The 111,302-nt window shown below is 37.5% G+C and overlaps 1 protein-coding gene across 3 annotated transcripts; it reads right to left on the bottom strand.

The window, feature by feature from the left end:
• Positions 1-5,310: 5,310 nt before the first annotated feature.
• DLG1 (discs large MAGUK scaffold protein 1) lies at positions 5,311-82,595 on the bottom strand. 3 transcript variants are annotated; one of them, XM_041414487.1, is made up of 22 exons: positions 82,337-82,595; positions 60,987-61,079; positions 57,610-57,663; positions 55,126-55,176; positions 54,171-54,295; positions 52,932-53,101; positions 52,290-52,426; positions 50,789-50,933; positions 43,654-43,780; positions 41,725-41,881; positions 40,551-40,653; positions 31,246-31,360; positions 24,660-24,836; positions 23,829-23,898; positions 19,372-19,471; positions 17,024-17,065; positions 13,868-13,918; positions 12,459-12,560; positions 12,043-12,215; positions 8,404-8,513; positions 7,947-8,038; positions 5,311-6,492 (listed from the first exon to the last, which is right to left on the bottom strand). In XM_041414487.1, exons 1-22 carry the CDS (start codon positions 82,559-82,561, stop codon positions 6,386-6,388), a joined length of 2,526 nt encoding a protein of 841 aa, XP_041270421.1. In that variant the 5' UTR covers positions 82,562-82,595; the 3' UTR covers positions 5,311-6,385. The 3 variants fall into 3 exon arrangements, with proteins under 3 accessions (XP_041270421.1, XP_041270422.1, XP_041270423.1); XM_041414488.1 differs by having other exon boundaries at positions 19,372-19,468; XM_041414489.1 differs by lacking the exon at positions 19,372-19,471 and adding an exon at positions 18,645-18,678.
• Between the last annotated feature and the right edge of the window lie 28,707 nt (positions 82,596-111,302).

Here is a 111,302-nt window from a genome sequence, read left to right as displayed (position 1 = left end):
TGAGTAGTGGAGATTTCCATTAATTAGCAAAGAAAGGTGCCTTTCAGCAGCCCCAAACGTCACCAAGTGCCAAAGCTACAAACACTTGGCTGCTTTTGTGGGGAGAGGTGACCGTGCGCAGACAGTGCGGTGGAATGGAAACGCAGGCGTGGGACAAACAGGCACGGTCACTTTCGTAAGCAGGGACACAATATTCCACTGCTTGTCTACAATTTCCATTTTTAACTGGAGTCTGCTGTTAACCATTTATCATGTGGTTTTCTAATACCTCTAAGTGGCCTTCTACTTCCCCCCCAGTGCCATGGAGCTGAGATGCCACATCTGACTGTGCAAGCTAAAAATGACTCCGCTAGTGCCTGATAGTGCTCCCTGCACATCTCCTGACTTCGTGGCCGCAGACTAAACAAGACTGTTGATGCCAGAAGATCCAATAGTGAAACAGTGGGTTTAGCTTGCTGTGACACAGAGCCAACTCTGCTGTCAACAAATACTAAGTCAGACTTGGAAAGCTTACAGGAAGTTTTCATGGCAGCATATGCCAGCAGAAGGAGAAACAACTGCCCACCTCAGAGCTGCAGGAATCTGAGAACCAAGAGGGTTGGGAGAAAGCTACAACAGGTCATGGTAAAAAAACACCTCACAAAAACTTAATGTTTGTACTACCTCATCTGTTGGGGTGAAATTTGCACCATTAATTCCTTGGGAGTAGAAGAAAAATCCTGGTTTTCGTTTTGGGGATTTCTTTTTATAAACATAAGCAAACTGGGGACTCAGCCTCTCAGCGTGTATGTATGCTAAGTGCCATTTTTCAGCCTCAGCATTCTGATTTTACATATGGACACACAGGGGGTAAAGCATGAAAGTATGAAAAAATCATCAGCCATATACCTGAAACAAAGTCCTTTTAGCTCTATATTTCAGCCAAAATAGTAGAACAGCATGAATCCATTGTTTTTTTTCCCTCACTCATCAAAACCCAGGCTTTATTGGTCCCTTTCCAAACTGCTGAATTTTGATGTTAGAGGGAAGTCAGATCTGGGCAATATCCTACCTCCTTCCTTACAAGGTAGCCCATCTGAAATGGGCTTGAGCACAGACAAGGCCTGCAGTTATCCTCTCTTCCTACTGCCAAGGAAAACCAGCTTTAAACATCAGGTCAGTGTCTGAACCCAAGTTTATTCTCAATTTTGGCCCTTCTGTATATCAGTAGATATATATATATATATATATATATATATACACACATATATGTATAAAGCTTAAAATGCCAGAAGCTGGCAACTTGCATTTGAAATATGCTCAGAGTCCTAACACACCTATAACTGTCACTGACAAACATCCCAATAACTCCTCAAAGTAATGGTACTACATTGGGTAAAACCAAGTGGCTATTTATACAGCTAGTGTTACAGTATCAAGGGCTTTCAACAGAAAAAAAATGGGGGGAAAAATTAACTAGGACGGTTTGTTTTCTGAAGAACTGAAGAGTGCTTCAGAAACAGGACCTACACCTCTGGTGAAATTAAAAGCACTCACCAATACAATTTTGGAGTGGCAGGAAAAAGCTAACATGTTGCACAGAGCATGAGAAGTGAAATAAAGCAATTATTTCTATTTTTACAAAGTAAGTGTCACAGAACTGCTCACTGTTGTGAAAAAGAGACACCACTGAAACAGAAATTGATTCAGTGCTGGGGAAACAAAACATTTGACACCAATGAGTGAAGATACATATACATGGTGTTCAATACAGCCTTTTCTACTGCTTTTCTATTTACTTCCTTCTGTTTATTTTCCTGGCCATATAAGATTGGCTATGAAGTGCTTCTAGTTTCCTTCTGCTCTCTCACATCATGCAGAGCTCCCATGGCACAGCAGAACCTTTTGGAGGACACTTACCAGCATGAAAGAAGAGAAGACAGAAAATATTTCTGGAGCTCTTCATGGTGAAAGGTTTAGGATCTGTGATTCTTTCAGCCTTCAGAACTCCCAGAGATCAAGGCTCCTGCAAGAGTGCTCTCTCCAGCCTGGTCTTAGGTGAAAATCAGCTGCATTCAATTGCCAATGCACTCTGTTCAAGAATAAGCCCCACTCACCTCGACACACGTCACCTCGTAATGACTACAGGAAAAGAAAGCATGCCTCTCCTCACACTGCCTGTACACTTGGAAAAAAACATCAGACCTGGAAATTGCAACATATCTGAGGCACCAATGAGGTCGCTACCGCCTTGGCACCACCCACAGACTTCATTCAATGAACTGCTACACACCGGCACACAGCGGTGGGGCAGGGCCGTGGAACCCATCCTCACTGAGATCTGTGCATTCCCTGGCCCTGGGGCTCAGGAAGCAGCAGGAGAGTCAAGGTAAGCTGTTTATCTGGCAGAGTAGACAGGCACTTGATGCCACATTCTCAGCATTGTCACAAATTGCTTAAAGCCATCATCAGAAGCCCGAGCTCTAACAGCAAAGCCTGTGCACTCTACAGGTGGTACAGCACATGCTAAGTGCACATTTCCTGAAATTTAATAGCAATTGCTATAAAACAGCTGAATCATTCTGACTTATTTTAAGGTTTAAGAGAAGGCCCAGGAAGGAATCTCTCCCAGAAAGAATCAAAACTGCTGACAGTAGCTCTGTTAAAAGCTGCCGTGAATTTTAGTGAAACTTTCACAGAGCAACCCTCATTTGTGCTGCCCAACTATTAATTTCTTATTAATGAACTGCAGCTGCCTGTAACACTTTGTTTAGGTAAAAGCTGCTCAGAAATAGAAGGGCTGTGTGGTGTGAGTCCTCACTCCCGGGGAGGGCATGAGCCACACAGCTCTGTGCATCCCCCACCAGCCTGTAGGGCCAGGAGTGTGGCAGGATGCCCCCAGCACTCATCAGCTACCTGACTGCAGGTGGGCACGATGCTAGCTCTAACTCCGACTAGCACCTGTAAGACAACAGCTGAGTCAATTGCTATTTCAAGTTTAGAATTTCAAAATATAGAGATTAATCCCTCCAGACTTTCTTCCCGAACAAAACCTTATGGCTGAACTCTGATTCTTGGCTTGCTACACCAAGAATTGTCCCTTTGTTGTCTTAAAAGTTAAAGAATAACTTGGTGCCACTGAAGTATTTCCAAATGTTTTCAAGGACCCATTGCTCAGATCCTTCCTGTGCCCTTCCTGCTGGCCAGATTAACATCAGGGAGAGATGTTTGCATCCTGATGTTTGCAGAAGGGTTTACATTCATTTACAGATGACAAGACAGTCCTAGTACCAGTTGCTTAAGACTCCAAGGGTAGGATTAGTAAGACACAAATCTGGTACCAGGGCTCTCCTATGGGAGAACCATTCCCTCTATGGGAATGGTTCAGAAGGCACAGGAGCAGCCTTTTTGTACAGGAGGTCTATTCCAAACACAGCCCCCTCTAAACAATCACACAAGCACAGTTCATCAGAATTTAGATAATTTTCCTATTTCATTCTTAACTCTGAGTATCTGTGCTTTAAGGAGATATTAAATTTCTTAACCTAGTTTTCAGCACAATTCAGCAATAATGCCAGCAAGGAAATAATATAACTTACAATAACAATAGAGGGTAACAAACACTTCATCAAGCATGTGTCTGTATAGCAATTACAAACAGTTGGGTTATCAGGCAAGAAGAAAACACCCGATGCCTTCACTGGGCCAGCAAAAGAGTGGTAATACATCAGTGTGATGCCATTTGGATTTCCTAATTACTCTAGTTGTTAAATTAGAAGCCTTTAGCAAAATACATGTATTGTAAAATGTAACTCTAAGATACAGAAAAGCGTACCCAAGAATCAAAAGATGTATCAGCACCTGATGGTGGAAAAATGAGACCCAGAGAAACACTAATAATGCAAAACCCTGACAATTACACAAGATAAGATAACAAGGAGCATCAGGGCTCTCAGAATCAACTTTTCTGCCAGTGTTCAAAGGTAACATTGGAAACAAACAAAACTAAAAATGAAAAGCAAATACTCCAGAGTCCTTTGGTATTTCTTGATCCAAGACTTGTTTTCACTCCCTCATGACAACTGTGCAAGGTAACTGCTGTGGACTTCAGTCAGAGTGGAGTGTTTGGTGACACCTGGCTACTACAGGACAAGTGCCTGGGGGCAAAGTTCGGTGGCAGCTACTCAGACACTCCAACATATGAAAGAGCAATTCCTCACAGACCAGGATCTTTCTGATGGGTTAAAAAAAAAGAAGTAAAAAGAAGTGCATACAATACAGAGATTGCAGATGTGTTTGCAGATTTGATAGAGATTCATATCCTTCTGGGTTTTTTTAAGATTTACTCTTTTAAGATGTCACACAAAGACACCTCAAACAATCAGTCACTTTCAAAGAGGGAGACAACAGTACACCTCTAGCTGCCTTAAAAATTTATGGCATTATTTATCAGAAGCTGCATCAATCCAGTACACCAAGCACTTCCATGGGCAGGAATTCTCAGAAAGGCAGCACAACTGATTTCCCAGATCTTGAAAACCAGAAACTCTTTTGGGGCATGCACCAGCAGCTTTAACTTCCTGCAAGCTGCACTAGCATCCCGCATAACATCAGCAATAGTTGTGTCACAAGTTTGAACCTGCTTTTAATGCAGAACTTCAGTAGCCCCAGTGTGGCCACCAGTGTTTCTCTAAGACCTGATTTTCATTTACAGTCTCAGTCAATTATTCTAAAGTGCTACAACACCTGTATTTATCATAATTAAAAACACACTTGACAAATATATTGTACAATAAAGTTTATTAGCTGTTCTCCTCTTTCTAACAAATGGAATGGATAGTGTTGATAATTCTTTACAAACCAAAGCTGATTTGGTTGTGTGACTGCCCCATGACTGCCATAAGTACATCCCTCTAAGAAACAATCAGTTGCAAACAAGCAATGGCAGGTACCAAATAATAAGGGAATTTGAGAATTTCATTATTGAAGGTTTTGGTACAACGTATTCATAACATTCAGCACAGAAGTTTGTGCATTGCAAATGGAAGATCTTGTGCCTGTGCAATCCGAGACGAACACGTACAGAAAAAAAATATATTGTTGACTCTGAATTCTCCCTTTGGTTAAGACATGCATATTACAAAGGGGAATGGGGAAGACAAACACCCGGAATTGCGTAGAAAAGAGGAGAACTTGCATGTATTTTTTTTCTTGTACTAATATTCCCTGGACTTCATGCCCAGCCATCACAGCCCATTTGATTTTTCCATGATTAAGGAAGGTAAATTCTAATTTGGTTTTTTATTTTTATTCAAAACAAAAAGCTAGGAGTAGGTGGTAAAAGAAAAATATATATTTTATATATATATATTTATACGTGTGCGCAACTATGTAAAGAAAATAATTCCCATAGTTACAGAGTTTAGTTAAAGAAAGTTTAATATATATATATTTATTATAACAAAATAGGCAGTTATTGTGGGTAAAATATTCATTAAAATCTGACCCCTAAGAACACACACATTTTTAGGCTATGAATCATTCTCTCATTGCCCTAATGACCATCTCTGCAGCTGTTTTCTGAATTACTGCCAATGCAAATTTGGCATTCCTCTGAAAAATACATGGTTTCCTAGCACCTAAACATATTTTTAGGCTCAAAAAGTGTGATGACCATTATCTATAAAGAATTTCTGTAACACACTATAAATAGTGTTTCATGAGGAAGATTAAAAACATTACATATCTTTGTCCCTAGCAATTTTATTGGCAAAAAATGAAAAAATAGATTATAAGAATATCCGTATGAAATTATGAAAATGAATATCCCTTTAGGAGTAGTAATGGGACTTAATGAAAATGCTAACTCAAAATTTAAAAGTTTCTTTCTAACTGCCTGGAAAGAAAAAAGATACTGTGACAATAGGATTGAACTCAGAAAATAAAACCTGAAATTGATTGCCCTGACCAAACCATGCTATTAAAGTTAAGCGTGCAAAGTTACTCATAATTTACAACTTCCTTGAATACAACTTTTCTTTCAATTGTTATGAAATTTTAAAAGAATGTCTATAAAGCTTTTTTGAAAAATCTTTGAAAGTTACTTTCCCTTAAACATTAAGGAATTTTACCCAGCAATTCCCTCCCACCCCCACCCTAAACTAATAGCTGGTCAGGCCATTCCACTGTCATGTTCGAAAAATGGCAAACCAACAACACACAATAATACAAATTATTTAAACTAAGAGAGACACCAAATGTAAAGCATTATGGGAACTGCAGAATGTGATGGTTAGGGTATGAACCACGCTGGAAAGAACTAGAGGCAGGCTCCACTGGAAGGGCTTAAGAGTCGTCAGATGTAGTAGTTGATGTCAGTTAGAAAATGAAAAATAAAAATCTGTTTTCATAATTTTTCCTTTGCTGGAACCCAGATGTAAGGACCAGACTGTTCCTCTATGATCTGTTTCACTTGGTTGTAGATTTCCTCCAGAGTGTCTCCCTGGACAATAGCTGCAAAACATAATGTGGCAATCAGCAATTGTCCCTCCTCGTTCTGTGCAGAAGCCAGGCTGCTCCTTGCCCTCAGTGGCAGGAGGATTTCTGACTGCTGAAGGAACAGACACCCTGGACACTCCTGCTTTCAGTGCTGGACTGAAGCACAGAGTGGTACTGCAGGACACCAAAGCACTTCCTTGGGGACAGGGGACTTAACTGTACTACCAAGTATATACATACAACTGAGGGGTTTTTTAACCTTTTCCTAGCCACATGTTCCAATTTGCCTGAGTCAATTCACATCCTCTTTGGAGTATTCCTTCTTGGCCCAACTTTCATTTGTGTTTCTAACACAAAGCAAGACAGTGCAGGACTGTGTCCTCACAGGCTGGCGAACTCCTCAGCTCTACCCTGAAGCTGCACAGCAAGGCAGGCTGACCTCGAGATGTCTACCTAGCTCCACCTTTGCTTTTGGCTAAAAAAAGGAGGAACTCATAGAGTTCGTTGTCCAGACAAGAGATTCCAGTTTTATAGATGAGAGGCTTCCTTATACTGTTAAAAGTGCAATCTATACTAATTCCTGTCATGTTGGTTGATGTGTTTTTGCCAAGGCTAGAAATTAACTAGAAATGAGCCAATATGGATGTGTTCTGACATATCAGAATAAAATATGGTCTGGTGAAAATGAAAACGTTTGAGCTGTTCTTACCAACACTTCAGCCTGGAAGAGCAATTACTGTGAGATAGCAACTTATTTTTAATTAGTGTCACAATCTCAGTGTCAATAACCCAAGAAGTAAAGTTTAGCATGAAAGCCAGTTTTGGAGGCAGGTCAGACTCACTCTTCTGTGCATTAACAGAGTAGTGCTGCTTCTGAGCTTTGCTTTCGTGCAAATTAGTTCCCTTTTATTCCTACCATTCCACTCTTATCTCTTAAAAACCTTCTCCCCATCTGCAGCTCAATGCTGTACTGCCTGTGGGAGGAGGCTGCTCCATTGTTATAGGCCAAGTATAATGTTCACAGCACAACAGTGCGTGAGAAAGAGTTAGAAATGTCTTTGCAAGGCAAATAGGCCATAGGCTTCAGCATCTTCTCTCCAGCTAAGATCAATTACACCTCTTCCAAATCTCAGTAACCTCAAAGCTGAAGAAGGATGTGCTTTTCATGTGCTTCAGTGTAACTCCGTGGAAACAGAACCTGCTGATGAAGTTGGAAAACAGCAGAAAGTCTTAATAGTTTTTTAAACCTAAATTAAGCTCCCAGTAAATTTTTGTTTATTTTTTAATATTAAATTAAGTGATCAAAGTGAAATCAATGTAGAGATACTAAGATGGCTCCATTCCTCAAAGTAATCACAGATCATCTGAAAAACAAAGCTCACTATCTTAGTGGGTTAGGCAAGTACTATTTTCACAGCAAGCAATAAAATTTCAACTCTGGCAAGTGAGCAGTCACAAGCAAAACACACCTGTGAAGTGTTCAGTAAATTCTTGCTCCAGTTTCGTGGCTCTCTCAAATGTCTTCCTGGCTTGCTCTTCTGTTAAGCGTTTATTCATTTCCCTGAAAGTGCAAATATTATACCTTTTTTAAACCAATATCAAATCCTTAGAGTCTTTAAGGTTTTAAACTGTTGTTTGAATATTAATCCTAATAAAAGGATTAAGCCCTAAGGACTCCAAGTGAAGACTGTAGTGGAAATGAGCTGTTCTAGCATTATGTTGCATGGAATTTAACACAATGACATTTGTTTTCAAGCACTTTAATTTGGATTAAAGCCCCATCTTAAAGTCCCTAAAAATTAAACTCAGGGAATTAAATATTATTTAAAACACAAACATTACAATTGTCTGCATATAACTTGCAGTTGGCTTTCCAAATACAACAGTGTCAAACAATTTAGCTTGAAGTACTTGGTTTTTACTCACATGATATTTTCCACTGTTTTGGGTTTAATAAAAATGGAGATTGGGTACAGCTGGGCAATCTGCAACCTTTTGATGGCATTACCAGAAACATCAAGAATGCAATGTTTACCCTAAACAGTGAGAGAGAAAGGAAAATGGTACTAAGTAAAGTTTAAGCCACAAGTAGCATAGCATAATAATTTAGAACACAAAATATGTCTCCACTGAAACCAAGAAAATTAGAGTATTTGCATCAATGACACTGTGATTTCCCCACTTAGGCACAAGGTCCCCCAATCTCCTCTGCTGGATCACACATCAATTGGGATGCTCCTGACCCTTCTTTCTTCATTCCTTTCTTCATCACAGCTTGCAGCCCTATCAGCAATGCAGAACCATACAGTGGAACAGCTGGACTTCAACAACACCACCAAATTTTTTATTTTGCTTTAGTTAGTTTAGTTGTTTTAGTTAGTTTAGTTGCTTTAGTTTAGTTTTGGTACTAATTTGAGGATGCTTTAGGGAGGTGGCCATGTCACAGATGTGGTTTAGAGAGGAGCCAGATGACTTAACTGGCATACCTGAGGGAGAGCCCACCCCTGCTGGCAGGGAAAGATGCCACCATATTCAGATGGATCTGCACAAGCCCTCTCCTCCCCCCAGGTGCCAGCCAGTAAAAATACCACATGCAATTTATTTGTGTGATTTAGCATTCATCTCTTGAGAAACAAATATAACTTGACCCCTCCTTGGGCAGCTGGAAGACAGTGTGATAAGGCTGCTTTCCTCCCCCTCTCTATTCTCCCACTAAAAAGAATTTTCCAGCTTCATCTCAAAGGCTCCTCCAGTTCTCAGCTCCTTTCATCTAAGATATGCTTATTTCCACCTCACACATTTTCATTTCTTTCCTTTCTGAGTAGCATAGGATTAATTTGCCTTCTGTCATTTCAGAAAGGTGCAAGGGAAGAGAAACAGAAAACCAATCTTGGGTAACTACATTAAGAAAAGCTTTTTCTTGAGCAGGACATCAAAGTGCATTGCAAAAATCTGTGAGCCAGGACACAAACCCACAAGTACCATATAACCAAAGGTTACTCATATCATACAACACCATTCCTGAACTCCTGGGAGATCATTCCTGGAAGAATGTCTGAAATTACTGACATGCTTCTGCTTCCTGGCAGAAGAAACAACTAGGATCATTTACATTTGGTCTCTTTCCCAATAAAATCAGAATTTTACTTCTGGAATTTTTAAGGAAAAGTGTTCTTCCCACACAAACAATATATATATCTGTTTGCTTTCAGCTGATGGTAGCTGTTTCCCAGATCCAGTCCATGGGTCTGGATGCCAACTGGTAACATTTAAAAAAGGTGTCTTTATGTCCTAGCAGAGTATTTTACATGTGCTGATCTGTCCACGTCTTTAAATGTGGCACATGCTCTGAGAACTGAGAATTAAGAGCATTATTTGAAAAAGAAAAAAGGACCAAGTAAAACAATATTTGCTGTGTTTGGCCCAACAGCTTAAGCCAGGAGCCAAAGGGTGGAGGGCTAGAGAGCCAGCACAGCACCTGTGCTGGACCTTATGGGATATAACCATGACAGTTTATTCCAAATCAACAATGAATGTGCATTAACTGTGGCCTCGAGACACAGAGATTCACAAACTGCTGATGATTCCAAAGGAAAGAGGATATGAAAATTCTTTTCAAGTGAAGCTTTGAAAGACAAGGAAAAGAAACACAAATACATTGTGATACAAGCATGTTTTCATCCAGGGAAGCCACTTTGCTCTTTGCACAGTGAATTTAGAATCATATTTTATATATTTTAGTTCCTTACTTGCACTGCATCTGATTGAGAAGCACCACACAGCAGCCAGTGCCTTCTATAACTGAACAACAACATCAGAAAGCATCCATTGTGGGTAAGGAAATGAGAGAGACAGGGATCAGCTGGAAGCATGGGCAAATGAACACAAAGACTATTTTAAGAATACTGTTTCTGGTTCTTTTGGGGTAATAGCAGTCACTTCTGCTCTGTCTTCTCCTAAACTGATTGTAGAAAACTTGGAAATCATCTTTTGTATCCCAGCAATAAAACCCACTGAAAAGACTTATCTTTTCAGCAAGATGGAAAAGAATACAAGGATGGGAGTAGTTCCAGATGAACCAGTTTGCAGCCCTGTAATGATTTTGAAGTACAGTTCTGAAGGATAAGCCATTGTTTCCCAGAAAAATAATGTCAGCTGCAGCTAAGAAATTGCTGCATCTACCCGAAGTCCCATGGTGCCTGTGCAAGAGATTTAACTGCACAGAGACATCTGCTAATACTTTGTTCTTTGTGTCCATTTATGAAAGATTCATAGCAATTTTGTACCTTACTAATCCCAACAGATGGACAAAAGAACAAAGCCAATTTCAGGTCCAGGATGGAACTGAAGGATTGTATTTGTGCTATCAAGTAAAGCAACTGCCAACAGATTTATAATGTTTAAGCTGTTCAATAATTTCATCATTTAACCACATATGATAGTTTCACAGCTTTGTTCAGCCACCCACACAAAATACTGTTCATTTACTTGAACAATTCTGTAATTAATATTCTTTTCTTTCCTTTTCTCACTCTATCCCATAGGGCCAGGTTCCATTCCATGCAGTGACAAAGACAGGAGAAGAAAACATCATTTACCCCACAGAATCTCACTCTGTTTGCCCTGATTTTGCTTCCAGTAAATTCAGTTGCAATAAATAGCAATACTTGCCCATTGGTTCCAGGGACTAAGCCACAGCCCTGTGGCACATGGGTTACTACCCACACTTGCCCTCTGCATGTCGAGACTGACAGAGCCCCACTTGTGAGTTCCCACCTAGAAAATAGCTGGCCCTTCTCTCACAGAGATCAGAGAACATTGGCTACTGTAAATGCACTGGCTTTGTCAGCAGCAGAACAACACCCATCAACTCAACATGAAACGTTTGCAAAAAACTTTCACCACATGATTTTCTTTAAGACAAGCACCTTAGTCTCAGAAATACCCTTCCCTTTTCCCGCTTTTTCTCCCCAGACAAATCAAGTCCACTTCAGTAAGACTTTAGAAATAATTACAATTTGCAAGAAATAGTTAATTTAAATCACTTTGGGATAGAAACAGTAAGGTCAATCTTCAAGATATATGGGTAGCTGTGGAAAAAATACTTTTAAAATTGAATTCTTTACATTTACTCTCTTCCCTTTGTTAGCTAAAACCATGAGAAGCACAAAGAATAACATTTTTGCAAGTTTTCTTTTGCACAGGTCTATGTCAAAAGGATCCTCATATTAATTAACTCCACCAGCACTACTCTTCATTAGTTAATGATCTGTGTCAGCTAGGCTAATTAGCCTATAATTCCAATTATTTCTTCTATATTCTCTTTAAATGAGAGGGCACATTATGGCTGCTCTTTTTCCACAACTTAATCATGATGCTTTCATTATTCCAAAGCTTCCTTATTTCCCTAAATGCATCTGTGAAAATACACTTTGTTTCTAGTCTTATACAAACTCCTTTAAAAGTCAGAATGTTCCTAATGGCTTCTTGCCATTCTTCTCTTTTTCCCTGTCAGCACAGGCATACAATCAGCTCAGCAAATGAAAGTAAGTGGTTCTGATTTACCTTTTCTGCTACTTCTCGCACTGATTGGACACTTGTTCCATAAAGATGATTATTGTACTGGCCAGCTTCAATGAATTTGTGATCCTGAATATCCTTCTCCATTTGCTCTCGAGAAGTGACAAAATGGTAATCACGTCCATCCACCTCATAATCTCGTTTTGGTCTAGTCGTATCTTTAAATATAAACCAGTAGTTTTTAAAGCAAAACAAAAACCAGTGACTTTTGCCCTTACAATATCCAAAAAGCCTCCAATTTATACTGCAAAATTGTCACAAAGAGATTGATATTAAGATAGGTCTATAAAGTTTAAACAATATATTAACTTTTTGTTTTAACCTAACATACAGAGGATATCTATAAAAAAATTAAGAGAAAAATATAACCTAAAATTTCTTTAGTATTTGCTGAGACTTACGTGGAACACATGAGCCAAATTTGTCTGGAAATTCTGAGATCAGGTCATCATTTATTCTGTCTTTCATGGGTCCCAAAACAATCACAGGTCGAGTGTAACTGACTAATAATCATAAAGGAATAATGTCAGTTGTAAAAACACACTGAAGAACATCAATCAGTCAATACTATAGTCATAGTAAGATGTTAAACTTTCACTCTCAAATCACCATTCTCAGTGATTCAAATTGAGTCTTAAATTATGAAGCCTTTGGGGAAAAAAAACCTTCTGACAAACTAACATCCTAAATTCTAATGGAAAAATGATAGAGGGGAGGTTTGAAAATCCTTTCAGTTCAAAGAGGCACCTAAGCAGCAGCACAATTCATAAAATTCTGTGTTGGGAGAAGCTTCTCCTCTAAGACCACAATTAAGCACTCATATACAAAATGGCGCAAATATAAATAGTTTCTAACTATTAACACCCTTACAAAATTAAGCGTAGTACCTTTTGAAAGTGGTTTAATTATTTATAATAAAGAGATTTGGTTGAAAACTAAGTTTAAGCAGATTATGTTTAATCACACTGTAAGAACCTTTAAGACAATAATGCCTAAGTATCTTGCCAGGATCATGTAATTTCAGTAGTACAAATTTTAATTTTAGGTTCAATCTGTCACACAAATAAGTACCAATTAATTAATGTCTGGCTTATTAAATATATTTTAATTTGACTCAGAGCTATTTCATTTCCATTCTATTACTATATTTGTACGAGGAATGTCTTAAATCCAGTATCTATTCACTTACTAATTAACAAACATCTTTGCTGTTTCTCCCTTTGTGAGCCCCTCTGGTGAGGGGAAACCATTCCACTGGAAATCAGTAAAAAGGAATTTTTAAAATGCAAGTGTGATAAAATATTTTCTCCTAGTGATTTCCATTTCATTACATTTTACTTTTTTTTTCTGGAAAAAATCCCTTGGAAATTATTAACCAAATTAGGCATTTAAGAAAACCATACAGAAATGGGAGACTGATTAGAGACATTTCAGTTGAAGCTGTTAAATAGACAAATGATCTATTCACATGATTTTTGCTGTGACAGAAACAGTGAGAATGCTAAAGCAATGTGAAACAGAAGAAAACTATGATTTGTGAGGGTTCTCACTGACAAAACTGTTAAGCATACTGTATTTTCCTTCCACAATATAAACCATACAAATTATTGAAGTAGCACACCTTTGGACTCTGCACTAAATAATTCAGAGATTTTATTTAATAATTTATGCCTTTATGATTTATTCATTTGAATAACAGTAAGTTTCAACTTTAAAAGGGTGAAGAAGTTTATCCTGGTGCTTAGTACATAATGGCATGCAAAGCATTCTAACAATTCAGGTTATTTCACAATGAGTGAGATCTACCAACCTTCTTGTTGATTGACTGGTTCATATGACAACACATATTCCTCCTGGCCACCTAAAATGTAAAGGCAAAGACACATCAATGTATTTTTTTCCTAAAGGAACATATTTCATGGGAGTCATTCCATGGACTATGATGATACAGACACTGCTCAGCAATATGCATTACAATGGTACTGATGAGGGACACCTTTCCAGAGTGATGGATTACAAACCTCACAAAGCTAAGCCAAACACCGAGCTGTAAAGCATAAGACACATAGAGCCGCAGTAAGTTCCTGGTGTACGCTGGCATGTCAAGCTGACACAGAGCACAAGAAGAATTTTCAAGCATTGCTGAGGTGCTGCTCCCCACAGTCCTGGATGCAGTGCATGCATGCTGTCATTCACTGCTAGAGCAATGCCACCTGCAGCAGGAACGCTCTCCACTCTCTGAAGGCAGATTTACAAGAACATTGTTCCGTATTTATACATGGCTGGCAACCATGTATGTCAAGGTGTACAGACCTTCCATTAACTTTATCCTGAATTGGCATTTCCATAAACATCTTCAGCCACTTCAATTCTACCGAGAAAGTTATGAATGTATATACTAAACAACTACTATTTTATAAATTAATTTTTAAAGGTGAAGTTGAATGCTTTGGATTATTCTCAGCTCCAGGAAGCACATTAGCAGTGAATGAAATTAAAATAGCTGAATCTTGAATTTTGACAGCTGCAGGCTTTTTAAATGTTAGTGAAAGCATTTGAAATATACCTCAGTTGCCATCTCTCTAAAAGATTACTTCTAGTCTAACATCATATCTCTGAGTAAAATTTGTTACAATGAAATCACTAAAAATTAACTGTGACAGCAGAAAATTTGTAATTCTGAAGACACAAGCTCAAATTACATGACATTGCTTTAAACTGAAGAAAATACAGTCCTCCAATATTTCACTTGTCTAATTTTGGAACATTCTTTGATGTTCATAAGCTGTACTTAAAAAAGGCAAAGGAACACACCAAGGCTACACCACAGTTTATGTAAAAACAAAAGGCAGATGAAAGCTTTTATAAATGCATACAGAGCTTCTATATATCTATTCTCTATTTCAAAGAAAATGCAAAAGGATATTTTAAATCTAAATGTTACCATTTCATTAACAGAAATATTTCTCTCATTTTGCAATAAATTTGCATTCAAACTGTCCTACAGCAATACATGAAGGAAGACTTTAATTTCCTAAGTTGTTGCAAGTGAGGAATACCTTAAGACAGAACAAAACCATGCAACCTGGACATTTTAATATCTCAAAAAGTTACTCATGCAAATGGATTTTAGAAGGACAGTATATACTTTCAGAACCCTTTTTAGGCTCGGGAGAGAAATAGGGAATCACCAACTATCAACTTATCTATAAAAGATTCAGCTCACATAGAATTAGATACTTCTTTGGAGAAGTATTGCTATAAGGTCAAAGAATAGTTATGCAAACTACTAAAGAGATAAGAACAAGTAAAAAGCATCCCCTGATTGAGGGCAAAAAGTATATATTGTCACTGCTTTTCAATACTTTGGAAAAATTAGTATTAATAGAATGAACCTTTTGAACAACCGTACTCATCTGTAATCAAGATAACTTTCATATTAGACAGCAGTAAGAAGAAATTAAAAGAATATTTTAATAAAAAGTGCTCAGAATTACACATGGAGATAAACAAATCCATGACATTCGTAATAAAATCATGGCTTCTCAAGTAACAATAAAGGAAAAAACTAACTAGTAGTACCAATAAGGAGCTTTAAATGTAAATAAAGCTAGCTCTCAGAAAAACCTTGGAAGAGAGGGAAGCAGCAAAATTTCTGAAGAAACAGACATTGTTAGATGGTTTTAATGGCATGTCATTAAAAACTATAAAAATTTCTGTTTATCAAAGTCAACTTTCATATGTGCTCATTTCTGTGTTATTCTCAGGGAACACAGATGCCTCCCTCAATTAGTTTCTTTTCAATTACAGTCTGCAACACCACCAGCATTTTGCATACATGTATACACATTCTCTCCTTCAGTGTCATCATCTGGAAGAAAATATGTGGCTCATTACCTCTGAAAAAATCGACAGCCAAACAAATATATCTGTTAATGAACCACTTTCCTTATTATCCTGACATAAATTAGGTATTTCTGCAGTGCCCATTACACAGCAGGCAGCAGGAACTGAGCACTGAACCATTGCATCACTTTCACTGTTGCTTCTTTTCATGTTTCTCTTCAAATGCTCCACTTTCCTATTGTCCTGCTCTACTCTACCATGGCTTCCAGGTCTAGATTGCAACCTTACTGGGGAGCTGTTCACTGTGAATGAATAGTGGGATTCCAGTCCTTGCTGTGGTTTGAAACATGTCCAGGCACAGCAGAACAGCACCATGCAGCCTATTACCCACCACGAGCATGGAGTGCTACTGCACTGGGGTAATAGTCACCACTACTGGAGCTGATGCTAGTGGTAAAAGCAAACTGAGTGTGGTGTTTAGAAGACATTCCAGAAAGAGAGAAAACTAGCATGCTGATCCATCAAAACTGACTCCAGCACTGAACGTGTGTCGTATGCTTTGAAGACAGTTCATACTAAGCACCCACACTTGACTAAATAAATGAGCTGAAAGCAAGGGTAAATACATGTTTGCTTATCTGTACTTTCATTGAAGTATATACACATTAAATCTGAGTACCAGTTGTGAAAAACTTTTAGATACTTACGGCATTATTTAACCGATTACACAGTTTGGTTACACTTCCAGTATTAAGGCTCAGCTACATATAATTATATTTGTCAGCATTAAATTTACATTTAATTTAACAGGTCTAGCTAGCTTGTGTGATTTTTTAAAAAAAAATTTGTAGATTCAAATTAAGCTGAACTAAGAAAATCACAGACAACAACACAAAAATATCCATAAAGGAAGTTTGCAGTGATTCTAGGGAGTTTTTTAAAAACAAAGACATGGAACAATTTGCAGTGCTGCACCAAATACAGAAATACATATTTCACCTGAAGCTGACTGGGAAGTTCTATTTAACATGTAAATACCCAGAAAAGACAGACAAACAAAACCAAAGAAAGAGCTGCAAAACAAAGGCTCTGAATAAACAAAGAACTTAAAAACACTTACGGTAACTACTTTCACTATCGCTGGCATTAGAGGTTACATGCTCTGAAATTGCAACACAATGGGAAAAAATAAGGAACATACACCAATGGCATGAGTCAAACAGAAAGAAAATCGACAAAAAATAATCCAGATGAAAGACAATACTCATATCAAAGTGCTGAAATCAATACATACTGCATATAAAAGTTTTAACGTACTTCTCATAGCTCTCAGGATCAAGCTTAATTTCATATGAAAGGAATTGATGTTAATAAAAAGAAAAACATTAAATAGCACATAAAATAAGATTACAAAAAGTACACTAATTCATAATTCACATGTAACTCTGCAATTTTCAAATTTTCACTTCAGGATGAATTTTGTTGTGTACAAACCTTGGGATTATGCATTTCAACTTTTATGCAGGCAATTTATTGATTACATTTAGTCTCTTGTAGAGAAAATACTGGATTATACTAGAGGAAATATAGTGTAGCATGTGACACAACTTGCATTAGGTGTGATAAGGCAGTTTTAAAAAGTCTGTGCTGAAAAACAGACAAGAAGCATGTTCTGTTTATAGAACAGAATCATCTAGAGATATTTCTGGACCATATTACATAGTTCAAACTAGGTATGATTATAAAACCATAAAGGCTGCTTATGATTTTATGTTCTAAACAGTAAGGCCACAAAGGTTGCTAAAATTCTTGGTCTAGACCTAGAATTCCTTTGAAAGTAGCCATTTCAGAATTGAGAAACTAATGTTGCAGTTACTAGAATTTCACGATTGAGGACAGGTACAGAAGTACACTGGCCCTTACAAGTAATTTCACAAACACTGCCTTACAGTTATGCCTTGGGAAGAAATGCTATCCCTAATGACCCTTGGCCACATCCCTTTGGAGATTCCTCTTCCTATTGCATAAGTGCCTAACAGTGTATGTATTTAATATCTGTGATAAAAGCGAGGTCTTGGCTTTTTTTATTTGTTATTTTAATATATTTAGTGATGGGGTGTGTACACACCTACAGTTCTGCTAAGAGTATGCAGCAACTTTTGAATCTGACTGGATTCAAGCAGAATTCAAGAAGTGCATCAAGTCACTCCTCTCGGCCCTCCACCTGGTATAAAAATATCCTAAGTGTTCAAGTCAGACAGAAAAACTCTCCTGGCATTTGTTAAGGAAAAGTTGTGTTTGCTTTAAGTAGCTGTAAACATCAGTCGCCTAGAGAGAGGAGTGAAAACTGTTACTAGTTAAAGTAGCACGGCAATGGTTGTACTATTACTGTAAAGAGCCATAAGGTTATTTTTAAGTAAATAAAATACGAGGACAAGATATAAGTAACATTAAAAAATAATCACCAAATTAAAAACACAGTACTGTTAAGGACAAACAAAAAAGCACTGGTAAGCTTCTGAAAACAAAGAAAAAATCTAATGTGACAGTCACATAAACTTTATATGTTCCTGAAAGCAAAAACTCCAAAAGATTACAAAGTAGGAAAAGCTTATGAACCAGTTTTAGTCAACCTCCTTATGCCAGTAGAGCACCAATCTCAAAGAGATCTGTCCAAAAAAAAAAAGGAGTAATTTTTCAGATGGAGGTTAAAATAACTTGGGAGTATTTTGATCACTTACTCAGGCCTTTTGATCCCATGTCGTCAGGGACCTCCTGCAGAGTAGTCCCCAGAGGGCAAGCAATAAAAAGACAATCACAAAGAAAATAATTGTCAGTAATATATAAAATTGGCGCTACGACAGGAGACAGTTCCTAGAACATCACAGGGAAAAATAAGTCTATAGAATTTGACTTGACTGGCACATGAAGTGCAATCAGTAATGCAAATGGCAGAGAACACAGTTTGTTTTGAATCTGCTCTGAATTAGCAAATTTATGCAACTACATTTTGAGAATACATTTTTTTTTTAACTGCTGGCAAGAACACTGAAAATTGGAATAAACTCTCTTCATTAGGAAAATCAAATTAGAATGAACGACTTAGAAAAACCAGTCTAAAGGGACTGATTTGAGAAGCTGGTAAGCTCCATTATACTTTCATGAATACTGTGCCTTCTCCTCCAAGTCAGAAGCAGGGAAGCATCAATGACAACACTGGAAGGCAGTTATCTCCTCCAGTTAGCCAACAGTATTGCCCAGTTTATTCCAAACTGGGATGCTCTTGTGTTAAGTCTTATTTTCACAGCAAACAAAGGTTTGCACTGCTTTTGTAGCCTGGTTTGCCACTGGCACCACGAGCTCCTCAGCCTGTTGCAGCTCATGAAACTGTCTCCATGGTAACACCCTAGTGCAGTCTAGCAGGCCCTTCTACTGTGCTTCGCTCTCCATGGAATGCCACATACTTACGGTCAATATCACTGGTTTCCTGCTCACTCTGGTCCTTGTTCTTGTAGAAGGGAAATTTTCGGGAAAAGAGGTTCTTTTTACGCTTGTCATTGAATGACTGCTGAAGAAGAGAAGGAGGGGCAAAACAAAGGATGTCTAATGTCTGTGTGAACAAAGGCCCGGACCAGCAGCTTTGCGGAAGCTGACTCCTACAACCACATTATGCAGTGCACATCTCAGTTCAACACTCATCTTCTCAGCTCATTAGAAAGAGACTGGGATCAGGACTTTGCTCATATCCTCCATGTTTCACATGCTTAGTATTGAGAAAACTGGTTCATGCTATAGAGCCTGACCTGTTTTTCACAAATTTAGGCTTGCTCTGAGCATTAAAAAAGTGGAAAACTAAGCTGCTGTAAGATGGCCAAACCATAACGACTCAAAGTCAATTAAATCACTGATATTATCTCATTTAGGGATTACAGTATTAAAAAAAAACAACCAAAAACCAAGCTGAGGCTTTTGCAAACAACTGATATTATAACAGAACATCAGAATATTGGGCAGTGTTACCATCCAACTAAAAAAACTCCAAAGCTTGTATCAGTGTTTTACTATTGCAATTCATTGTAAATTCACTCAAAGGACTTACTCTGTTCTATGTAAGTCTGCATCTTAATACAAAGATTAAGAAAAGACACAAGTTAATTTCATTGGTTTATTGTGGCAATTATGTTTTTCAAGAGTGTACTTATAATTACCACATGAAAAAACCTGTATATCAAGGATCATGTTCAGCAACTTTTGACATTAACTGCTTGTGTTGCTGAAGAATTTCTGCATCTCAGTTGCTACAAACATTTCTAGTTACTTGCATAGACATTTACATCCATATTAATGATTATAAACTATTATTGTGCTGCTTGCTTGTCCAAGTGATGGAGAGCATCAATGCATTTTTATTCCTATATAGGTATGTTTATATGTAATTAGCACAGATTTTAGTAATATCTGCCATATCTTCTGCTGAAGACATCACGTGACTACAGCACCTTTAATTTGGTGTTCTAAGCCAACAAAATGTCTTAAAGTATAAATAAATCAATAATGTTTTAATTGCAATTACGCCCAGAACTAGAGCTAATACAGATAACTTAATGTCAGCAGAAATTCTCTTCCATCTTTAGGCATGAGTGACTCATCTGACCAGTTTTGCAAAGACACAAAATTTGCCATATTTTTGTCATTTGGTTTGCAGAAAAAAACTACAATAGAAAGGATGGTAAAATAGGAAAGCACCCAACTTGGTCTTGAGACCCTGTGCTGTAGGGGACTATTTATTTCTAAGCTAAGCAGAGCCCATGTGCAGCAGGAAGTAAGAAAAGCGCCACAGAAACATCTTTTAAAAGGTATTGTTAAAAAAATTAATCATGCATTCAAGAGTCTATTAACAAGTTTTTCTAAAATTTGGAGTATGTTAGCTTTCAAGTAATTGTTTGTCTTTGTTCAGCCAATGTGAGGTCACATTCCTCTATTATATGCAATACAGTTGCAAAAAGGCATATTATCCTTTCTACCAGCATTAAGTATGGAATGAATTACAGTAACAAGAAGGGGTCAAACAGGACAGAGTTTTTTTCAAAAAATCGGCCACATTTTTTGTACAATTGAAAACTAGCACTTGACTTTCCTAAAGAGAATGTCTGTAGTTGTGCTCCTTTCCTACAGTACAACACAAAAGCTGCATCCTGCTACAAGACTAACAATCCTTCTGGCCAGATGTGCTTGGCAATAGCAGATACTTAAACTTCCAGTGATATTTTCATTACCAATGTTTTTAAAAATTACAAGGTGTTAAAGCGGTGCATGGTACCATGGGAACACAATCAGTGACATTGACCTGTGGAAATAACAATACTGTGCTAAGGAGGAAATCCATAAAGCCTTTAATTGCCTTGCATCGTGTTCGACTAAAACTGTTGTTCCGCTGCAAAAATTGGTAAATTATCAGCCTAACACATAGACAAAAGGTGAAGTTTCAAGCCAATCATATGCCTGCAGGAACCATACTTGGCACTGGCAAATTTTTATGTTATGGTCCTCTTAACTTTCTCTAACAGAATTCAAGTCACTGCCAATGATTTCTCACAACCAGGAAGGGTAATGTAATCTAGAGAATAAGGACAACAAAGAAATATGTCCAAAGGAGATCCTTGCTGATTATACTGAAAAATACTGTAAGACTCACATCTATAATTGTTTCATTTGGGCAAGTCCATCAGTTTGGTAAAAGGAGACAAATGTAATAAAGCTAAAATAGTTTAGTTTAGTTGAGGTGGTGAGAATGGGCAATCTGTACATTTAAAATAAAAGGACTAGCTGATTTATTTTGCATCATAAAATATAATCAAGTTCTTCATTATAGTTCTGAAAATATTTCATAACTATTATTTTAACTTTCTGTACAGTAACTCTTCCTGAGCTAATATGAAACTATATACTGCATGTATAATGGTCAGAGTCAGTTCCATTGCCAAAAAAAAGAGAAGATAGAAGTAATATTATACTGATTTTGCATAAAAGATTAGCCAAAAGATTACTTTTAAAAGATATCATGATTATAAAAAGCAAGAAGGATTTGCTTATTAGTTGAAAACGCACAGTAATTGCATTTAATTTTTCATAAGCCCACTGGCAATCATTCACAGGCATTATAAGCAGGAATATATTAAATCATAAGTAGCACAGAAAATGAGATAAATGTGTATATGAACAGAACAAACACGAATAAAATGTAACCATTTTTGCTCCAGATATTTTAGCTTTCCTTACAGTGAGAGGATCACGGATTTTAATGTTAGCCATCACTAGGGTTATTCCTCAAGGTCTTAATGTAGAAATTTTCAAAAACTGTATAAATTTGGTATTTCATCCTGTTTATGGAGAATTAGCTCACACAGACACAGGAAGCCACATAGTCCATGAGGACATGTATGGAGCAGTCAACTTACTGGCAAAAGTATCATGACAAATACAGGAGGAATACTTCAAGGAGAAACTCTGATGTTAGAACATTTACAGCTGAAGCAAGAGACTGAACAGTGTAAGTGTTTGCAAAATGAAATGTTACTAAAGAAAAAGAACTGCAGTTCTACATCAATGGCAAGCGTAGTTGCTTTTCCACTCAGTACTCCATGCATTTCTTTGGTGCTCTGTTAGTACACAGGGACTGTGCACCAACTCTGCTTTTGTCAAAACGCTACTTCAAACACATCAGTAATTAACTGTTTGCAGTTAATTGGTAGACCCCCTCTAAAATCATGCAATTATCTTTCAAAGAACATGGTAACATTTGAAAAATTCCTTAGTGTATTGAAAAGAATCTGAAGTATTTAAGCCTCACTTTATATGACTTCTAAAAAGCAAATTCAAATTACCATGTCAGTTGATAATATTTTATTCCAATACCAAACTACAAAAGCACCAAAACAGAAAAATATTGCCAATAATCCAGTAAATCTACAGGGCAGTACCATAATTGTGAATCAGAGAGTAGTTAGAGATATTGATTTTCTTTTAAGCAAATACTTATAGGGGAAAAACTTGACATTTCATTAATAACTGAAACCTTTGCCATGTAGCAGAGGGATGTATACATGAATTTTAGAGCCTTTATACTTTGCAGTCCTACACTATCAGGATATAATACTGAAGCTTTAATATTTTATGTGTGCAATTTCTGAAGTTATGAAAGCATTGTAACTGGAATAAATTACTAAAATGCATTTGTGGGATTTACAATAATGACTAAACAATGCTACAGCATTAATGCAATTAAAAATATAATAACTTTTTAAGAAATAGCTTCCTCAGGAACGTAAAGCACACTTCAGATTTTTTTTAAATGGCAATATATTATTAATTTAGAAGACTCTTACATCTAAAATGTGCCTAAATTTTGAAATTAATAGTCACATACTACGGGTGGAAATGGTAAGGTTGTGGAATTGTTTCTCAAATTTCAGAATAGCCAAAACATTGCAAAAAAGCCTCACCCTCAAAACAATAAAAAAATTTGGCTGCTGTGCCATTATGAAATGGCTATAATTTTGGCTACAAACATTCCTATTACTACTCAAGTAGCCTCACTTCTTTGTCACTACTCATTCCCATCACATGTCCTGTGACAGGAATCATACCTGGTGCAGAGCTGTTAGAAATGGCACTATTCAATACTTGGTTAGGACATACAGCTCCTACTACATTACAGTATTAAGAAGTATACATATTTCTATGCTAATTCTTTACACAATTTGCAGTGTTTTGGCAATTAAAGTCTGCTTTGGTGCTCAAAATTATTTCTATTTGATAGAATTTACTCTTTTCACTCAAATCTGAAAGTGATTCTCCACACACAAAACTGCTGAAAAATGTTACCATTTACAATGCCAGGTGTAATTAGCACTTCATTAACTCACCCCTTTATCTCCTCTTGTTTTGGAATTGAATTTCACTGTCTTCAAACGGGCTCGTTCTTTTTTCTCAACTCTACCACAAAAACATACACAAAAATGTCAGAAATCAGCAAAATTCTAGAACTTCAAGTTAGCACTTGCTGCAGCAGAAGCATATTGGTGTACCTTTTGTACTATACATTTTATTGCTTATGACACATTCAGAAAACTGAAGCCTGCTAATGGAAAACTGTTATTTCTCAAGTGATGCACTGTGGAATTGTTGGAAGTATTTTGTGGCTATACATGTTCAATAAACCCAGAGAGTGCAAGGAGGAAACACAACACAGTAAGTCAACAGCCTCAATTATCAGTCAATAGCAGATATTAAGATTCAGAGCACCTAAACACTTATTTGAGTCTCCAGTATGCCAACAAAAACCTCATCTCCATTGGCTACCAAAGAATGATTTTTCAGTTTTCCAGGTTTTGGGTAGAAAGAATTCATGACAGTGTCATGACTTGAATAAAATTCATTCATACTTTCCACCTTTTCATACATAAATGGTTAATTATCTGATATTAAACCCATAACTTACAGTGAGAACAAAGAAGATGGATGTCGACCACCTTTTTTAACTTCAGCACATAACTCCTAGGGCTAAATGGGGTTTTAATAAATTTTTCATTGAGCAAATGAGAATCCCACTACAGATTACTTAAAAACAAAAGAATCAAACAAGCGGCTGATGTGGTACAGAACTAATAAGAAAGAGAAAAGCATATACAATATATGTATTAATCAGATTAGATGTTTAACAGCAGACATCTCCAGGTCAATAAAGTTTGCCATACCTCCGTTTGCTTGGGATAACTCCAATTTCATCACTTTCTCCATCTGGAGTTACCTGCCGTGCTTGCCACCATTCATCATCAGAAGCATTAATGACATGGAGAATATCGCCAAATTTGAAGTTCAATCCTTGACTCGGAAGGCCACTATCTTTAGTCTTGTCATAATCAAAAAGAGCTCTACATTGAAAAGAAAAAATTAAACATGGAAAAAAAGCAAGAAAAAATCAGGAGAGTATGAATGGAGCTCTACATTGAAAAGAAAAAATTAAACATAGAAAAAAAGCGAGAAAAAATCAGGCGAGTATGAATAGCACAAAATATGAAGCAAGCTGCCTGTGCTATTCATAGATGATTGCATCATTCTGACAGGTACTTACAAAGAAGGCTGAATACACTCTCTCATACACACAGAGAAAGTGTAGTACAGTACCCCCACACACTTCAAAGCTTTAATGAATGAGAAAAAACTTCATCCAGAGCAAACCTCTAGTGCTTTACAAAAGCTCTACAGGAGACACCTACTGCAAGTCAGTAAGTACTTTGCACAGAGCAAGTTACATGTCAGCCTAGGATAAAAAAGACAAGCAAGTACTTAAAGCATAGAGCATTGTCAAAAGTTCTGTAAAATATACTTCCATATCAAGTTATAAATTTGAATTATTTAGTAATTCAGTACAGTTTAGTACTGTCTTTAAAATAAAAGTCAGTATCATCAGTATCCTGCTCACAGGAAAAGAAAAAAGAACTGAGAAATATGACCTGGTCACCACTGCTACCGTAGTACCCAAAGGCAGAGAACCTTATGCACATTCTTTTAGGAAATTCCTGACCATTTTGAGAGAATCTCGCCCTTTTTCCTAAGGTAAGCCTGTTTTAAAATAAGAGGCACTCACAATACCTGAGCAGCAGCTGCATGACTACAGTTTTATTAACATTCCCTCTGGCAGCCAGACTGATTTATGCAACTGACCCCCGTTCCCCATTTTGCTTAAGAAAGCACAGTTGTCTGGAAAGACACATGGTCCACCACACTATGGAACTGATCTGGTTTACAAGTCATATCTTTTCTGCCTTTTGGATCATTTTATATCTGGACAAGTTCCCTGAGGAAATGAAGATACCTGCAGTCTGTTTCTTCCTGGCACAGCTGAGGGTTTAATGAGGACGTGGAAATAAAAGATGACAGGAGTCTCTTAGCAAGTGGCAAGAGATACTGCTCCGGTTCTGGCTTCTAAAGGACTTCTTTTACATTTAAAAATAGTTCATGAACCTCACCTATGTGAAATAAATGCTTGTATGACACAGTCCAAAAAATCCTCAACATTATTTAATCTGCCAGCTCATGTGTTGTCAGTGCTGGACTTTCTGAACAATACCTGAATTCAATTTACTCAATGCCAAGGCAAAGTAGTACCAAGAGATTACAATGTGATGATTTAAAAGGGTGCCATTTTCCTTGTCCAAATTCAGCTTGTTTCTTCATCCTAAACACTGGTCTTACATATCTTTTTCTGCTAGATTTTTACTATCACAGAAATTTTTAACCCATATAAATCAAAACTTGTTTGCTCTAAAATCTACTTTAACTTAGTGAATTTTGCCTTCCTCAAGCACCGAGTGATCTGTATGTGTTCATAACCAATAACAAGTTGTTTACAGGGAAAAAATTCAAAATATTCTGTCAGACCAATTAATTTTCAGCATCTATTGCAAAACCAGACCTGTTTGAGACACCATGCCTTTCTTAGGCTATAAAATAATAAAAGAAAAAAAACCCCTAAAGGATTAAAGGTTTTAATAAAGATTTTTAGAATGTCCAAAAGAGACAGAAATTTTCAAATGGCTTCAAAATATTTGCTCTTCTGATACAAAGAACCTTATACTTAAATCTGTGATACCTTTAGTTTAAGTTTATAACCAAATTCAGACTCAATTTTGAAATAGCTTGGAGGTTGAAATACCACCTTCTTTAGCAGTGCAACCTTCATAATAAGATCTTTTGGGTTAATTCCACAGCACACTTAAGATATCCTGATTATTTTTTAAAAAACAGAACTTTTTTTTTTTTTTCAATGGCCAAAATATTGCAGGTAAGAAAATGATACAGATAGGAAATAGCTCCACATTTATTCTGCACATTTGTTCAAGAAACACTCTGGACAAGTATCATTTCATACCTCAAAATAAACTGCACATAATCCAGTATGTACTTTCAATGCAGATTCAAGTTGTATACATTTTCACTGAATTAATTACATGCATCGTGACATTTATTTCCTGAGATTTTGTGTTAGCATTCAAGCAATGATTTCTACCAGCTTCATTTTTTACTTCTATTTTTGAGTTTGCATATAAATTTATAAAAGCTGTGAGCTCGGCCTAACAGCATTAACATATATGTTGACTGCATGAGAAAAATGAGATTAAAGCAGAAATGGATAAAGCCATTATTATCAGTATGTGCTTTTCCAACTAGATAAATGGTTACACATGGCAGGTTCTGTACAATAAAAGGCAGTTTCATCAAACACATTTTCTCTGGTAAAGTCACTTCAAGAAAAATAATTTTATTGGACAAAAAAGTCAAAGCTGATGAAGACAGTTGTATAAAAAGATCATTGAGGGTGTCACATAATAGTGACAAAAGTATGCAGCTAACATTTATAGGAATACCAGGAGCTGCTAATGATCCTATAAATGACTTCAAAAGCAAACAGAATTAACAAAAATTTCTTTTGATTCCAAGTGATTAACATGGCTTTTCCTGTATGCCTAGCACATCATCAGCCAAGAACTCACTTCACAGCCCAGATGTGAAGCTGGAATATAAAGCTTCAAGCTGGAATATAAAAAATACTGCTTCTATTAGCTTCCTGCATAGGGACTTTCATTACAGATTAAAAATGCCATGTATACATTTACTTATTGTAAGTTATAAAAACAAATTAACTTAAAAATAAATTTAGTAATCCTGATCAATTACTGCGTTGAATGCAGATGCATAATATTTACAATAATGTTCTGTTTAAATTTAAATGGGAAGTCCTTAAAAAAATATTTTCTAGAGAAAGCACCCAGTCCCCCCTTTTATTTGACTTTGTATTACTCGGGAACTAAAGAGCACTAAAAAGGCAACTCAGCTCCTTCATCTACAAGTCTAGAGAAACTGAAATTAGGTTGCATATTTCATGACTGTTTATGGTTCAAAGCCCAAAATGTAATGGCTGTGTAACAGTGCCAAATTGTCCAGAGTATCTTTTTACCTGCCACACTCATTACTTTCAGTGTCATAGGCTGTTGACCAAGTTCTACTGAAGCATTTCTTCAACAAACAAAGCAACCAGGAATTCCTTCAGCAAAAGCAGCTCAATGTTTCATTTCATTAAATATGAATTAACTTCACCACTTCACAATAAATGAAGGTCAGCTTGTAAAGGAGGTTCTCCTTTTTTGAGTTTTCGGGAAAGTTGTTTGAAACTCAGTGTTTGAAATCTGAGAATACCATAGAGATGGCCCAATTAAACAGCAGACAAGTACACTTAGCCTGCTGCTAATGGCATATCTTATTTTTTCAAAGGACTTAGTCAAAATTTCTTAGTAATTTTAAAACTGTTAAGTTTTTTCAACTTGCAGACATAATCATTTTTTTGCTGTGATTCAAGCACAAATCAGCACCATTGTTTGAATTTGGAATGTATTGTGCTGATCAGAAAAATGCACAAAGGTAAATATAATTTTTGATTTTGAATGCTACATACGTTGCAGACTGAGACTTGCCACAGAAGATGAGATGTAATATGGAACAGATTTACTCTCTCACCATGTATTATCACAGAAACTTGATACCATGAAGATATCTCACATGTGCTTTTTGAATCTCCAGATGAGATATATATAATATAGATCAGATGCAAACCCAGAAACATTATGAGAGAATCTGTCTCTGAACAAAGACCAGAAGAAATATAAAGCAAAGTAAGACAAGACACATCAGTACATCTGAACTAGCTGGGGACAGGGGCATGGTGTGGGGGGGACAGTAGGACATGCAAATGGAGAGTCAGCTGCTGCTGAATTGCTGTATTTGTTTTGCCCTCCAAGGGCTGTCTCCTAAATTGCTGTGCATCATTTTTTGATATAGATACAATTACATAGAAATACCTGCCATTTTATTCTAAATTGTATTTTTGGGCAAACGCAATTGTCTTTTCCTTTATATTACATAATACCAAAAAAGGCTGTTTACAGGCAGTCTAGTCTTAAAGATATCATGTTTACAGGGATACAATGATCTATCTGATTTTATTTCCTAATTTCATTTTGAGAAAGCAGCAGAGATGATTTTCAGGTTATTTTTATTTAATAGCTTTTCTGAAATTGTGATTGAATGCCTATAACAATGTACTGGTGGATTTACCATTCAATTCAGCATTTTGTTACACAACTGGATCCTTTAAGGCATATCCAAAACCCAGCACTACTGAAAAAAGATATCTGAAGTTATTAAAGTTGGCTTTGAATTAAATTAAAAGTACAGTATGACTATACCAGAGTGACTTATTATAAGAAGTAAAATGGGTAACTAACACATTCTGTCAGTATCTAGCAATATGTGAAAATATTCGTAAGTTACTTCAATGGGGTCAAAATTACATCAGAAACAAGACAGAACAGATGAGAACCCTTTCTGTGCATACAAAGCTGCCTCCCAGTCTTTTGCAGCTCTTGGTATGATGACACAAGAAGACCCCAAAAGCTCTAGCAGCACCCTCTGTAAAAAGATGTGGGTAGAAATGTACTTTTGTTGTGGAATTTTTGCATTTTAGATATTTGTACTGACTTATACCAACACTGAATATTGAGCCTCAAAACCCTTCAATGAAACCAGTCCCCACCAGGCTTCTGGTAACAGCCTGGAGAAGGCTGCAAGTTCTGCAGCAGCTGCCAAAGTCAAAAGCTCAACAATCCCATCAGTAGAATAAAAACTACATAGAGATAAAATGCTTGTCAGTGGGTCAAAATATCAGATGTGCGAACACGAGCATAAGCGGTTTAGAACCTAATCAGGCTATAGCTAACCAAGCAAAATAAAAGCATTTAGAATTGTTTAGAATTTAGGTATATGATAACACTAAAGCAATAAATCTTGGGATCATGGAAATTAAGATCTTGGCACAATATCCATATGTACACTTATCTACCTGTAGAAATTCAAAGATATGGATAACTGTGGTATCAAGCACTGACCCTTACTATTTAAGGCATTTATTTTTAGAGATTTAAATTTTGACCCCCAAAATATTTAAGGCAAACAGAAGTAGAAAAAAAAGTAGGCTCAGATCTGAGAAAACGGAATCCAGCTACTGAAACAACAGGTCAAAACACAGGAACTACCTGTTAGAGTCAAGCTAAACAAAAGCCCTATGAGTATTTAGCTACACTTGTGTCAAGCACTCAGCAATAGTTACAAGGACCATGACTTCCCTCAGCATGGATGAAATTACTTGGGGAACAGCTTGGTGTGTGGCTTGCTTCCTTTCCCACAGCTCAGTAGACAGAACACACCATGAACAAAACACTATCTGCTTTGGATGGGAAAAGTCAAGAGCGCCTGAGCCTGCTTACTTTTAGGAGGTAAATGAGTGAGGTCCTACAACATTTTAAATCATGTATAACCTTAACCCAAACACCAGAACTACTTGAAAGCTTACCTGCCCTATTGAAACATTCTGGTCCCTACCAAGAGGCTACTGACTCAATCCAGAGATGAGCTGATTTGAAGAACTCAAAAACCAAATTATTTTTAAAAATGTAATCCTTTTACCCACGTTCCACACTTGAAACGTTATGCTTTATCAGTACATGATAACCAATGTAGGAGTTGATTGACACACGAATAAGGTGCACCCTGCCATAATTTCCTTGTGAAACCACCTATTTTCTCATCTGCTTCATGCTCTTATGTTTTCACTTCCTTTCAGCCTCCTTTATGTTTAACTTGATATGAATAAATTAATGAGTTATACTCAGTTCATTTGCTTTGCATTTTCTCTCTTGGTTACCATGGAAAAATATTCCATAACAAAATTAAATTGGATAGAGAAATAAGGTTCCTTAATAAAGCCAAGAAAACAGCTAAAATAAGCTGAAGGAAATAAGATGGAAATCTGTCAAAACTTAAAGAGAAGACTATAAATTTGAACTCAAGTACTGAACAAGGGAGAATATGAAGACTACTGTCACAAAAACACAAACTGAACTAAGCAAGTTTTTAGGACTTCACATACACTGACTTAAAGAAGAAATATACATTTTTGCTGAAGGATTATCATCTCTCTCAAATCAAAGGACAAAAAGCAAATAATAGCACCATTCTTCAAAGTTCATATAGTTCCCAGGGATATTACTACTTTTTCAGCTATATTACATTAATCAGTCTAAATACAGTTTTATTTTTATTATATTTGCATATAAGCATCCCTTTATGAATACTTGGTAAATAAATGTAGGAAAACACAAATACCAAAAGAGTAAGTCTAAAGAAAGCAGAAAAACACAGTAGGAGTACTATGAGAAAGATGATTACCTGACATAGAGGGATCTCTTCTGGCTGGTTCGCAAAGATCCTGATCCTGAACTAATGCTACTGTTCATCATCTGCTCCCGTAAATCATGGATTTTAGCTTCAAAACGACTGTATTCTGTAACAAAGACAGGCATGGCAATTAACTTCCTGCCAAACTTCAGCAATTAAACTGAAAGAAAATTTGAAATAATTTTTATTAGACAAAGAAAATATACAAGAATATTATAATTCAAACTTCTGTGATTATCATCTATAGTTCACAGTAACTATTTTTTTTTCAAATTAAGACAAACATTTCTACTAATAATTATCAATTTCATAGTAATAACAAGACAGTTACAGATTAATTTTAACCCATGACAGAAAGGAAACTTCAGAACATACACATGAAATACATGTTTACAACCAAGAAATACATTTTTTAAATTTTAAATGTTAAGAAATGGAAATGAAAAATGTCTGTACTTCAAAATTACTGGATATGATTGAGATAAAGAATTTAACACTACAAGGTGGGAAATATGCAAAACATCTTCTGAAATAAGACCATATTCCTCTGGAAGCTCAGGAAAGGAAAAAAAAAATCCACAATTCTGGCATGAATTTCAATCCACTTGTAAACGGCATTAGAGATTCAAACTGCCCCCACAGAATTATGTACAATGTTAATCCTGGAAAAACGGATTGTGTTCTTAAGCAGCACCGTGTACTAATAAAACTATGCTAAATGCATTTGATTTTAGCTACAAAGGCAGACAGGAAAACAGTAATTGTTTCTTCAGGACAAACATCTCCTGAAGTGAGGTACTTACATGCCGTCAGCATAAAATACGAACTCAGAGCAAGTAAGTTTTTCCTTCAGCTGAATAGTTTGGACTTCATGATCAACAGATCCACTTGTAAACCCTTCCTAGTCAAAGGAAATGTTGTGCAGCCACCACCTTCCCCAGGACACCACGTGATGCCAGATTATAACAAGTCAACACTGGCAGAGCCAGGGCGTGTGTGCCGCTGCCGGACCGGGCACTGAGCTGCTCTCCTGAGCTGCACCCTCACTCCCTGGGGGCACCAGGTTATTCAGGAAGTGCAAGACTGAGAAAGGACTCTAAAATAAAAAATCTTGAGAAAATCTTTAAACTAAGGTTCCTTCAACAGCCATCTAAAAACTGTGACTGTTTTATCGTATTATGTTCTGCAGCCCTTCCTCCCCACACTCATCATACAGTGAGCACTGAGAGCATCTATAATTAACCCTATCCAGATTATGACAATATGAACAGTCTCTTCAATAACCTTAACTTTTGTCCTTTATAAGCAAAAGCCAGTAGCTTTTCCTAGTTTTTAAAATAGCACTAAGTGTCTGTTTACAAATAAAGTTCAGATCAAACGCTTTACCGGCACTAAATCAAACTGATGATGTTGTTTGACAAGAGAATCAAAACCATTATTTCCACCACTACCGATGGTATCACTAACAACAAAAGAATGTAAGACAACAGGACAGTAACCAAAGAGGAATGTGAGAAAGCAACATTTTTTAGAAAGCAGCATTCTTTAGGGGAAGGGCTCAGATGCAGTGAGAGAACAGCCCACTCCTGCTGTCCTACTGCTGCCTTGCAGGACCTTGGGTGAGTCACCTCATTTTATTCACTTGTAACCGAGAAACTATAAACCTAAAAGATTTTTGTATGCCCCTGTATGAAAGGAAAGAAAGCATGGAAAAGATCAGATAATTCCAGTGTTTTCTTGTGCTACAGCCTGTTCAATACTAAAAATATGTGCAGCTCTTTGCAATAGTTACTGGTAAAAACACAAATTTCTGTATCATGTCATTTTATCAAAGAATCAAACTTCCTCCTATGCAGCACATCGATATGAGAGCTACCAGGGAGGCTATTTCCCAGTATTGCTTAACTCTATCCTATATTTCATCTGCAGGTTGCTGGTCTTGCAGCTTCCTGAACTAATTTAATTTTTCTCATCAGAACTCCTGGGAAGTAAGTGCTGAATGAGTGACAGGGACATCTGTAGGAGTAAGGAGGAGAATAATTTCACCACAGAGCCTCCTGCCATATGAATAAAGCAAAAAAAGGAAACTAATGGGCTGTTCAAAAGGAAGGAGTGCCAAGAAATTTCATATTTAGGAGAAGCTTAAGCACCATGCAGTCAGAATCTGGTGAGCTCCTTTCATGTAGAGCTAGCTAAAACTTGAGATATATTCCTCTTAACAGAAGGTTTTGGGAGGAACAGGATAAATAGAATTCTCACCATCATTTGGTTTGGAACTAAAAAGTACACAGGCTTTTAAAAAAAGAAACCTTAGTATTAGGTATAGTGCTGCTGAAACTAATGCTGGAGACAGAAAGTAACACAGCAGCAGGACTCTTGATAGCACCAGAAAAGCAGTGTTAGCCAAATACCCAAAGGATCGGCACCTGTGCCCTGCTGACAAAGTAGGGATGGTTCAACATCAGCTTTATGAAGCAAAGTGTGAGCTCTGCTAATTTATCTAGAAGAGGTTATAATTTGTCTAGGACAGGTTATATTTCTATCTCTGTGATTAAGAAGAGTTGGATATCAAGTGTCTTTTGTGTCTTCAATCTCTTACTTTCCTTCAGCTTATCATGCCTAGATTCTCACAAATGCTAGAGAACTATTTTCTTTACAATGCTTTTCTTTCTTATGTTATGCATAATAGTCATATATAGTGTATGACAAGTTTGATATTTGTTCCCCTAAATCACAGTGAACAGCACAACAAAATTCCACTTGGCTGTGACAATATCATACACTGCACATATAAATATGCAACTTATGAAGAAAGTTTTGTCATGTCAACATTCCTGAAATTTGGAGCTGGAACAGGCACAGTGAACAAGACGAAAAGGACACTCTGCTTTCTTGGTCAACAGGAAATGAAGAGCTTGGCAGGGAAGGAACGCATTTGATTTCTGGTGTAGTGTTATCAGGGTAACAAAAAGGGCATAAGTTGTTTAAATGAAAATGAAAAAGTGATTTTAACCCAAATGAAGCAGGCTGGCCACTGGAACTCCGTCTACAAATATGCTTCCAATTTCCACAGCCATCGAAACACTGAGATTCTGAAATACTGTTTTAATAAGAACTAGGGTGGTACAAGAAACACAGACACCCACACAAAAAGAAATTCAAAACCAAAAGAAAACCACACAATCCAAACTCTCAGTTCTTTCAGTAAGAATTTGGTCAGGCTCGAAAACCAGACATATATGCAACAACAATGAATGAAACTTCACTCAGAATCAATTTAAAGGTCTGAATTTTAGGAAAGCTGCTGCTGATATACAACAAATAAAGGATAACAGGCAGCAAAACTACCACAAAACACAATAAAATAAGAGAATTAGAATAAGGGCATCTTTTCTTGACTAGAATTTTCTCAAAGTTTCCAGGAAGTTCAGAGGCAGGGAGGGAATAGTATCTACTGACATAACAGTGAGATCAAGGAAGCACAAGCACCTCCTGCTTCAATTCATGGCATTTATCCAACAGAACCCCACCATCACCAAAGAAAAAAAACCCAAAGCCTGCTCAGGTTGACACATAATCAGTTGTTAAGAACAGAGGATGAATAAATCTGGGCTCAAGTTTAAACTTTAAAATTACACTGGATAAGCAGATGGTGCAAACTAGACTAAATCTGCTCTATTTCATGTCTGCATGTATTCCACAGCAAGAAACAAAAAGGAGGAGAGATTAGCAAATCCTAGAAGATTACTCTGATTCCAAGCTGCTAAAGTGATTTTACCCAGAAATCTGTAATATTTTCAATGTCAATATTTACTTGAACAGAAAATCAGAACTCCAGAAAGGATCTGATCACTGAAACTCTCCTGTACTGCCCATCTGGTAGGCAACAAAACAGAAATACACAGAAAAATTGTCTGTACAGGCAGGGGAAGAGGAAAACGCTGCTGCAATGGAAATGCATCTGGTCTGGAACACACATTCTAGCAAAGGGGCAGGAGAGCAGAAGGCTGCACAAGGGATGGGAATTCGGCAAACAGCACAGGAGGAGCAGCGACTGAAGGAAGCCGGGATGTGCGCACAGGGAACAGATGGCAGCGATTCTTACATACAGTGAACCCACGTAGAGCTGAAAAAGTTCACTTTCATTAAAAAAGTATGCCCCTTGCTTCCCTCTTCCCATCTGTCTATGGAAAGCCCTCTTTACCAGGGCCTATTGGATCTGTCTAAGGAGGACTCCTGTGCTGACAATTTTATATAACTACTGATTTATAGTCTTTTCTCAACTTGCAGAATATTAAATTTTCTTTTTCATGGTGCCTCCGAAGAGAGAAATGAAGTCTGGTAGTCAGGATGGCCACCATCACACTGATGCTATACTCATCTTCCATTTTTCTTTTAAAATGCATGGACCGCAATAAAAATATCATCCATCATTTTTGAGGAGATATTTTGCTGCAATGCTTGTCATTTGATATGAACATTGCCTGGGACAGACCAGAATGAATTCCACATGCTGTGGGTGACTTTCATACTGTCTGATGTTTAATGAGCTTGTATCTCGTTAATCACTTGAAAGACTGCGCCAAGCAATCTCAAAAGATTAGAAAAACTGCATTTGTATTTAGTTAATAACACCTCCCACACACTCTGGAAAACTCAGAAAGAGACTAGGTCCAGTCACTGCTGAGGTGAATCCACTAAAAATGTTGCTGAAGGCTTAGCAAGCACCCACAAGCAATTTTATTTACTATTATATTTATTATATTAAAGAGTAGGAGTGAGGTTTTAAAGGATTAAAACGTGTAAGCTGCCTTATAGCGTCTATCAGGGCTATATTTAGCAAAACCCTTTTTCTAATCTTAACGGGTCCAATTTTGAAAATACTCTAATTAACTAATCTAGATTACTTGCAAATGAGTAGAACCAGGTACAAAACAAGCAAGAACAGAAACCTGGAAAACCAGGGACAGTATGCTCAAAAACAAGGCAAACCTTTTTTGAAGTTTTTTTTTTAAGAATTTTTCATTGTATGAAATCAGGATGCTCTGATCTTTTGAATGACCTTTACTGAAGAACATCCATGTCCTCATCCAGAAAGCAAGGGAAGCTCAGCCTTGATAAAAAACAATTACTGAAAATTAAGTTTTGTACAAGCATTATCGGCTTCATGCTACCCCAGCTAGACTTCTGCAGACAGAAGATGTACAATGTATTTCAAGACTAACGCTCAGAAAACAATCTTAGCTTATACATATGAAAATGGCACCATTTCCCAGAGCTCCGTTATTCTCTTTTGAATTACATAAAAGCAGCATTGTGAATAGAGAAATCAGCCACACTCTGACCAATGAGCAGAGAGCTCTAACAAAACTTCTGTGTTTCCTCCTTTTTTTTTCTTTTGAGTCATTTGTTTTAAAGACGAGAGAATGAAGAAAACACAGTTTCCATTAATAAAACTGAAAGAATGTGCGTTAACTACCTACATGAACAATGTAGGTTCAGTAGCAGATGTTTTACAAAAATACTTTGAAATCTTCTCTTGATGTTTTGGTTCCACCTTCTCCTAATCTTACACTGATCCACCAGATCACCTAAGAACATGAAGCTAATCAGATCACTTAAACATCTTGCTACTTTCAGAAAATAAATTATAATTTTATTTTTGGTATGACAGGTGAATCCTTGGGAAACAGAAAGGGCTGGTACCCTTTTCTGTCATGACAGGCTTCTCTGAATTTTGCCCTGCTTTGGGGAAGGATGAGGTGACCAGTGAATGACTGCTGATGCCAATAGACTTGGCCTGGTGCCTTCTTCAAGGCTCTCCAAGAGCAGGCCTCAACAGTTTACATAACTGCAGTTAATGTTACATCCTTAACACAGCTCAGTTCTGATCTAGCAGAGTATAACTACAATAGAAAGCTTAACCCAATAAATTATTTTCTATCTAATTTTAATCAAATATATTTTCATACTTTTAATATATTTGTTTGGCTATTCTATTATGTTTAAACATTTAAATGGACTCGAACTATAATACAGGTATGGCAGCCCACTGGCACCTCATACCTTTTAGGAATGGCAAAATATAATCTTCCAGAAATTCTAAATTGTGAGGCAACATTGTTATTACATTTCAGATGACCTTTTCATTCAAATGAATGTAACAATGGGTATCAATGTGAACCACAGAGCCCTCCAGAACTGTAATCCTCTGCAGTCCTATACTTCCCCCTTGCTGCTCCTCCCCTCACTACATTCCCTTCAAGCGCTCCGGTTCCTGTGTCCCTGCTATGCAGCACGATCATACTGCTGACCATTCTGAATCCCCACTGCCAGGAGACACACATATCCAAACTGCTTACTGCTTCCCCTCATTCCTCTGCACCACTACAATTCTCCCTTGCCATCCTCGCTCTGCAGGAAACCCAGAGACACAGCAGTGTGGCACTGAGGTGTCTGCAGAGCCAGGAAGCAGCACAAAAATTAAATGGGTCAGAAGCCACTGAATTAAAATGGCTTATCAAAACACTTTTGTGTACTGAAACAACATTTCCTGCTTTGAAACTGCTCCAGGTCACAGTATTTCTTTTCCACTTGAATTCACAGCAAAACAAAATCCCTTTTTATTCATGAGTGATGTCTTGAAAGGAGGTAGAAATTTGTAGTACCAGCAAAGGAGTAAGGAAAAGCTTCCAAATAAAGATGAAAATGAGAACAACATCCTGACTTCCCAACCACATTTCTACAGGATAATTCCTGTTTCACAAACTCACGCTCGTCTCCTGCTATAGATCCCTCTGCAGCATCCAACCCCAACAGGTCCAAACCCACTGATGTGCCCAACCAGGGAGACTCTGTATGACACCCATGGCATCTATGCACCACAGAAGGATGCACCAGCACAACCCAACAGGCACCAGTTTCCAACATTAGCTCCTGGCAAGTTGCAAGGCAAAGCCTGGAGTCTACAGGGAGAAAGCCTGAGGTCAACTGAGTACAGTTGTGGGGGTGCTGATGCCTGAGCCACTTCTGGAAACAGCACAACACACTCACATTCCACGTTTGGCTTCTACCTGTCCCAAAGACTGCTGGCAAGTTGCTCAAACTTAATTCAGTGCAGTAGAAAAATTTTGTAAGGCATCCTTCAAATTTATCGAACACTCCTGGAAACTGAAGGAATGCCCAGAAAGACATTTTAAATAATGTAATTACATCTGTTTTCACTCAATTCCATAACCAAGGAACATTGTGGAGATTTAAGGGAAAGAAAAAACAGTGGTTACATAATTTGAGCCCAAATTCAATAAAATCAATTTCATTCAGTCATAATAGCCTATCCCAAACCCAGTAATTATGAGTTTAGTTACCATGGATTTGAAGAGAGACATGGAAAATTCAAGCCTTTGCATGAGAAGGGTTTTCCAGCGATTCAATTTTCTATAGCCTAACTCAGACTTTCCTATGAGAGAACTGCTTGCAAAAAACCTCTTTTCCCAAAAATAGGAGGAGAAAGATAAATAGGAAATTTATGATGGGAAAATAGGAAATGTGATAGCATGTAAAAACATAAATTATCATTCCCCACCACATCTATGAACACACAAACTGTCATATACAATAACAGGGAGTGAAGTGAGCCAGTCCCAAGTGTCTTCCAAATGCTCCTATCATACTGAATCTCTTTACTCAGATATAATGAACCCTGATGGGTGTCTAGAATCTCCTTGATCTGTCCTAGCTGTCACCATCTTTTACATAATCCTGCTGGATTCATAAATATAAATAAAATACATATGCAATACAAGCAGTTATAACTGATGCTCTCCATCTTTATGAAGACATTTGAGAAACACCAATAATGAACAACAACTTGATAAATATTTTAATACTTGTTAACCTGTTTCCAAGTGGCAGAAACAAAAAACTAGGATAATTATAAAAACACACACACACACACATTTATTCATAAAATAGTTGACAACACTGAAGAGTCAAGCAGAGGACAGACCAACTGTGTATCAACAGAAATATTTGACAATTCTAACACAAAGCCAAAGCAAATATCTCAGAACCAATGCTGACCTTACTGTTCTTTTTAAAAGGCAGCCTCGGAGTGAGCACTGTTAGAAAATGAATCCTGGACCACAGCAAGGTACAGACAGAACATGTGACCAAGAGACAGCCTCCTGAGACAATGCAGGCATTGGCAACATGGGCTGGCTGCAGGGATTTGACCAGGAAGCAGAAAAACCCATCATCTGGCCTTACTATGAACAGAGTTCCTGGGTCAGGGGAGAGATGTGATGTTGATGCAGGTGGTGAGGTTGGGGAATGTGGAAGCTAATGCTTCAAACATTCGAGCAGGTCAGGATAGAAGAAAAACGACAGAAAAGAATAAATAAAAAATGACTCAAGTGTGCTGCTGTCAGCCAACTAACAGATAAAAGCAGCAGTCCTGCTCCATGTCCACTCCTGATAGACACCTACACTTACCCCTTGACAGTACTGCTAAAGGAAAGTTTCCTCTGCAAGGAAGATTCAGTGCTGGGCCAACCAATTTAGCAAAACTGGAGAAATTTGCTGATCATCACAGTTCATAAATCAACAAAAAATATCTTAGTATATGTAGCACCAATAATACATGAGTTTACAGACTCAAGCATTTCATTTTAGACTATTAAATTGTTGAAGTTTCAACTAAGACATTTGCAATGTGCTGCAGAAATACAGGAGGACAAATATGTGTATTGATGATGTAGTGTTCTGCAGAACACACAAGGATGGTTAATCAGCATCAGCTGCAGTCTAAACTGGACCAGAAGAAACTACTGGATAAATACAAATAACAGCTCAGAGTGAAACCAAGGAATGGCCTGATGGCCTCCTTAGGTCATCTAAATCAACACAATAAAGAAGGAATTAGTCTTCTATCTTCCTACTATTAAAGCATAAAAAACCACCATATAATAGCATAAAGACAATTGGAAATATGAAATAGCTAAATATGAAATAGACTATTTCTATTACATTCTGGATTTACTGGATTAATTTTCATGTTATGACAGTGGCAATATTTACTGAAGACACAGAAGTTCTGCAATGGCGAAAGCAAGAAGTGCAGCACGCCATGGCAGCAACACTTGCAGATATTCCAATCTGGTCACTTGCAATTATGCTAACATATATGTGACAACATCCATGACATTACTTGTTTCAGAAGAGGTGTTTGGTGGAAGAACACCTTCTCTGAGTTTCCAGTTGTACAAGAGAACTTGACTGTCTAAAGCAGCCCTTACCTTCTGGACGGTACTGAGCTACAATAGTCACCGCTTGGCCTGCGTTCTTCAGGGCTGCTGCTGCCTGCTCATGGGTTGCTGCTTTTAGATCTACTCCATTTACCTACAAGTAATACAAAAAAGCTCTTTATTAAAATTAATTCTTGTGTTTATCACCACAGAACACACACCTGTGGAAAAAAATTAACTGGATACAACCTAGTTTCCATGTCGTGTATTTCCCCTGCTCACATTGTTTCTGAAATCAAAAATCAATAAAATCCTCTCTCACATATACTCCTCTTAAGAATTACTGAGACTACCACAATATATCACTCAGTGAATGGTCAACTTTCTTCTTGTTTAAGAGCGTTTTTTTTCTTTTTAAGGAGAAACAGAGAATGTTACTTTTTTGTGATGGTTCAGGGACCTTCTTAGACAAATAATGCCTACAGACCATGCTGTCACCACACACAGTGACAGGCAACACCCTCTGTGAATCTGGCATTGTTTTCAATGCAGAAGATTTAAAAATAGCATCACCAAAAAAAACTGAAGCAGAAATGTGTGTTCTACATTTTAGACCAAGAGTAGTTTTCACAGTTCAAACTAAAATAAAGATGTGCTTTAATATCAGTTTTAGTAACAGCTGTTAAAAGGACATAACTCCCAAAATACAATGTAATTATCCAAATAAATTATTCTCCATAAATTAAATAATTTCACAAAGAAACATCAAAAATATTTATAACCTTCAATAGTAATATAGAAAAAGCCCTTAGAGAGGTATGAGATGGAACTTTTTAAGACTGATAGGAGGTTCAGCAGCTACTCCAGGAAGTAAAGAGCCAGTTTTAGACTCTGCAGCCAAGTGCCTCCATCTCATTAGAAGGGTTATTTCTGAAACCTGTATTCTTTCAACTGAGACACACACAGCCCTCAGCTACGAGACTAAGATAAGTTAATGTCTTCACTGAATGTCTCAGAGAGGGAAGTGTTATTTTAATCCGGTTATAGCTGAGAAACTGAGGCAGACTGAAGTCCTCAAAGGTAGCTTGGAATTATATTGGCATCTGTTCCATTATCTCAAATTTACCCAGTTAATAACATTTTTTGTTTATCATTAATTGGTATTAATATGCAGGGAGGGGGAAACTTTTGTTGCTGTTTAAATAAAAGAAACAAAGAATCCTACAGAAATTATACGATCTCCTTTCCTAAGCTCTCCACTCAGGTCAGCTGGCCCTCCTGCAAGGATGAAAGAGATGAAAATTCCTTCTCCATCTTCTCCTCCAACAATGTTGAAACCAAGACCTGTTGATCCTCGATGTAGGACAACCTTTCTAGGCTCCCTGCAGGAAAAGAAAGGAATATGAAATCTTGGTCACTAGATAGGAGTAAAAGTAAAATAAACAATTAGAAAAGCTTCTAGATGCAAAACAAAATCCCCTCCCTCTTGTTAGGCAAACTGAACAAATCTGTAAGTATTTATAAATAAATAATAAATAAATTCCTATTGTGCTACAATCCTATTCAGCACTAAATGTCATTACTTAATATTTTCCATATTGTTCAAGAACATCAGTGTAGGTTGTGACGTTCTCAGACACATTTTCAATTTTAGTTAAGTGACTGCAATTGAAGAAGGTAAACTAAACCAAGTTGTTGCACTCTTTTTCATAGGATGCCCTCCTAATTTGAATGAGGGGGAGGAAAGAAAAAATATTGATAAAGCCAGTCAAATTCTAATGCAGAAAGACTCAGTCCAAAAATCTATTATCTGTCACTTGATTTAATACAAGCAAACCATAAAAATGATCTCAGAAAAAGACATTTCTAATAAAGCAGAGAAACTGTGCACTGCATTTCAAAATCACTAGAGAGCACTAAAGAACAATTAATGGACATTAAGTATTTGGAGGTATTAATTATTAATCTACAGGACAAAGTAAGAATCTGCTTTTTTTTCCAAAACAAAAAGTATCATCCAGTCCAATCTTTAAAAATCACTCAATTTTTACACTAGCTATTAAATCATCTTAAGGTAAAATTCTTAAATTTCACCTCCATCAACTATTATATTCATTTTTTCAGAGTACTATTCTATTACAAATAAATGACATTGTGAAAACCTCTACACATATTGCTCTGGATCACACCAATACATTAACAAAAACAGAAGAGAGAACAGAGAGATGCAATATCTTTTAAAATAACACTCAAAATTTATAAACCCCTTTTTGGGATGGAAAGAGTGTAATATGAGAAGGTAATTTAAAGAAAATCCAAACATTTTCTGAATAAGCCTTGCATTTTAGAAGAAATCTAAAAACAGCCTTTTACAGTAATTTAAAAGGAAAGCAATAAAACCATAATGATATCAACAGGACAATCATTTTGGCTTACATGTCTACTTAACCCTAAGTTAAAAATCAGTACAAAGACATATCCTACCTTCCACTACACTAAAATCAATTCTCCAGTTTAATATGCCACTTAGGTTTCAATCCTGGGTGGACCCTGCCTCGGAATCTGAGTGACATTAGCCATATCAGATGATGGTGTGACACAGAATTCAGCAACAGCATACTGAAAGTGCAGTGTAACATCCCTATACTTGCAGAACAGAAGGGCAACAAAATTACAAGAGCTTCCCTTTATCATCAATGATGAACAAAAGATTAATGCAATCTACTGAATCAGCGAAGGAATGAAAGGTCTGTTAATGGGAAAGGATTAAGAGCTCTCCAGCCTTTCTGGATTTAGAATCCATCAAAACAAACCCTTGTCTGTGGGGGCAGGGTGGACCCAAACACTGCTTCTTTAAAATAAGAAAATCTCTGGTCTGCTTATGCTACCATCTTAAAAATCTCTGTCAATGCATGCAGCATTTCCAGGGCTTTCTGCTTTTAACACTATTCTTGGACTGATAAATAAAGTGTGTGTGCATATATATACATATAACTATACAGAGTTTTATCCTTACAACAATGTTTACAAGAGTTAAAAAACTAATATCTGTTTCTTGAAATACAATATAGCATTCCCTAGTATTTTGCCCACTAAGACGTTCTGGAGCTTCCCTGGTTAATCAATCTGACACTTAGCTTTGGCTGTCCATTACCTGGTGATCTCATCATCTCCAAGCATTCCCTTGGGAACGGGTGAATATCGCCCTGGTGATGCTGGGGGCAGGGACTGTCCCAGGTAGGCAGATGGACTGATATGGTTATCCACTGGCTGAGAATAAGCTTCACAGAGGGGGAAGGAAAACAATAAAAGACATTAGGATAACACCACAAAAGAAGCTGGAGGAAATGAAACAAAGACGCGACCTCTTTTAAAAACAAACTATAGCAGTTGAAATTATATATTATAAACATCATAGTTCTAAAATAGCGTGTTAAATCTGTACATTCCCTGAGCTCCTCACTAAGTCAGTAAGAAAATTTTTCAATTTTTCAGTTTCATTGTGTCTCAAATAAAACTTTTTTAGAAACAGCTACTGTGGATAGTTGAAGCCCATGGGAACAGTCTGGAGATTTATCTGTCTTAAAGCTGTTTTTAACTTGACTGAAGCAAAGTTTTAACTGAACCACAACACATATACCAGAATAAATTCAGCATCTTAATGATTACAATTGATGGAAAATCGTCTACAATACCAAGAGAATTGTTCCAATAAATAATTAAGAAGGTGCATGATATTTCCAAGTTAGGCACATCACTTCTAAGTGCTCATTAAGGCACAGTCATACCCACTGTTTGCTATTATAAAGCATGTTCTACAATTGAAATGTTTTTTTCCTGGCATACGTGCTTCAAACGTTGAGGCTCCAACATGAAGGGTGAGGACTCTTCACAGATTCAGTATTATTAAAGCTGTCAGACTCTTTGCCCTTACTTGCTGTATCTGATGGGGCAGCTGACCTTGGAGGATTTATACTAAACCCAAAGCTCTTTAACAGAACATCCATGACACAGATTGATGAAGCAATCTGCACATTCTCCTTCTGTTTTTTTCCTTTTTAAGCCATTCTCAAAAAGTATGGATCATATACAAACTTATCAAGAGTATTCTTTACATATATATATATACACACATGATTATTTGCTATTTCTATACATATACACAAACACAAATACATATATATATTCCAAACCACCCAATCTGGGATGGATTGTGCCTGCATTGTTCTAGATTCCTAGTAAATCTGTATGCAGTAAATTCTTCACATGGCGTCATATGCATCAGGACAACACTGTCAACATGTGAGCAAGCATTAAAATCTGCTATTAACAGCTTCAGCAGTTCAAAAGCACACATATTTTGCTTAAAATCACACAAATACAGTTATTTTGGTTTTTCTCAGAAAATTTTCAAGCTAAAGCACAAAAAATTAAATGCAAGACATTATGAGCTCTTTTCCAACTACAGGGAAATGGGTGTTGATTAAAAAACCTGAACAACTGTTGCACAGCATAGCAGCTCTGTACATTCTGTTCCTGCACTAAATTATCTCATTCCACAAAATGAATTTGAAATTGCTTTTAACAAGCCAACGGTAGCCATGATGATGCATATTTTATACGAAAAGATTAGATACAAATTCTATAGTCATTGACTTACAGTACTTCTCATTTGATTGTTTTTCAGGTTCTTGCAGCTTTTAACTGCACTGTGTTCAGAAACATACATACCACCAATAGGTCACCACATGACCTTATTTTTTAAATTTTTTATGCTTTCACACTATGACTAGAAGTCAGCTGTCAGTCAATATAACAGTTTATTATTTCAGACCTGTGGACAGTTCCACAACAGCACTGGCCACATCCTTTCTAAAGTTTTACACATGCTACTTGCTTGGAACAGTCTGGTCCTTTCTCAAGGCTGCTGCTCTCAGTGCTATGAAAGCAAACCTATACAAGGCACAAAGAGGCTGCTCTCTGTAGAGCTGCTGCACTAAACCATGGCTGCACCTTCCCTGAAACTGCTTCAGATGGAAATTAGAGCTGAAGCATATTCATGAGGAACGTGACAGAAATAAAAGGCAAGCCATCATTTTTTGCATCCTAAATGAGGTCTAAACTTCTATTTCCAAGTAAATATTATTACTGATGGAACTGATAAAGGAACTGTCTTTTGGATGAACAGAAAACTGCATGTGTAAAATCAACTTGCTTTGACAGGAAAAGTCAGACTCTCAAGAAGAAATTCCATTTCCAAATCCACCCTCTCCTTGCCATAAGACAGTTCTAGACAAAAAGAAAAAAATGGAAGATTTCCTATTATTTTCCTATTATCTGTAAACTGAGTACACCAACCACAAGCATAATCTCTAAAATGGGCAATAAAATTAAAACTTTATTGTCTTTTACTATTATTACATATTCTTCTCTTCCTGTACTTAGGCCATTTAAGAAATGATAAGGCATTCATGTCTAGTGAAGAAACTGATTATTCCCTCCCTTTGAATATTTTATTTCTCAATGCAGGGTGGAAATACTGTACCAACATACAAAAGCACAAAAATACTTTGGAATTAATTAGGAGTCAAAAATCCATCACTGATAATGTCTTCAAAGGAGGCCTGTATTGGAAGCAGTCCTCTCTCTCAAAAACCATTTAGTCACTTTTCTGACTCTGACATTCTACTTCATGCACTTCACAGGTAATGTTGGTGTTTTAAACAGCAAGTACTACACCTTCTTAGTAATATTTCATCTGAATAACTTTAGAAGAATTTATATGAACAAATTACTGGATATTTGCTCCAGGAAACATTTAATGACCACCATTTATGTATAGATGAAGGAGACAGTTCACATTCCTACTGATCTCCAGCAGGCTAAAGGTGTGATTCTCACACACAGCAGCTGAGCCCCAATGCTCTGGCCACAGGACCACCCCAGCACAGAGCTGCTGTTCCTCTGCACACAATAAACATGGGAGAGTGACTTCTGTTGCATTTCTATCTTTTCTATACTGGGAGTTCTCATTTTTCAGCGTGACATAGAGTGGAGAACAGCACTCAGAGGGCAATGTGCACAGAAAGAACAGTCTTTCCTAATTGCATTCTTCTTGAGCCAGAAAATGCAGAGCACTGCAGAGTAACTGTTTAGCCAGGCAATCCACACCTCAAGAGCTAAAAGATAAATCTCACAGAAGCAACAGAAACAGGCATAGCAATCAACTATTCCAGGTCTTTGGCCAAGCTTTCATCAGCCAGACACATCCCATTCTCTAGAGCAACAGCAATGAACTATAAGCTTTTTTTTTTCCCATATTCATTCCCTGCTGAATCTCTGGTCTCAAGCAGCTCCAACTCTTCTCTAACAAGATTTTAAACAGTAACTTCCCCCACAGGCAGCTGGAAGCCATTCACTCACTCTGATAAATATCAAACGACAGAAGTCAATTTTCAGCCCCAGGTGCACAATGTTGCCACATCTATACTCTTCCCAATAAATACTGCCATAAATCAGAATCTCAGAAACCTCCTTTTCAAACATCCCTTGATTCTAAGGCATTAACCCCAAGGAAATATCAAGTTATTTAATTATACATATGGATACTAACTTATTTGGTCCTTTCATTTGAGTCATCAGACCACCTGACAAGGCCACACTACTGTGTAGCTGATATTCCTACTACAGGAGTGCTAAAAGAAATTAGATTTTGCACAAAACCTAGAACCTGAAATTTGTTCTCGAACAGTTCTTTAATATCCTTAGCTCTGCATTTTAAATCCTCATCACCAGGGCAAGTGAGGCAGCCCTGTAACTAAACAAGACCAGTTCCAGAGGGAAAATCATAAAGACAAGCCAAATTCTGAATTTGGACTTTTGAATTAACTACCAAGTCCACAGAAGTTAGTACAGTGAGCAATCTATGTCATGTTCTGCACAGTACCAAAGCACTGTGCACTATGCTTTTGTATATTTCTGATAAAATGGGAATTTAAAAAAAAAAAAACAAAAAAAACAACAAAACAAAACAAGCAAAAAACCCAAACAAACTAAAAAAAAAAAAAACAAAACAGAAATAAAATAAGCAAACAAAAAACCCTCCCAAGGGTTCTGTAAGTGAGCAGTTCACATCTAATAAAGTTTCTACCTTAACATCACCTGCAGTAGACATGTTCATAGGGAGCCTCTGTGCACATCTTACTTCTCCTTTGTGGTAGGACTGAACTCCTAAGAATCTGGCTTAAAGGATTCTCATGGACAGAAATAGGAAGGAGGAATGCACATATATGTCTCAAAACAGCTGCAGATGAGTAGGTGAAGGAAGAAGCCTGGTAACTGTTTCAACACTGACTCACAATCCAGGTGATCATAGAAAATACCTCTTTAATATCTGCCATCTGGTAAAAGCACTTCAAAATCCCCAGTCTAAAGCTCTTGAGCCCTGTACTGCTCTGATAATGCAATATAAAATATTACATACAGGTGCCACCATTTTTTGGTAGGAGCTCTATCTTACTGAGCAGCTTCTTGCAGAAAGCAGAGGCTTTCTGGTTGCAAAAGCACAGAATCAGCCTTTGAGGAGATTGATGTCTCCCTTTGAGATTTCCACTGTAAATGTGCAAACGCTGAGCGGTACTGGAAAAGCTTTTGTTCTGCCCTGTATTAGAAAAATAGCATTAGAAAAATAGCAGCTCAGAAACACACAGTTGTTTTTCATGAGTGAAAGACTGAGGAAAAGACTAAACTGATTTCCTGGAACTAAGTCATTAAACACCTCAGCAAGACCTTTAGGTCTGCTTTGAGTTCAAAATTCCAGCAGTAGGTTCAGTCTCCTCTCCAGCTGCAATAACAGCCAGCTGCACTTTGATCAACAGAGACACAAGCTCATGGAGCCTTGGGTAAGGAAAAGAAACAGACTGAAGTTTCATCAAAGAACCCAGCACTTTGCAGAGGAATGTTCTTTGGTCTACCAGAAACAGTGAAAAACAGTATCTTCAGATAGAGAACTCTGGGAACTGTAGCTAAATGAAATAAAACTCAGAAAATCTACTCAAAAGTACAGACAGCCCACAAATCTTGTCAAGGGTTATTAAAAGACAAAGAGAGTCAAGATGCCTGGAATCTGAGAAAAACTTCCATGACTTTTTTTTCAGAATACTCGAGTTGGAGGAAAAAGGTTCCCAGAAGCAGCTGCTGGAGCTTGAGGTACATGACAAGGTCAGGAGACTGGCTTTTCTCTTCTCAGTAAAAGGACAGAAATACACTTCCCACAAAGGATGGGATAGTGGGCTGCACAGAATGCCACCATCTCTCAAATCACCCTTAGAGGGAGGACAAACAGAGAGAAACTCTGAGGGAGGATGGCAATGGGACAAAAGGAGCCTACATGTGTGACCAGGCCATTGATGTGACACCAAGTCACACTTTCTGAGAAATTAAGGACTCATGGCAAGATGGCAGAGGACTTCTGCATGGCAGTTATGTGGGATTACCTTTGACAGAACCTGTCTGATCTGTGCAGCCACTGGACATAGTTAGAAGGTACTCTTGAAGATAACACTCTCTCATGGCTCCGAGTTATAATGCAATCGCCTTCAATGAACTGAGCCTCCAGCTCATCCACCATTTGAAAGAAATTAGTATCTCTGCATGACAAGAGGTCCAACAACCAACCTTTGCCATTGTCATTGATTTATTAGCACTGGGCAAATTACTAGGAATCACCTCATTCTCTGCTTTCCTCCCCTGAAACTTTCTACAGGTTTTGTCTTTGACCCCACAAAAGATTAACAAAGTAAATATTCCAATGACTAAGTCAAGGTGCAGCAGTAAGAGATGTTATACTTCAATGTTTGTCACATCCCAATCCATAGCAGTGCAACTGCATTACTGCAACATTACCAGGAATATTAGGTAAAAATCAGACTTCTCTTTTCCAAAAATATATGAATTCCAGGTGAAATATATGAAAAGACCAGTCATATGGAGAGAGAACAAGAAGTCTACTTTCCAAGGAAACAGTGGGAAAGGTTACTGAACAAACCAGATACAGTAAGGGAAAAGGCTGCTCTCTAACCATAATATATATGAGTAGAAAACTGGGGAAGAATCAGTGGAGGCTGAAAATTAGATATGTCAAATAATGGAGCCTTCAAAAGCATCCTTCTAATAACACAGTGGAGACAAAACCTAATTTGCTCCAAATTGTAATTCAATAAGCTTATAAATAAATTTTAAGACACTGTAGCTATTGCCAATAAATAATGGGCTTATAAGGTACTTCAGACTTTGTTGTGCTGCACTTGAGTTTGTTGTTCTTTACATACTGTTTTCAATTACATCTGTCAGTCCCAAAGTGTTCCTTTTTTTCATATGAAGTAGTACCACATATCAATTGCACATATCTAATGGCAGGAAACAAGGCAATACCTAAAATAAGTCTCCCCTAGAACTATTTCATGTCACAACATGAGCAAAATTGGTCATCCAAAAAAGTCAGTATATTCAGTCTTGGAAAGACATAGTTATACCATTATCCTCCCCTTCTCCAGCCACTAAATGGTAATAACTCTCTTAAGTATACTCAACTCAAATATTTCTTTACATTGTAGTTCAATCCTGAACTTACTGGATTTGTATGTTTGACTTTGAAAATATTCCTGTCAGTAGTACCCTTATGTCACAACAAGAAATTCTTGTAACTACTTTTTAATACAGAATTCACTGGTTTTCCATTCAAATTGTCAATAATTATGTCAAAACTGAAATCAGATTTCAAATAAGTTAACATGGAATTTTTTAACACATTCACAGGCAGGCACCAAAGCAAGAACTTCCCATCCTCCCAGTTCACTGTATTTAAGTATATACAAGTTCAAGCAAAACCAGGAAAACAGGAAAAACATCAGAGCATCACCAACCTCTTTAGTTTACAGGACACTGAATACTCTCACAGTGCACTGTTTTCTACTCTTCACACCCCAAGAGCGTGAGACACTTGTTCTCTCCCCTTTTACTCATCAGCAAGTGGTGAGTAACATTAAGTCTCTAGGACTGGGCCATGACAGCCACAGAAACACACCTGGAGCCCTGCTGCTGATGTCTTTTCAGCATACAAGCTATAGGATATTGTTCTGTATAGCATATAATTTTTCTCATTAATCAACTTATATCAGATTTTTGCTTCATAATTTTTTAAAGCTTGTAAAAGTTAAAATACTAAAAATGAAATAAGTTAATGCCTTAGAGGGAAAATCAATTAAATTAGAAAGATAAGATGAACTTACAGTTTGTGATGTCAGGAGGGGCATAACTGTCATTCATGAACATGCTGGTGGGTTTTGCAACCTTCAGATAAACAAAGTCAGATGTGTTTTTTAAGGCAGTCACTGCTTCTTCATGAGTAACTTCTTCTAAGCAAACACTGTTGACCTGAAGAGAAAAACAAACACTCTTAACCCAGAAACATGTACTGTTTTCATAGGTCACTCACTGAAGGCTGTTGGAACACTGGCACTGGGAGTCTTTATTAGGATTCATGTGCCACAGACATACCTGGTCACATGAAATTATATAAGTTTTATATTTATATAAGTTGTTAAGTATGAGAAGGACAAGTATTCCTATCAAAGATTATTATAAACTGTATTGACCACAACATTGTAGAGAAGGCACACATGACTTTGGGGAGCTAATGGGACAAACAGGACACTCAAAATGTACTAAGTGTGCACACTACACAGTGTGTTACTGCAAGCATTAGATAGAGTTTCCTCTAATAAGAATAAACCCCACATCAACTTGTCTTGACATAATTATGCTCTAGACTTTATAACAGGACAATATATTCTGGCATGATGTCAAAAAGCAGGGGTCAAAACTTGAGAAGGAAACACTAGCACTTCCATTTTAAAAAATCCCTTATTGTGAAAGGGAAGAAACTTCTGCAGATAATTCCAGGCAAAGGAAATAAAGCTTGTACTGCACTGAACCCAAGGGGCTAAAGACACTTTCATCATTTAACTTCATGTGTAAGAACAACCAGGCTTTGCCAATTGTTAATTGTGAGGGGAAAACTCTATTCCCTGCATCTGTATTCTCTAAGTTTCCTACAAATTTTCTAAAAGCCTTTTGTTGATATCTTTTTAATAGATTTTAATTCCTACCACTCTTGAAGACTGAAAAGTCGTTTTGCAGTATTTGGTAACTGCAGTACAACTTAAACACAGAGATAGAAAGTTACATTCTGCAATGTATGGCTGGGGCTCTCACTTTTCTATCTGGACAAAAAATTTGTGGATTGAATTTCAGGAAGTTGAAAGTTTTTTTTTTTACTTTGTGCATAGAAAAATTCAACTTTGAAGCTATTTTAAGCTTTAAAAAAAAAAATAACAATGCCATTCAAAAGCATTACAAACACTGAAATGCAATATAAGCAGCAGCTTCATTACAGGCTGGCTAAAGGCTGGCCAGCCACCAGTACAAGGAGTTCCATTCCATTCTTCTATTTTCAGAAGAAAAACAAACCCATTTTATGTTTGTTTACAGTTCTGTCACTCAGATCTCAGAAAAATAATAGCAGGCATCAGAAATAAACATGCTGATTTATACAGGTTTTGCATGGAACATTGGGCTGAGGAATAGATTTCAGATCTCCTGATGAGATGGTGTTGAATGATGCAGATTTAATTTTATCACTGATTTCCAGGCAGCTTAACCACAAATTCAATCATGCCCCTATTGTGCCTAAAAGTGAATGACCATTAAAAAAATGCAGCTCTTACTTACAGCTAAAAGTTTGTCTCCAATCTGAAGTTTGCCATCTTTATGTGCTGCCCCACCTTCGATGATTTTGGTTACATAAATGCTGTTGTCCCCAGGTATATGCTGATTTCCTACACCACCAGCAATACTGAAACCGAGACCTGCTTGAAGATAAAGGCATTACTCAAGAAACCCTTTTTGCAATCATTGGATTTAAATTCTTACATAAATAATAACACTCCTTATATAACATAAATAGATATAATCAGGGTCTGGCTGAACTAATTCTGATGCCTTTTCAAGTGAACTCCATAATGGTCTGGAAAAGACGTAACATGTATACAATTCTGAAAACCAAAGCTAGATCATTTACTTCATGCTTTTTGAAGTATGGGCACAGCAGAGCTATAAGCATCACCATACTACAACATCTGTATATTTATAGCCATATTGCCCAGTAATTCATTTCTCTAAATTATTTTTAATCTCTCAAACATCCTTACTAGGTAATGCAATTAAGTATTTTACTCCAATTTTAATATGCTTAAAAATTACTAGATACAATCAGAAACATTTTTATTCATTTAAAAGAAAACTTGGCATTCTACAAGAACACTCTCAATTCTATCCTTCTTATGAAACAGAAACTTTAGATTTCCAATGTACCTTTGGGGCCTTTGACAAGTTTGATTTCCACTATTTTTTCTGTGACTGGTTTTCTTCTTTTGACATACAATCGTACAATTGATCCCGCTTCTTTCAGTGCTTCCACTGCTTTGCTGTGTGTCACATCCCGAACATCCACCTCATTTACTCGCAGGATACAATCATTGACCCTGGAGACAGCAAGTCATGCTCAGCTGCTGTGTTACACCAGAGTGCACACATCAGGAGCCTAATATTTTATCTGTAATACACTAGCATACATGCTAACACATTAAAATACAGAGATTTAGCTCCAAAATTCTACTTATTCAAGACAATGATCTAAAATTAATTATTAGTGCTTAAAAATAAATCAAGGATCACTAGAAAACATTTAAGAGGGCACCTTATTATATGTACCTTACTTTGAAAGTGTTTTGAATAGATGTTTGTAAAAATTACCTTTTGTTTACAGCTAGAAAACAGAATTTTAAAAATCAAAACCTACAAGGCACATAATGCAAACATACTAGTTTCAAGCCATGATATGAACGAGTCAATCTTGCTTTTCACAAGCAGTTTAAGTGCTGGCCTTCCAGTCCATTTAACACGTTGCTGCAGTAACACTGAGCCCTCATTACACTAAGTGCAATGCCAGGCCCACCTGTCACTTTGTCCTGCCAGATGTACCTCTGACAATGGTCAACAAGCTAAAATGAAGCCTTGAACTAAGCTCATTAGGACTAAAACCTAATACAATACCAATACAGCAGGTATTTGCACATGAAACGATGGGCCAAGTTCTTGGCAACACAAGAGGAAAAAAATAGTCCTACAATCAATGTGGATACCTATCTTTGAAAAATTAAGACACTGAATTATTACCAAGCACAAAAAAGGGTTTTTAATAAACTCAACTACCTTGTGGATCAGAAAATGCACAGATGGATAACCAAGAGCTATCCATCCTAGCTAAGCTTTTTCTTGAATTAAGGACTATGAAACATATAGCATAATAAATTTATACCACAGTATAGAAAAATGTCACTTAATTTCCTAAACTGCAGATATTATTACTTTGGGAGACACAAATTGATCCACTCAAACATTCTTCATTATTTACAAAACACTTCTGTAAGGAAAACCTATTTAACATTTAATGCAGGAGGATAAAACTATTAAAAGTAACAGAAAATTTTCTATCCACTTATTAAAATACAACAACAGCACTTAGTAACCCAAGACAGTAATTCATCCTACCGTAATCTTCCATCCTGCGCAGCTGCACCCCCGGCTATAATTTTTGTAATGAAAATACTTGCATCATCCCCAATATGTGGGTTGTCTGTACCACCTGCAATGCTAAAGCCAAGTCCTGAATTTCCCTAAAGACAGAGGAGGAAAAACATTTACACACTTATTTTTTGGGGAAAATGTATTCTGGTGTATTTGATACACTACAGAACCAAATCTACATAATTTTCACTGAAAACAAAAATACTTAAAGACAATTTAAGCAGTATGCTACATATATAACTTATTTATATGAAAATAAGTATAATTACAAGTTACATACATGTAAGGAGAACATAAGTCATTGTATAACTGTAGCTTGTGTCCCACCTCTAACATAGTCCCACAGATGCAGAGATTCAGACTGACATTTTTCTCTTCAAGGATTACTTGCCCTTACCATCAACTGCAAGACCTCTTCACCCTCTTAGTAACAACCAGAACTGCACAGGTATTAGGTAAAATAATTTCTGTCTTTTTGTTAACAGTGCACCTCAAGAGAACGGAGCTAGATCTCAACTTAGAAAACCTAACAAAGAAATGCACGTGACAAGGTGTGACTTGTAATCTCAATATAAAACTTAATAGTATATAAGTAAAAGCCTATGAAAAAAATAGCAATACAGGAGATTAAATCAGAATCTGTGTTGTTAGTCTCTACAAGTCTAGGTAGCAACATTAAATGCAGGATGTCTTAGAAGAGATCATTTCCCCACTTTACTCTCAATGGTCAAGGATATTAATAAAACTTTCAACTCCTGCTTAGCAACTGAATGTACTTTTTTTTTTTTATTAGGCTAAATAATCTACCTGAAATAAAAAAAAAAAGAAAGAGTAAGACTTAGTTTGGATTGCTATTGTTCATATTAAATTATCACAAATTCCATTTCAAACAGAGTACAGAGGATATTTAGCATGTTACCCTTTCAAGAGTAATTTCTTCATACTCGTAATCTGCATCGGTGCCATTGACCTATAAAAAAAGAGAAGTGAGACTCACAGAGAATCCTACACTTTACACAACCCATTTTGCTTGGCTGGAAGCTCACTCCCATCAAATCTCAGCTGATTCACAGAGACCACTGGGCTCAGAGGGAGCATGTGAATTTCACACCACTCTGTATTTATGAATCAGACAACCTTTTTATATGAGTTTAAAAGTTGCCTGTTCAAGAGCAGACTGTTGTACACAACTGCTGTAGGGCACAGGCCCGCTGCTTCTGACTGCCAGAAAGAAAAAATGCTCTGGAGATCCTCACATGTTCCTCAGGCTATATAGCAACTTGAAACTGAGAAAAAAGAAAAGGCAATGTGGGGTAGAGAAGAATTGTAAGGAAGAACAGAGCAGCATTCTCCTATTGTTGTTCCACAATGAGCAGAGAAAAATCAAAGATTGATGCTTTATACCACCTTCTCATGAGAAATAGGTAAGACCCTTCTAAAGTAATATTTAACAACTGTTTATACTACTATATATCATGTCACATACATACTAAAGTTCAGCAATTTAAAATAGGGACAAAAAGAGAAGAAGACTTTAGAACAATACTTTATAAAGCTTGATGAAAAAATGAAATCCTAGAAAGAAGCCTTGTCATCCTCTGGTTAGAAAGGACACCCACATTCTTTGCTACCTATAGAACAAGGAAAGAATCAAATACCAGAAGAAAAAAAAAAAATCAAAACTAACCAAAATCAATTACATAACAAATTCTCAATCATATTTAATATTCAAGAGTAAGCTTTCTTCCAAGATACCTTGGAACTCAAATTCTTTCCTCTACAGTTACCTACAGCAGCTACAGACAACTCACTATTTCTAGCCTTTTAGGATGTAATCTTTAACAAGGTAAGAAATAACATTTATACTATTACTTTACAAAGGTCCTTGTCTACCCTTAAGATATAGAATATCTGAAAAGACTTCTGTAGTCTTAACACACTAAAGATAAAAAACATATATAGAAGAAAGCAATTTAAGATCTGACTGCTTTCTAGCAGAGACTTTAAAAAGGGAATTTAATTCACCCCAAATAAAATTAAGATCAAGCTACTTCCTTCCTCCTATGTTTATTTAACATATTTAAATGCTCCAAAAGCCGGCAATGCCGTGACTTCCACAGGCTGTCTAATATCAAGCTTTTTTATCCCTCATTCCCTAATTGTATCTCCCCTTACAATAGAAGCCATATCCATTCCATGCATAACAGATTATCATCTTTGCTAAGTACCTCAAAAAATGATTATATCCTTAGCAGCTTGTTCAGTGGAAAAGATACAGTGGTTTTAACACATGATATTTCTCTATTAAAAAGGGATGAGGTCCTGACCTTCTGAATCCATGAAACTGGATCTATTGCTACACCAACACAAAAGAAGCCACTGTGATCAAGAAGTTTTGATGGTAGCTTAGTCCTTGAGCTATTATCTACAGGAATGACATGTGCTAACTGAAGCAGTCATCCAGCATTACAGTACCTGCAAAAGGTTCATGATGATTGATCAGTGTGCAGTGCTCTTTTCTTTTTTATTAAATAAGTAACAAGGATGATTAATCATTTCCTTATTCATTGCCATTACACAAAACAAAGCCGATCCTAACATATTTAAGCAGTCTCTTATTTCTATGTACAAAGGTCTTTAATCCATTTAAAATATCATCTAGATAAACAGGAGCAAACACAAAGCTCCATAATTTTATCTTCTCCTTGAGATTAGTTCTATACTCTCTTTTTTTGAAAAACTACCTTTCAATTTATTCATCTAACAAACCAAACATTAGCAGAGACAGGAGCAAGAATATATCACATGATAAAAGTCACTGACCTAGTCTATCTTTTCCAAGTTTTAAAGGGATCTCACACCTACTAAGCTAAGCTTTATTTCCAGGGCCTTTCCCTAGATGAAAGAGTTTATATGTAAATGTTGCAATTATGCCTGACAAATGAACAGCTCAGCCTCTGCATAACTACACTTATTACCTTAATGTTTCAAACAGAACCAACCCATTTTTATGAACATTTAGAGAACGAAAACCTTAAGTATAGCCACTGCATGAAGAAATGTTTTTATGAGAAGTGCAACAGAAATGGCACATTAAATATTAAAGTATCTGCCTGCACAGTTGAAGAAGCAGATTGTTCTCTGAGCACTGAACCTCTGGAAGCTCAATTGTGTTATGCACTGTCATACACTGGTACCCAGAAAAATTCCCACCTGCAATCTGCACCATTTTTTTTTCATCAAACAGCTATTTAAGGAGCTTAAATAACCATCATGACAGTTGACAAAATCAAGCACCATCAGAGAGATAAAACAGGTCTTCTCAAACAGCAACAACAGGTGTACCCAACTATATTCATAAAACATGATTTAACGTTATAATTGAAAGCAAGTGTGGACTTACATATGTTGAAGTCTCCAAAGAATCTGTATTCACCAGCACTGGAGGGGGATTTGCCTTTAACCGTGAAACAAAACAAAAAACAAATTACACAGCATGAGAAAATGCACTATTGATGATAATTTTACAGCATTTAACTTGCTGGCTTTCTCAAAGTTCTGTTAAAAGATAGCCTGACCTTGAGAATCTCAAAACTGACTTTCTAAAACACTTGCTACTATCCTGGACATATTGCTTCCCTGACATAAAACCACACCGTTAGGGAAGTCTGAGATCATATTTAATATCTAAGTTCTGGCATTTATTACCTTGTTTTTCAAAAGAAAATCTGAGTCATGCTACCATTTGACATGATGCCAGTCGCCCCAGTACTTGTAGTATGATATGCAGAGGTTGTTTTACCACTCAGTATCTCAAAACCAATTTTCAGTAAATTCAATTTTACTTTCTTCCCATCAGGAACAGTGAACCACCCCCTTCAAAAATTGCAAAATGGAAACCCGGAGAAATGCAACTTAAGCAAGAACGGACCTACAAAACTGACTTGCAAAAGCAAACCCACAGCAGGCATTCATTTACCCCAGAGCAGCATGGGCTTCCATCAGAAAATTGTTAAGGATTAACAAGCACAAGCAGTCAGAGATTATTGCCACAGAAAGCTGAAATAATATTAGCATTTTTACAAGCCAGGAACTAACAGAGTAAGTTTACACTTTTAGTCTCATACCACTGAGATTTTTTCTGTGAAAAATTTGGTTTCAACTAAAAGAAAATCCATTGGAACTGATGGCATTTCTCTGAAATGTTTCCAAATAAACAGACTTCCCATTTATCCATCAGTTGATCTGCCTTTAAAATAGGCATCATCTCGCCTGCTCTAGGAACATAAGCCAAACAGTGTCCAGATATATTCCAGACTTCAAATACTGCTAACCATTAAGTTCAGTGGCACTAAACAAAGTTAATCTCCTTATTGCTTTAATGAATCTGAGGGGGTTTTTAATATGTATGAAAATACATTATCTTAAAAATTAAGACATTCATTTTTAATCTCCTAAGTATGTGTGTGTGTGTGTGTGTGTGTAAATAAATTTAGGGATAGTTTAATAGGCTGCAAAAGAAGCCAGTATTAAACTCAAGCAAAGATAAAGTTAAGACCTGCAAAAACATGACAATTGCATTAACCTATTAATATTCTGCATTTTTGTTTCATTACGATGACAGCAACATACTTCTGAAGGATTTATAATTTTTAAAAGCTCCCAAATCTAGGAAGTGATGACTCAGAAGTGCCTTTCAAAAGGCTGAGATGAATAATATCCCATCATTAGACAGGAGCCATCAATCTGCTATCAAGTGTCAGAAATTAAGCCTGTGCGATTTAATAAGAACTAAAATCAGGTGGGACCTACACAAGTTAACAGAGCAGACAATTAAAAGTAAGAGGAAACAAAAAGGATGACACATATGGCTGTCAATATGCAATCAAAAGCCTTTCTCACCCAGCAATTCTCTCAGTAGAAGCATTGGCACATTTCATGCAGCAAAGACATTAAGCACTAGTTATTAATGTCACAATAAAAATCTCTGTCACAACAACACTATCCTCCACAACCATTTTGTGCCACTAAGTTAAATTTCCTTTTCTGCTTATGAGTGCAGGTTCTATTAAAGCAAGAGTAAATTAAAATCAAGATCCTGTACTAAAAACTCCAACCTATTATTCATCACAATAATTCATTGTTAAGGTTACAATAAATACAGTTAAACCATATGTTTTTATGGTTTTGCTCAGAAGAAAACAAGGTTTAATTGCTCAGTCATGTTCTTTTCCCTCCATTTTGGTATGTATTTTTATTTAATATTAGGATTCTGTAACATCCAATTATATTCAACATACACAGTGCCAGCAAAAGCTGGTTCCCCATGATTTTTATTTTTGAGGCAGACAAGTGTTCTTATTTTCATGTTTTAAAAAAAAGACAACTTAAAGCAAAATTGCTGTTAGTAGGTGAGCTTTGGTGAACAGTATGTTTAAGATACAAATCAGCCAACCAATGTAAAACCCCTTCTGTAAGTCAAATGATTGCTCCTAACACTCCCATATTTATCCAAATTCTCCATCAAGCAGCAGCAATTTACCATCTTTTTCAATGATGAATGAAAAAAGCTGTGCCAGGCTTTCCAAAGGTACTATCTGGACATGGTTGCACTGGCCTGTCCACTTCAAATCTTGATGTGGGCTAAATCCCTCTACTAGAAGGGAGTATTTCTAAAACTAATTACATTTCTGGTGGAAGAAGTGCAGGTGAGAGATTCAAATAAACACACATCTACTGGAAGTTGCAGTATAGAACAGGCAACTGCAAAAAGCTTTGCGAATTATGAATTATGCAAAAAATAAAAATTCAGCAAACACAAAGGTTACCACCTGTTGCAAGTTTAGTCAAGCAGCCTGAAAGTAAAAATTAAGAAAAAAAAAATACTGATGTCCATACTACAAAAATGTTCAAGTAATATTCTGGATAGCTTAACTTCCTTTTAAAGTTAATAAATATCTGTCACTAAATGATTCAAAAAATTGACCCATCTTTTCAGAAGGTGTGCACTCATAATTTCAGATTTCTGCACTGAAAATTACAGTAAAGTTACAAAAACTAAGAGCAGAATGACAATCTATTTGCAAAAATGTAACTGCTGGCTATCCTGGACTGTTCCATTGCTTGCCATGCTGTGGTCACATATTCCAAATTACATGGGAAATACTAACATTAAATCATGTTACTGCCTTCACTCCTCTTGACAGGGTTTGGTTTTTGTTTTGGAGGGTGTGTGGATATTATGGGACCTAAAGGATGAATGCTCAGAAGGGAAGCATTTTATGAGTCAAATATGTTAGGAATGGAGAGGTAAAAAGATCTCTCTTATATTCTAAATGTCCCTCAAAACAGTAATACCAATAAATGGGTGGAGAACATGAGAAACACTATGCAGGTGCAACCAAAGAAAGACATGTATGAATTATTTATAGATGAGAAAACATTTTCTTTATAAATAAATCAAGCAATAACACTTTAGTAGGGGTGAAATGGCTCTAAAGTTAGGTGAACACAAAATATCCTATTGGTTCTTTCCATTCTTGAGGTTACTTTTTCTCTAGTTTTTTCACAACTTACTAGTCACTTCTATATGAAAATATAAATATTTTAATGTACTAAAAGCTGCCATAAAATGAACAAAAGTTAGGGTGAAATTCTAGTTAATTAACAGCTCACCCCAAAACAGTACAGAGTAGCAAAAGGTGTATTTCAACAAAGCAACAAAACAAATAAAAGAAATAAAAGTTAAACAAGTTTAATAAAACAAAACAGAATAAAAACCTGTGGTATGGTGGATGGGATGGTCTCAGCAGGGACTGGTGGGACAGGGATCACAGGGACAATGGGAGAAGAGGAAGGAACAGCTTCTGTGGGCTAAAAATCACCAACAAAACGTCAAAAATAAGGAAAACTAGAAAAACAGTTTCAAACAAACAAGACTAAAATGTAACATCATAAACAACTATGAACTAGCAGACGGATTTGGAGCCTAACTACAGTGCAGACAGTCCCTTGGAGCCACACTGCTCATGGCAGCACACTCCCAGCACTGCACTGATGGTGAGGAACCCAAAGCAGCTGGACATGCCCAGCGGGGTTATCTCATACACCAAGGCACTGCCCCTGCAGCACTGGGACCTTGGGGTCCAACAGAAAACCTGCTCAGGTCCATGAACAGATTCAGGCCTTTTGTGGACTGGTTTCACAACAGAATCCCTTCACCAATACACAACAGAGTGCAAAAGCACGGAAATGGGCTGAAGTTAATAGCACTCAACAAAGCTAATATTCCTCTTTGATAAAGAGGAAAAATCAGAAGTACTTTATGGTTTCTAAACTTAGCAAAAATCAAAGAAAACCTTTTAGCCATGGGTGGAAGGTGCTACAACAGCTTCAATTTATCTCTTACAGATCCTCACACAAGTTTACCAAACATCTGTAGACTAGGACAAGTTTGGTCTTAGGAATCTTCATTAAAATAATAACCAGGGAACTTACTGACACTTAAGCTGCAAGGGAATAAGATTCCAAACATCATTTTGAGCAAAACATTGACTCAAATGTCTTTGAAATGTTCACATACTGGTTGTCAACAAGCTGTCAACAACACAAACTGCTGGCAACTATCATCAACTGAACAGCAGATCAAAGCTCTTGCAATTTAGATGTTCCAAGATATTCTTGTGATCTTTAAAAATAATGAAGCATAATGACAAAAGAAAATACTAAATCCAAAAGTGAACAAAACCCCCCAGAACATAAGAGTATTAAACATTTTAAAAGTTTGAGATATCTTAAAACACAAAGCAGCATACATCAACAGCAGCCACCAAGTTAAGGAGTAATAGCAAATAATGCTGTTTGAATTAAGAGTCCAAGAACAGCAACACGTATTAAATGTACATATGGTATTTCTACAGGGTTTTTTCAGCTCAAAGTCAATCCTCCCAAAATGAAAGCTGGTGAAAAACATTGCAATTACCGAAAGATGCAAGAACAAAATATGTTTGGTACCTTGAGACTTAATCCGAATGTCATTAAAGCATTCTTATATCTACAGACTAAAACATATTTCAAGTGCTTAAAAAGAGAAAGGTAGGGGAGAATCTAAATTGGTCTGGAAAAATATTAATAGGTCCTTCACAGAGGATGCAAAAATGAAATGCTCAGTGCAATTAACCTGTGGCTCCTGAAAGAACAACACAGGCTTTAGATGACAGATCAAAGTAAACAGCTCAGCCACCCATTTGGCCCTACCCATGCAAAATATGAGACACCCCTTTAAGTCTGCCTTGTTCCAAAGTAAGTGGCTTTTTGTTTTTAACCCATACACTCTAAATCCTTCAGTGAGGAAATACCAACTAATATGTAGGTAAAACAGAGCACCACACACATTCTTAAGCAGAAAATTCTGTAAAATTCAGCAAATTCTATTCTCAGTAAACAACGAACAGATACACTTTGGAGAGCAAAAATCAAGTAAACTAAACTTTCCCCACTTCCAAGAAATTACTGTAAACCCCCATATTGTATAAAGTGCAGAAACCATCATTGGAAAATTTCTAGCAATAAAACACAAAAGAAGATTGAGTAAGAAAGCCAATAGAAACAGCTGGGATAAAACTACAGAAAGAAAAAAAAGCAACGTACTTCTTACAGTCCGCAGAAAAACGCACATCTCCGAACACGCAGTGCAACACCTACCTTCCCTAAAGAGCAATTCGAGCACGAGCCATCAGACACCCAACCACTAGCAGCTTTTACTTTTGCTGTGCTTTTTGTCGGGCTCTTTTTTACACTGTCCCGTAGGTTTACAAATTTCCCTCTGTGTTTGGCAGCCGCTGGCAGCGTGCAGGAGCTGAAAGGCGCGCGAGCGGCCGGAGCGCGCTGCGGGCGCCGCAGCAGCTGCAGATGAGCAGCTTCGTGTGTTTCCACTCTCGGGCTCCTCAGCACATCAGAGCGCTTGAGCGTTCCCATCTCACCACCATGAGTACTCATCAAAGTCACAACACTAAGAGTCCTTTTTGAAAAAAAAAACAAAAAAAAAAAAAAATCAAAAAAGAACTCCCAAAATCACCAGGAAAAAAAAAAAAAAAAAAAAAAAAAACAAAAAAAAACTCCCAAAACCACCCCAAATAGGAAAAAAAAAAACCCACCAAACACCCAGCCAAACTGTGGAGGGAAAATAAATTAAAATATTTCTTCCTGAGCAAGTTAAAAATATGTTTCCCAGATTACGGTCATAGGAAGAAACCCTACATGCTCTGCATTAGCTAGGTCTGCATGTTGTGTGCTCTCTCACTCTATTTAAAGAGCACCATTGACCCAACACACAACAGTCAATTTGCTGGGCACAAATAATCAATGCAATGCACAAATTATTGAATAGAGGGCAAAAGTCATCTGACCATTATAAAGAAGCTCCAAAGGTTATTTCTCTCAAAACCTCCTACAATCCCTTCATTTTCTCCATTTTATCACCTCAAAACTTCTCCAAGGCTTACATCCAGAAATTTTTTAATCCTTCTGCTGTTATGAATGCTTCTTGGGGCAGAAAATTAATGAATTTACAAGCAGTTTGTGATGGACAGTATATGAATTGTGAATGGGCAGATACATTGCACAAGATTTCAATATTAAAATGTCAAGGAAAATAAAAATCTTTAATACCATAATAATAACAATAATTACTTTGTGTTCATAATTTTAAGAGTTGTATTTCCTTGAAATGCAGCAGCACCACGAAACCACAACTTTCAGGCACACACTGTTTAAAAGATATATTTTTTAATTTAAGATATTTAAATGAGTTTTTTATTATTCATTCAATTTTTAATGCTAAGGATGCATGATCTCTATATTACATTTTTATTCCAATACTCAAAACAAAAAAAGCTCCAAAATGAATCCTTCCCCCATTCCCCCCAAAAAGTACAAAAGGAGGAAACAGCTTGATTTTATCACATTGTTGAATATTTAACTTTAGCAGCCTATTTTAAATTCTATAAAAAGAGAAGGATCAAAGGTCATTTCCCAGCATCTATATGAAAATTGACAGCTAAATACACTCATATTCCCAGCCTTTCAGAGGAAAGAAGTGGGCTCAAATGAGTGGCCACAGAGTCTTCTCAGCAGGTACACACATCCAGCCTCTGCACAGCATGCACCACCTGCCTCTTGCCCAGTGGCTCTGTTCCAGGAATATGCTGTGGATCTGGATTTCTGGTGCTGGGTATCATGAGAATGAAGGACACCAGCTCATAGGAAACAACTTGATTAGGTCAGCTGTACTGTATTTAGTTAACATGGAGAGGTTTCATCAATTCACAGCATTAAAATATGGTTATTCTCCATCTCACATTATACCTTCCTGCAGCAAATGTGAATATTTAAATTATGAGTCAGCAGAATTTTTACATGCAGAGTAAAGGAACAGACATACAGACCTAAGTACAAACATTTCCAGTTATTTATAGCATGAATATTAAGAGATAAATAGGTACTGACAGATGCTCCTCTAATCACCAAGAGCTGCCATGTCTCATCTTCTATCCAGAAGGGATGTAATCAAGAGCTGCCAAACGTTTCATTAATGCAATATCCATAACGCAGAGACAGAAATGATTCTGGCCAGTGACACGAAACCAGAAATGTGTTGGCCATACCAACATTCTCAGACTTGTGCAGGCACACAGCAGGGATGTATTTGGCCTGTGAAGCATTCAGGAGCTGGAGGACTGGATTCCCCTAACACATGTGGGCAGGTGCACCCAGGCTGTTCTGTTCCAGAGAGCCCAGGAGCCGTGGGTTTTGATGTTGAAGGGCAAAGATAAGCATGTTGTGAATGTACAAGGTAAATAGCTCAAAAGCAGCACACCATAACTTCTTCTCCTTTGAGAAGTATCCACAGATGCATTAATACTGAGCAGCTCCGAGGCACACTCTTCAGCCTGCAGGGATTCCTGGGGTGGAGCTGAAGGCCCTGTATCAGCACCCTCTTTGGCAACAGCCTGCTAAATGGCAGCTTTTTTAGATCACAACGTTTCTTTTCCAGAGACATTCAAGACTGCATGAGGTTTAGCAAAATACATTTATACCACCCATCTTACTTCCATATCAGTACTCAGCATGACATTGTCTAATTACTATTAGACAATATAAATGTTTATTACATTAAAATGTAGAAAAGAAGCAGAAGAGGAGCTTGAGGTATAAGGCTTTTGTCTTGCATACATAATAAATCGCAAAATGCATGATGTTCCAGATTCAAAAGGAACATTTTATTCCTGGAGACATCAACTTTGTTGAAAACACATAGACCAAGTATTGACTAAAACAAAAATAAATTAGCTTTTAAGAGTCCTAAGTAAGAAAATTAAGGGCAAGGGGAAGAGATGCTGAATACCACATTCTTGGAAACTCAGCTGTCTGGCTTCCTATATTCTTCTCCAAGCAGAAAAGGGGAAGACAATGCAAAGGAATTCACATATCTGTAGTGTGCTTTCAGACCTTTTGATTTCAGTGGCAAAAGAAGGAACATTATGCAGCAGAAAACTGCTATGATTTTTTTCCTTGCAGTCATCATGCCTTTGGTTCCTGAGGTGATATCAATAAGGTATCAACAATGAAAACAAAAACTTGAAGGCAATTGTAGTTCCAAAAACAACAGTCCAAGCACCAAAACACAGTCAAGAAACAAGAGGTACAGGCAAAATACCTAATCCATGCTGCACAGTGTGCCTTGAGACCCTCCAGTGAAAAAGCTCAGGCTGCATTGAAATTTCAGTGGTATGCCAGTATAGAAAGTGACTACAGCATAATAAAAGCATAGTAATGCTTATAGAGAACAATCATCATGTAAACAAAATGGAAACATAATGAAAAAAAACACAAGAAAAGGAAGAGAAGACAAGAAGAATGTTATTAAAAGAGATTAATCAGATATTTGAGAGAGCTCAATCTGAATTATATCCTCTTGGAAGGTAAGGCAGATTCTGCCTTGGAGTCACACTAGTAGAATAAAAAAACTCCTGTGGATGCCTTGAGAGGTTACCTGGGACAGAGGCTAGACAGTGTTAGCAGAATAAAGCAGGTATTTATTAAAAGGCCTTCTAAGGATACACCTTGGGAAGTACAAGAGCCTGGCCGAGGCTACACCCAAGATGGACGAGGGCCACGAGTTTTCACACTTTTATAAGTTTTGGTCCATTTCCATAGTGGGGTTAATTGTCCAGTTACAGCTTCAGGTTATGCAGTCCCATCCTCCCAGTTTGCTCTCATCTCCCTGTTTACACTTTATGGTCCTGAAGTTGCAATGGTGTCCTTGGTTCTCAGGCTGGATGGAAAAGGATTGTTTTGTCTGACTAAACCTTGAAGAGAACTTGGTAACACTTTATATGAAGTTCAGAGTTATATACTAAGGCAGTACAAAATCTGAAAAATATGAAGGCTAAAACTTAGACATCATTACAAAGCAGTGGGACACATGCACAACCCAAAGCCAGAAAATGCAGTTGTGTAACTGAAGCTGCACAGGTTTGGCAGATCATCTTTTGACTGCAGAAAGCAAGTGTTCTCCACAGACTGCTTTAATTACTAGCATGAGCTGCTCTACTTTAATATCAAGTGCTAAGTGATTTTTCATAACCAGAGGGGGTTCAGGATCAGGTTGTGCTTTCATATTAAATACCAACTCTGAACAATTTGTTGCTAACACAAAGCTGAATCATCAATATTTTATTCTTTAAATTACTGCATCAAATATACAGTGCACACTTTGCTGGTACGTTAACAGATTGCTGCAATCTTCTATAAGTAGTTTTTCTTCAAGAATCATTTTCTTTCTACATTCTCTACCACCCACTCAACAGCTGAGTAACAACAATACTCATAGAAAGGGAAAATAGTCCTAATATTTCACCAGCAATGTCTTGTGCAAAGGTCTTTTTTCAAGCTTTGATCACCAACTTTCATGACTTCAAAAAGCAATTCTAATAGCCAGAAGAATACTCCAAAAATAATTTTGTACTTCACCCTTCCCACTGCCTTCAAGCAGATACTACAAAATCAGTAACTTCTGTTAATGTGACTTGACTGATGAAAACAAGTCCATATTCATCATCTCTTCTTGAAAGTAGGAAATAAAATATCTTCTAAAGTGTACAAAAATTTAAAAGCGGTAAGAAACAATTTTGATCCAATACACACTGACAAAGCTGACTTTAAAAGACATAGATTCTTTCTAGAGATATATAGGTTAAGGTCTGGCAGTGCAGTTTTGTATCTTTTTTCTGAACTACATCCTCGAATGCCACAGGACATATCACTAGTGAAGTGTGCTATTTTCAGAACTTTGCATCCATCTTCCTCAAAATCACAAAAGTCAATACTCATCTCAAAATACCTTCAGGGATTTATAGACTGTTTCATGGAGTCTGACAGTGACAAGAACAAAGCACAACTGCCACTCATCCACATTCCAAATCCATGCTACCCAAGTGTGCTGCCCAGAGGATCTGACTGTACACACAGCCAGCACTAAACTCATGCATCACCTCTGTCCTATTGCTCCCTAAGTCAGTGCCAGCCTGTGGCCTTGGCAGGTCCTCAGTGCCACGATGTCAGTGACTTGTGCTGTTAAGCTATAAATTTAAAGACATGTCTATTTTTCCTGAGTGTATTTCTGCACTACTTTAAACAAAATATAACTTCAAGAGCATTTGAAAATGGAACATAACACAAGTACTTTCCTACAGCCTAAACTCTGGAGTTCCAAGGCAATCAAATCAAAACTACCAAGCTTCATAAGAACTAAAACCATGTAGAACTATCTGAACATAAGCAATCATGTTGCAAGTCAAGTAGTGAAGAATGCATCTGAATTTTGGTAACTGCACAGACACAAGCCCTAACTCAGGCCAGGCAGGAGTCCTGTCATTGTTGATAAGCCAGTCTAGAAAGCAAAACATGCTGAACAAACAGAATGGGAAGCAGAACTGCCAAACAAGACAATACCATTAACAGAAGAGCAATTCACTATTACCTGACCAGGGAAATTATAAGCTTAATCAGGATGGCACCAACCCATGGGTGGTTAAGTTTAAGCCTTCCTAACATTCTGCACTGATGCAAAGAGAACTTTGGGTTTCTGATTTGTGTTACTGATTCCTGCCCCTTTCTTGTTGTACCTTGCCATGACAGAGCAACGAATGATTACCATGGTGTCCCAAGGATGAAGGAATAAAACCCCTAGACCTCCACCTGGATGATACCCATGTCTCTCCCAAGAGAGTTTGGACAGAAAGCATAGCAACAAAGAAGCTGAGTCTGAAGCCTGTCAGGGTCTGCCTACATAAGGAGTATGTAACTTACCCAGTTAGTACTCAATGGTTTAACAATGAAATTTTTGAGGACAGGGAAGTTCACCTTGGAGCTGTAACATTAGTTCAAGTAAGTACTGTAATGAAGATATGAAAGGTTTTTGGATCCCCAGAAGGAAAAGACATGATCCACCCAGACCTCGTAGATTAAAAGCACTAGTCTGATGCCTGTGACATTACCTTGGCTCTCACCTTTTTCAGAGTGAGGCACGGCTCTTGAAAATCTTAACTCTGTGAGAAGACTATTTTAAAGACACACCATTAGCATGTTAGATATTCAAAACTGTAGGGGTTATCTTGTTGCTTGATTTTGTGGTGTTGGGTTTTTTTTAACTCAGTCAACAAATTGATTCTCTAACCTAGTTTCCTCCTCAAACCCCACAGCATTTTACAATGAACTCAAATGAACTTAAAAACTCTGAACTAAAAATATAAATAAATTGCTTTGAAGGGGGAAAACAAAGACAGCAGAATATCAGTAAAATCACAGATGGCGAGCATGACCTGAACTGATTTGAAGACAAACACAGTGTGTATTTACTCTTTCAATTCTTCACTGCAATCTTTATCTACAAAAACAGCCTAGGAGCAATGTGCAGCACAGTTACCCAAGCCAAAGTAAAGCAGCACTGACAGACTCTTACTTGCTGAGGCAGACTGTAGCAGAACTAGAGTTTTGTGTATGAGACAAATGAACAACCATAGGGCAGAAACTGGCAACCTGGACCTACAAAACTATCACCAACGCTACCACACAGTATCTTATGGTTGCTCAATGAGCACAATTTTCAGGTGCTAGGAATCTCATGCAAATACAAGCAACAGTCTCAACAGAACTAAAGTTTCAGCAACCAACCTGTTCTCTCTCTGCTAAGATCAAAAACTGGACTATGGAAGCCTTGCCTTTTTATGTGAGGCATGCAGAAAGACTTTGCTCAAATTATTTTGTCCTGTCACATCTCTCAGGGACTGAGTTTAAACTCAGTCATATTCCAGATTCATAACATAAAAAATGTAAACAAAATCAATATTACTTTTAATAAAACTAACTTGTGACTTTTATTTTTCAAATACTAAGCAAAAGTCCAATACTGAACTTTGCAGCAGGTCAATCATCTGTATTCACCAAGCAACTCAACACTCTCAGCTCAAAGCAGAATTGCAAGGCTCCTCATTAAATTCATAAGTGCTATTGAGAATGAATTTAATGCATTTAATTTGCAACTTAAAGCAAGGCCGAGAAAGCTCCTTTTAAATAACAGCAGCCTTAAGAATAATAGCTTTCATTATAATGCTAATGCATCCACAAAGAAGCCCAAGCAGGGTTTTAGCATCAGAAAGAGCCACGACAAAGAAAAAACATATTCTAAGACTTCATAATAGAAAAATAATAGCAGCTCTCAGGTGTCAATATTTTAGTTTTTGATATTCACAGTAGAAAGGGTATGCTGTGCTAGGAAACTGAGATGTGATGAACTGTTCACTCCTAGGAACGTTATTAAATCAAAATACAATGTTAAAGACTGGGTAGTGTTTACATGTTTCTCAGAACACATAATTTGCAATAATTTTTCAATTATTCAGGAAATAAGTAAACGTAGACAGAATGCCCGTTCTATTATTTCTAATTAATTTAAATATCAAAGAAGTCCTATACCTATCTAGCTCTGATACTGAAAAGTGATCTCACTCAGTACTAGAAACCTGTCAATTACTTGTCAAAATATCTCACTACTCTTCTCCAAAAGTTAAAAAAATTAATTAGACTGTTTTTAAATTGAGTAAATCTTCAAGAACCATTATTCATAACATATGAAAACTTTGCACGTGAATGTCATCTTATCCAAAGTATAACCTATTATATGGTTGAAATTTCAAATTCATTACAAAAAAAAGTCTGTAGGAAGGACTAAAACAAGAGGTTTGACTTCTGAATTTATGATTCAGAAAAAGCAAAACAGGATTAATCAGATGGTCAGGAGTCCCAACTATACTGCAAGAAAATTGTGCAGTTTCCTTTTTCATAATCTCTAACACCAACAACTCTACACAACACATTTCTACTAATGTTTGAAGTCCTTAAACACTGAAAGGCTAAGAGACATCAATTAAATCTTTCAACAGTTTAAAGGAAATAAAGAAGTGAGGTTATGGTCTGCATTTATTTACCTCCCCACCACAATTAGTGAAGAAGCACTTACTTTCCTGTGTCCTCAGAACAAGAAGATACCAACCTTTAGCCACACTGTTGTAACATTGGTGAGGCCATGAGTGGAGTTCTGAGGTTCAGGCTGACTTTGATAAGTGATGCTCCAAAATTTCCACTCTCAGGCCACCGTCTCAGCTGTTCCTTGCCAAGATTCTCTAACCTGGCCTAGTCCCTGTCTGCCTCTATGGAGTAAGGAACTAAAATAAAACAGAGGCAACAACAGAAAAGACAAATCTCACTCCTCAATCCAAGGGAGGGCTATTTCCTTAAAAAATACACTGAATTCTCTTTCCAACACTGTTTTGCATTTAAAAAAACTTTGAACAAAATGCAGAAGAACAGCTCCCATAACCCCAACTCTCCTCCCCTTCATTAGGCTACAAACAAGTAGAAGCTGCTCTTTGACTGTTGAATCCTTGCCACTAAAAGAATGCAGTCCAAGTTCATGAAAACTCATGGGTTCAGCATTATTAAACAGACACGTCACCTCCAGCTCTGGAATCCCTGTACTGGAATAGGCAGAAATCTCTGAAAGCCTTCAGAGGAAATATCACAGCTCTTTGGCCTGGGTTTATCCTCTTCCCCAGCCCTCTGCTCCGGCTGCTGCTGGAATCAGGGCACCAGCTTGACAGACATGCCAGTAGTTTTCTTCTATGGTTTTTCCTTTCCAGTAAGCAAAAAAGCAACTAGGAAATTGTATTTTACAGTACATTCTACTTCATCTGATTATGATTGCTGAAGTTAAAGGACAAAAAATGATGAAAATTGAACACTGCCACAAAGGTAAAAATGAGCAGGTGAAGAAATAGGCTGAAACAAGAGAAAAAATAACACTGAAAACTATGAAAGAAGAAAGTTAACTAATAGATAGGCAAAAACAAATTAAGTGGTCATGCTATAAATATATAACTACTTACTTGCTTTGAATTTCAAGAACCAGAAGACAAAATGTATCTTTTTGTGATGGTTTCTGAGGCTCAAAGCCAAATTGTCAATTGTCAATTAAGTTTTTCAAGTCCTTCATTACTTGAATGTAAGTGACAGCAGTAATGTATGGTATAAAAATTAACACCAGACAAAACCCAACCTGCCAGCACTCCTGCCATTTCCCAGCTGCACCAGAACACAAGATGAACCATCTGTGGTTCCAAGATGGGCAGCATTGTATCTACTGTACATAGGAAAAAAACTGTAAAGCAAAAAAAACCCCAAGAATATTTCTAATCCAGAAACGCCTTAGGGCAGCAGCTGGGAATTCACCTGTTACTTTTATCATTAATCACATTCTCTGAGACTATTAATTTAACCATTAGTCCTTTCCAGATATATTTCAAGATTAATTCCTGCCACTCTGATCATTTCATGACTGATGCATCACTCAGGGGATGAATCTATCAGATTGCATTTCCTTATGAGACCTGGAGATTTCTAGCTCAGGTGGTCATGATTGCTGAGTGACACTTAAAGACCAGAAACTGAGATTCTATTCCTTGCATTTTACTTGCACTCTTGCCAGGCTTCCAAACATCCTCTAGACATTTATTCTCATTGTTCTTTTTCCTAGTGTAATTTATTCAATAGCATCAAATAGCACAGTGCACTACAGAGAGAGATAAATTATTCTGACAAAAGTTGCTATACTGGATGAGAGCAAAGGCCCAACTGGTCAAGAGTCTTACCAGCAGTAAAAACTGACAGATGGGCAAGTAGGAATTAGACATATGCCCAGCAATTTTCCCAGAAAACCGTCTCAGAACCTGACAGTCAAGGGCTTCCTGAGCCACTCTCTGTAACAGCTTCATGCCACCTGCTCTTTGCAAATCCGTTTAACTTTGCTTTTAAGTAATTTTCTTTTTGAGCCTTCAAAAAGAGCATTTTACCCACAGTCTCAGTTGTGTCAGTGCCTTTAACAACTTTAGAGGAAATTTTTACTGGACAGATTTAAAATTAGGTATCTATTGCAGAATTTGTACTTGAGAACCCTCTTAACTTCATTTTCATTTTCTATCTTGATCATATTTTCCCTTAGGCTTTTTTTTCTGGTTTATTTTTAAGTTATCTACCCTTATAGATAACTAGATTGTTCCTCTTGATGCTTTGTTACTCTTTTCCTTTTTACTTATGCTATATCCTTTGACAAGGAAAACAGAAGCCCCCCAAAATTAGAATTATACACAATAAATATACTCAGATAATTTTTTATGTTATTTGCTCCTGCTTCTTTGATAATACCCAACATTTCATTTACCATTTTCATTACTGCATGGTACTAAGGTGACATTTTCATACAATCATCAGTGATAATTCCAAAGTCTCTTTCTGGAATTGAAATACTTCATTTGTAGCCTATCACATCCCTTTTATCTCATGGCACCATTAATTTTAACAGATTTTTATGCAAGAACCATAGTTTTCAAAGACTTCTGTAATTATAAAAACATTCTGACAACGACATGTTCCCATGTAGATTTTGATCTACATGGTCTGTTTTCAAAGATGTCTGGATGATCTGCAAGTCCTTCTTTTCCCATTATAGAAAGAAACTGACTTGTCTCAAGAATACCTGTTTATCCCTCTACCTGTCAATTATTTTGTAATAATAGAGAATTTCCCAAAGTTCATACAATAAGGAAATCAGACTGCTTAGGTGCAGTCTAAGAAAGTACAGCTTTGCTCCTTTTTAAAAGAGAATCATATGTGCCTCTTCAAAATTTTTGTTCCAGTAACTGAGACATTTTAAACAAAAGGGTCACACAGAACATAACAGACAATTCAGTCATATTAAATGCAAGTTTCATAAGAAATCCTGAATAAATGTCATCTCCTATTGATCATGTGTGCTTCTTACCACATTAATCTAAGTTTTATGGGCACCTGAATCTTATTATTTTTTCATACAGTAAAATGAGTAATAGGAAATACCCTGAGCTGAAAGCTGGGGCCGCCCTAGCTAGTTTTCTGCTTGGAGATAGGCATCTACTTTGGCATTCCACACCTATCTGGGAATATGGCTTTAGTCCGTACTATCACCACCTTCATCAGCAGTATTTCACGGTCACTTTGCATAGCATTGGATTTAGCATCTAACTACAAGCGCTGCTCTGTATCGAGGTTTAATGTGCTCAAAGCCTAAAAAGCTTTTCTGTACACAGAATATTCCCTGCATTCTTCTTTTTAAATTACAGCATTAAAAGGGCAATTAAAAGCAGTAGCAAAGAAGAGCAATAAAAAGAGCGATTTTTAAAAACCTATAAATTGCTTTCCAGGAGTTTTCAGCTTTCAAAGAGCAGTTTAAAGCCATTATATTAGATGATGGATCAGAGATTATGATGTATTTTGACATTCTCAAGTAGAATCTTTATATGTCATTATACTTTTTACATAGGAAATACTAATTTATTACCCTGATTTGGCAACTACAACATGTCCCACTAATCTTCCAAAATGCTTATTATATTAGTACCAATCTTCAAAATTAAGTTTTCTATCTGACTTGGAAAACAGAAGCCTTTTTCCACTAAATAAACAAGCTTTCTAGTTTCTGAAATCAATCCCTACATATTTATAGTCTGTGACCATATCATCTTCTGACTTTCCTTCAGATGAACTAAGCAGAGGTTCTTGAGTTTTCATTATAAAGCAGGTGCTTGTGAATATCATCTACAGTTATAGAACACTTTTCTGAACACTCCAATCACTTATCATGATTTCAGACTGATTACCCTATACCCTACAGAAAGAATCCAAAGCTCCTTCTCTCTCCAATGGGAAAGTTGACTCCCTTCTCACCTGCTACACCACACTGAGTATTCAGATACAGTTAGTTACCTAAGAAAAATAAGTACTATTTACTTAGTAAAATAAATTAGCTTTGAAGTAGAACTGTACCCCAGCAGCACAAGCAATCTTTACTCCCCTCCCTACTTTGTTATGAAAGGCAAACATTACTACCTGGGAGCAACAGAGCACAGGCTCCTCAACTGACTTCTGCAGGCATCAGTCTTAGAGAAACAGTTTTAAATAAGCAAATACACACACTGTGAGGCAGCACTGATAAAGAGAATAAAAGACCAGAAGCCAGCAGACTCATCCAAAAGATTCCCACGGTACAGTAGGTTCCAGGAAGTACCACACAAAGCAGTGGGAAGAAAGTGAAGATTCCATCATCAGTAAAAACTCCTGTATTATACCTGCATCCCATAAAATGTCTGAACTCCTATTTAGAAGACTGACAGGGCTGCATAGATAGTAGTCTCCAATAACAACAATAATACTAGCTTCCATACAGCTTAAAAAATGTTGGCAACTTACAAAACAACTCAAAACTTAAGCTAATTACAAGGACATGGAAAACAAAATTAATAGGCAATTCTATTTTACCAATGTTCTGGTATACCTTAAACTATTTTGTCCTGACTTTTTCTTTTTTTCCCCTATGGAAAGTATGCATAAGGTGATCTGATTTTAAGGAAATCATTGCTTAAACGTATCATTTCGAGAAAGACTGTTGCAAGGGACAAGAATATACAAAGCAAATACTGTAATAGAGCAATAGACTGAAAATTCATAAATGCCAAGATCAGCTTACAAGAGACAAAATGAGTCATAAATGTCTGTTGTCTGTCTGGAGAACATGCCAGCTCAACTACATCCTAATGTGCAGTTAAACACCAACAAAAAGAGAAGGGCAGCAAATGCACAACAGAAACAAGCTGTAGAGCAAGGCTGATGTATTAGACAAGTGGGTTATAGTCAAAGAGATGAAATTCAATACTGACAACAAGTCACATGGAACAGCAATAAATGGCACAGAGACACCCTGAGGAATTCCAAACTGAAAAACAAGTCCAGAAGTGCTTTGGTTGGTGGCAAAAGTTTTTTTTTTTTAAATTATACACGATAGACAGAAGGGAATCCTACTTTCAGGGGATTCTTTCAGTCTTTCCAAGTCTGCTCTTCTGATACTGAATCTTGTGTGTGCAGCCACAAAAACCTAGTACATGGAAGGGGGCCTTAGGTCTTTCAAAACTCAAGTGTCAGAACTGCACCAGTTTGGGCATCTTGGACAGTTTCTTAGAGAATGAACCATCATGTGGTCATATGGCCAGGCTGGTCAAATGGGGATTAGAACTTTAACAACTTGAGCACCTACTGCAGCAGCAGTTTCCAGCAGGTTATGTTGGCAAACCTTAATGAGGTACAAAAAAATTTCTGGGGCTCAGGAGAGTCAGGAAGCACTATTGGTTTGTCTTGGAATCCTAGCAGGACCTGGAACTCAACTAGTAGCAAGAGGTGATCGCTTAAGAGGTCAGTGGATGATCCCAAGCAAACAAAGGTATAGTTTAAAAGACATTGCAGCTGAGTATATCAAAGATTAGGCAATATGTTTTTCTCTTTTTTTCATGACAAACTATTTTTAGGGAGAACGTTGATGTAATTAATTTTGACTTGTATAGAATTGACTGTTGCTAATGCTATTTTGGGAATGACCAGAAAAAGCAGATCCTCAAAAGGATTCAGGGACGACTCTCTAGGTCATGTGGTATTAACAAGTTGTCAAGACTCAGTACTAAATTTGGCCTCTGTATAACATTTTCTGAGCTTCCATGACAGACAGCAAAAGGTTATCAGCCTTTGCTGTGAAATAGGAGTGCTCCTATCCATTCTGTAAGGAATAAAATGGAGGATCAGTGCCAACTGATCAGAAGGATTTCTCCTGAATTCCAACTGGAGAAACCTGTAGAGCGTTCTTGAAATCATCTATGGAACTATGCAATCTTCACTTGAATTAAATTTGGAAAGACATTTTAGAAACAGCTTTAAAGGAAGCATTCTTCCTCATGGGAGGAATGCATCCACCGGGAGCTCTCTGCTACAGAGACATTACATGATAAGCAAAAAGTAAATTATGTGGTTATACCAATAAACAAAAAAGAGGCACTTCATTTCAATTGCACATAAGGAGGTTGATGTTTTCCTTGCGTTGTCATCCTTTGTGGAATTGTCAAAGTAACTCAAAATTGAACTGTACTGGAAATGCTTCACAGTAGGATTATGCTTGAAGTTTAATAATCAGCAGCATGTTGAAATTAGTTTGAATTCTCTCCCAGGGAGAGGAGTGATGGACACATTCTTCACTCAGGCTATCATGCCCATGTTAAAAAAGAGAAAAAAGGAAAAAAATAAGAGAGTTCAAGAACCTAAATGCTTCATTGAAAAAAATTTTAAGTAATTGTTATTCATCAGGAGAAATTTAAATTCCTTTTTTGATTTGGTAAACAGATAAAAGAAGTGGTCCCAGCAGAGGTTTTACGAAAAAGAAGCAAATCCTTCTCAAAATATACTGCATAGTTGGTGTGCACATAAAGATTTCTATTTTTCTTGTTTAATAAAACCATTTCTCTCCTTGATTACTATAAATCTCAGGAATGCTGTGGACACAGCGTTTACCAGGACTCTGAGCTGGGTCTAAACTAGAAGTCTTAAATTGCACAACAGGATACCATGTCAGCCCCCAAACATGGATACAGAGATCATTCTAAGAGACAAGGTCATGTTTTCTAAAAACATCTAAGAAGCTTCTGTTGAGCTATAGTCTTCAAAGTAAAGGAACTATCCTGCCCATCTTAATCATAATTGAGAGTGCTCTTGATGTTGTGAACCAAAATAGAAGAACAGGAAGAAGACGATTTTCACTTTAGATTCAGTGGTTCTGTCAGACAGTAATTTAGTTAATAATTGTATTAGCTGAAACATGTACAGAGGCTTTGGCAGCAAAACAGAAATGCTATACTACAGGAGCCATGCTAGAGCTGTTCAGTAAGCTGACAGCTGGTGAAAGACAGACTGGCCTGTATTTGACTTTCAAAACACTTTGTCGATCAACACAAGCCTCAACTGTGAGGGCATCACAATATAAAATAAATTAGTAAAGTTATATAAAGCCCTAAAGAGTCCTACCTTTTTCACAGGCTTCCATGCACTGGGTTTCATACAGCAAGACCTTGTTAGTCCACGTGAGTTATTAGCTGAAGACAATGGATTAAGAGGGGATCCAGTGTCTGCCTTGCCTGAAGATTCAGACTCTTGAGCACAGTGCAGGCACAAAGCCCCAGTAGTAGCAGCAGCAGAACTCCAAAAGCAAAAAATTCTGTGTCTCTTTCTTTGTTTACCAGATTTCTGACTCATTATGGAAAAAGTAATTTTCTTGAGATACAATGCAACAGAAATATGAAGAAATTATGTTACCAACTCTGAGTGAGAGGGAGTTGTGAGAGACCAGGAAAGAGAAGGTGGACCGCAAACCCCTCTGGCAGGAAGCAGTGCCTGCAGGTAGCTGGAGCACGGCTCAGTTCTTATCACCACTCCCTCAGTTCTTATCAGCACTGCCGTGCTGCAGGTGATTAGCTGAGGTAACAACCTGCACATGCCAGCACTGCAGTCACACGCAGGGCTTGGAGGGAAGCAGCACAGCCCCATCCCTGCACTGGCCTGGTCCCAGCAGAGGGGGACCACTGCCCACAGCAGGGAGCCACAGCAGGATGCTGACAAAGTCTACATGGCTTTACATGGCTCATGCCAGATATTCCTAAAATTTATTGACACTATTATGATTTTTAAATTGCCTATCTCTAAAATGTCAATTACATTTCACAGTCTTGAGAAGTTTTTGTCTCTACTGTACACAGAAAATGTTTACAAAATGAACCAAAGGTTCCAGAGAAACTCCTTTGATGCTTTGGTTAAACTACCAAGAACTTCCTGCTTTTTGGCCTATTGACTGGAACACATATTAATGCATTCCTCTTGCAGAATAAATTCACACTGCTTTTATCACTGCTACAATGCCATCTTACAGAAAATGCAACCACTGGCAGAACTAATTTGCAAAATAAACTCATGTTTTTACAACTATGTGATTTTAACAGCTTAAAATCAAGAATAGGAAGGAAACAGTACAATAAAACTCATTCTTCAGCTTCAGAAGGTGCATTGTTACAGAGAAATCATCCAAAGCGTGTACTATTTAAAGCTGCTTTCTCCTGCATTCATCACAATATTAGCAACAACAATATATAAATACTTCAATATATATCAAAATACAGGAAGAATAATAAATATTGCACTAAGAAATCAGTTTTTCATAAAGTACAGTAAAAGAGGGATTAGGGTAGAGACCTGACTTTTTTTTAAATCATCTTCTTTACTGCCTTATAACACCTCTACATCATGTGATTGGACATAGCATTTTGTACATCCTAGAACTATGTCCATAATACTCCAATGACTCCGAGAGCAACAGTCTAGGACTAATGACACAGTAAAACTTTTATCAAGATCTTAAAAGGAAGATACACTAAGTCGAGAAATGACTGGGCTCAAACAACTCACAAAAGCAGTTGATAAGCTCTGAAATTTAAAATTAAGTTTTTGAAATGGCTAAGTGGATTTAGGATTATTTTTCTGTCCTGATCCTTTTCATCTTTCCTAAAAAGATGTCCTAGAAATAGAAGTAAAAATGAGCACAGGATATTCAAGGAGCTAAACAATTTCTCAGTATCACATGCTGCAAGGGTATGCTCAGTTACATGCTAAGAAAAGCCTCAGTGATTGCTGTTAGAACCAGTTTAATGACATGTGTCAGTTTCTGCATTTGTAGCACATCACGGGCCAAATACCAACAGTTAAAATGCTTTCTGAGACCTGGGATTGACTGGCAAGAACAGGGGCTTCTCAGAGCTCTGGAAAGAGTTCAGAGAAAAAGCAATCATCCTGATGCAGGTATCATCCTTGATGCACTGCGCATATCTCTTGTTAGCACTTCAAATTACCAGTATTTGTCACTTGCATAATGGTATATTTACTAAGCTCGTGGCACAGTTATTCACCCTTGTGACAGTATAAATTTGTTGTATGCTTGGTTTTAATGTTACCTGCCATTTTATACCACAGATTTGGCTTTTATTAAAAACATTTTACAACTTCCTGAAAAAAATTGATATATCAGCTCCTAATCAAATTCCTTAATTCTTCTATTTGAGTGATTAACACAACATCACAGAGAATGAGAAGGAAGAAACAATAAAGGCCTTGAAATCCTGAACACGTTAAATCTGCTTCCAGGACCCATAAAGAAGTCTGGTGTGCTTAGCTGGGCACCAATCATTTGGGCATGTGTGCATTCATTTGGGCATAAACCAAGGGATAACTACAGCAAAAAGCACTGCTACCATATCCATCATCAACTTCAGCCTTGCTTCTTTAGGATACAAGACCCTACTCAAAAAATACCCTACCTCAAAATCCAAAGTCCTCTTACCACCTTGCAGGGGCGAGGGTGACCCAAGCAGGTCCCAGAGAAGGACAGGCATGTCCCACCTCCGGGAGTCATTTCTCTTCTACTGCAGATGGAGGGAATTAAGCTAGCATAACCAATTTATGCCATCCAAGAAAGTCAAGGAAATGAAGGGACAGCTAAAACTGGGGGCTTTGTAGCAGATTCACAGGGGAAGCAGGAGACAGCAACTTTAAAAACCACCAAATGATTTTTTATCTGTTACAAATCATGATGTCGCAACAATAAAACTTGATAAAGCCCACGATCACACACAGAATTTCTACAGGTCAGGTTAGAGAAGTACTTCACATCTAATTACTTATTTGGACTCTGCAAATGTGATTACATTCAAATGACGGGGATGGATCTCAAACAAACAAATAAAAGGTAACAAAAATGTTCAGAATGCTACAACACAGAACACAAACTAAAGAGAACTGAAAAACAAAATTGCACCACAGTGAACAACCTCCAAATGCCTTTTTGTCTCCCGAGGCTAGAACAGCTGCAATGGGTGGATAAGGTGTGAGCACAGTACAGCATCCTTTCAGAGGAAGTGGCTTCAACAAGCTCTTATGGTTTTAGTGCATGAATTCTGAATATGCTCATTAAGATTTTTTTAACAACCACTTCAAAATATTTTATGTTTTCTTCCCTCCTTCTGGCCATGAACATATATAAGCAGTTATTTTTAATGAAGAACTGTCAGAGCTATGAAAAAATCTGGCAGGCTTTCCCAGAGGTAAGCAATATTCTCCACAGCAGAAAAATAGAACAAACACTGTGATATTCACAGAATTATGGCTTTGGATTGAAGGGATCTCAGGAACTTTACCTGGTCCAACCTTCACTCAAAGCAGAGGGTATTCCATATTTTATTTATGAGCAGATTTCTAGGCCTGACTAGTCAGTCCAATTGCGAGCTTCACACATTCCAATATTACTTCTTCAAGCTTTAAACAAATGAAAGCAACTATAATTTTTATTGAAAAGGTGAATACTATATATTTTTACTTTAAAAAACCCCCAGTATTTAAAAGCTATTATGTCTACCTAATGCATCACTTGGAGTTGTATAATGACCCATTAGAGAAACTACAGGATCCAACTTCTGCATCATGTACAAGATGCAACAAGAAAGTCAAAATTCCCCTCTAAGCTCTCCTACTCATTGTTTACTCCAAATTCATAAGCAAAAAACCAGGTAATATTAAGCAGAATTCAGAGGAAGTGTCAGTTTACCATCTCTGAACTACTAACATAGAAACTGTCCTAATAAAATTACAGTGTCTGAGGGTAACAAATTTTTCCCTCTAAGTTTTTGTAGTATTTCAGGTTAAATCATTCAAGATATCTTGACTAATGATGAATTTCACTTGACAGTAGCAAAGCAAACCTAATCTCCCATGTTTAAATAATTCTGACATGTCAGCATTGTTCCATAGGTCTTAGTCATATTTTCCCAAGAGATACTAATTTTCTAATGCCAATAAGTTTAAACTTCTCTCAGTGCCAATCTTAAGAAGTCATTAAAAGCTACACAATTAAAATTTAGCTTGCTTGCTTTTACCTGACTTTGAATGACAATTAACACAAACATCACACAGAGCAGATGGACAGAGAAGTTGAAAAATGTCATGTTTTTCTTACAGACTGCACTATTGAATGTACACCCTGTAAGGGAGACATTCCTTCATCTGTGTACTATTAGTAGCCAAAAAACCTAGAAAGCTGTTACAGAACTGAATTTGTTATGTCACCTAGAGTTAAGGTTTTCAATTATTTAATTCTTTAGATAAAATTCCTTAACTATTAAATACGCAGTCCATTGGATTTGACATCTTACTAGAGCTATGGAATTGATATTTCTTAACTACGTTATTGCTCTCCAGTGCTAGGCAGCAGAATGCAAACTACATTTTCAGTATTTCACTGTTTCATTAGGATATCTCATGTTTAAAATTGCTGGAGGCTCATCACTTGCAAAATAAATAAAAATCAGACCTCATTTAGTGTTTCCATTTTCATGCTTTAATGCTAGAAATTATACAGAGCTTTTTAAAATATGAAAATGAAAGCAGACAGAAAACGCCATCCATAAATAAGAGATTACACGAAATCATGCATACATAAATAACTGCTCTTTCTGACTAGCAAGTAACCAGCAAACATGCAGACACAATCACTTTAACATGTGGCATATTACCTGGGTGGAGCTGGCAGCAACAGAAATGCAGTCAATGAAGCCATGTCTCCGAGTGAAAAATGCCACCAGCTGCTGCCACCGGGAAGGCTCAGCCCGTAACTCATCTGTTGAGCCTTTCTTTGCCCACTGCTTCTGCTTGGGGCCTACCGAGCTGTGGCTGGAGCCAGCGTTGCCTCGACTGGCGCGAGAATAGAGGAGTGTGTTATTTCCGAAAATGTAATTCATCTCTGCAGCTCTGCAGGTGGTTGCCAGGCAGTCTTAATTCCCTACCAGCTGCTGAGTGGTGAATGAGCAGGAAAAAAAAAATGCAGATAGAATTACAGCAGCATCGTTTACAAACCAGGAAAACAAAATTCTTGCTAGCTGATGCTATTTTTCTTCCACGGCTTTCTACCTCTTACATTCCCTCTCTACCTGTGATTACAATAATGAGTATAATCTTGAGGAATTTAAATTAAAAAAAAAAAAAAGCAGCAAGCAAAGGTTTTCCTTATTTTTCCTTTTCGGAATGCACAGGATGAAAGCCTTGCTTTCTCTTGCTAGCTGCTAACAGATATTTAAGGGAAACTGGGTAGCAGGTACAGTACAACGTTACAAATTCACAGCTATGAGGATGGTGGTGGATGATAACAGCTACTGGGTGGAGAAAGCACAGATCAAAAATAACCAAGTTTCAATCACTGCCTGTAGAAATATCCAATAGCATCTTTTCACTTCCTTGCCTGCATAAATTATGAACCTGAAGCAAACAAAACGGGGGAATATAGAGCAGAGCTGCACTTTTTACTGATTCTGTCTTTATGAAAACATTCCACAGAGCAAAATTACTTTAACACCACATTCAAAATAAATATTTAAGAAACAACTATTTGCCAATTTCTTCTTGTTTTTCCATGTTCTTTTGTGCATAGAACAACTGTAGAGGGAGTGGATTACAGTTCCACAAAACAATCATTTTGTGTTATGTATCAGAAGATTCCTAGTGAAGTTATTCTACTGTGGTTTCGGGGTTATCAGAGACTAAGATTAAACACTACGAGTCCACATTCTATTGTTCTTATTCTGTGAATAATGTGTAATTCATAACATCTATGACCAAATTTCTGTGACATATTATGAAAATAATAAATACATATATATTTTATACATATATATCTTTCTGGCTCAACATTATTTCTCAAAAGCACAAGAATAATTCAAAACCAAAAAATTCTTATTATTCACTAAGGACTTTTCAGTACGATTATTTTGATCTTCCATGTACATAACAAGTATTACTGTTAAGAGGTTTTCTCTGCTCTCTTCATAGCAAAAAAGAATTCAGATTAGTGAGCTGAAAGATTATATGGAACTCAAGTTACCTTACAGAACTCACCATTCAAATTTTTATAACCTTTATATCTTGTTTTAAAGAAAATCCTCCAGCTCACATCAAGAGGGATTATTCTGGAAATCAGTTAAATGCCAAGCTTTCAGTAGCAGCTCATCTCTGGAATATCAAAACAATTTGTGGTATATTTCTACAGTCATGTTCATAGCACCAGGGAAAACATTAAAAAAAAATAAATTCTTCATATGACAAAGGCAGAAAAATTCCTTACAACACAGCCACACCTTACAGCCACATAATTCTAAAACTCCACTGCTCTGTGATGTGCATTTTACTGGAGTTACCAAATTCCCTCACATACTTCTTGGGGTGCAACATAATCTGCTGTTTAACAAATTCTTACTGACAGCTATCCTATTCTGAGTAACAGGTTTTTTCCTGCTGGCTTCTATTACAAGCAAAATAAGAAGGACATTAATTGAAATGTGTCGTAGCGAGATCAATGCACCATTTAGTTCTAGTCATCAGTACAGCTCAATAACTCACCACATGCCAATATTCTGAGCACACCTTTCAGACAGACTTTATTAATATTTATAAAATAGAATGGCTCATCACTGTAAGTCATATGAAACTGGATCTGACTTGTGCAGTGTCCTTACAGCTATGAGCATAAGATAGATAATGGAGGTTGAGAAATGCCTGAGACACAGTAAATAGGACTTTTTCAAATGCACAAGCTTCTCACAATGGCAATTTTTTCACATGAAGACTGCAGTACTTTCTGAGCCCTACATTTTTCCAGACACAAAAAACATACCTAGCCTGAAAAATGCTACGAATTTATTATCAGAGAAATTGATTAATCCCTGGCTATGACTGAAGGTATTTGGAACAAGGTACAAATGATATGCTTTGAGTACCAAGTCTTTTTATAAAGAGTCAAGGTGAAAATATTTTCAATCTTTTTCTACATATGGCCTTGAATGTCAACACTGCTATGCCATTTAACAGATATCCTAGAGAACAAGAATTTGTTTAACATTCAAAAGAACTTCTTCAAGAATTCATTTTTCTCTCTGTTTGTCCCCATAGGCTCCAAACAAAGTCACACAGAAGAATATTGTGCAAAATTCTGGAAGAAAACACCACAATATATGGACAAGAAATGTACCAAGCAGCTATTTTTTTTTACTGCTATATCAATCTGTCTGAAGATAAGAGAGGTCTGCTGTGTTTTAAGGCAGTTTCCTTCAAGGCTGATTCCCACACAGCCAACAATCCAATATGGCATCAATTACACAGTGATTTTAGAAATCAGCACTTCAGGAAAGCATCACACGGAGAAAAAGCTTCCTGAAAGTGAAGCAACGATGATTTAATTTCAATTGGGAGAGAAATCCAGAAAAGTACTTAAGGAGGAGGTTATGCAATCCCGCTGGTGATGCAAGGCAGCAATCTGTGTCACCTACACTCCATATGGATGCAACGATACCGAGCAAGATCTGCTGACGCCTAAGCAGATACAGTTGCAGCTATTTGTAGAAGGAGCTGGTACTGTGGTGATGAGAAAAACCCTGATTTTCATGTGCTACAAAGTAACCTGAAGATAAAGGCAAAGCATAGCTCTACAGATGGCACAAAACCAGGATAGCACAAAGGAGTCCAGATTAGAAGAATGGACATTTGTAGAGTTGAAAAAACAGTGGGAGGTTGTAAAAACAATGGCTCATTTCAGTCGAAGAGCATTTCAACAGAGGGTCAAACACCTACAAGTAGAAACTGGAAAAAGTTCTATTTGCACAGAAAAGGCAATATCCAGAGAAAGGAAAATCATCAACACGGATGTCACAGCTGGAACTGCATCTGTGAACGATTGCCTCAAAAGGCAGAATAGAGAGGCTCATCAGGAAACTGCAGGAAGTCCTAAAAGGACTTCCATCCTAAAGGACTTCCTAAAAGGACTTCCAAAAGAGCTTCCATCACCCCTTTTCAATATTCTGGATATTGAACTGATGGGAGTAAAATTAAAAACAAAGGAAACAAAACCCACCACACACTAAAACAAAACAAAAAACACTATTTACTGTAAGGCAATAATTGAGAATTTGCAGATTTGAAACTATTCCTGCCCCAAAACAAAACAGCATATAATTAAAGATTTCCACATCAGTACACATATCTCTACAGGTTAAGAAATTTACGGCAAGATTCATCTGCATTTGTAGAGGCTGCAGAGTAACATTATTTATTCTGTGGCCAATTAGCAAGATATAGTAATCACAGTGGTTACTAAATGTAAAAATTAACATCAAATACTTAGACTAGAATTCCTCTGACTTTATATCCAAGCAACTGGTATTATCAGCTTTCTGAGACAAGCCAAAACATGACATACTGTATTTTAATCTCTCAGATAAAGGTTTCCTGGGCATAACTGTACAAGCAGAATGCATACCTAAAATTAAAAAGGCACAGCAGCAAAAATTGTTTGTGAACAGAAACAGCAGTTATATATCACTTATCCTTTCTAAACAAAAACCAACAGTCCCCCTGAAGCATTTGAAGTGTCTTATATTAGTTTTACCACCATTTGGTCTAATAGAGTATTGGCTAAAATAAGCACAGACCCTAAAGGTAAAAAAACCTGATTGTCTTAACAGAGAAAATCCAAGAATCACCTAAAACAATGGCAGGGACTTATTTTATTTTCAATATCAGCTAGGTTTTGACCAAAAACAGAGGCAAAAGAAATATTCAGAAGTTGGATATTCAAACATAAGACTATGCAACTTAAACTCTTCAGGCATGGGAACAAAAACAATACTGAAAATTCAGATACAGACTCCTGTTTCTTTCTTACACTTTTCAGAATCCTAGATGTAACAAACTTTTACTGGCATAAGTCTAAGTCTCATAAACAAGTATATGCAAACAAGTATATGCGAACAAGTATATTCAAAACCAAAACCCAGGAGTTCAGGACACAAATACTGTGGAGAAAAAAAAGTAGTTAACCCTTTCTGCTAAGAGATGCTATAAAATGTATCTTAACTTTTAGTTCAGAAAGGACTGAAGGATAGTTTTTGACCAAATGGTGTATACATAATCAATAAAAAGTACACATCTTACTGCTGAAACCAACTTATAAGTAAACATCCCAGCACAATTATTCTGTAATGAGCTATTTTAGTATAAATATTTAATATAAAAGATCATTACCTTATTACTCACAATACACCTCAGACAACCTACCAATCTGGGCAGATTAAACTGCCTGGTCTTCCGCACCCTGCTCATGAACCTCCTGCCCATCTTTTTGGCACGCCAGACTGACAAAAACATCTTGTGTTTAATGCAAGTCTCCTTAGGTTTGCTTCAGTCATCAAAATGAACCCAACTGCACCAAGAGCTCAGGGGAAATCTCGGGTGAAAACAGTGCAACCCCTTTCTAGGACGACTTGCTGTTGATTACTGTATCGTAGGTTGTTCTAATGTTTGGATTAATCCACAGTCCATCTGTTACAGTTTTTCTTTCTTGTCTCTGTTGATAAGAATTTATTGAGCAGATCCCTATGGAGAACTGGGCAGATTTGGTCAACTACTTCTTACTATAAAACACAAACTGAAACCTTTGCATGTATTTCCACAATCTTCAATTACAGGAGCTTAAAATCAGTAACCTACCAAGAACTTGGGCAATGCATTTTAATTAAAGACTGTGTAAGAGCTCCTCTCAAGTGTGACCACCGAAGTACAATACTAGCCTAAAAATAAGTATGCCTGAGAGTGTCTTCAAGATTTTCTTTATGGTTCCCAGTATTCTATGTATGCTCCTAACACCAGAAGCACGGACTTTCTGCTGAAGATGGCAAAGCTTTACCAAATAGTCAATTTAGAAAAAAGTAACAGATTGCAACCTTTTCACAACCATAACCCAACTTGCAAATTACATGGTAACTAATGTTTGATTTCTAAATGGAAACAGTATCTTCACCTTCAGGTTAACCTCCCCTGCCTGCTCAGACTGGAGCAGGACAAGAAAATCTACCAGGGCAAAGAGGAAGGTAAAATTACTTTGACTGTCGGCTAACCCCGAAACCACACAGTTCAAATCATAAAGACTATTAGCCTTCCTGAGAGCAGAAAAACTCTCCCAATTAACAGAGAAGGCTGTTTTAACAGCAGCTCCACATGCTCTAAAAGACTTAGAGAAAACAGAAGGGATTGGAGAGAAGACACACCAGGATATAAAAAGAATTAATATTATCAGCACAAGATTTGAGTTCATGTGGAAAGGAAATTGTTAGCATTGAAGGAAGGAGGTGCAAATATGCACATTTATACAACAGCCTTTTCCATACAGCTGAATGGGAAGGAGTTCAATAAAGGAGCTTGTCTAAGAAACAAGCAACGTATGCTGTAATACCTTGGTTGGTATAGCTAAAAACCAAAAGACTACCAGCAGTTGAAAGATTATTTCCAAGTCAGAGGCTGACTGTAGATCACTGTGTTTATAGACTACAAAGCAACTATCACCTGCTCATCTCTAGCTCTGAATATAAATTTAAATTTCATGAAATAACCATTCTAAAATTAACCATTTTAATTTCTGAAATAACCATTCATTTTCATCATTTTAGAGACTTGACATTACTGGCTGTAGTTTCATTGGTATCTCCTGAGTCAACTCTTTACCAAATGGAGGGGTCAAACTAGGTCATTCTTCATTCCACAGGAGCTGCCCTCTATCTCTGACCATTCTTGTTGTTCCTCTTTGAGTATCTAAATTTGCCTTCTTAATCAAGATAATGAATAGTGGAGATTTCTGGAGTGATAAGATAATGCAGTTTTATTCCCATTTGCTTCGCTGATTATTCCTTGTATTCCATTTGCCTTTTTGACTGTAAATTGAGCACTGAGATTCCATTAATCTGTTATAACCCTGAGCTCTTATTCCTCTTAGATGATGCAACGAGAATACAGGTTCTTCTGAGATCCTTCTGGTAACTCCATCCATGATTACCAGTCTTCTTATTTACCCTTTATTTTCATTCTGCTGTTGGTTTGGTTTTGGTGGAGAATGTTTGTGTGCTTTGGTTTTTTTAACAACCAAATCCCACAATTTTTTTTTTCTTATTTCATGACAGCTTAAGTTTCTCCAAAATCTTTTTTGAGTGCATCCACTGTGTGCATCCAAGGAAACCTGGAAACCTACATCAACAAGATGATCTCTAAGCACATGCTTTAAGGGATTTGTGCAGCAGAAATTCTCTTTGCAATGCATTCATTGCTTTCTCATCTCTCCACATGCTCAATGATTCTGCTCTTCTGAACAGTTTCACTGTGTTTTGCCAGTACAGAAATGAGAGCAAGTTCCAATTTCTCCTCTCCCTCCTGGAAGTTATTTTAAGAACAAGTACCACCTTGCCATCTCTCATTTCTGTGATACCACAGTCAGGGTAAGTGGGCTAGCATGCAGCACTAATAGACAAGCAGTTTCAAATCAGGATTAATTTAAAACCATTAAGCTTAAATACCATTAGGTCCTGGAAATACTTTTCCAAAGATGACTAAACATGTGAAAAAAAGCAGGCATACACCAAGTGGCACAAGATATTTATTTCACAGACAGTGCACGCAGTCAGCACAACTGCTGTGCTAGGATTACAAAGCCTGCCTCTGCAAAGGTTTGGGTACCGCTGACACACTACTAGACTTTTTTTTGAAACTGTGTGTTCACTTCACAAAGCTCAGGATAGGGGCCACAAAACCACAAGCTGATGCTTCTAAGCAAGTGGAGAGGAAAGGCTGAAGGACACACTTCTCACCCTTCAGGCACTCAGCACTAGGTCAAACAGAACGCCCAACTAACCTACTGCCTCTCTCAGCAGTGCAGGTTTAGCGTCATCCTTCCCTGCTCAACACACCATCATAAGCTCCAAAAGAGGTACACAGGAGCCAAAGAAGGTAAACTCTGTCTTAATGCTTTTATTCTAATAAAAGACTACTTGCACTCTAATGCAAACTGAGCCTGAATATTTTCTCCCAGATCTGACACTGCAAGGGGTAAGCAGGGAAAAAACACAGGGGCACTGGGCACAGTTACTGCTTCAAGGGTATTCCCTGGGTGCTTCACCTGGGCAAAAAGATTCCTTTCATTAGAATTTGGGGGTAAAACTTCAATCTTTTATTCGACGGGGAACAGTATTTCACCTCAGTTTGAAGCATTTTATTGTTCAGAGACAGGAAAACAGTAACTCATTTGCATTTAATGTCATAATATTAGAAGTCATAGTTTTATTCACTGACATAAGTTTATGTAACCACAAGAGTTCTCCAAGTGCTTTAAATGGATAAACAACATTAATACACATGCTCCCTTTGGTAAAGGGAAGTGGGGATTTTACTGCATCACCTGAAGCACAGGTGCTGTAGCAGAATACAACAGCCCCAGCCAGAAGGACAGGTCTGTGCAGGAACAGGCAGCCAGCAATGGGGAGGCTGATCCCTGCACTGCCTGTCCCCAGCAGCCCCTGCACAGGGATGACCATTCCTAGGAACTGTGAGGACAGGAAAGTGGCCAAGTGTGCTGCATGAAATACAGACAAGAGTCCATGATTATGGAACTACAAGTTCAAGAGTTCCCCCACTAACCCAAACCTACTTCTCACAATTCCTGGAGTGTTCTGCTACTCCACTGATGATTGCACAAGGCTGTTCTAGAGATACCAAATATTTAACCAGTAGAATGTCTTAAGCTCCTTACAGATGTATGATTCAGTCAGTAATTAAAATTTTCACTTATAGTATGAATAAGCAATTTTAGGCCCCTTACTAGACTAAATCCAGTACAATGTTCCAACCAAAACATATCTGTTCAGCTCTCCCTATCTGTGACACATGAAAGGAACAAACCAGGTGCAGGCATTTTCCTCATACCCTTGGAAGATTGGTGCTATGGTGAAAATCTCCAGAGATAGATCATTGAAAAAGATTTTACTAAAGGAACAAGAACAGCAGAAACTTTTCTCAACCAGCAACTCTAGCTTTCTGTAACCACATGCAGCCACATGATGGTATCATTTATAAACTTATCAACTACTTTGAAAAGTTGTTAAGAACTTGTGCAAAATGCAAATAGGAATTATGGATATAATGGAAATGCACTGAATATTGTAATATTAAGAACTTATTTCAGAGCAAGATAAAGATTTATTATGCTAATTATGGTATATTTTTCCAGTACAAGATATATTTTGTAGCTTACAAATTATTACATGTTTCCTTTAGAGCTTCTGCATTAACAGTGAAACAGTAGCCCCAAATACCAACACACAATACACAAACATATTACAGAAATATATGAAAGCCCCAATCTGGTTCTACACTTAAATACTGAATTGCCATGCTACATCATATATATGAGATAAATATTCTGTCATGCCCAGGTTGTTCTAAATAAAGATTACTGTTTGGTTTTTTTTTTGTCTTATTGTACCATGACCCACTATTTTGTAGCCTTGTAATAACCTGTAATTCAAAGCCTTTTTCCTTGATAGAAAACGTCAGCTTCCACTCCAGGTTTACAAGCTTGCTTGGCACCATACACAGGTGTGCCAGCTGTCCCTTGACGGGAGCAGTTTAACAACTCCGCGTTTTCCCCCCAGCGCGCCCCTGGACGCGCGGAGCTCCCGCGGGCCCAGCCGGGCCAGCAGCGCCATCTCGCGGCCGCTCCGCAGAGCGCCGCATTCCAGAGCCCGGCACCTCCCACGGCAACCGCGCCTTCCCAGCGGCATTTGGAAACCCCAAACTGGGGAAATCCTGCTACGAGCTGCCTACCTACCTGAACAGATTCTTCAAAAACGTTGAGACGGAATATTTGTGAAGGACTTGAAGTTTGACTGTTTTCATTATTTCTCCATGATTCTCTACCATTAAGTACTTTTTAAAAGCTTTTTTACAGCATTCACGTTCCATTTCACACAGTACTAGAGGCATACAAGCTCCTGGGCCAAGTTTACTTCTTTGTTACTTGACACACAGGAAGTAAACATTTATTCTTAAACTGACAAAGCTCCACTCTAACAAGACAAAACCTGTAAGCCTCACTTCAAATCAGTACAGCTAGTCTCTCTTATTTTATGCTTATTGCAACCATGCAATATCTTAACCTAATCTGAGGTAGCCCATTCCCCTGTCAAGAAGATAAACCGCCTTCATTTACTACAGTACTTAATATTTGATAAATAGCAATCACATACTCATCATCTAAAAATTTAGGATACACATTTGTATTTTTGGTCACTGAAAACTACTTTTTGAAATAGCATCCACCTGTTAAAACAGCTTTTATAAGTTTGTTGAAGTCCTAGAGTATCTGAAAGCTTCTCTCAAGAACAAAATACAGTTCTTCTTCTGTTCTTTTATATAATTGCTCCATACTGCAGAGAGCTTGCTACAACAGAAGGTATTCCTCAAAATCCAATTCTACTGGCCTCTGTAGCATTGCTTAAAAAGCAACATATAGTCATAAAACCACTGATGACTTCAAAATACTATGTATGTAAAATTTTAAGTGCATTTAACATTTATATTTAAAACAAAAAACAAACTCCTTTTATTATTTTATTAATGTCATAAACACAACTTTTTGTATTACATTTAGTTTCCTTAAGAAATGAACTACTGAAGAAAGCTGATTGAGCTCTTGTATATCAGCCAAGACCTGGTCCTTGCACAGTGCACCAAGCCAACCTACCAAACAAATCTCACAAAGCACTCTCAAATCAGAGCTGTTGTTGCTAAATTGATCTTCAGCACGAGCTGTGCTGAAACTATGAACACCTGGCAGATCATCAGACCAAAAGCAGAGCAGACCAGCTATGCTAATAATATAACAGCAACCTTGGGTTTTTTCTTCAGGAGAGAAGCAAGCCAGCAGGAAATTAGCATCAGAATTCAAAATCACACAAAATGCTGGTAAAACAACCAAAGCCTGAACACCTGCCCCAGTTTTCAGATGAACAAAGCTTTGAACAATTTCAATTTACCATACATTGCTTTGAAATTGACAGAGGAGTTAGCTGAAAATAATCAGATATATGCTAAAAATGGTAATACTAATTGAGTGGAAGTACTTCCCTTATGAACATTCTTCCCTACTGAGTGATAATTTCCCAGCACTTACCAATGTGAGACATACAATAGCACTCCTCAGAGGCCTAAGACACAGAGTATTTTGAAAAGGCCTCACCATATTTTGTAACTATACTTAATTCTTAATTCTGCTTAATTCTATTTCAAAAATAGTTTTCTTTCTTCCAGGCAGTTTTAGAGCTCCCCTCTTTGCCTTTTTGATCCCCTTATGCTTTCTACAAGGCTAGATTAACTGCCCCAGGAATTAGGAAAAGCTTGTGAATAAATAGAGTTGACCTTAAGTCCCCAGAGAAAGAGGACTTTTATTTATTTCTAATGGCTGCACATAAAAGGTGTTTCATTACTTTCTGAACACAAATAAATTCAGGGAATTAGACATGTGAAAGTGCGTTCCTGTGTGTCTAACTCCATAAGCAAGAAAAATCTGAAGTTCTAGCTATTCCCAAAAATGAAAGCTTTGTCACATGAGTATTCTCAGAAGGCTCTTCAGAGAGCAATATAGCCCACTTCTGAAAGGTTATTCATTAGGGCTTAAAGAATTCAGCTTGCCTAGCCAAAGACTATGGAAAAATACTGAGAGTTCATTATGGAAATATAAGTAAAAATCACTGGTTCAATACCATCATATACATTTTAAAACTTTTAGAAAAGCCGGAAAACAATTACTAAATGCACTCACACACTACAGCTGGTTCTTCTACAGAATCCTTACAAGTCAGTGATAAAGAGGTGATACATTAAACAAAAATTTTCTTCATAATTGAAAAAAAAGGAAATATAACTACATTCAAAACATTTTTTTTTTCTTAAAATATCATAGAATGGTTTGGGTTGGAAGGAGCCTTAAAGATCATCTAGATCAAACTCCCTGCCACAGGCTCAAAGACCCTGCACTAGACCAGGATGCTCAAAGCCCCATCCAACCTGGCCTTGAACACTTCCAGGGATGAGGCAGCCACCCCTTCTCTGGGCAGCCTGTGCCAGGGCCTCATCCCTCATAGGAAAGAATTTCTTATAATATCCCATCTAAATCTACCCTCTTTCACTTTAAAGCCATTCCCCATCTTGTCCTTGTCACTATATGACCTTGTAAAAATTCCCTCTCCAGCTTTCTTGCAGCTGCTTTATGTATTCGAAGGAGCTCTAAGGTCTCTATGGAGCCTTCTGTTCTCCAGGATGAGCAGCTCTCTCAGCCTGTCTTCACAGGAGAGGTGCTCCAGCATTCTGATCATCTTTGTGCCCTCCTCTGGGACTGCTCCAACAGGTCCACATCCTTCTTAGGGACCCCAGAGCTGGATGCAGCACTGTACAGCAGAGCAGTGCAGAGGGGCAGAATCCCCTCCCTCCCTCCCTCCCCTTCTGCCCACTCTGCTTTGGATGCAGCCCAAAACATGTTTGGTTTTCCAGGCTACGAGTGCACATTGTTGGGTCATGTCCAGCCTCTCATCCAGCAGCACCCCCAAGTCCTTCTCCCCAGGGCTGCCCTCTGTGTAACAGCATTTGTTCTTTGCAGCTACAAAGGACACTACTGCACACAAACAATTCATGCTAAAAGCACCAAGCTGTAAGCCTACCACAATGTAAGCCCACCTCATCACACTAAAGCCCAAACATTCCCCAGTATCAAATAATTTATCCACTTTTCCCTCAAAGCCAGCCACAAAGACTCAGAGATGTTATAGAAAACAGCATTTAGTCTGACACACAAAAACCCTGTGCTATTCAGAACATGATTGAGCTACGTCTATTACTAACACAGTAAATACAACTGCCTGCCATTACCTCCTCCCAAACCTCACACTCAGTTTGTTGTCTAAATCTTTACATGTGTCTTCAAGTTACTGAAGCAATCTTGCAAATAATGGTGCTGCATGCTGAAAAACTCCAGAGGCATATATGGCACTTGGCTCATTACATATTGTACATAGATCCTCAATTAAAATATTTACCAGAAACAAAATCGGAATTGACTCTACAGGTCAATTTTTGACTGAAAATCCATAATGAAACTGACAGCCCAAACTTCAGTGCCCCTCAAAACTACATCCAAAATCTTAAGTTACATATAGTTGTTTTCTGGGCATTTTACTACCATATATTTCTAGTTAGAATGTGTGGAATTAAGGCAATGCTTTAACGAATACTAAGTAAATTTCACAACTGAGCAGTTCCATAAAGAACAGAAAGAGGTGTTTTGCATGCATTTTTTTGTCCTACAAAATTAAATTCCTGAGGCGCATACCAAAACAGTTCACTGTTTAAAAATGCCTACCTTAACTGGTGAAATATGAGAATGGGAAACAAATCCATGGACATTCTCAATCTGTGACAGATTCTTCTCTGATATGTGAACCAGCTCTGGACCTGTCACCTCATTGGCGATGTGTGGAGAGCTGTGCTCCTGTGGGGGCGTATCTTCATCCTGATAGCGGTATTTCTGAAAAAAATATACAGGAAAAGATCAGGCCACCACAGAAATGAGAAAAGACTATCCAGAAAACCTAAGTCAGACAGAAATAGTTGTTTTTCTGACCTTGCTAACTTCAAGGCAATAAAATCAATAAATAAAAAATTTAATTAGCATTTTTATTTTAAAGATTGGTCCAATCCAAAAATGTTACAGACCTTTTAGTCCCACCTGGAATTACTACAAAGCTACCTAAACCCCAGCAGGGTTTACTGGATCTATAAGAAACATCCCAACACTTCCTAAGTACATTCACTTTCACTCACTACTACTATACTCCCAAGTACATAAATAGTTATTAATAGTTTATAGGGAAAGCATGTAATATTATTAAAGGTGCAGAAAAACCTTCTAAAGACATACTCATTTCAGCCTTGGGAAAAGTTATTCCTGTTACTGAACCATATTTACAATAGAAGTTATTTCCTTAGGGGTTCTTTTAAACAAAATTCCAAGATCTACATACTACAGCTTAAGTCAAAAACAGACATTTTCCTGATAATTCTTTTGTATATCATAACCCAGTAGAGAACTGCAGGTAACCAATTTGTCTGTAAGCACAGGAGCACTACACCTAGGCAGTATCTGACAAACCGTGCCTAACTTCTAACCCTCTCAAGAGTTACATGCAATTTCTATTTCAGGTTACCACAAAGATCCATTCCCTTCATCAAAAACACCTACAACATGACAAAGTTAAGATAATCAGGATAAACTACAAAGAAACTGCTTGAAATGATCTATCAGTTATCAGCTCCTGTAAGGCTTAACACATTCTTAACCCAACTGTAAAGTAGAAGCAAGTGTATTTTCTCTACAAATATTAAGTAGCAGAGAGGCACAAGACCCAGTTCTTCCAGCACAAGAATTAACTCCTAAGAAGACAGCAAGACCATTACGACTTCTGTTACCACAAGAACCCAACTCTAAAAACTTTCAGACCTTCTCCTCAGCTGGATGTACCAAAGGGGAGAGAGCGAAGTCTGACAGTTAAGAAAAACTGCAATGGTTACTCAAAAAGCCCTAATTTTTCAAATTTTTACCAGAGATGATTCGTGAGATAATCAACTTAATAGCTCACTACTACTGGAAGATAAAAGTTCATTTTCTCTCCTTTCCCTGCAGCAGTGAGATGCTGGATTGCTCAGCCTCAGACTGCTGCCACTCATCTTTTTTCTGAAATTGACTTGTTTTTCACTTATCAAAATAAAACCCTGAAAGGAGTTGACATTAGCTCTCTAGAGCAGCCATATTAAACACTGGAAACAGGGAAGAATTATAATTTAAACAAAGTGTTGGCCAAAAATACAAGGGTACGTTACCAGAGTATAAATTAGAACACATTGGCAATTAGAGAAAATAAACATTAGAGCTCCAAGAAGCAGAGAAAATGTCCTGCAGCATCACAGAATGTAGGACTTTCAGTGAGCTTAAAGCAGCCTGCTCCACTGATGAAGGCTGTACTTGTGATCCAAAATATCCCTAGCAGATCTTGAGCTTTGATTTATTTATGAAATACAGGAAAATTATTTGAACGTGGATTTAGTTTCCAGATCATCTCAGACAAGATCCTGTACAAACTAGATGTGGATCATTCCAGTTTTACTGCAGGGGCCACACAACAACATTCACACAAAAACCCTGAACACACTCCTAAGTCAAACAGTCACAGGTTCATCAAATCTCATTTCCTTTACAGGACAGTTAATATCTTTAGAGAAAGCACAGAATTATCTTACTTTTTTTCCCGAAACCAGACATATTTATTAGAAACAAATACTTGAACATGACTGAATGCAAAGAGGCTCTAGATTTCACTAATAGACGTATGTTTACATTAGAGTGTATCAGTGCTTCTAATATAATATGCATATGAAGTTTTAATAGAACGCTATTTCATTATTTTGATTAAAAATTTTAAAATGTTGTGGTAAATAATTCTCCCCTAAAAGGCAGTGACAGAGCCTTGAAATTTGAAAGTGAACTGCTACTTAGATTTTGGTGTAGTATTTGAGACTAACATTACTATTTGAAGACATGAAGTTGTTTAAGAAAAGACTTAGTGCTGTGGTGTGGTTGACAAGGTGGTGATAAGTCATAGGTTGGACCTGGGGATCTCAAAAGTCTTTTCCAACCTTGTTGATCCTGTGATTCTGTACAGTGCATGGAAACACAATATCCACAATACAACCTATTCTGAAAGGTACCACAGCCCTTCACAGAAACTACTTTTGAGTGAAGTACTTTAAGTAAAAGCAAGCTACTGTATCTTGTAACAGCTAATTCTCCAGGGAAGTGTTTCTACTGCTTTACCGCAGGGCACCCCCCCTGAACACAGTGCCTCTTGTCTGAGGCAGCCCATTCAAGTGAGCTGGCTGGTCAAAGAGCCACCACTCACCACTGCCCCTTCCCTTCCTCTCCCAGGAGCTGCCAGCCCCTGAACAAGAACTCAGTCAGCTGTTCCAAGGTAATTGTGCTGCGAGCTCCCCTCCCCAGGGCTCCACAGACACGATTGCACAGCACAGCCCAGCTCTCTCCAAGGGCAGCCAGGCTCTGAAGAAGCAGAACCCATTCACTTGCTCATGGTCAAGCCGTACAACTTCATCTCCCTGGCCCTTGCTGGGAGCACACAGCTGACTCCAGACCATGAGCAAGCTCAGCAAGCTTATCCAGCAGAATGTTTTCCCCTCTCTTCCAGCAGTAATAAATTTTCTGTAGTTCCCTGAAGTGGCTCCTGACAAGCTGAGGCACACAGCAATGCTGGCATAACAAGGAGAAAAGCAGGTAAAGAGTTAAGGCCAACCCTGCTCCAGAGGCTAGGAGCAGGTCATTACACTGCTTACAAGTAAGAGAATGCAATGCCAAGCCCAAATCCAGGCTCCAAGGAGACCCTAATTTACAAGAGCCAGCCAAGCAAGGGACTCATCAAACGAAAGAAAAAGGTGAGGCAAAGCAGCTCTGAACTGGCAGACAGTCTCAGCTGCACACCTTCCAGCACTCAATTAGGTAGTGGCCAAATAATTTACCTCATTTTTAAGGAGCTTTATGGACTGCTTTACAATTTATAACCTTGATTTTAAGTACAAAGCAACCAAGTGCTAACCATTTAATACATACTTCTGACAGAGACACTGCCCAGAGGATTCTGTTGCATAATACAGGTGTGTCAAAATTAATTTAAAATATTTCTTTTCTGATGCAACATATTTAACAGGATATTTTCAGGCTAAAGTATATCCTCAATAAGTTTTTTGACATGTCACCAAACTGTATGGTCAGTGGTGTAAACTACTGAAAAATCCATTTACTTTAATAAACCAGTGCTAGTTTTCACGAGATGAAACTCAGAAATTAATTCACCACAGTGAAATCACTTTTCAGGGCCACAGCATCCTTGCTTCAACTCTCAGGCCTAGCAAAGTTAGGCAAAAATAAAAACAAAGTATCTGCAACAATACACAGGACAAACAAGGATATTTCTGGACATTTTATAGCACCATTTATCAGAACAGAGACCACCTGTTCACAGGAAAAACAGAGAAAAGTTTTAGGAAACCTATTTTAAGAGATTCACTTTAGTCTTCCTAGTCTCTCATCTGTATTTTTAAAAGAAGATATTTCAAACTCCCTTCCTTTTCCAGACTTCAGCCATCCCCACCCACCAGCCATACAACTCCCAAGTTACTGCTCACTTCCAACAACAAAAGCAACAAATCCCAGGAAAGCACAGTCTGACTTACAGTCTGTCCCTGGGTAAAGTTTTCATTTTCACTTACAGGTGCAACCATGGTTACAAAGAGGTGAAGAATAAAAGAAGACTGGAATAAGTAAATCTAACAATTTGAATTTGATAAATATGCAGAAGCTCACAGGGCCAGACCCTTTGTGAGGCAGTATGAACAGGCAGCATGATGAAACCAAGTAGTTTTAAATCATTTGCACACAATTTCCCAAGTTTAAATATTTGTTATTTTTACATAATTTCTCCATTTTACCAGTTAAACTAAGTCTGAAAGGACCCTTTCTTGTCTTTCCTGTAGTCTAGTGCTAAACTAGAGACTAGTGCTTAGAAAAATAATAGTGCCTTCTAGACAAAACTAAAGGGATGCTCCACTATTGCAGAACTGAAGTCAACTTGAAAACTTCTTATTTGTAAAAAACAAGAAGACTATGAAAGCCAAATAAAATCTCTTTGCAGTTAAACAGCAATTCTTACTGATAAGTTAAAACGCTGTGAAGAACAAAAGAAACTTAAGTAATATAAGAAAAGATTATAGTGTTTGTGTCTTTTTACAACTTCACTGATCATGGAACAGGACATTGAGTATTATTATCAACTTAGGCATCAATAAATGATAAACTGAATGATTTGCAATATTGGAAGGTTTTTGATCTTTGGGTTTGCTTTTCCAAACATAAGTTAAGTATTTTCAGCAACTAACTGCTTCATTCTCAAATAAAAGCACTAAGTTTTCTCTAATAACTAGAGCTATGACAAAGACATAAGGCATTTCACCGTCTTGAACAGTTCCAGTCTGACATTGTATCTTGAATATAAGTGCTTATAACATGGTTATTTAGGTCACAGTGTTCCATCATATGTCAAAATGCACAGCTAGTGTTAAACTTATTTATGTAATGCTTCATGTCATGGACATCCACAAACAATAAAACAGTTGAAGATAAGTATACACATTTAGAAAAACTCCAGAAATATTTGTAATAAAGTTCATCTGTTCCAGAAGGCCAAGGAAAAAGAGAATAAAGAAGGAACACTCAGATTGTGAATGTTCTTTTCATGTGGCTAAAAGAGAAAGTTGAAAACACTATTTTGTGTGATGACTTGTGAGAGATTAATTGTTTCATTACATGAAGGACTGGTACAGGTACCCTGCATTACTATTTCACATTGTCATTTAAATATTTACTTAGCATTCAAAGGCTGTATCTTCTCAGAGGACAAGAGCATTTTATTTTTAGTACCATCCAGCCCTACAACTTTCATTCAAAAATTGACAACCGCCTGCTGCAAAATCTCTCTGCACAGCCAGTCCCTGCTCAAACAGAAACCTTTCCGCCGGCTGGGATGCGGGTGGTGGAGAGGCAGCGCGCAGGGAGCACGGAGCCCCCTCGGGATGAGCAGCAAGCCGTGCTTATCCGCAGATAACCCGAGCCCGCGCGCAAACAGCCCACGGCGTTCCGGGAGGCCCGGGGCGAGTGATCCCCGCTCGGGAGGCCGCGGCTGCCCGGCCCGGAGCCCAAGGACGCCATGAAGGCGAACACGGCGCCTGCAGCGCCCCCCGGCGGCCGCCCCCGCCCGGGCAGCCGCGCAGGAGCCGCGCAGGGACCGCGCAGGGGGCCGCGCAGGGGGCCGCCATCGCCATCGCTCGGCCCCGGCGCTCCATGCCCGAAGTGCTGCCTGCGTGCTGGCTGGATATTTTTAGTTTGCTCTTAAAGTGAGCAGCATCCCTGCTCTGCAGCTCAACGGGTAAAATCCAGCCCCAGAGTATTTTCATTCCACGGCTTTCTTCCCAAGTTCACTGTTTAAACATGAGCCTGTCGTATAAATAAGGAGTGTGCAGTTCCAGAAAAAAAGGAGAAAAGAAATCGTAGAGTTGATATATCAAGGAGTTTCCAAATGGCATCAATAAATAGGTACATATTTGCAATTGAAAAATACTTGGGACACAGAAAGGAAAAGCAAATTCACAACAAGGCAAAGTCTTCCTCCTGGAAATAATGCGTTCAACTTTAAATTTTATATTATTTATACTATCAAAAGAGCCATAAAAATTTAGATTCCTCCCTCCTAACATAGTTGACATTTACTCACCATCACGATTTTGTGATACATATATATATATATACATGTATATATAAATGCATCACACATACATATACGTGAGTATATATGTACACACACAACTGATCCCACTTTATAAAATAAAATCTAGTTGAAATATTTTTTTCTTAAAAATAACAAACATGACTTGGAAATCCTGGATATATAAAGAAAGTTTCAGAGAAAGATTTCCTAATTTCTGCCTCAAAAGTAACTTCATACACATATCCCTTTAATTTTCAAGTGGCTTTCCAGTACTTAACAGTCTCTTCATATCCTTGACATTGCATGTTAATTTTACTGAAAAGAAATTTTTAAAAAGCATTTTTGACACAACACCGAGTATATGCTGTTTACCGTTCTGACGATTACCAAATTATATATGTTTTATTCCTCTGAAACCTAAACAGTTGATGTAGTCCTAAAATGACCAAATGCCCGAGGGCACTGTTAAACCCAAACCTGCCACTAACAATTGCTTCCATCAAAATGATGTCAGGAGGCATTTCCAGCCCTGTATCTCAGTGCAAGTCTCCTGTGTATTTAATTCTCTACAGCTGAAGAAAATGAAAGCCAAGTGCAATAAACTGATTACATGATGATTAATGCTGATTAATGAAGAATGACGACATTTTACATGCGGCATTCAGTAAATTCAAAATGTTGTTCAAAGGGATCTTTGAACAGTAAGCATGATAATTCATTACTTATGTGTCCATCACTAAGAGCTCGGATAATTGAGTAAGGCATTGAACAAAACACACACTTATTTAACCAGAAATTTAAGGTACAGTTACATTAGACACAAAGGCAATCATTCATTAAATGCAGCTTACATTTCCAGGAAAGTCCTTCTATAGACCCACCTTACATCCAAACATTAAAGATATTGTGTTGTTGGTACATGCTACTTTACAGTGGCATAGCATCGGAGAAAAACAATCCAAGTTTTTTATGCTAGGAGACATTTTTTCAGACCCTGTGCACTTCAATCGATCCGTGACTGAGATTCCAGAAAAATGCCTCTGTAAGCGCTGCTTGCTGCCTGTCTTTGACATTTAATCTAGGTCCATAGTGTTCAAAAATAAGCCTTTATATAAATATGTTGAATCCTTCAGGAAAAATGTTCTTCACGTTAGAAACCAGACCTTATAAAAAAAGCAAAGAAAAAATCCTGTGTCCATTTTTAAAATTTTTGAGTCAGCTTTAAATTTAATTACGTTAGCGCCAGCTTGAAGTGACAACTGTCTCGCGGCCCAAAGTAATACTCAGATCCTCTCGGCCAGAAGCCCGGGTTCGATCCAAGGCAGCTCCACCTGCTGCAGTGCAAGGACTGCTATCTCCTCCATGAAAACAGAAGCAACTCCAGCAGAGCCACTGCTCAGTGCGTGCTGCTTGCTTAGGGGAGGGGCGAGATGTTGCAGCAAGGGACTCGTTACACGGCCCGATGGAGATCGACCCAACGCTCCCTGCAAGGTGCTTTCGCACTGCACCAATGAGCATGTGAAAGCCCATTTTCAAATCGGCTGGGCGTAATTATAAAACCAGGGACGGTGTAAGCTTAACAGCAGGGAATTTGCTGATCTGCAATTTACACTAGCTTTTTCAAGGAAGTGTCAGCAGACCACAAAATGAATGGCTCTGGGATATTTAATCCTCATTTTCAAACATTAAAAATTCAAGGTTATTTGACACATCAAAAAAATGGTCTTTAACTGCTGAGTAAAATTCCTAATGGTCTACCAAACGTAATAAAGAAACAGTACAGAAATACATGAATACTCTCCAACTTCAACACAATAAAATCAGAAACTGCTATTTTTCCCCATTAGCACTATGAAATCACGAACAATCTGGACTATGCATCAACCTGATTATGAAGAGCTCTTGGTAAAGCATTTCAAACAACCGTACATGTGAACACTTAAAAGAGTTCAAGAAAAAAAGCTTTTCTCCTAAGAACTGAGGTAAATACAGTCGCAGCCTCCTTAGAATTTGTTGTTCTTTGTTGTGTGCTAACAAATCTAAGATGTAAAAATTTTTAATGGGTTGTTTGGGGTTCGTTTTTTAATCAAGCCCGGTAAGATTCAAACTTTATTTCCCTTTTTACATGTCCAGGGGTCTCGGCAAGATTTCAATCTATTAATATATTTTAATAAATTGCATTACAGAAATTGATGAAATTGATCCAAAACATGCCCTCTGCAATTACGCTGCTCTTGTAGCATAAGCTAACTCGCCTTTGCAAAAAGCTTCAACAAAATAACATCAGCCATCATTTCTATTTTTTATTGCATTAAGCAGTATTATAAAGAACTCTCTTTAGGACCTAAGTGTTCACTTAATTTACACCTGTAGCAGCCTTTTGTCATCTCCCTTTTACTTTGTTTGGTTTACCTGATAAGCACCCCCTGAGGTAGCAAGTTTAGTGTAGTGTAAAATTGCATCCACGCTTCCAGCTCAGAGACTAGTAACTTCATGAATTATACTGAGACAGTCTTCTTTATATAAATGTGCAGATTGATGAAACCAAAACTAAGGCAAAATGTCTGGAGAAAAAATGTGTAACTCAGCCCACAGTAAACCTCAAAATAAACTTCATTTGCATGAGGACCTTGTTGTTGGTAGACTCTCCCAGGATTACCAATGACAGTATTTCCATATTAATAAGCATAGTTTTCTTTGCACCATGTGCTGTGACCTACAATTTTTGACCAAATAGCCTTAGACATGATTTTCCACTGTAGATCATCTTCTGCATGTGAGTGCAGCAATATGAGCAGGACCAAGGGAAAAAATCTAACTCTGAATTTAATTGTCACAAAAGAAGAAACAAAGAGTGTAAAGAAACCAAAAATGCACCTTCTTTGTCTAGCTAAGTTAGATTATGTTTTTGTTGCAAAAATATCGAAGGATAACCCTAAGTAGAAAGGCTGACAGAGGAACCTCAAACCCCTTTATGTTCCAGTAAATGGACTCCTGACTGAAGAAACTGGGCACCAGTTTCTGAGCACATACTCAAACAACACATGGGGAACACTTGCAAGGAGAAGGAACACAGGCACAGAGTGCTGTCTCTTGCCAAACATAACAATGTTCCTATCCCACAAAACAACCTTTCCTATGCACTATGGATCGACAATCCATCTTACTTCCATACCTCTAATCGCATTGTAATAACATAATTTCTCACTGAAATAACACACAGCCAAATGCATGGCGATTTCATGACAACAAATAAAGTCAAAGAGCCAAAAGCAGTTCTTGAATGTTGCAGAAATAGCTTTTTGTGATGCAGAAAATATAAGCTCTAATGTGCCGTGGGCATAGAAGAATCAATAAGAGGAAGATACAGTGTACACATCCACAAAGGATTCCATCAGTAAGATACAATAAGGAAGAGAAAGCTTAAGTAACTTCAGGCAATTACATCTACATTGTTGATGAAGACCACATAAAACATCTGAATCTTTCAGCCATATATTTGCAGCTATAGATAAATAAATTGGTTACACTACAAAACCATCTTGACCTTCATACAAAGATGAAACTTTGTACACATTTGCCTGACACAATCTTAAAAATACAATGTTTATACTTATAAAATTAAGATATATTCTTACAAATCTTGCTGACTAAATCCTAAGATTTAACTGTAATGGCTTCACTTGTTCAAAACAATTATTTGTGCCCAAAAACTTTTTTAAAAAAGTTGCTAACATAAATCTTTCTGAAATATGAACATAGAGTATGTCCTCATATGGAGAAACATATGAAACAGAAGATTTCCAAGTCTACTTTTGAGTTCTACAGAAACATATCCACACTTAATTATTGCTCTGACTCAAACTGAAGGTTGAATTAACATTTCAAAACACAAAAAATAATGTGTTAACACAATGACTAAGCCATTAATTAGAAGAATATGGCCTTAACCACCTATCACTTCTCGTTGCCAATTCGTTAGTCTGTATTTTGTATTATCACATAAAAGCTCCTACAGTCAGAGCTCACCATTTCCATGTTTCCTCAAAAGTGTTCAGAGTGAAAACAACTGGCTTCATCCTTACAAAAACACTGCCTAAAATGAATTGTCTTTATTTCAGGTTTTGTTTGAATGTTTACTTGGCGATAACCCATCTTCCCATCTTTATGCATGGCTCCCACATGCATAATAAAAATATCCACATCATAATGATCTTCAATCAGTGAGCAAGACTAATTTTGTTGTCTTAATACAAGACAGCTCCCTGAGCATTAAGAATATTGGATAGAGAGAAACAAGAGCTATATAGCATCAAAAAACCACACTATGAGACTTTCATAGAAACTTAATGCTTCAGTTCAGCACTGGCCAACTATTCTTGATGGAACACAAGTAGTACCAATTTCATTGATCCCTGTGTTGCACCTGTATCCTCAACACCACACAGGTTAGGAAACAGCAATCTCATAAGCAGCAAGACCTGGAGCTCTTAATGAAATGAGTAGTGAAGGTCTAACTTGACAAATGTACCAACTGTTCAGACTGCCAAACCAAAGGGGAAAAGGCTTCATAATTCTTCAGCAGAGCATGTCCCTTAAGTACCTCTGCAGGCACCTGTCAAGCTGGTGGGATTCAAGCTTAGGTGCCCCTTCCCCAGAAGCCTGAGCTGGCACACTTCTGGGATATGTAATACAATCCAATTGTTTTAAAAATGCACTTTTTATCATTGGAATTACTTAAATCTAAGAAACTTATTTTATCCTGTTTACTGCATAATCATAGTCTGTAAGGTCTTCAAAGAGTACACAGAATTCCAAAATGATAGAGTCCTGCAAAACAGCTTGGATGCTGGTTTAAGATTACTCCATACTAGCACAGAGCTCTAATGTAATGTCTGTAATGATTCCTTACTCAAGGAGTAGTAATTTTATAAGCAATTTCTATAAGGCAAATGAAATTTGAATACTAATTTGAGAACAACTGATGTCTGGTGCAAACTGCATCCATCAGCACCCAGAAAGCTCTTGGGCTCTGCAGTTCTTGCTCCCTGAAGTGTCAGATGACCATCCAAGCCAATTTTGAGAGAGCAGCCAAAAAATGTACTACTTGTTCCTGCAGGCTCCTAAACTGCCAAAAAATCATTTGCATCATTCTTTCAGGCAAAGAGGTTTCTAAACTCAAAACACTGTGAGCTGAAATTCCCCATCTAAAGGGCATCTTTAACAGGTCTCCATCATTTAGAAACATGTGAGCTTGGCAGGTAAACATGTTTGCAGGAGTTAAACCTGCAGCCACTACTGCACATCCAGTTCAGAATACTGATGTGTGTATCTCCTTTTTAAGAAGCTTAACACTCTCATATAAAAATTTGCAGAATACACCTGTCTGTGTATTAAGTTTCCAAAACCCTGAAGAATACCACAGCCTCATTAACTTCAGAATGAATGTGAAATGTTACTTTGGAAAGAGGAAGCTGACTAATACTTGCCTTTTTTGTTTTTAAACTTGCCCTGTGATGGCATTTAAGTCTAGAATAGGCCCTATGAATAGAAACTTTTCAGTGGGTGTTTGTGATTTTTCTCCCAGTTTATTCCAAGTCTTAAATTGTTACACATAAGACAGATCTGGGACATCACTCTGATGAGGTCCTTCATAAGCCTTGATAAGTCAAGCCAAAAAACAGACAAGACTGTCTCCCTTCCCAACTGAGTGACCATCACAATGGGCATTTGTATAAGCTTGCTTTAGGAGTATTTCAGTCCAAAAGAGAGGAGGAATATATAATGCCATATTGGAGAAAGAACCCACAAGTGTCTGCATTATCATGTCCTCTATATGCAAAAATAATCAGACTTCAAAATACGTGGTGACAGACTGAAGAGCATTCAGAAGCAAAACTTCATGAAAAACAGACTTTCCTGACAATTACCACTGAATAGAGGTCCTACATATTCCAACTGTGATTTCAAATATATTTAGTCATATCATTCATCTGTCAGTTCCTGCCTCTTAGTAATTCTAACACCACAGTTTAACTTCAGCCAAACAGACTGGTGGAATAGAGGTCTCTGAGGATATCAATCATGTGCAAGTTTCTCAGAAGTACGTAGCAAGCATAGAATAAACACCAAAAAATCCCTACCACAGGAAGGGGAAACAAGTGAGAGGGCAAGGCTACCTAAGCAACAACAAGCAGAATGAATATCAAAGGGGGGAAAGTCTAGCAAAATCCTATATGTTTCTATTAAAACAGAAGCATACCTTGACAGAAAGTTACAGGTAGTCCTGATTTCTAAGGTAGGCATGAAGCCATTGCATGTTTTGGAATTAAAAATTCCCTGCATGAAACATCTTCCTTTTCTTCTGATGTTTTGAAAGTATTTTAGGACTACTGGAGCATGCTTTACATCTTTAGTTTTCACACAAGTTCCTGAGAATGAGAGAGGTCACAGAATTGGCTAGTATGACTACTAAGAAAGCCAAAAGTCAACGTTATTTTTTCCTAGCTGGAAACCACCACAGTCTTCAATACAGACTAAGAAATGACTGACAAGAAATTGTTCCTTTTGCAATACTTAAAGCTTGATCCAATGAAGACATTGTACATGCAGCAGATAGGTGTCTATGTGACCTTCAGTTAAATTCATTGCAGACATTTCATTACATTAGCAACATCTCAATGAGAAAAAAACCCAAAAACATTACTGTATTTTGAATAGACTGTGATTAGAACTCAACCGGGAAATTCTTAAAACTAGGATGTACTACATTTCTTTAAACATATTTTAACATGTCCAGAAACGTCTGTGGTAGGTTGAGCCTGGATGACAGGTAAGCATCTAACCAGCCACTCACTCCCATAGGGATGAGGGAGAGAATCAGAAAGGCAAAAATCAAAAGGAGAAACCTTATAGATCAAGATATATAATTGAAAGGAGAAATAATTAAAAAAAACCCAAACAAAACAAAACAAAACAAAAAAAAACCCAAACAAACAAAACAAAAGCAAAAAAACCCAAAACCCAACCAACCACACATACAAGTAAGGCAAGCCAAGTCACGAACCACCAGCAGATCAATAGCCAACCTCAGCAACAGCCACTTCCTCCTAAATTATTGCTGAGCAAAATATATGGAGCATCTTTTCAGTCACTTTTCAGTCAGAGGCTTCAGCTGTATCCCCTCACAACCTCTTGCCCACCCCCAGCCTACTTGCCAGGGCAGCAGAGTGAGAAAGTGAGAGGCCCTGACACGGTGTGAGTGCTACTCAGCAATAGCTTAAACACTGGCATGTTCATCAACAGTTTGTCACAATCCAAAACACAGCACCATATGGGCTGCTGAGAGGAAAATTAACTCCATCCCAGCCAAACCTGCTACCAGTCTGACCTGAAAAGTCCTTTAGAATTAAAAACTATGAGATCTTTGCATTCCAAAAGCACTACTGAAGTCATCCTGAGTAAAAGTATGTGATTAATCTAAAGCTGCCTTTGATGTGTTGGTTCCATCTGTCCATACAGGAGAAAAAGAAGTATTGATACATAGCCCTAAATGGTTCCATGGAACTCTCAAAAAGATTTCTAGTGAACAACAGACACTGAATCACAAAGATAAAACTGCTAAGCTGTAAAAGCTCTCCTGAAAGACCCAAAAGCTTTGCAGCCTTGTCTCATCCCTTCCCCACACCTTCAATGAAGATTTCACCCAGTATGTATGTGGATGTGGATGAACTTTAATCTGGAGTGGTAATTATCAGCCAAGCAACGTTATATTCTCAAGGCTATACTCAGTGGGAAAGATTAAATCCAGCAGGGTGTGATTAGCTGGAACTTCTCCCCTTAGTGTCAAGACCAGGCTGGAGCAAGGATGTGATTTCACTCTGGATTGTTCCCTGTAGGACCCAGGTTGACTAGGCTAAGCATAGCCTCCAAAACATGGTTTTCCTTGTGCACCTATTGGGCTTTAACAGAAGGCTAATTTGATTACGACTGTTGTGCACAACTGTTGGAGAGGGAGTGTGATGGGAGGCAAGAGGGACAAGACCTTTGAGGTTTACTCCAGTATGGATAACATGTAAAGATCCTTCAGTTATTGTAGAATTGCTCAGAATCTGATTCATCCCATCCTATCTGTTTGCACGAGCCCCTTCAGGAGAAGCAGTTTTGAGTAGTGGAATACTTTCTAAATAGTCCGTGCAAAGTAACCACAAAAAGTAGATTTGCTTCTGAATAATTCACAAAGAATTAATAAAGCATCTGTGCCTCCCCTGAAAAAATAAGGGCAGACTGGTAAAAAAAAACAAGTGAAAATGAGTGAGAGAAAATATATTAATAATACATGTCTTTTATCTGGTGAAGCCTCAAACTACTCCAGATTCATCTCAATTGCTCTTCATGCTTCTTAACACCACATCAAGAAGAGACTGTAATTTGACATATTTGGTGCTACATCAAAGCAGCAGAGCAGAAAAGAGATGAGTCTAACAACCTCTCATAGTCAGGAGTTGCAGAGCTTGCACAATACTAGTAACAGTGGGGGTTTTTCCCCCCTGCAGACAGTGAGAAGGTTGTTCCCAGAGACAAATGAAACTCAGTCCTTCAGTCCTGCTGTTTTAAAAACAGTGAAAACTGATCATATCTCAATTATAAAATAATCTGCTGAGATCAGGCCGGAATCTCAACAGCAGTGCTGTTCTCTGGATGCTCAGATACTTGTCATTTCTGAATTCACAGAGGACTGTCATTAGGTCCTATAAAATTTGTTTTCAAAAAGACTTTTTCATACAACAAAGTTGGTACAATGCTTAAAGCGGAGATGCCAATGATTTATTTCTTACACCATTCTAATGAATCTAAACATTTCAAAACCAGAGATGACACCTTCCTCTGAATGGGAAACAATTCATAATGCTACTTTTTGACTCCAATGGATAAAAGCATTTGCTAGCCTACAGTTTTAATTCACTGCAACTCCAGCACTTTCCCCATCTTAAAATGCAAATGCTCTTACAGGCAAGGACTGCAGTTGCCATCTCTATCCAATCCAGGTGCTAAGGGTGCTGGTGATTTACACTTTGTTACTTACTGAGAACAGGTAAGGAAGGCTGTTACTGCCTGCAGGTCACTGACTCTACTGCCACTTCCTGGGAAACTAAAAAGTAAAGGGGAGAGCTGAGGAGAAGCCATAAGCAGTTTAGGGTAGCACTGACACTGCTAGTAAGTTAGTATCACTTCTCTCCAGTTCTTAAAAAGTATATTTCAAAGTATTTCTGCTACTTTTAGCAGATTCATTCTCCTATGTAGTGCTCATTAATATGGTCACCAGTAGAGTAACAGCTTCAGAACTTGCAAATAAGGATGAAATACCTTAATTACCAAAAAGAAAAATAGAGTTGGGGGTGAAGGTTATTACTTTAAAAAATTGAAACCACAAATTACAACTGAATCATCATGACAGAGCAGCTTAAGCAAGAAGTGTGGGGACTGTTACTTGATCAGAGCTTGAGCTCCACAAAGTAATCTCAAATCATGTTTTCTTATAGCAGGTTGAATTATCTAAATGCTCATTAACATAAAATACTTATTCTTACAGTGACAATTACTGTCAAATTAGAGCCAAACTTTGCTAAGAATTCAAGCAATGATGCATTAAATACTATATTATTACCCTGTGGTCAGGGAAATTACCAGTGCCATTTCCCTGACCACAAGCAAACTTCCAAAATATTGATCCTGGACTCAATGCTACTTATTGAACCCAGAGCACCTGCATACTAATACAGGTTTTCAAATCACAGCATTTCAGCAGGAATCTAGGGCAACAGTCCTGGCAGGCACCAGTCCTTAAAAAACACCAGCAGCTGTTGGCAAACTAATTGCACAACTGTTCAAAACAGAATATTTCTTCTTAGTATGTCTTAGCAAGATGCTACAGAAAATAACACCCTACTTCAGCTTTGAAATTACTTCAGTTAGGACCCAAATACCTGAGTGAATGTGACAGCATGTTATAGCTAATGTAGGTCATTCTCCACTTCTTCCCCTCTGTTGCCCTTAAAACACCTAGAAAACAGAACCTCACCTAAAATTATAGAGGGGTTTTAAGCCACCAAGTGGAACAATACAACTAGCCTAGAAAAAAAGAAAGACAAGCAGAAAGCATTACTTTTCTGTATAATTTTGA

This window comes from Onychostruthus taczanowskii, unplaced genomic scaffold (assembly GCF_017590055.1).
Source record: "Onychostruthus taczanowskii isolate IOZ18803 unplaced genomic scaffold, ASM1759005v1 scaffold45, whole genome shotgun sequence".
NCBI classification, from domain to species: domain Eukaryota; kingdom Metazoa; phylum Chordata; class Aves; order Passeriformes; family Passeridae; genus Onychostruthus; species Onychostruthus taczanowskii.
The sequence above is the reverse complement of the archived record's forward strand: the minus strand, read 5'-3'. Positions and strand labels throughout refer to the sequence as shown.

What these genes read in the sequence shown, in the direction of transcription:
- DLG1 (XM_041414487.1), bottom strand. Translation starts at nt 82,561, where the DNA reads ATGAATTACATTTTCGGAAATAACACACTCCTCTATTCTCGCGCCAGT. An exon ending in TCCCATCCACCATACCACAG is followed by an intron (nt 57,664 to 60,986) that starts GTTTTTATTCTG and finishes TCACGGTTAAAG; the next exon opens with GCAAATCCCCCTCCAGTGCT. An exon ending in AAACAAGAGGAGATAAAGGG is followed by an intron (nt 19,472 to 23,828) that starts GTGAGTTAATGA and finishes TCTCTTCTTCAG; the next exon opens with CAGTCATTCAATGACAAGCG.